The 144,179-nt window shown below is 44.2% G+C and overlaps 2 protein-coding genes across 9 annotated transcripts; one reads left to right on the plus strand and one right to left on the minus strand.

Moving 5' to 3' along the window:
* Window positions 1-634: 634 nt before the first annotated feature.
* On the plus strand, window positions 635-20,500 carry FAM151A (family with sequence similarity 151 member A). Its single transcript, XM_074220321.1, has 6 exons — window positions 635-988; window positions 2,065-2,202; window positions 8,127-8,279; window positions 9,750-9,909; window positions 15,428-15,652; window positions 19,972-20,500. Exons 1-6 carry the CDS (start codon window positions 883-885, stop codon window positions 20,138-20,140), a joined length of 951 nt encoding a protein of 316 aa, XP_074076422.1. The 5' UTR covers window positions 635-882; the 3' UTR covers window positions 20,141-20,500.
* A 14,219-nt stretch (window positions 20,501-34,719) lies between these two features.
* ACOT11 (acyl-CoA thioesterase 11) lies at window positions 34,720-118,448 on the minus strand. 8 transcript variants are annotated; one of them, XM_074221358.1, is made up of 18 exons: window positions 118,380-118,416; window positions 95,346-95,476; window positions 94,440-94,844; window positions 72,311-72,512; window positions 65,867-65,936; window positions 59,335-59,395; window positions 57,982-58,080; window positions 53,106-53,241; window positions 48,954-49,110; window positions 48,373-48,492; window positions 47,824-47,968; window positions 46,805-46,860; window positions 44,469-44,535; window positions 42,966-43,049; window positions 42,291-42,424; window positions 39,660-39,794; window positions 37,741-37,867; window positions 34,721-35,797 (listed from the first exon to the last, which is right to left on the minus strand). In XM_074221358.1, the coding sequence occupies exons 4-18, from the start codon at window positions 72,468-72,470 to the stop codon at window positions 35,642-35,644; spliced, it is 1,707 nt and encodes a 568-aa protein (XP_074077459.1). In that variant the 5' UTR covers window positions 72,471-72,512; window positions 94,440-94,844; window positions 95,346-95,476; window positions 118,380-118,416; the 3' UTR covers window positions 34,721-35,641. The 8 variants fall into 8 exon arrangements, with proteins under 8 accessions (XP_074077455.1, XP_074077459.1, XP_074077458.1 ...); XM_074221357.1 differs by lacking the exon at window positions 118,380-118,416 and adding an exon at window positions 117,816-117,958; XM_074221356.1 differs by lacking the exon at window positions 118,380-118,416 and having other exon boundaries at window positions 95,346-97,159.
* Between the last annotated feature and the right edge of the window lie 25,731 nt (window positions 118,449-144,179).

Here is a 144,179-nt window from a genome sequence, read left to right on the forward strand (position 1 = left end):
TTCCTTCCTTCTTTCCTTTTTTCCTTCCTACCTTTCTTCCTTCTTTTACTTTTTTCCTCCTTCCTTCCTCCACTTTTATTCCTTCCTTTTTTCCTTTTCCCCTCTATCCCTTCCTCTTTTCCTTTCTTCCTTTCTTCCCTCTTTCCCTCCTTCCTTCTTCCTTTCCTTCTTTTTTCTCTCTCTCCCTCCCTCCCTTCCTTCCTTCCTTCCTTCCTTCCTTCCTTCCTCACTTCCTTCCTTTCATTTATCATAGAGACCTACTCAGGCAGGGATCAGATTAGATTCAAAGAAATTACAGTCTTAAACAGCCAATGACATAATTCTATTCCCATTCAATAAACAGTGAGGTGACTTGTCCAGGGCCTCCTTGCCTGAAGGATGGCAGATAAAGGGCTTGTGCCTCTGAGGCCAGAGTTCTTTGGTTGCTGTCCAATGCTGCCACATTTAAAGCTTCAACCCAGGGCCAGGGGATGTTATTAGGCAGCTGCCTGGCACCCCTCCCCAAGAGCAGCTGTGGAGCCCTTTTCTCTGCCCACCAAGTTAACCAGATAAAGGCCATGTGACCCTTTGCAGCTGTTGATCTCCTCCCCGTGGCCTGGCACACTGTGGGTCAAAGAACACTCCTGGGGAGGAAAGGACAAGGGGTGGAGAGTCTGGATTTTCTGCTTCACCTCCAGGCTAAGGGCTGGGAAGAAGGAGGCCAGAAGGAGTGGCCTCCCTCCTGCAGTCATCTGGACTGTAGGGAGCTCTGGCTTCCTCACAGCAGACGGCAGACTGAGCCCCTGGATTCCTGTTCCTCCACTTCCCAGCCAGGAGGAACACTCTCTGGGAGAGAAACTAAGCCAAGGACTTTTGCCAAGCCGGCCGGTGGAAGGGGGTGCCATGGCTTCAGGGAAGACCTGGGCAGTGGCAGGAGGAGTGGGAGCAGTGTCAGTGGTCGCTGTGGTACTGGCCGTCAGTCTCACCCAGAGTCAGAGCTCCCAAACAGGTAGGAGGGGTAGACTCTGGGCTTCCCCCCACCCCAAATATTCTGATTGGCTCAAACCCCTTCCTTTCCTCTCCCTAAGGTCTCCCTCACCCTTCACCTCACCTAGCAAAGTCCTACTTGGCTCAAATTCCCTCCTTCCTTCTCATGGTGTGCCCAGTTAAGGGTGAGGACCAAGCTTTGCCTCAGGGGGACAAAGAAGAAACAAAGTACTGGCAGTCCTCAGAGTGAGCATGTCCCCCCTCCCCATCTCTCCCTCCTAGCCCCATCCCCACAGCAACCACCTCCAAAGGAGGAAACCTTCAATGTGGAAACTTCACGAGTGTCAACATTCCTCTTGGGGGTTCTGACTTCTCTCCCAACCAGAATTCTGATTGGCTCAAGCCCTCTTTTTATCTCTTTCTCCCTAGAAGAACACTTACTGGCTTGATGTCTCCTTCTTCCCCCTTCCCAGGATGCCTCCTCCCAATTCTTCCCCATCACCTGGGCTCCCTGCCTTTACTTTCCCCATGATCCTCCCCCTTGCAACCTTCCAGATTAAAATCAGTCAAGCTCTAGTGAGCTCGGCCCCCTTCCTTTTCCCTTTCCAGGATTCTGCCCAACAGAATTCTCCCCCTCCCCATTCTCAAGATTCTACAAGGTTCTCCCCCTCCTCCTTGGAGGGATCTGATGGACGCTGCCTCTTCTTTCCCTTTCCCAAGACTGTTCTTCCATGAGCCTCAGAATCTCAGAATTGGAAGGGACTTCAGGCACCCTCTATACATGACCAGAAGCGGGACTCTTAGCAGAGGTCATCCAGCCTCTGCTTGAAGGGAGCCCACCCCGCCTTAAGGCCTGCAGGAATGAGGAGCTCCTGCTTCCGTTTAGCTCTCCTCTTCCCCTTCCCATGAGCTTGCTTCACTTCATTTCCTTCTTCCCAGTAAAAGTTGCTATGGCCTTGGGTCCCTCTCCCCGAGATTCTTCAATGCCAGCGACTCAGAAGGGAGAGTAAGTGGAACCCAGGAGTCCTGGACTCCCAGGTCGGCGTCCCTTCCTCTTCCATTCCCTTGATTAAGAACAAGGAATTCATCCTTTCCCAGATTGTGAGAGCTGTACCCCGGATGGCGACATGCTGGACTACCTCATCAGCACCGGACAAATCAGCCACAAGGATGGCCTGCTGGTCACCTGGCACCATGCCGCCAACAACCGGAGCCAGATGGAGGCAGCCCTGAGCAGTGAGGCCCGGGCCCTTAGAGGGGCACGGTGGGAGTGGGCAGCATGGCTGGGGGGAGGGTGGAAGGAGGTCCTGGGGGAAGGTAGGAAGGCCTCCTTCAGTCAATCCCCAGAGGCCAAACTGTGGAGACAGGGCACAGGGGTCCAGATTCCTCTTCTCTCCCCTAGCCTGATTCAAAAAACCACTTTCAGACTGATTCTTCTCTCTCCTTATTAGCTCTCAGGAAAGACTCTGACCTCATTCATTTAGAATCCTGCGTACTAGAATGTCAGAGCTGAGAGGGGTCTTAGAACAGGGGATGTCAGAACTGGGAGGGAGCTTAGAACGGGGGATGTCATAGTTGGAAGAAGCTTTAGAACAGAGAATATCAGAACTGGGAAAGATCTTAGAACAGAAAATATTAGAATTGGGAAGGGCCTTAGACCAGAGGATGTCAGAGCTGGGAGGGGTCTTAGAACAGAGAATATTAGAATTGGCAGGGGCCTTAGAAAAGGAGATGTCAAAGAGGGGGAGAACCTTAGATACCAAATCCTTCACTTTGCACTGCAAAGTGAGTCCCTTGTAAATGATCTGGATGACCAAATGTGAAAATCTGCCCTTGAGCTCCCCGCCAAGGTGTTCTGTGAAGGATACAACAACAGGGCAAATTGTAGAGTCACTTCACTTCTATCAAGTCAACAAGTGCGCCCAAAACACAAGGCCCTAAATCAATCTGAGCAATCTAGTTCCTGCCCTCAGGAAGCTGACTAAGGGTGGAGGACTTGGCCAAATGTTCTATTGATATGGCATCAAACGTGAAAGAATAAGGACTCCAGGAAACCTTCCAGAGGGAGAACCAGTTTCCACCTGGCTGAGCCCAGAGGATGTGGACAGGCTTGGCAGGCTTGGCAGGTGGGGCCTGGGCTAGGCCTCCCCAGCAATTAGGAAGCTACTGATGGAAGTGGCTCCTGCCAGAGATGATGAGGGTCTGACCTGAGGAGGTGGTGGTGGGACAGACAGGTGGAGGAGCAGTGAATTGTCAGCCCTTGGTAAACTGGAATGGGGAGGGGGAGGGGAGGGAAAATGAATGATGAAAGAACGAATGAATAAATGAGTGAAAAGTCAGTAAGTGCTTAGTCTGTCTGCGTCAAGCATTGTGCTAAATACTAGGGTTTACAAATAGAAAAGTAAGGGACAGCTAGGTGGCACAGTGGATAGAACACTGACCCTAGAGTCAGGAGGACCTGAGTTCAAATCCAAACTTAGACACTTAATAATTGCCTAGCTGTGTGGCCTTGGGCAAGTCACTTATCCCATTACCTTAAATAAGAAAAGAAAAGGAAAGGAAAGGAAAGGAAAGGAAAGGAAAGGAAAGGAAAGGAAAGGAAAGGAAAGGAAAGGAAAGGAAAGGAAAGGAAAGGAAAGGAAAGGAAAGGAAAGGAAAGGAAAGGAAAAGGAAAAAAGGAATGGAAAGGAAAAGGAAAGGAAAGGAAAGGAAAGGAAAGGAAAGGAAAGGAAAGGAAAGGAAAGGAAAGGAAAGGAAAGGAAAGGAAAGGAAAGGAAAGGAAAGGGGAAGGAAAGGAAAGGGGAAGGAAAGGAAAGGGGAAGGGGAAGGGGAAGGGGAAGGGGAAGGGGAAGGGGAAGGGAAGGGAAGGGAAGGGAAGGAAAAGGAAAAGGAAAAGGAAAAGGAAAAGGAAAGGAAAGAAAAGAAAAGAAAAGAAAAGAAAAGAAAAGAAAAGAAAAGAAAAGAAAAGAAAAGAAACCCTTCCCTAAAGGGGCTTCCATACTAATGCAGACCTATGTAGAGGCATATATAGGCAAGGAAGATGATGTGTGGGACGTGTGGGTTGGAAATGCCAGCAACACAGATTGGAGAGAGATTGGAGGAGAGGGAGAGGCTGGAACAATTCCTCTTTGTAGTAAAGAGGTGGCTCTGAGATCTTGAGGGCTAGACCACCATATTAGTCAATCAGCAAGCACTGAGTCCACTTCTAGTCCTCAGGCCTTGTCCCAGGGTCAAGGATTCCAGAAGGGTTGGCTGCTGTGGGATTACACTTTTCCAACCTGGAAATATCCCAACCCCTAAGGCACACGTGATACCTTAAGAGTTACCACTGGTGGCCTCTTGGGCAGTTCCCATGACCCCTCTGAGCCCCTCACTTGTGGATAGTCACTTGGCACCCTGCTCCCCATTTGAAGAAAGCCCGTAGTGACCTCCATAGTGATGCCCCATTTGGTATTATTCCTAACCTATGATGGGATGTGATAGGATATTCTTATCCTATGAGCGTCTGCCCGCTTGCTCACGCTGTCCTGCCTCAGCTCATCTCCAGCCCCCGCGGTCCAAAACAATGGTCCGGAGGAGCAGCAGTGCTCCCTAGCTCTAGAACTGAAGAGAAACAGAACCAGAAAGCATCCCTCACCCCTAGAAGCAACAGAGGAAGTGAGGGGGAGGGTGACAGTGAAAACTACTGAGGCAGAAGACTTGCTATTCTGGGCCTGGGGGGGGGGGGGGTCCTTACATGAGATATGAAACCAGGCAGGCCTCAGTTTCCTCATCTATAAAATGAGGACATCCAAGGGTTCAGTGGTCCCTGAGGTCTCTGTTCAGATGATTCTAAGTGAAATACATGGGTCATTGATGGGGGGGGCAAAGCAGCAACCTGTCAAAGCTGCCTTGTAACACTCTTTGCCAAGGAGCATTATTTGAGGCACGGACCCTACCCAAAGGGTTTTTATTAAAAAAAAAAGATTTAAAAGCACTTTAGAGTTGATAGGTATCCTAAAATATAGAATGTCCCTTCTGGGAGGACCCTTAGAGAAGGAAATGTCGAAGCTGGGAAGGGTCTTAAAACAGGGTATGTCAGAGCTGGGAGGCAGCTTAGAACTGGGAATGTCAGAGCTGTAGGGCTGAACGGGTTGGCTTTCTCAGGACTGGGGAATCTCTTCTGATAAAGGGAAGGATGGCCCCACCCTGGGTGATAAGGGAAGATAAGAGTCTCTCTGAGATCACCAGGCCTCATCTGACTAAACCTGAACTCTGGCTTAACTGAGAGGATCTTATCTCCCGAAATCAAGGAGGCTCTAAGGAAGGTCAGCCCCACTCAAACTTCATGTCTTTCCTAAGAAGGATTTATCTACCAAGCGTGAATAGGCAAATTCAGGGCCATGGAGACATCCAGGGTGGTCTAGCTGACCTAGTCTGGGAGGCAGGAGGCTTGGACTCTCATGTCTGCCCTTCCACTGGTGTGCTCTTGGGCCAGTCATTTCTCTTTAGGCCTCAATTTCCTCCTAAGGGGGAAAAGAAGCTAAGGTTTGGACTCTGGGCCTTTGATAATAACATGGGAACATCTTATCATTGTCTCCAAGGCAGGCAATAGAGATAAGAGAACCTAATGGGTGGAGGAGAGACCTGGGGAGATTTTTATAGAAGGACTGAACCCCAAAATGAAGGGGACTCAGGGGCCAGCTGGTCTAAGCTGAACAGGACCAAGTATCCCGTGATGTTATGAGAAAAAGACTCATCCATCTTCTGCTTGAACCTTTCTAAGGAAGAGGAGCCTGGAGCCTCCTAAAGCCCATTTCATGTCCATAGGGCTCTAGCAATTGGAAATTTTTCCTTACATAAACCTAAATTTGCCTGTCTGCACTTCCCCCATTTGCTTCCTTGTTCTGTTTTCTGGGCCAAATTGACTAAATTGAAATTTCTCTTCCACTTGAAAATTTTTTTTATGTTCACCCAGAGTTTTCCCCAGGATAGGATTGTCGAGTTCAAAGACTTCTCCAGGGTCACTCAGTTAATAAATCAGAAGCAGAGCTCGAACCCAGGTCTTCTTGGCTTTTGAGGCTAATGCTTTCCCACCATGCCAGACCCTACTCCAGGTTATCTATTCTAGATGTGTAGTGTCCACTCAATACTAGTCTGTGGACCAACCTGGATACATATTTTCTGCTGTCTGCTTCCCATTTCTGGTCTCATCTAACGTTCTTGACAGGAGTACCATCCCTTCATTATGATTTTTCATTCATTCATTCATTCATTCATTCATTCATTCATCATTCATTTTCCCTCCCCTTCCCCTCCCCATTCCAGTTTACCAAGGGCTGACAATTCACTGCTCCTCCACCTGTCTGTCCCACCACCACCTCCTCAGGTCAGACCCTCATCATCTCTGGCAGGAGCCGCTTACATCAGTAGCTTCCTAATTGCTGGGGAGGCCTAGCCCAGGCCCCACCTGCCAAGTTTGCCAAAGCCTGCCCCCATCCTCTGGGCTCAGCCAGGTGGAAACCAGTTCTCCCTCTGGAACAGGACACAGTGGATAGAGTGCCCCATATGGTGTCAGGAAGACTTAAGTTCAAATCTGGCCTTGGATATTAGCTACCTGTGTCACCCTAGGCAAGTCACTTCACCCTGTTTGTCTTGGTCTCCCCATCTGTAAAATTCTCTGGAGAAAGAAATGGCAAATTACTGCAAAAAAAAAACCCCAAAAAACCCACACCTAAATGGAGTCATGAAGAGTCAGACACAACTGAACAAGATTGTATGATCCTTAAGCTCAAAGTCAGAGACTTTTATAAACTCTTTTTTATACCCTCATATATACTTAAATTCCCATAAGGCTATTATAACTCTTGAGAAAAGTGGTACGGATAATACAGCTATGGATAATAGTAGAAATTACCCTCCTGAGAAGAGGTGAGAATCAGATAAGCTAATATATGTGAAAGTGTTTTGCTGCCTCAACCCTAGGACCAGCACCTGCTTGCCCTAAGAGAGTCCTTTTCTCAGTGTTTTTCCAACCAGGAGGGAATCTTCTGTTCTTTTCCAACCAGATGTCCAACCAGAGATTTGTTTGCCCAGGTACCAACATCAGTGGACACAGAGTGGACCTAATCTTAAAAACATCCCAGGATTGAGACCTGAAAGGGAACCTTGAGAGGGCATCTAGTCTCTCATTTTACAGATGGGAAAACTGACTTGCAGAGTGGAGCTCAGAGGGCAAGAATTGGAAGTAACCTTGTTCTTATTCAATTGGTTTTTTTTTTCAGTCCAATCATATCTGACTTTCAGTGATTCCATTTGAGGTTTTCTTGGCAGAGATACTGGAATGGTTTGCCATTTCTTTCTCCAACTCATTTTAGAGATGAGGAAACTGAGGCAACCATTGTGAAGTGACTTGCCTCGGGTCATACCACTAGTGTCTGCAGTTGGATTTGACCCAGGTCTTCAAGACTCCAGGTGGGGCAACTAACCGTACCTCTGATCTTACAGAGGAGGAAACTGAACTATTGGACAGTGGTATGGATAATGTAGCTATGGATAATAGTAGAAATTACCCTTCTGAGAAGAGGTGAATCAGATAAGCAAATATATGTGAAAGTGTTTTATAAATTTTGGGGGGGGATAAGGAAATGGGGTTAAGTGACTTGCCCAAGGTCTCACAGCTAGGTCATTATTAAGTATCTGAGACTGGATTTGAACTCAAGTCCTCCAGAGTTGGTGCTCTATCCACTGTGCCACGGAGCTGCCCTTAGTGTTTTGTAAACCTTAAGGCCTTTCTATGTCACTGTTAAGTGACTTGCCTAGGGTCTCACAACCAGTTAGTGTCTAAGATTGGATTTGAACATTGTCTTTCTGACTACAAGTCTAGCACACTGTCTCATACATCACAAACACACATTCATCATACATGCACATTTAAGTATCTTTCAAGGGATCTTTGGTCCATGTTATATGAGAATTTCAGACCAGTTAGGAGGGGTGGATGGAACCAAGAAGATATTTTGGGAGCAACAGAAACCTTTAAGTCCCACATTTTGTACAATATGGGGCATCCCCCATTTCAGAGGGTCTCCCTGATCAGCAAAGGGATACAAGGGTTTAGGTGTGATGGGAACTCAGCTTTTCCTTGTTACTCTTTCTCTGTATTCTTCCTTGGGACCCAGGCGATGTCATGGTATTGGAAGCAGATGTCACCGTGGAAGGACTGAACACAGTCAATGAGACCGGTGTCCCCATCATGGCCCACCCCCCTGCCATCTACAGTGACAACACCTTGGAGCAGTGGTTGGAAGCCGTATTGACCAGATCCAGAAAAGGTAACAGTGATGGCCTCTTAACACAGTGGTTGGCTCATTGTAGGCACTTGATACCTGTTGACTGATGGATTGGTTGACCCTGGATCTCATCCCCATGAAGGCAGCTAGGTGGCCATGGAGTCAGGAGGACAAGAATTCAAATTCAGCCTCAGATGCTTGTCATGTGCTAGCTGTGTGACCATGGGCAAGTCGCTTAACTCTGATTGCCTTGAATCCAGAACCATCTCCAGTCATCTTGATTCATATCTGGCCACTGGACCCAGATGACTCTGGAAGATAAAGTGAGACTGGTCACTTAGCACAACTTCCCCCTTGCTGAAATCCAATTCATGTGCTTGTCATGGCATCACCTCCTTGATGTCCTTGTCTTCTTTGAGAGTAAAGGACAAGGGGCAACTAAATGGCGCAGTGGATAGAGTATCAGCCCTGGAGTCAGGAGGACCTGAGTTCAAATTTGACCTCAGACACTTAGTAATTGTCTAGCTGTGTGATGTTGGACAAGTTACTTAACCTCATTGTCTTAAGTAAATAGAATTAAAAAAAATAATAAAGGACAAAAAACATCATCATCATCCCCATGTGGTCCATTGGAAAGAGCTTGGCTGAGATGCCAGAATCTTGGATTCCCACAAAGTCACAGAAGACTTTTAGAATTGGAAAGACCTCAGAAATCATGGAGACCAGCTCTCTCATTCTGTAGATGAAGAAAATTGGGGTCAAGAGATATTATGGGACTTGTCCATGACTACACAGAGAAAAACAGTTTTTCCTACAATATACCACTTTATTCCTGCTTCTCCTTCTATGTGCCTCTATTCCTTCATTTTTAAAATGGGAATAACACCTGCCAGTGGGAGAATCTGGTGAAAGCTATTTATAAGCCATAAAGCATAGCACAAGTTCAAGGAGTTATTGGCATCCTATTGACCATATATCTTTCCTTTAATCAAGCCTTCCTCTCTGGTCTCCCCCAGGTCAGAGGTGGAAAGGACCTGAGAAGAGAGAATGTCAGATCTTGGAGAGAGTTTAGAGTAAAGGATGTCAGAGCTGGGAGGGCTCTTAGGAGAAGGGATGTCAGAGCTGGGAGGACCCTTAGGACAGGGAATGTCAGAGCTGGGAGGACCCTTAGGACAGGGGATGTCAGAGCTAGAAAGGGCCTGGGATCATAGAACCAAGATTGTCAGATCTATATTAATATAGTACATTTTATATATGTTTTCTCATTGCAATGTCACCATGATGTGATGAGATAATTGCAACAAGTACACCCATTTTACAAATGAGGAAACTGAGGCAAAGAGTAACTTGCCTGTGATCTTGCACGTAATGTCAGAGAAGGGATTTGAACTCGGGTCCTTCTAGATTTCCAGTCCAGTCTTCTCCGCACTGCTGGACCCTCTGGTCTAACGCTCTTCAAGCTCTCTCGGCCCCTCTGGAATCATTCTAGAACTTCTCTGCATTCTTTGCTAGGTATCAAACTAGATTTCAAGAGCATCAAAGCAGTCGGCCCTTCTCTGGAGCTCTTAAGAAATCAAACAGAGAATGGGAGACTCCAGAGGCCTGTGTGGATCAATGCCGACATCCTGGAAGGCCCCAATGTGCCCATCCCAGTTGCCATCAATGCCACACGGTGAGTCCATGGCTCCTCCTCTCTCTCTGAATGTGTTGGGAGTCTTGGCTGGATCTCCTTCTTTTCCTTCCCCTCCCCAACTCTAGACCCTCAAACGATGGCATGAGTCCATGGGGAAGGCTCAGGAGGCTGAAGGAGAACATGAGAAATCGGGTGCTTAGGGCATAACCTTTCCCAACTCCCTTGTAGGTGGTGGCTTCTCTCTTTAGAATGTAAATGTCCAGAGAGGAGGAACTGTTGTTAGCTTTTATTTCTTGTTTGTATTTATAGTGCTTAGCACAGTCCCTGGTTGTGCCAAGACCTCAATAGGTAGTCTGTCTTTCTAGCCATATCTGTCTATTCATCTATCTACCCATCCATGAATCTGTCTATCTGCCTGTCTAACCATCCATCCATCCATCCATCCATCTCTATCAGAGGCAGAAATAGAGTTTGATGGGGACTTTGGTTCAATTCAATTCAGTCCAATTCAATGAGCATTTATTAAGCACCTACTCTTTGCTGGGCACAGTGGATGCAAAGACAGAACTGAAGCAGTCCCTTCCCTTACAGAACTGATATGCTCTGTGGGAAGTGATGAAAAATAAAAGACATGAGATGGGTAAAGGTAAGTGAATACAAGGTAATCGGAAGAGGGAGAGAACTGGAAAAAAACAAACAGGGTCAGGGCAAGTGCGTGTCTCAATATCAGATACAAGATTGAGTGATCTTATAATCACAACTAGCTATCATAGTCCTTTCCTCCCCCAGTTTTGTAGAGTAGGAAACTGAGGCCCAGGAGGGTCAAACAAATAGCCCAAAGTCACATGTCACACAGAGAGGAGGTAGCAGTGACAAGATTTGAACCCTGAATCCAAATAAATGCTCTTTTCAAACCCATAAACTGCCATGATTCATATTCAATAGGCTTTTATCTATTTGGTCCTAACTGTGTGCCAAGCACAAATCCATACTAGTTAGAGAGAAGGGGAAACTAGCATTTGGAGGGATCAGGAAAGGTTGAAACTGGGTAGGTCAGTAGGTCAGAGGAACCAGAGCATCCCTAGCATGGAAGCAGAGGCTGGGAAGGACAAAATCATAGTGACTTTCCTTAAAGGAGCTTGCATTCTATCAGAGTAAAGTTCAGTGAAAAAAAGCACTGGTCCTAAGTCAAAAGAACCGGGTGCAAGTCTCCCTGTGTCTCAGTTTCCCAATCTGTACAATGAGAGTATTACAATGCATTCCTCTTTCCACCCTGACAAGCTTCTGGCATCCTCATCGGCCAACAGCTGGAGGTTGCCTGCCCAATCACTGCACCTACCATGTGTCCAAACCTCCTGTGGTCAAGTAACTGCTATCTTTTCTCAAAGGGTGAGCAACCCTAGCATGGAAGTAGAGAGTGGGAAGGACAGTTCAGCAAAGGAACTGAGGTGGGAAATGGAACACCAAGTGTGAGGAAGAGAGAGGCCAGTTTAGCTAGACTGTAGAGTAGAGGAAGGAGGGTAGTATATACAGAGGATGAAACCATACACTGGGGCCAAGTTGTAAGGGGCTTTTAGAGTTTAGCTCTGTTAAGATGGTGATACAAAAAGAAGCAAAAAAGAAAGACTATCCCAGCCTTCAAGAAGTTTACATTCTATTTTATGTTAATAGTAATTTACTTTTTTCAATTGCATGGAGATCATTTTCAACTTTTTTTTTTTAGTATTTTTGTTTTTTTGCAAGGCAATAGGATTAAGTGACTTGTCCAGGTCACTCAGCTAGTAAGTATGAAGTGTCTGAAGACTCAGGTCCTTCTGACTCCAGGGCCGGTGCTCTATCCATTGCACCATCTAGCTGTCCTTCAGCAGTGATTTTTGAACGTTTCTCCCTCCTTCTCCAAGACAGCAAGTCATCTGATACAAGTTACACATACATAATCATGTAAAACTTATTTCTACATTAGTCATGTTGTAAAAAGAAGAATCAGGGGTGGCTAGGTGAGCACCAGCCCTGGAGTCAGAAGTACCTGAATTCAAATCCGGCCTCAGACACTTTAATAATAATCTAGCTGTGTGGTCTTGGGCAAGCCACTTAACCCCATTGCCTTGCAAAAAAAAAAAAAAAAGAATCAGAACAAAGACAAAAAATCATGAGAAAGAAAAAACAAATTTTTAAAAAGTGAAAATAGCTTGGTTCAATCTGCCTTCAGACTCCATAGTTCCCTCTCTAGACATGGATGGCATTTTCCATCACAAGTCTTTTAGAATTGTCTTTGATCACTGTATTGCAGAGAAGAGCTGAATATCATCTCTCAGTGTTGCTGTAACTGTGTACAATGTTTTCTTGGTTCTGCTCACTTCACTCAGCATCAGTTCATGAAAATCTTTGCAGGTTTTTTTTGGAAATCCACCTGCCCTCCATTTCTTATAGAATAATAATATTCAATTACTTTCATATAACACAATTTATTCAGTCATTCCCATAAAGACATACCCTCAGTTTCCAGGTGTTTGGCACCACCAAACAATTCACATGAGTGGGTCCTTTTCCCTTTTTTATGATCCCTTGAGATACAGACCTAGTAGTGCTATTGTTGGAACCTTTGGGTCTAGTTCCAGATTTTCAAGGAATTTACATTCAAATAGGGGTAACAGAACATATAAAGAAGCTGAGGGGTGGCTAGGTGGTGCAGTGGGTAAATCACTGGCCCTGGAGTCAGGAGTATCTGGGTTCAAATCTGGTCCCAGACACTTAATAATTACCTAGCTGTGTGGCTTTGAGCAAGTCACTTAACCCCATTTGCCTTACAAAAAAACCTAAAATAAATAAATAAATAAACGAACAAACAAACAAACAAACAAACAAATAAATAAATAAATAAATAAATAAATAAAAGGAAGCTGAGAAACAGGAGTGGGTGACCAGGGGAAGGGAGTCACAGTGGAGGAAAAATATCCAGAAAGTCAGGAGCAAGGTCCATGGAGCAGGTGCATGTCATGGATGGCTTGAGGACCATTCCTTAAAAAGGATAGTCCAAAACTTGAATGAACTGATGTTGAGTGAACAGAACCAGAAGAACATTGTACATAATAACAGCAACAAAGGGTGTGATCAGCTTTGATGGACTTGATCATTTCAGCAGCATGAGAATCAAAGATAATTCTAAGGGACTTGTGATGGAAAATCCCATCAATAACCAGAGAAGGAACTGTGGAGTTTAAATGAAGACCAAAGCTATTATCTTCAATTTTTAAAAGTGTCTTATGAATTTGGGTTTTTTCCTACATTTGGATTTGATTCTTCTTTCACAACATGATTAATATGGATCTATGTTTAGCATGGCTATACATTTAGAGCCTATATTAGATTGCTTTCTGTCAGGAGAAAGGGGGACAGAGAGAAAAAAGCAAAAAATGATTCTTGAAAATTACTGTTGTATGTAGTTGGAAAAATAATTTTTAAAATATTTAATTTTTTTCTAAATGGAGATTCCAGGAAACAATGACTATTCTCAGAGGGGCCTAGGGATCTGCCTGAATGAGAAGGTACTAAAAGAAGCCCTTCCCCATCCTTTAGGGGCCCGTCTTGGTCAAGATTGAATCTGGGCTTGGCTCTAGAAGAGAGTCAGACGTTCTTGGGGAGATGGGCCCTCTTTGGGGATGTAAATTTTACAAAGGCAAACACAGAGCTAATAGAGGTGGGGAGAGAGTCACAGTTGGAGTGGGGGGAATCAGGGTAGTTCAGGATAGGAGGTAGACCTTGTCCTGAGGTCTGAAGGGCTCAAAGCTTTCCAGAAGCACAGGTAAGGAAGGAGAGCAGAACAGGAATGTTAGGTGTAGGAGGGACCTCCTCACCTGTTTACAAATGGAGCAGAAATGTTCTCTGTGGAGAAGGACATGCAAATCAGCTCGGTTGGATTACAGAGGAGAACACCAGCTTGGGAAGGGCTTGAAATATCAGACAAGTTTGTACTTGATCCCAGAGGCAGCAGGGAATCATAGGAGCTTCTGGAACAGTCAGCTCTGACTCCGGAGAATTTGAAAGTGCAGTGGAAGGGAAGCGGGGGGACAGTAGTGCAGGGCTTTCAAGTGAGAGGCTTGTGTAATAATGCAGGTGAAAAGGGGACAGGATCTCCACCAGAGAGGTGGCCCGAATGCTAGAAAGGCGTGCAGGATAACAACTCATTGATATGGAGCTGCTTTGTAGTGCAGGGTCTGGTGTATGATAGGGCCTTAATAAATGCTTTCTTCCTTAGCTTCCTTTCTTTTTTTCCTTCCTTCCTTCCCACCAACTATCCTTTCTTTTTTCTTTTTTAACGTTCTTCATTCTTTTCTTCCTTCCTTCCTTCCTTCCTTTAACTTCTTTCTTCCTAACTTCCTTCCTGTCTTTATTCCTTCCTTTCATTTTTCCTTCCTTCCTGAATCCTTTTTCCTTCTTTTTTGACTTCTTTTCTCTTCCTTCCTTCTTTCCTTCCTTCCAAAGATCCCTTCTTTTTTCCCTTCCTTTTTAATTTCTTTCTTTTCTTTCTAAGTTCTCTTTTTTTCTTCTTTCCTAACTTCCTTCTTCTTTTCTAATTTCCTTTCTACCTAACCACAGCAGGTGAGGGGCAGTGAAAAGCTGAAAATAACTTAGAAGTGATTAATCTGAATAACGTGTGGGACAGTGGTGGTGGTGGTGGTGGTGGTGCCCTCAAAAGAAACAAGGAGGTAGAGAGTAGTATCTGCTGGCCAAGTTGAGGCATCTCATAATGGATTAAGTGCTGTGCTTAGAATTAGAAAGACCTGAATTCAAATCCTATCTCAGAGGCTTGCTAGTTCTGAGATCCTGAGCAAGTCACTTTGCCTCTGCCTCAGTTTCCTCAACTCTAAAATAAGGTTAATGATAGCACCTATTACCTCCCAGGGTTGTTTTGGAGATTAAGTTATATAATATTTTTAAAGCATTCTGCAAACCTTGATTTCATCTAAATGCTAGCTATATTGTTGAGTTGGGATATGAAAGTGAAGATATATGTTATTCTATTACTCTCTGGTCTGTAGTTAGGTGGTGATGTCGGACTGTATCTCAAAAGAAAGATGAGGGCTGGATAGGTTGGTTTGAGAGTAGTTTAATAAAAGTAAGAATGATACCAACTAGAATTTACTTAACAATTTAGGGTTTGCAGAGAACTCTGTACATGATTGCACGTGTGATCCTTACTACCCTAGGAAGAAGGTTCTATTATTATCCTTATTTTATATGTGGAAAAACTGACTCTGAGAGTACCTAAGTGACTTGCTTAAGGTCTCACAGCTGGTGAAGCATCATTTGAACTCAGGACTTCCTGATGCCAAGTCCACTACAAAGCTCTGGGTCTTGATGGGGTGGGCCAGGAGGTTGTAGAGAGTACAATGTCTTGGAATATGTCCACTCATAAGGAAGATGATGATGCTGAAGACACTGTAAAAAGGTGAAGAAGGGTGAGACCTGAGAGAATTATTGTAACAGAGAAGACCTGAGGCTCAGAGAAAGTTAAAGTCTTGCTCAAGCTTCAAATGTTGTCTGCTTCTCTTTCTAGGTTTCTGTCCCTGGTCCAGGAAAAGTACCCCAATGCCACCCTGTCTCTGGGTTGGACCACTCTCTATGTCCCCTTCGCTCCCAACAAAACCTACACCTGGGACATGATTGAGAAGATGCACAGACTGGTGATGGCCCTGCCACAGAAAGTGACCTTCCCAGTGCGAGCTGCCATGGCAAGAGCTGCTTGGCCCCATTTCAACTGGCTCCTGAATCAGTCCGAGAGGTGAGAGGGAGATGCCCTCCAACAGCACTAAGATCGATTAGCTAATCACTTCACGTGTATTAAGTGCCTACTAAGCACTAGGAACATGGGCAAAGAGCAGGACTGAGGCTCTCTGGCAAAATCAAGTCTATCATCAAGTGAGGCAGCAGAGCTAGCCAGTCAGGTTGCATGGCACTACCACTAATGACCAGTGAGGGCAATGTGTAGCTAGGCAGTTAAGGAATTAAGGCTATCAGAGATGGATGGGGTGCCTCCTGGCACATTGGGTTGTTTGCAAAGGGAGAAGCAGATCCAGGTAAGCCTCAGGGTGCATGGCCACATCCTCTAAACAATCTAGAAAACTTCCCTGACAGGAAGTGTTTATATGTTTCTCTCCTCAGAGCCATAAAAAGGCAGCCAAGATGCCACTGTGTCCCTTTCTCCTTCGGGCAACTAGAAAGTAACTCTTAATAAAGCACCTGGCTGACAGTGCTACAGCTGGCATTTTGAGAGGCAGTGTGGGGTAGTGGATAGAGAGCCAGTGTGGACCCAAGTTCAGTTATTAACTTTGAATGATAATAATAATAATGATGGTAGTGGTGGTAGTGATGGTGGTGGTGATGATGGTGATGATGATGATGGTGATGGTAATGATGATGGTGATAATGATAGTGGGGATGATACAATACTATAGTGGATGTGAAGCATTGCAAAAGTTGTGAAAGGCTTTTTAAGTAGTCAATCAACTAGAATTTATAAAGTGCCATGTATCAGTCACTGTGCTAAAATGGAGATAGAAAAAGCCTCAAAGAACTCACTGCTAAAAGCAAAATAGAGAAGTTTACAATTGATCCTGGAGGCAAGAGTCATTGAGTAGGGGGTAGTATGGTCAGATCTATTGTTGCTATTGTGACTAACCTTTATAAAGTGCCTTAAGAAATATTCATCCTGAGGTGGCTAGGTGGTGCAGTGGATAGAGCACTGGCCCTGGAGCCAGGAGTACCTGAGTTCAGATGTGACCTCAGACACTTAATAATTCTAGCCGTGTGACCTTGGGCAAGCCACTTAACCCCACTGCCTTGCAAAAACCTAAAAAGAAAGAAAGAAAGAAATATTCATCCTCTACTTCCCAGGACATCCCCAGTGATCTTGACTTTTGTCCTGCCACTGGACTTTGATGACTGTGGAAGAGAGAGTGAGGCTGATGATTTCATGTAATTTTGCCTCACTTAAATCCAATTCATGGGAAAATCAAGACCTTAAAACAGTCCTTGGAGATATCACAGGCATTATTATCCCTATTTTACTTATGAGGAAATGGAAGCTCAGAGACATTCAACTGTCGTCATATAGCTAGTAAATACTAAAGTTAAGATTCAAACCCAGGTCTCTCCTGACTCCAAACCCAGCTTACTTCCCAGGATGTAGCCACTGGGGTAAGGAATAAAGCCCAGGGTACAACACATTGAATGGAGTGTCAAGAGAAGGAGGTCCAAGGCTCAGATCACTGGGTAAACGGTGTGACTGTGTAACATGGGCAAGCCAAAGTTCCTTGCACCTCTGTTTTACCATTAGCAAAATGGGTGGTCCTATCTACTTAACATTCCACTTTTTTTTGAGACTCTCCCAAGCTTCCCTTCCTCCCCTATCTTCACTGACAGAGTTGGGCCTTCATAGAAGGTAAGTGCTCTTTGGTTTTACAACCTGTGATGCTGCAACCTGCCTTTGGGGGTTTTGACATGGGGTTAAAAAAAGTAAAAGATCAGTGAGGCCACAGAGAGAGTGGATCTGTCAGGACTGCTGAGGAGAATCATAGAATCATAAATTTAGAGCTGGAAGGGGTCTAGTTCAACTTCCCCATTTTACAGAAGGGGAACTAGAAAGCAGAGAAGCTGGTCAGGGGCAGGTTGTAAATGCCAGGGGCAGGATTTGCACGTAGGTCTTTAGACCCCATTCCCGTTCTTTCCACTGTATAACACATTGGAGGTACGATCCATCACTGGTCAACCCTGTCTCCTGCCTGTCGGATCGTTTTTCCTCCTTCAGCTGCTACCCAATGTAATCCCAGATGGACCTCAAAGTCTGTTGTCTAGTCCATTATCTAGTCCTCCCATGCCTGGAAGAGAAGTCCCTCAATAATAACAGCAGCAATAAATAAACACAGAAAAACCATGTGAACTAGAATTTATGGAGCACTTTCATGTTTGTGAAACACTGTACAAACACATCTCATTTGATCTGCACAACTCTGTGAAACAGGTTCCGTTATTTTGCCCAGTTTATAGTGGGGGAACTGTGACCGAGGAAGTTTAAATAACTTGCCCTGGGCAAAATGCTAGCAAATTGCTAAGGTAAGATTGGAATCTGCAACTTGGGGTGACCTAGATGGCCCCTGAGGACCCTTCCAGATCTAGAGCTAACAAGTGATTATTCAGCCTCTGCTTGAAGACTCTCAGTGATGGGGAACTCAAGGACCTAAGGTCATCCATTCCACTTTTGGACAGCTCCATTCATTAAGAGGCTTTCTTTGCATTGAAATAGAATTCATTTCTTTTCAACTTTCACTCATTGCTCCCATATCTGCAGGCCCCAAATCTAAAAACTATTTGATGGCTGCTATCATGTCCCTAGAGTCGAATCTTCTCTAGCTTAAACATTCCCAGAACCCCGAGCTATAGTAGCTGCCCTTTTCTGGACCATTTCCAACTTTATTCTTCCCTGCCCTAAATCCCCTTGGCCAGAGTTAAAGTTTAGGGTGTTCCTACTCTATGTCAGTCCTAATTCCTTATAAGGACCAAGAGCCAACTCCAAAGTCCAGGCTGAAAAGGGGATTTTTGTTCTGCTTGGCTCTCCAAGACAGAGAGAGCAGGAAAGAAGCTTCTGCAGCTTGGGCATCTATAATTTCTTTTATTGGTTCAGAAATTTCCATAAACAAGCCATGCTTTGGACCATTTGTCTGAGAGATTGGCCGACTATGGGCTTTTTCCCCTAAATCACAGAGGTGGAAACAGATCAAGAAAAGCAGAGAGATCTGCCTGTGGTTCCTCAGCTATGGTGGAGATGAGACTCATGAATCCAATGTCCTTTCTGCACTAGGACTGGTCATTGAGAGTTGAACAAACTAGGAAATCTTAGCTATTACATCAAAAGTCTTTAGAAGGTGTCCTGGGATTGACCTCAAGAGGGTTGGCTTCTAATCTCAGCTCTGCCAACTTTGTAGCTGTGACTTTGGGCAAGTCATTCCTCTCCTTGGACCTATATCTGTGACTCTCAATCTCCTCATTCATTCATGTTGGTACTCCTTGCCACACAGAATGGTTGTGAGAAAATACACTAGGTGGTGCAGTGGATAGAGTACTGACCTTGGAGTCAAGAGAATAGGGTTGAAATCCATCCTCAGACACTTGGCACTTATTAGCTATGTGTGGGTAAGTCACTTAACCCTGATTACCTCACATCCCAGACCATCTCCTGTCATCCTGGTTCTTATCTGGCCACTGAGCCCTAATGGCCCTGGAGGAGAAAGTGAGATATGCCCTTCCACATTCTAATCCAATTCATGTGCTTGCCATGGCATTACCTCCCTGATGTCACGGTCTTCTTCAAAACTAAAGGACAAAAAACCCTCCAAAATAAATAAACTATACAATACTTTCTAAATGTGAGCTTTTTTTGGTTACTGTCCAAATTCCATCCATCTTACAAGCCTGGCTCAGAAATCATGTATTGTGAAATCTTTCCCAGTCCCTGCCCTACTCCCAACCCATGGAAATCTCTCCATCTGAGCCTCCATAGTTTTTAAGAATGTTTGATATCTTCTGCCTTGTGAATATGATTTCCCTTTTCCTCCCACCTAACAAACCCTCTCTTGCAACCAAAAATAAAAAAGAGAGAGAGAAAACACTTCAATAGAATTAGCACATTGAAGGAATCTGATAATATATGCAGTGTTCCACATCCATAGACCACCACCAAAAAAAGGAGAGAGATGTATTTTCTCATCTTTGCCTCTGTGGCTTGGGTAAGTAATCACTAGGCAGGTGGAAAGGATGAGTCCAACTGAGGAAGCACAGAAAGGCACCCTGAGGTACATATTGGAAAGGATCCTAGATTTAATTTCAGTTAGAAAACCAGGCTGCCATTTGCTAGCTATGTATCCCTTGGGCGAGCCTCTTCCTCTCAGCAAGCTTAAGTTTCCTCATCTGTAAAATGGGAATAAGTGTTCTAGGGGTGCCATCTGAGCCCAGAAATGTGAGCTATCCACTTCAGCACTCCATATTTGGTGTGGGCTTCTGGGGGAGAGTATTCTTGTGGTTGATGTAGATCTCTCCGGCTTTCAGATACAGCCTGACCTTGTGGCAGGGCGCCTCGGACCGCGTGACTGTGAAGGACCTTCTTTACATCCGGAACCACAGTGCCCCACACCAAATCTACTATGACCTTTTTGAGCCCATCCTATCTCAGTTCAAGCAACTTGTCCTAAAGAAGTCTGGCTCATCAAAGGGCTGACTTAACAAGGGCAAAGAACTGAGGGTTGGAGAAGAATGGGTGCTGGGGCCCTGAAATCACTCCTCAACCTGTCACAAAGCAGGAGGGATTCTCCATGAACTTCTGAGCTAGAAGAGATCTCAGTGGACATCGTGTGATCCAACCCAGAATAAGAATCACTTCTCCAGAGTTCCTCCTGAATAGTATTCATTCCATCTCCTTTCTATATATCTTGTATCTCCTTAATCATTGATTTCTTGTCTCTCTCATTAAAGTGTGAGTTTTTGAGGGCAGGAATTATTTTTGTCTTTTTTTTTTTGTATTCACAGAGCACTTAGCACAGTGCCTAGCAAACAGTATGCACTTAATAAATCCTTTTTGACTTGCTTTATTGACTTTTCTTGATATCATTAATTATTAGAAAGTTATTCCTTAAAGAAATCCTAACACTAACTCCCTATAAATTGCCCACCCCACACAAACCACCTCTTTACTCCCAGTAGAACTAGGATTCTACCCTCCAGTTCTAAGGAGAATAGTTTAATCCCTTTACACAACTCATCACATTTATAACCTGTAACATATGATGGGGATCCCCTCAGATGCCAAGTCTATGTTACCACAAAAAGAGTTGTTCTAAATAGTTTTGTACATATGGGTCTTTTCCTTTTTTTTGTTTTTCTTTTTGTAAGACAATGGGATTAAGAGGCTTGCACAAGGTCACACAACTAAGTATTAAGTATCTTGAAGCTGGATTTGAATTCAGGTCCTCCTGACTCCAGGGATGGTGCTCTAGCCACTGTACCACCTAGCTGCCCCACCTCCTTTTCTAAAACATCTATTTAGGGGAGCAGTTAGGTAGCACAGTGGATAGAGCACTGGCCCTGGAGTCAGGAGGACCTGAGTTCAAAACTATTTAGCTATGTGACTTTGGGCAAGTCACTTAACCCCATTGCCTGGCAAAAAACAAAATAAAAATCTATTTAGGGTATAGACCTAGTAGCAGTATCATTGTGAACTTTTATAACTTTGGGAGAATAGTTTCAAATTGCTTTCCAAAAATGACTGTACTCATTCACAGCCTTCATGAATAGTACATTTAATGGATTTTTTTCTCCATAACCACTCCAACATTTGTCATTTTTCCTTTTTGTCAACTTTGTCAATCTGATGGATGTGAGGCAGTACCTTAGAGTTATTTCAATATGATTTCTAAAATTATGAGTCATTTAGTACAATTTATATGACTTTAATATCTTGAATTTCTGAAAACTGCCTTTTTCTATCCTTTAACCATTTATCATTTAGGGAATGGCTCTTATATAAATGTTGAAAACTATCTTTACATATAATTGGAAAAATAAATTAATAAAAGAAAGAAAATTATAAAGAGAAAGGAGACCTTTATCGGAGAAACTTATTGTAAAGATTCACCATTTCCCTAATTTTGGCAAGAAGAATTTTAGTTGTATGGGGTTTGTTTGTAAAAACAAACAAAAACAAAAACATTAAATTCTTCTGGGTCAGAATCTTTTAAGTGAATTCATTTACATTTGCTCAAACCCTGAAACTTTTAACCAAATACATTTTCCTGCAATGTTAGGAGATCCTGGCATAATAAATTATTTGTCCATTCTTGAAGAGGACTATGACATCAGGAAGTAATGCCATGACATGCAATTGAATTGGATTTAAGTGAGGGAGACTGCGCAAAGTCACCAGCCTCATTTGGAATCATTTAGGTCCAGTGAACAGATATGGCTCAGGACAACTAAAGATGACTGGAGATGCAGTGGAAAACTTGGTCTTTTAAAGCTCAGGTCTTTCCCGGGTCACAGTTTGACTAAGGAAAAGCCCATTTAGTAATTAAAGCTAGTTAAGAAAGAGATGGGGCAAAGAGGCCAAGAATAGTCACTTTTGCTTAGTCCAAAAAAAAAAAAAATTCAACTGGGAGGGCAAGATATTTAAGACTTTTCAGTGATTAAAGCAGGTAAGCAAGAAATGAAGCAAAGTATAACATCTTTTATAATCCAAAACATCATTCTGGGAGGGGAGGCCATTAGGGTTTCTGGTCAAAATAGAAATAATTGTTATTTATATTCATTCTGAAACAATGAACAAGTGGATTTAACCTGGGATTCTACACTGTTTGTGAACTGATATTTTTGTCCTCTTTTCTTTTTTTTTTTTTTGCAAGGCAATGGGGTTAAGTGGCTTGCCCAAGGCCACACAGCTAGGTAATTATTAAGTGACTGAGGCTAGATTTGAACTCAGGTCCTCCTGACTCCAGGGCGGGTGCTCTATCCACTGAGCCACCTAGCCACCCCTTTGTCCTCCATCCTTGAAGAAGGTAATGCCATGGCAAGCACATGAATTGGGGTGCCTCAAACTCCTGGGGTACCCCACTTTTTCCTCCAGAGCTATCTGGGATCAGAGACCAGATCTGAATCAGGATGATTGGAGATGGTCCTGGATGTGAGGCAATCAGGGTTAAGTGGGGGGGCAGCTAGGTGGCGCAGTGGATAGAGCACTGGCCCTGGAGTCAGGAGGACCTGAGTTCAAATCCAACCTCAGACACTTAATAATTACCTAGCTGTGTGGCCTTGGTCAAGCCACTTAACCCCATTTGCCTAGCAAAAAACAAAACAAAAAAAATCAGGATTAAGTGACTTGTCCAAGTTCACAGTTATTCAGTGTCAATTATTCTGAGGCCAGATTTGAACTCCTGTCCTCCTGACTCCAAGGTCAGTATTCTATCCACTGCACCACCTAGTGAACTAAGTGAGACTGAAGGTAAAGGTGTAACAAGTGACAGCAAGTGACAAGTAATGAAGCATTTTTTTTCTCTTCAATATGCTACAAGAAATGGATTTGACTAGTTCTCAGGTAGATAAGTATTGAGGTGGCACTGTAACATTACTTTTGTTATTAAAATAGTCAAAATGGAAGGAGGGAAGGAGAGAATTTGAAATTCCAAAATTGAGGATAGCTGGGTGGTGCAATGACTAGAGCACCAGCCTTGAAGTCAGGAGTGCCTGGGTTCAAATACAACCTCAAACACTTAATAATTACCTAGCTGTGTGGCCTTGGGCAAGCAACTTAGCCCCATTGCCTTGAGAAATCTTAAAAAAAAAAAAAGAGTACTTATGGGGCAGCTAGGTGGCGTAGTGGATAAAGCACCAGCCTTGGAGTCAGGAGTACCTGGGCTCAAATCCAGTCTCAGACACTTAATAATTACCTAGCTGTGTGGCCTTGGGCAAGCCACTTAACCCATTTGCCTTGCAAAAACCTAAAAAAAAAAAATTCCAGAATTGTTTTTAAATGATGTTTAAAAATATTTAATGAAATAAATTAAAATATATTTAAATTTAAAAAAATATATGGTTTGAGTTCTGGTAACACTAGGTCTCTAGGTGGCTCAGAAGATGAGCTCTGGGCCTGGAGTTAGGGATCAAATCTGATCTCAGACACTTATTAACTGTATGCCACAGGATAAGTCTCTTCTTTGTTTGCCTAATTCACTGGAGAAGGAATAGCAAAGTATCTTTGCCAAGAAAACCCCATACAGAATCATGAAGTCAGACATAATTGAACAACTGAACGACGATACTAAGACTTCCTTCTTTGTGTTTTTTTTTTCCCATTAATTTTCTTTATACTCTTGCTTTTTGTTCCTCTGGATGAATTTCATTTTTTATAGTTCTATAAAGCAATCTTTTAGCAGTTGGATTGATATAGCACTCAATTAAATTAATTTAGGTAGTATTATCATTTTATTATGTTGATTCAGCTGCCCATAAGCAATTAATATTTCTCCAATTATTTAGATATGTCTTTATTTGTATGAGCAGTGTTTGGTAATTATGTTCATTTGGTTCTTGACAGTAGACTTCCAAATGTTTTGTTCTATCTGTACTTATTTAAATGATATTTCTCTTATTATCTTCTGGATTTTTTTTTGGTAATTTACAGAAATGTTAATGATTTTGTGGATTTATTTTTTATTCTGCAATTTTGTGGAAATTGTTCATTCTTTTTTTTTTATATTTTTCAAGGCAATGGGGTTAAGTGGCTTGCCCAAGGCCACACAGCTAGGTAATTATTAAGTGTCTGAGGTTGGATTTGAACCCAGGTACTCCTGACTCCAAGGTTGGTGCACTGCACCACCTAGCCTCCCCAGAAGTTGTTAATTCTATATAATTTTTAGTTGATGCTCTAGGATCTTCTAAGTGACTATCATATCATATGCAAAAAAGTAATCATATTATATAATGCTTGCCTATGCTTACTTAAATTTTTTGTTTTTGTTTCATTATTAACTACAGAAAGCAATGATGTTGATAATGGACATCTTTGCTTTGCCCCTGATCTTAGTGGAAAGGTGTCTAGTCTCATTACAGAAAATGTTGACTTTTGGTTTTAAATGCAGACTACTTATCATTTTAAGGAAAGCACTATTTATTCTTATACTTTCTGATTTCTTTTTTTTTTTTAACAGGAATTAGTATGATTGAAGCAGGGCCCACAGAAATTATTGTACTCTCTTGAAATTTCTCTGTACTGTAGAAGATGTTCTTCATTCTGTGTTGAGGATTTGGAATTTCCACTTCTTAAGCCTTGTTGGACTTTTAATCACACTCTTTGGGGCAGGAGAAGACATAGCATGCATTAAGTCATGGAAATGAGTACTACTGCCTTAGCCACTCCTTGGGACCCACCCCTGTGGCATAAGCATTGGAGAATACCTAAAGTCAGTTCCTAAATCATTCCTCAAGCATCTCCCTTGTCCCACCCACCATGGAAATGCATTTAAACAAAATCTTCCAAAGCAGAGAGCTCTTTGTCTTTCATCTTTCTTCTCTCTCTGTTGGGTTGCCACTCTTTTTCTCTCTCTAAACTAGATGCACATGATCCAACCCATGCAGTTGGAACAATAAGGCCCCAGCTTCATTTGGCTAGATCTATTTTGAACTAAGATACTCTCCTCCCCTCCCCTCCCATCCCATCCTATCCCCTTCTCTCCTCCCCTCTCTTCTCTTTAGTCTTTTTAACCTCAACTTCTGCTAATCAGTCTGTCCTTTAAGAAACTATCTTGCTGCTTCTCCAAAGAACTTAACTTGGGAAATTTATGTAGTATCCCATGAACTTTCTGCAATAAGACTGTGAACTTTTGCAGTAACCTGTGAATTAAAGTTTAAACCTTTCTTAAATCCCTGAGTCAGAAATTTGATGAGCTCTTCAACTCAAACAAGCTCGATCTTTAAGCCCCCTTTCCTGAAACACATTTCCTCTCTTTTTCATTATGTCAAAAGCTTTTTCTGCCTCTCTTGATAAAATTATATAATTTTTATTGTTCTTGTTATTAACAAAGTCAAATATGCTTACAGTTTTTCTAATATAGAACTATTCTGCATTCTTAGTGTAACTCAAGCCTAGTCAAAGTGTCTGGTCTTTGTAATATGTTGATATAGTCTCTTTGCTAATATATTATTTAAATTTTGACATCAATATTCATTAAGGAAATTGATCTATAGTTTGCTTCCTCTATTTTGATTCTGTTTGCTTTAGGATCTAGATTATATTTGTGTCACAGAAGAAATTTGGTAGGATCCATCCTTTACCTATTTTCCCATCAGTTTATGTATTATTTGAATGAATTATTCTATTTTTAAGAATAAATTTGTTTCTTTAACTACAAGTTTAAGATAGTTTTCAACATCCATTTTTTGTAAGGTTTTGAGTTCCACATTTTTCTCTTCCCCCTTCTCCTTTATAGCAAGCAATCTAATATAGGTTATACATGTATAATTATGTTAAACATACTTCCACATTAATCTGAATGAATTATTCTTTAAATACTTGCATTCACCTTCTCCCATGATAAAATGTAAATGGGGCTTTTATCAAAACATACTTTCCCTATTGGTTTGAGAGGCAGTAATGAGGACATGAGAGTAGACAGATCGCTATATTTGTTCCTTAGTAACTCAGTCCTTTGGTTGAGAACATGATGTGCACCATGGAAATAGACTGTTTTTGTCTAGTTTAGTTCTGCATTGTAGATATGTAACAACTATCATGTTAAATGTGTCTGCACTGTAGTCCCTGATCACTGTAAATGTGTATAATTGTTTTAACACTTTTGATTTGTGGAACAGCTTTCTAGTGAAAACACCAGTCAACAACTTTTCTATTATTAAAAGGTGGTTTTTCCCCTCCCTAAATGGTTCATTGTACTGTATGCAGTGTTTTGATCATTGGCCAAGCTTTTTATGTATGCATCAACTTTTGTTGCTAGTTTGAGGCTGAAGATTCAGTTGTCTTTGTTCACCATTTGTGGAAATAGTACAAGTAGGATTTAAATAGAATATTTCTTCAGTTTTTAATATTAGCCATAGCACTGGTTAGTATCTGAGTAGTGTCATGAAACGTTTCACTTATTCAAATGTTTTGAGAGATTTTGTGACATTACAAAAAAAAACCAATCTGAATATTATGTTCAAGTTTATAGACAATAAGCAGCAGATTGTTAAAAAAATGTAGTAATCTTCCCTCTATGATTTGTCATAATGCCTGTGACCAAAAAATGTGCATGGACCAAACAATTTCATCTTTGAAGTAACATAGATATGTATGATTGGTTAAAAAAATAATAATAAAAGAATAAATAAATAAATAAATGCATCTGGTCCTAGGTTTTTTTTTCTTTTAAGACTTTATTTATTCTTTGTTCAACTTCTAAGATAGGGTTATTTAAGTATTCTACTTCTTATTCTGTTAATCAATTATCTATTCTTTCTTCCTCTCTTTTCTTATTTCTTTCCTTCTTTCCTTTCTTTTTAATTTAATGAAGGTGTATATGAATACACACATATATATATAAATATTACAATTTATATTTATGTAAATATTCATCCATTTCATTCAGATTACAAGTTTTATTGACATAGAGTTAGTGAAATTACTCCTAATTATTTTATTTCTTCATTGCTTATGAATTCACATCTTTCTTTTTGGATACTGGCAACTTTGTTTTCTTCTTTCTTTGTAAGATCAAATTAATTCATGACTCATCAATTTTATTGTTTGTTTTCCTTTTTTTAAAAAATCTCTGAGTTTTGCTTATTAATTGGGGGAAGGGGTTGCCTTCAATTTTGTTAATCTTTCCTTTGATTTTCAGATATTCAAATTTGTTGTTTAATTGAATTTTTAAAAATTTGTTTGTTTTCAAGCTTTTTTAGTTGAATACCCAATTTATTTGTCTCTTCTTCCTTCCTTCCTTCTTTTCTTTTTAACTTACTGGAAGTATAAGTTTATACACACAAATAAATATATATATACACATATACATATATGTGTATATATACATTTATACATATATATTTATATTTTTCTTCTAAGTACTACTTAGATTGCATTGGAAAAATATTGGTATGTTTTCTCAATGTTGTCATCACTTTTAATGAAATGATTATTTTCATAATTTGTGCTTTGATCTATCATTCTTTAGGATTGATTAAACTTTAAATCAATTTTAAATCTCTTTCATAGGTCCTTTATTCAATCTAATTTCATGGCTTTATTTTTGATAAAAGATACATTTGGTATTTCTTCTCTGCATTTGTTGATGAGGTTTCTATGCCTTAGTATATGTTCAATTTTTGTGAAGATGTCATGCATAGCTGAGAATGGGTTTACTTTCTATTCAATTCAATATTCTCCATTCAATATTTCACATTCAGTATTCTCTAGAGGCCTATCATATCCATTTTTTTTATAAAATTCCATTCAAATCCTTCATTTGTCTTTTCGCTTATTTTTGGTTAAATTTATCCAGGTATGGGGCAGCTAGGTGGCACAGTGGATAGAGCACCAGCCCTAGAATCAGGAGTACCTGAGTTCAAATCCAATCTCAGACACTTAATAATTACATAACTGGGTGGCCTCGAGCAAGTCACTTAACCCCACTGCTTTGCAAAAAAAAATTTATCCAGGTATGATGAGATAAATTAAGATTCCCCTACTATTATGGTTTTATCTCTTTCTCCTTGAAACTAATTTAGTTTTTCCTTTAAGAATTTAAATGCTTGCCATTTTGTGCATATATGTTTAGAATTGCATTATTTCAATTAATTGTATTCATTATCCATGGTACCTCTCAGCGAAATGAAATTTCTCTGTTTATTTCTTATAATTAGACCTGTTTTTGCTATTCCTTTGTCTGAGATCATTACTACTACCCCAGCTCGTTTTTTTTAGCTGAAGTATAATAGATTCTGCTTCATCCCCTAATTTTAACTTTGTATTTATTTTTCTATTTCTAACATAAAAGATGCACTGCTGAATTCTAGTTTCTAAGCTATTCTGCTATTCTCTTCCATTTTATGGGTGAGTTCATTCTATTCACATTCACAATTATGTATATTATTTGTATTTCCCTCCATCTTATTCTCTTACACTTTTCCTTATTCTGTTTTTTTTTAAGGTTTTTGCAAGACAAGTGGGGTTAAGTGGCTTGCCCAAGGCCACACAGCTAGATAATTATTAAGTGTCTGAGACTGGATTTGAACCCAAGTACTCCTGACTCCAGGGCCAGTGCTTTATCCACTGCACCACCTAGCCGCCCTGCTACTTTTCCTTCTTTTTGCTTTTCCCTCCATAAGAATTTGTTTTGCTTCTGACTAATCTCTTGCTTAATATATATATTCTCTCTTCTCTTAACTTTTTCTTCCCATTTCCCTCTTTAGGACAGATTGCTGTTTCATCTTTCTACTTGGTTGATTCTTCCTTTATTATGAGGAGACCCAGGTCAAAGATGTCTTCATCCCTCTCCAGGTTGCACTACTGGCTCATCTCCACACTACTTTCTCTATCATGACCCCTCATCAGGTATTTTCTCCCCCTGTCCCTCCCTGAACCCTCATCTCCATTTTTCAGCCCCCTTTTATATGTTACTTTTACCCATTAAAAGGTAAGGGCCTTGAGGGAAGGGACTTTCTTTTTGATTATATGTGTGTGTGTGTGTGTGTGTGTGTGTGTGTGTGTGTGTGTGTGTGTGTATATACATATATATTTTTTCGTTTATTACCACAGTTGATAGTGTTGCCCAATCAACCATTCCTCCTTACTTGTATAGACATATTTGTGCTTCCATTTGAGTGAGATGATTTTCCCCATTCTTCTTCTCCCTTCCCCTTTAGTATATTTCTCTCCTTCTCCCTTTCTATTCTTTTAAGATCATCAAAACATTAACAGGATCAATTCTAGACCCTCTAACTAGATCACCTCTATGACCCCCAAAGATGATAGAGTTCCACTGGGCTACATGTATCATCTCCCCATATAAGAATGCAAGCAGTTTTACTTGTTTAGTCCCTAACAACATCATTCATGTTTATCTCTTTATGCTTCTCTAAATGCCTGTATTTGAATTTCCAATTTTCTACTCTTGTCTTCCTATTAGGAATGCTTAGAAGCCCTTTATTTCATTGAAGGGTCATTCCCCACCAGTAGGATTATACTCAGTTTTGCTGATAAATTAACCTTGGTTTTAAGCCTAAATCTTTTGCCTTGTAGAATATTTTCACTTTCTGCACTCCCTTATGGCATTAGAAGCTAAATCTTGTCTGAATCCCAACTGTAACTCTTCAGTACTTGAAATCTTTCTTTCTGGTTATTTGCACTAATCTTTTTTTTTTCTTTTACCTAAGGGCACAGGAATTTTGGCTATAATGTTTGAATTTTCATTTTAGGTTTTCTTTCAGCAGTCACTGGTGGAGTCTTTCAATATCAATTTCTTTTATAACTTCTTTTTTATATTTAATATTTATTTATTCTCATTTTGTACAGGATATTTAAGCTAGTTTATTCTGCCTTTCAGATAATCCAATGATTCCACATGACCTCCTGGTCAATTGTTTTTGCTATACAATACTTAAGATTTTCTCCCCCTTTTTTCAGAATTTTTCTTTGTATAACTACTTCTTGGTGACTCATGAAGTCATTAGCTTCTCTTTGGTTAATTCTAAATTTTAGGAAGTTATTTATTTGGATAAGGTATTGTATCTCTTTTTTCAACTGTTAATATTCTATTCACATCTTTCTACCATAGCTCTCATTTCTTTTCCCATTTTTTCTCCACTGCTATCATTTAGTTTTTAAAATACTTTTTAACTTTTTTTAAAACTCTTGCTTTACTTTTCAAAGGAATTATGGCTATCCTGGGACCAAAGGTTGGAGATGGTTTTTGTTCATTCTTTTATTCTAGGTTTGTGCCTTTTGTTTTCCTGTCCCCATAGTAGTTCTTTATGATGGAAATCTCTTTTTGTTTGCGGTGCATCTCTTCAGTACTTCTTGACTTGAAACCATAGGTTAAGGCTGGACTCTGAGCTCTTTGGGGGAACATCTGGGCTAAGTTTCTGTCCTCTCTACCCTACTGCTTTCACAGCTCAGGTTGGGGGCCTGCTAGCTTTTAGCATTCTCAGAGTGATGTAAGCCAGGGTGAAGTCTGCTCACTGCCTTCCCTTTCAGAACTCTGCAAGCTCCTGACCCAGGTTTAGGCCTGTTGACTTGTTCCTGGTTGGAAGTTTCAGTGGTGAAAAGAGTAGTTGCTAATTTCAGTCGTGGCCACTGGAATAAGTCACTCTGAGCCTGCTGGGATACTCTGTGGGTTCAGTGACTGAGCTGCAGGCTTTCCCTTTCATCTGAGATTCCTGCCCTGGTTATTCTAATGCAGGCTTCAGCCTGGGCTGGATGCTAGAGCAGAGGTCCTGCTCTCCCCTCGGAATCAGAACCTATCATTTCTTTCTTCCAAACTTCCTATCCACTCAATGCATAGCAAAACTTCACAATTGTTGGGGCGGCTAGGTGACGCAGTGGATAGAGCACCGGCCCTGGAGTCAGGAGTACCTGAGTTCAGATCCAGCCTCAGACAATAATTACCTAGCCATATGGTCTTGGGCCACTTAACCCCACTTGCCTTGCAAAAATCTAAAAAACAAAATACTTCACAATTGTAACTGTTCCTCTCTGCCTGGATCCAGGTATCTCTTCAGTCTGTCTTGGATCTGTGACCCAAAGCTAAGTACTAGACCTCAATTTTCAGGTGGACATCCATTTCTACACTCTGGACTAGTTCTTGGGATATCCCAGACAATGCTTCTTGCCCCAGGGTACAGTCTTCATTTTTTTTAGTTTCTGGACAATGGACTGTCCCCCACAGAGTGTGTTCCTGGACAGACTTTGTCCTTATTACCCAAAGACCTTTCTGTTTGTCTTCCTAAACCACCTTGGACTAGGAAAAAAGTGAAAAAGCTTCAAGAACTACTAGACCCGTTGTTATAGGTTAGGGAGTTGAGGTTTAGAAAGAGTAAGTGACATTACCAGAGCCTCACAGAAGTTAAGTGCCAAAGTCAAGACACAAACCCAAGTCTTCCTGCCTTCTGCCTACTTATTCATACTTGGCCATATTGCCAGTAACGTTGCCATCTAACTTAAGACTTTGTATTTTATCACCGAGGTCATAGGAAACCTTTGAGTCTTCTTGAGCAGAGGAGATCTGACCTTTAGCAAAGTCACTTTAGCAGTCCTGTGAAAAATATAATGGGATGGAGAGGGGCTGAAGCTAGAGGACTCAGAAGGCCAATGCGAGAATATAGGCAGTAAGTGGTAGCTACATGAGTAGAGAGGAGATGAAAGAGTGAGATGCTATGGAGGAAGATGTGACAGAATTTGGTCTCTGATTAGACATATGGGATGAGGGACATGAAGGAGATTATTATGTGTTGGATTGGATTGAATAGAATCAGATTCTATTTGGAGCAGACCAGAAGAGGTTGACTGGGATGGGGCTAGGACTGGAGACTATCACACAAGGATGGCTGAAGGTATTGGGGATGTTGAGTCTGGAGAAGCCTGGGATGGGGTAAGGGGTCATGGAAAGGAGGGATCCGAATGATTCCACTTGACCCTGCAGGGCAGAACCAGGTTAAATGGGGAATGTCACAGAAGGAACTTAGGATTGATGTCAGGAAAATTTTCCTCACAATGAAAGTGGCCCCAAATGGGAGTGGGGAGGGTCTCTCTCAAGAGATAGTAGGTCTTCCTCCTGAAGACCTTCCAGAAGAAGCTAGGTAGTCAGTCACTCCTCAGAGATGCCAGAGAGGGAGCTCTGCCTCAGATAAAGGTCAGCCAATAAGCATTTATTAAGCTCCTACTGTGTGCTAGATAAAGAAAAGTAAGAACAGTCTCTTCCCTCAAGGAGCTCACAATTTACTAGGGGAAGACAACATGGAAGCAGCCATATCACACAAGATGTAGACAGGCTAAGTTGGAGATAATCTCAAAGGGGAAACACTGGCATGAAGAGAGATTGGGAAAGCCTTCCTAATATAAGGTGGAACTTGAGCTGAAGCTTAAAGCAGGAGACAAAGATCTCCTGAAGGAGGGAATTCTAGGCATTGGACACTGCCAAGGAAGATGTCCAAAGTCTGGAGACAGGAGGTGTTATGCAAGCGGCAACTGCTTTGTCACTGGACTATCACTGGACTGTCACTGGGAAGCAGGAAGGTGGCCAGGTTGTAATGGGCTATAAAAAAAATTGAAAGATCTTATTTAATCCTGGAAGACCTAGGAAGGAGTTTATTGAATAGGAATGTGACACAGCTAAAGATACTTTAAAATCACTGGGAGAGCTGAGTAGGGTAGGGAAAAAGGGGAGCTGGGGAGTTATTGCACATCACTGCAATGTCGGTGTGAGGTGAGATTCTGTGATCCTATGGATTACTATTTTTATCTAAAGACTGCTGGAACCCACACATCCATTAGGAACTGAGGCTTGTGTCAGCCTGGCAGGACAGAGAAGTGCCACCAGTGGGTGGTGGGTCCCACTGGCAAAGCTGAACATGCCACCCATGGAGCCAACCCATCAAGCCCTGGAAGAGTGATCACTTGAGGATGAGAAGCTGGTGCAATATCTCAAACAATAGAAGTGTAGAAGTATTGGGAGCACCAGGGAAGGACAACTCTCAGTCCAAGGGGAAGCCCCCAATGACTATCCTGAGCCATTTACTTTGGACATATCCCTTATTCTTCAGGGGTTTCAGTCTTATCAGTCAAATGAAGAGATTTGAGCTGCTTTCCTCTGCCCTGATCAGACCACATTTGGTGTTCGATTCTGAGTTCCGCCATTTTGTAAGGATATTGATAAACTGACAGTGTCCACAGGATTGCACTCAAGGGCCTTGAGTCCCTTAATAATCCTAACAACAATGGCAACAACCACTAGAATTTACATATCACTTCCAAGTTTGCACATCACTTTACATTTCTCATCTGGCCATATTCTTCTGAATTTCTCCATCATACCCCCCCACCTTCATGTGTTGGGTACCTTCTCTCCTCCTCTTATCCCCCCCTTTCAATTTCCCTTAATGTGTTGACCTTTCCAATTAGGATGTAGTTTCCTTGTATATTCTATCTTTCTTTTTGCTTATATTTTATTCTTAGCTTAATAAATATTTGCTGATTGATTGGTTAGGTGTTATCTGATCCTCCTTGCAGTCTTAAAAATTAATGCTATTATTGGGGGTGGCTAGGCAGCACAGTGGATAGAGCACTGGCCCTGGAGTCAGGAGTACCTGAGTTCAAATCCAGCCTCAGACACTTCATAATGACCTAGCTGTGTGGCCTTGGGCAAGCCACTTAACCCCACTGCCTAGCAAAAACCAAAAAACCACAAAAACAAAAAATTAATGCTATTATTATTATTATTATTATTATTAAGTCCATTGTATAAATAAGGAAATTAAAACTGGGAAGGTTATTAAGCATTTGAGGAAGGGTTTGAACTCAGTTCTTCCTAAGTGTAAGATCACACGATATCCACTGTACCAACTACATTTGCCAACTGAAGGATCTGAGGGTACCTATCCTAGAGAAAGACATGAGGAGAATACGATTATTACTGTTCCTGTCATTTGAAAAAGGCAGTTAGAGGACCTTGAGTTCAAATCTGCCCTCAGATCCATGCTAGCTGCTTGACTGAGCAAGTCACTTCACCTGTTTGCCTCAGTTTCCTCATCTGGAATATGAGTTAGTGAAGGAAATGGACAAGCACTCTAGGATCATTGCCAAGAAAAGCCCAGATGTGGCCACTTGGCTGAAATGACTGTGCAAAAAGATTTGGAAGAGGGATTGGGCAGAATATAGTATCATGGATGGGAGCTTCAAAGAAGCAAATTAAAAGTGGTGTCAGCCTATAAGCACTTATTAAACTCCTACTGTGAACCAAGCAAAACTAGGAGCAATGGGAAGGTGCTAAAGAGAGGCAACATTTGGTCTGACATCAGGAATAATGATTTCCAGAGAATTAGAGCTGTCCCAGAGAGAAATGGACAGCCTTGGGAAGTGGGATCTTCCCATAGAGATTGATGATAACAACTTCTCAGGAGAATGATGGGAAATTCTCATCCAAGTCTGGATTGGACTAGACAAGCGCTGAAGTCTCCCAGCCAATTCCACCCCATCTCCTCTGGAAGACGCCTCTCAGCCTCTGTGGGGCAGCAGATGGGGCTTGGAAGAATGCGGTTTGAAGAGAAAACAGACAGGAATCTAGAGAGAAGTTGGCTATTTATTCTTTTACAAATTAACAACTGTATTTACAATCCTCTTATCTTTGTAAAAACAGATCTAAACACTTCATCTAAAGGGTTGAGCCACTGACAGTGGGTGGCACCAGGAACGCTTCTCTGCCCCTCCCTCCCTCCTCTCTGGGCCATCCCAAGGAATCTTGGGATACCCCTGCTCTCGGACCATATGGGGACTGCCCTTTTGTTGTTTCGCTCAGGGCCTATTCAGTAGCCCAAACATATGTTTGGTCATCCAGTCCAGGTCCCACCTGTGACGGTGCTGCCCAGATCTAGGGCACGCTGGTTGTATTCACTGGGATCCTCTGATCTCCTAGAACTATGTGAGATCTGACTCTGTGGCCAGGTCATTGTCCATGGATGGAGCTGTTGGTGTCCTTCCTGTCATCTGACTCAATCATGATTAATGGGGCTTCTACACACCCACCTGCTTAGATATCAGCTGAAGCTGGTGGGGAGGGAACGAGGGCGCTGACCACCTGTGTTCTTTACAGTGGAGGCCAGGTCTATGGGCTGGGGACTCCAGACTGCTTGGAGATCCCAAAAATATGCAGTTCCCATCGGGCACAGCCTTGCTAATGCCCTAGCCACGGACAAAATGAGAGAGGTCAGAAAAGGGTGTACAAGGAGAGGCAATCCTGGAGCAATGCGCTATCTTCATGGCCTCACTAATGGTACAGTGTGGAAGAAGGCATCATCAGAAGACCGATCTTCACTAGCCAGGAGATAGGTTTGGGTGTGGAGAGCACTATGGCCCCCTCCTTCCACGCCGTTAAGCCCCCTGCTCCAAGGGGTGGTATGGAGTAGGAAAGGGCAGAAAGAGCACGGGCAGAGGTGGAACAATGGTGAGGGTGCTGGAGTGGGCTAATGGAAGGTGCTAAAGGTTTTGGAGGCTGAGCGCCAGCTCACTCTTATTGTCCAGGAGAAACTGCTCACAGGCCTTGAAGGTGGTGATGAATCCGGATGACAACCCGGACACATTGGTCGTCACATAGTTCAGCAAACTGGTCGTAGCCTGATTGTAGTAAGAGACCTGAAAAGGGTAGCGAGAGAGGCAGGGCTGAAGCAAGTCAAGTCAACAAGCAACACTGAAGCACCTACGGTATGACAGATACTGTGCCAGGGACACAAAGGAAACAAACAAAACCAGTCCCTGCCCTCAGGGAACTGACAGTCTATAGAGAGATGACAAGTAAAGAATTACATCCCAATAAAATAGAGAGAGAATAAATGACAGATGATGAGCAGAGGGAAGGTGCAGGTAGTATGAGACCTCAAGAAAGGCCTTTGGTAAAAGAGAGTGGCATCAGATGCCACGATGGGGTCTGGCGCCTTCTCAGCTCCAGCTGAGGAAGGGAGGGATTGAACCCTGGCAAACTCCTCCATCCTTGGCAAACCACCTGCTGTTGGCAAGACCTGGCAAAGTGCTGCAGCAGAAGAAAAACTGGGCTCAAATATTCCCTCTGATGCTTCCTACCTGTCTGAAACACTGGGCTAATCCCTGAACTTCCTGAACCTCGGTTGCCTCATCTGTAAAATGGACATGCCAGATCAGATGAGTTTTCAAGCTCTGTCTGGATCTAAGAGCACAGTCTTGTGCTTTCTGCTCATCCCCATTACGCAAGAGGTCCAGCCAGTCTTGGCTGTGGACTTGTTGATATGTGACAAATGGAGAACCAAATCCCACTGATTTCCAGAGTCCAAGAACTGTCGATCTGAAAGCAAAATCCCTGTCTTTTCTCCCTAATCCCTCACCTTCTCAGGGAACCCCACAGTTTATAATCACTGCTCACAATCGTGACCTCATCTGATATTCACATCAACTTTGGGAGGTTGGCAGGCAGAGGAGAGACTGTCCTCTCAGAATGATAGCACCCGATGGCTCTTGGTCAACCCATGCCTGATGAGGAAGCCCCCTCCCCACATTCTCCAACAAGTGGAGAGTGATTTTACAGAAGGGGAAATTGAGTCTTAAAGAGATCAAATGATTCTCTTGAAATCATACAGTCAGCTTAGTAGCGAAGTTGGGTCCTAAGCCCAGGTGACAGAATCATAAAGCTGGAAAGTCACATAACCCAGGTCCTCTGTCCCTAGTGATCTCCAGTAACTGCCATAGAACTTTGAGTGAGGATGAGCCTCTGCAGATACTTTGCCCTGACCTGGTGACTGGTTTTGCCTCTTTTTTTTTAAATACTAGCTGGCAGGGGCGGCTAGGTGGCGCAGTGGATAAAGCACCGGCCCTGGAGACAGGAGTACCTGGGTTCAAATCCGGTCTCAGACACTTAATAATTACCTAGCTGTGTGGCCTTGGGCAAGCCACTTAACCCCGTTTGCCTTGCAAAAACCTGAAAAAAAAATACTAGCTGGCATTTAGTTAGTACTCTAAGGTTATTCTCATTTGATTCTGGTTGCCATCCTGTGAGGCAGGCACTATAATTATCCTCATTTTACAGAAGGGTAAACTGAAGTCCAGGGAAATGAAATGACACTTTAAGTTTTTTGTTCTAGGAAGTGGTTCTCTAGGTGAGAGACACTGGTAAAAAATTGGTGATACAAAAGATAACAATAAAAATATAATTAAAAACTTTCCGTATGGAAACCCTGACTTTGCCACTTCCTAGCTCCATGGCCAAGCCAATTCATTCCGTACTTCAGTTTCTCCATCTGTAAAATGGGGGTGCAGCCTCACCAAGCTATTACGAGGATCAGAGGAGACAACAGGGAGAAAGTGAGGACCATAGGTTTCTTCTCACTGACGGATTCTCCTCTCATGCTATTTACAATGTGGCAGAAATTTGTTTTATGTGCCCTCCTAGATGTAATGGGTTTGGCATGCCTTCTTCAAAGGTGGAAGGTTTGGGAAAGGGAGAGGGCATTGGAACTAGAAATAAAATTAATGGGGAAAAAAGCAATATTTGCGCTGTGGGATGGGGGGGGGGGAGACATGCACAGAAAGCAGAGGCTCCTGATCCTTACCTTAGTTTGTTGATCCCCTTCCCTCCAGAGACAGAAGCCAGAACAGAGGGTCTCCCCTCTGATACGTTCGGGGGTCTCAGGGTGTGTGGGCAAAGTGACTGACCTTAGGGCAATGACATAGGGCTCCCTAGAACAGAAAAAGAAAGAGGTGATAGGAAGACCAATCCATAGGAAGAGAGAGCCTCCCATTTTCTATGAGACTTTCCAGGCCATAAGAGAGACATCCCTTAATTGTCACTTCATTTTTTTCTCCCAGGTCACCTGATTCATGTGACCTGCTTCAGAACCTTTTTATTTCATTGCCTGCAAAACATTAAGAAATGCCCAAGTTTACCCAGTCTGTCCGTGAGACAATGGGGCACAAAAGAAGTGTCCCAGTGTCTGAGGATCTGGGTTCAAGGCCCATTTATGGCCTGTGTGACCCTAGCAGTCTTCCTCTCTAAAATGAGGGAAGCATCAGCAAAATCACTTCTCACAGCTCTAACCCTAGAGACTTCTCCATGCTCTTCACAGAGAGCTGGGCCCCTCCAGCTTCCAGCAGTGGGACCCTCTTCATCCAGGTCCCCAAACATCCCCAGGGACCATCTCTGAAGACCCCCAGGACTGAGTTCTTGGTGGCCACTCTCCTTAAACTATAAGCCATTTGATTTAGCAGTGCGTTTTCTTAGTCTATTTTTTAATTCACATCCAAATTAATTTTTTAAAATTTGTTTAAGGCAAAAATGAATTAAAATGAAAATAATAGAATCTACAAGAAATTTTAAGGGATCAGTTAATCCATCATTAACTCTCACCTGCAGCCCAATCCCAACAAATGACTTGCCCAAAGTCACAAAACAAAAGAAGTAGAAAACCCGGGGTTTAATGGAAAGGTGAAGACAAAAAGGAAGGGGATAGAACAGGAGAAAAGATAAATAAATACAAAGCATTTGTAAAATAATCCAAAGTAATTAGAGGGGCAAAGGAAGAATATGGAAGAATCAGGAAAGGCTTCACAGAAGAGATGGCATCAAAGCTCAATCTGAAAGAAGTTAGGCATTGGGGAATTGTCTGTGCAAAGGCATGAAGGTGGGAGATTGTCATGCGTAAGGAAGGCTATTCCATGCCAAATCATGCTCAGTTCTGGGGATGTAAATAGAAGGAAGCAAGTCCCTGCCCTCAGTGAGCTTCTAATAGAAAGGGCGGAGGATAGTTGCAAGGAGGGAGACAGACATCAAAAGCAGAGGGACCCATCAGGCCTTCAAGACCCAGAACTCAGGTGTTGGCTGTAGAAGCAAAGAGACAGGCAAGAATTTGGGGAGGAAGAAGAATCAAGGGCATTCTTACCCTAATAAGATTCTAGATGGGTCTCAATAGTTGCATGTATGTTCTAAGCTTCCCTAGGCCCCACCCAGGTCTGGAATTCCATGTTCTAAGTTATCTCCCAGCTCTGGTCTGAAGCATACTAAGGTCATTTTCACATTAAAAGTCTCTTTTCAAGTCTCCCAGCTCTGACATCCTCTGTTCCAAGACCCCTCCCCGCCCTGACCTTCCCTGGTCTCAGTCCCCTCACCTCTGACATCCCTGTTAGAGGACGCTGGACATCATGCTGGACTTCCAGGCAAGAAGACAGGGGTTCCACACCCCCCAGCGCGCACACACACACACACACACACACACAAACACACACACACATACACACACATACATACACACACATACACACACATACACACATACACATACACAAACATACACACATATACACATACACACACACACACACACACACACACCCTACCCCACTTATGTAGCTAGCTCCCAGTCCCTGAGTTAAGGGTGGAAAGCCTGGTGGTCAGAGGATGCCCTGCCAGGGCCGGGCCCCTCGGAGGCCCTTCCCCCTCCTCAGCGCCCCCAGCGCGGCCCGCCGGGCCACTCACCCGCTGTCACAGGGCTTCCTCCGGGAGGCCAGGATGACGAAGTCCCGGGGCTTGCCGTCGGGGTCCCCCAGGACGGGGCTGATGACGTGGTAGATGGCGTCGTCCTCGTCCACCTGCTGCACCAGCTCCACGCTCCTGCCAGGGGAGAGGGCGTTCTGGGGGGGGTCGGGGGGCTGGAACCCACCGGGGAGACATCGGAGCTGCCCGGGAAGGGAGGATCGATACCCAGCCTGGGCCGCTCCACCCCCCGGGCCTGAATATTTCATGTCTCCATCTATTATTCACCAGAAGCATCATCGCCGGCCCCGAGCACCCCCGCCTGCAGGGCCAGCTGGGGGGGAGCTAGCTCAGAGACCAGGGACTCACCAGGGGAGGGCAGAGCTGGGAGGGGACCTGGAACCCGGGAGGGCAGAGCTGGGAGGGGACCTGGAACCCGGGAGGGCAGAGCTGGGAGGGGACCTGGAACCCGGGAGGGCAGAGCTGGGAGGGGACCTGGAACCCAGGAGGGCAGAGCTGGGAGGGGACCAGAACAGGGGAGGGCAGAGCTGGGAGGGGACCAGAACAGGGGAGGGCAGAGCTGGGAGGGGACCAGAACAGGGGAGGGCAGAGCTGGGAGGGGACCAGAACAGGGGAGGGCAGAGCTGGGAGGGGACCTGGAACCCGGGAGGGCAGAGCTGGGAGGGGACCTGGAACCCAGGAGGGCAGAGCTGAGAGGGGACCTGGAACCCAGGAGGGCAGAGCTGGGAGGGGACCAGAACAGGGGAGGGCAGAGCTGGGAGGGGACCTGGAACCCGGGAGGGCAGAGCTGGGAGGGGACCTGGAACCCAGGAGGGCAGAGCTGGGAGGGGACCTGGAACCCAGGAGGGCAGAGTTGAGAAAGGCCTTAGAACAGATGTCGGGGCTGGGAGGGACCTTAGAATAGGGGGTATCAGATCTGGGAGGGCTTTAGAACAGGGAAGGTCAGACTTAGGAGGAGCCTTAGAGATCATCTAACCCAACCCCTTCATTGTAAAGAAGGGAAAGCAGAGGCCCTGGAAGAGAAGTGGTCAACTCAGGGGACCCAGTGACAAGGAGGCCTGGTGCCATCCCAAAGTCCGGCACCCTTTCCATTGGATCATGGTGAGTTGCCCTTCCAAGCCTCTTTTTGGGCACCCCCCTCCCTGCCCGGAGGGCAGACCTGCCTCACCTGCACTGACCTCCCCATCTGGGATTTCTTTACCTCCCTCCACCTTCTCCCTCCTCAGTTCAGCCCCCTCCGTTTTCTTTTCCCAATCCTACTTATCTTTCAGGCTTGAGAACTAAATCAAAGAGCCCGTTCGGAGCAGGCAGAAAAAGCTGGTTTGGAGAAAGGCGAGAAGAACTCCTATCTGACTTGGGGGCATTCTTGCTATATTGCCTGAGAAAAATAACTTCCCCTTTCAGGCTTCACTTTTCCCTTCTGCAAAAAGGAGGCGGTTAGACTTGACGGGGGTAGCCGGATGGCGCAGTGGATAGCACACCGGGCTGGGAATCAGGAAGATTCATCCTCCTGAATTCAAATCTGACACTGTGCGACGTGGTACAAGTGACTTCACCCCATCTCCCTCAGTTTCCCCATCTGTAAAATGCACTGAAGAAGGAAATGACAAACTATGCCAGTGTCCTTGTCAAGAAAATCCCCACTGGGGTCATAGTCGGACACAACTGAAGAACTCCTGTTCTGTGTCTGTGTTCTAAATTATAGTTGAAAACCCTTTTCCTTAATCTCCCTTCTACATTCCAGTCCCACCATCTCCTGGACAATATCGCCACCTGGACGTCTGACCGACACCCCAACCCCAGTGGCATCCCAAAATAGAACGCATCGCCTTCCCCCATTAAGCCTGCCCCTGTTTCTCTGGAGGGTTTCAGGTTGGTAACCTTGGCATCATCCCTGCCTCTTCTCTCTCTTCCTCTCCCCAGAGTTCATTAAAAGCCTAGGCCAGTGAAGTCTACCTTGGTCTCTCTCCTACTCTACCCAGGTTCAACCCCTTCATTTTGCCCATGAGACCCAAGGAGACGAAGGGGCTTTTCTAAAGTTACACAGGAGATGAGCCAACGTCAAGATTCCAACCCCAAACCTCTGATTCACTACAAAAATGGACAAGACACAATATTGTGCTCTGTTCACTCTACCCCAGGCCTCAAGAATAGAAAAATCTGGATCAGAATCAGAATCAGAAATAATGAAAGCACCTAAAGGCTTCCAACTGTCAAATAGTATATTCTTCTCATTGAATACTCATGACCGACGGTTAGCATTAGATAGTGCTTTAGAATTTACAAGGTGTTTTAGATATGGTCATGATAACCCTGGAACAGAGGTGCTAATATTACTGTCTTCATTTAACAGGTGGGGAAACTGAGTAAGTAATTTGGCACAAGTCACACAACTCGAAAATCGTCTGAGTCAGCATCTGAACTCGAGTCTTTTTGACTCCAAGTCTAGCAATCGACCCTCTGAGTCCCTTAGCTGCCTGCCCAGATCCTCTGAACTTACTAGGATTGCCCCAAAGAGACAGAGTTAATGGTATTTGTTGAGTTCAGTGGCGGAACCAATCAACAAATATGGATCTTCTCTACTCCCTTAGCCCACCACCAGCCAGGGCTCACTGATAGTGCTTGTCCCACTCAGGCCTGCGGCTCAGATCTGAGAGGAGGAGAAAGGCTTGAGTTGTGTCCGTGCAGACAGTCATCTCCATGTGGAAGGATAGGAATTTGTCCTCCTCCAGGGTGTAGAGTTTGATCTGAGGAAAGGAACAAAGACTCTAATCTCACTGTGATGGTGCTCAGCAAAATGGCATCCAAACCCTTTGGGATTCATCTCCATCCCCAACCCTGGAATCCTGCCTCCTTGGCTCAAAACTTTTCAATGTCCTTTCTACACTATGGACCCCAGAATTGAATACAAGACTCAGGGCAATAGATGGAGGAGCCAACACCTTCTCCTTGAAGCATCCTAAGATTGCACTAGTGCTCTTGGCCGCCATCTTAGACTGAAAACTCCCATTGAACTTGGTCCTCTAAAGCCCCCAGATTGCTTTCAGAAGAAACACTAGCCACTTGATCAGGACCACATTCTATGGGATGGGTCCACATGTTTTATTAGTGCATTACATAACACAGGCCAATATACAGGCCACAAATAAACTCTCCTTCAGCCTCATTGGGAATACTAAAGCCTAGGTGAAAGGTGACTAGTTGCCATATGCGTCTAAGACCCCCACAAAAGGAGCACACACAGCAACAAGCACATCATGATATAGTTCATGAAGAGAAGCACGTTACCTTACTGCTCTCTGATGTAAGGACCCAGGGATCCTTGGCCATGAGCATCTTCAGCGAGGAGACATTATTGTAGCTCAAATATACCTGAACAGAAAGAATACTCAGGAACATCACCATCCACCGAATCAGGTAGCGAGGCGGGAAGCGGTTACATGGGCCAAGCCAACCCTGAATGGCCAACTTATCCTGTGGACCAGGATTGAGGCTCCCTGGGTCCACCAAACTTGCTTCTGAACCCCTTCAGAGGGGTGAGAAGAGTCTCTATGAAGTTAAGGGATGGGAGAAAGGGAAGGATGAGAGTTCTCCACCCAACCCACCCCCACCCACCCACCCTGGTCTGGCTGTAAGGAGGATTATGGGAATGCTCCACAAATGTGGATCAATATGACAGCTTCCTAGGGGGGCAAAGGATAATGATCAGGAGAAAGATCATTAAATACCCATTTATTAAGCATTTACTAATCACCAGACTTTGGAGAATCACCAATAAGCAAAACAAAGCCTCCCCTCAGGAAGCTTCTGACCTATCAGTGGAGAGGACCCATACAAATCTAGACACATATAAAACAGGTGCAAAAGAAATCATACAAAGTAAGGGGGTGGGGGTGGGAATGGGATGGAAAGTGTAGAAATCAATATATGAGCCCAGTTTTGAAGGAAATTAGGGACTCTAAAAGGTAAAAGTGAGGTACGGCTAATGCAGAAGCACAGGGGTAGGAAATGTAAAAAGGGCCATCATTCCAAAGGCCTGAGTTTATGAACAGTAATGAATAATAAAGCTGGAATGGTAGTGGGGGCCAGGAGGCACCAATATAGGAAGAAGGAAGAAGAGCAGGAAGAGGGAGTATTCTGTGTTTAGGCGCTATTTCTCAGACTTGGAAGGGAAGGCAGAGGGCTAACCTTGCACCCAGGACAGCAGGTCACTTCTAGGATGGCACCACTGAGTGGTCATCTAACTTTTGCTGGAAACCTCCTGTGGCACAGACCTCCCCACCTCAGGAACCAGTCCCGTAGAACCATGGGCAGGTAGTTCTGTGTGTGTGTATGTGTGTCTGTCTGTCTGTCTCTGTCCTCTCTCTCTTTTTCTCTCTGTCTGTCTCTCTTTTTCCTCTGTATCTTTCTTTCTTTCTTTCTTTCTTTCTTTCTTTCTTTCTTTCTTTCTTTCTTCCTTCCTTTCTTCTTTTTAGGTTTTCGTAAGGCAAATGGGGTTCGTAAGGCAAATGGGGTTAAGTGGCTTGCCCAAGGCCACACAAATAGGTAATTATTAAGTGTCTGAGACCAGATTTGAACCCAGGTACTTCTGACCCCAGGGCTGGTGTTTTATTCACTATACCACCTAGCCGACCCTGTCTCTTTCTTCCTTTGTCTGTCTCTCTGTCTTTCTCTCTCAAATCTGTGTCTTTATTCTCTCCCCTCACAAATATGCTCCATACCCATGAGAGGTCTGCACTATAGTCTTTCCAAGGATCTCCTATAAGTTTCTTCAGGATGAACTGGACTTACCTGGTTACTTGGGTCCCAGGGGACAGAGAGAGGGACCTCAGCTTGCTTACAGGACACAATGTACTTCCTAGGAGAACAGATGGAGATGTATTATGGAGTGCCTGCTCCAAGTGCCTTCAGTCAGGTAGACCACTCAGTCGACATGAAGCTGGTTTCTTTTTCTTTATTTATTTTGGAGGTAATTGGGGTTAATTGACTTGTCCAGAATCATACAGTTGTGTCTGAAGTTGGATTTGAACTCAGGTCCTCCTGACTTCAGGACTGGTGTACACCTGGCTGCCCCTGAAGCTATTTTTTTTTAGGTTTTTACAAGGCAGATGGGGTTAAGTGGCTTGCCCAAGGTCACACAGCTAGGTAATTATTAAGTGTCTGAGACTGGATTTGAACCCAGGTACTCCTGACTCCAGAGCCAGTGCTTTATCCACTGTGCCACCTAGCTGCCCCCTGAAGCTATTTTTTTCAAGGAATCCTAGAACAGCCACTCTTGTGCTCAGGAAACAGAGCACATCACCTCCCCTAGGAATCCCTTTATCAGTCTACCTTCTCTCACTCTGAAGCTAGCTGTGGCTCCTTACTCCCTCCTCTCATTCATAGCTTCCACACTACCATCCCCCCACCAGAACCTCACCCTCTGCTCTTGGGACATCCTGGGCTCTAATAGACCAGCTTGGCTGTTATCGTGCCTGGGACCACATCTCCATAATACACCACTGAGAAGCAACTATCTCTCCCCTTACTTCCAGCTCCTCCTTATGACTTGTCTTCCCCATTAGAATGGAAACTCCTTGAGAGCAGGGCTTGTCTTACTTCTATTTTTATCCTCAGAGTTTAGAATAGTGTCTGACACTTTATAAAAGATTTATTTCTATAGGGTCCCAGACCCCTCTTATGCCCTTTAGCCTGTTCTGTTTTGACCACAGTTTGTCAACATCTTGTCCCTCTGTTTGCCTGTGAACTATGGGGCAAGAGGAAGAAAAGCTCATCTAGACCCACCTTCCAATGTCCTCATTTCTGTCAAAAGGGCCCATATCCTTCTAGTCATTCATATTTCAAATCGTCACTCAGATCAGTTCCCCATATCTAATCATTAGCCAACTTTTGTTGATTTTGCCCAGGCAACATTTTTCAAAGCTGGCTTTTCTTCCCCTATGAGATCATCCCCTTCAGTCAAACACTCATCAACTGCCTGGACTATCTCACTAACTCCCCTACAAGGTTTCCTTCTTTTCATTTCTCTTTTTCCATTCATCTTCACCCAACTGCCGCCATGATTTTCCTAAAACATGGGTCTCCCTCTATCACTCATCTCCTCAAGAGTCCTCAGTCAACTAGAAACCCCTCAGCTTAATCCACAGGCCCTTTCAAGGCCAAGCCTGCTCATCTTTCCAGGCTCACTTCCTCGTCTTCCCTTTCTGGCTCTCTAGAGTTCAAGTGAACCTTTCCCCAGGCCTGACACGGTAACAATTTCCTCCAACCACACCTTGTATGTACTCTTTCCAAACTTTTGCATCTTGGAACCTCCTGGCTTTCTTCTAGGCTCAGCTTCAGGGCACCTCCTACATCCTTCCCTCTCTGCCTTCACCTCCCCTGTGTGTCAGTATTTTCCTCTTTTCAACATTTATCCTTTCTCTAGTTGGTATTTCTTGATCTCTAACTCATAGAGTGCCCTGGCACACTGAGCAATGAATGGACAGTTCCACAAAGTAAGAGGGAACAGACAAATTTAAGAGAGGGAATTGTACACTGGGTTCAATATCATCAACACATAAAGAACCTACTGCTAGGCAATGGGGGTTCAAAAGCCAAAGAATGGACCCATCTCTACCCACTAACCTTCCCCGGGCAAATCCCTACCCAGAAACTACATTCTAATAAGATTAAGGATCTTGAGATGGGAAGGGCCAGTTTATATGTGTGAACAGAAGAGTAATGTTCAACTTTAGCCATTGGCATTCACATAGTATGGCAAGGTTTGCAAAGCTCTTTGCAGTCATTATCTCTTCTGATATTCATGACAGTCTGTGTGGCTAATACCACTGGTGTTATTAGCCCCATTTCATAGATGAGGAAACCCGTGACTGAAATGGGAGAAGGCATTTTTCCAGGGTATGTGTGTAAGAGCTCTGTGGAGAATTTGAAGGGAATCAGTGGGATGATGTTGACAGTCTCAAAGGCCCATCTGGGTCCAAGATTCATACCCTCAAGACCTAATGAGCCAGGGTTCAAAGTCAACATGATGCTGGCTGAGTCTGGATGCAGCTCCAGGAGCTGGTATGGAAGCGAGAGCTTAGGGCTGGCAAGAGGCCCACTGGATACCCACCTCATGCCTCACTTACCTGTCCAATCTCATTTTCTTTCTGGCGCTGGCCTCCCTGTACCGACGTTTACCTTCCTGAAGAAGGAAAAAAGACAGAGTTAAGTCCTTGATGGGCAATCAACTTGGCCCCCTTGTGCTAGGGAGAAGGACAGTGGCCCCTTTAGGATGAGAGGGACCAAGATCAGGCATAGCTGATTGGGTAGGAAGGGGCACCTCTTCACCTGACATTGATCATGGCTTCCCCATCCCTGGCTTCCTACATAGACCTCCTGGCACCTCATTGATGAAAGTAGGTCTCCCTCCTGAAATATCTTGGGATGAGAGATAAAGAGTAAATCTCTCTTTCAGAGTTACTCCTCCTACCTCGACTCAGTGTTTCCCTCTCCCAAATCAGACCACAAATAGAAAAGAACTTTGGAGATGATAAATGGCCCAGCCCACCCCAACCAAGAGTACACAGCAAGGTACTGCTCCTAGCAGAGGAGATGGTATCTCATCAAGTCAACTGTCCCCTCAGCAAGTCATCCTCTACCCTACCAAATAATCTGTTCCTTCACCCTGCCATCCCCTACCCTTTCAAACCATCCGCTCTCTCACCAAGCTATTAGTTCCCTCACCAAGATATCTCCTACCTACTAAGCCATCCACTCCCTCATCAAGCCATCTGCTACCCTATTGAGTCATCCACTGCACAAACTATCTACTCCCTCATCAAATCATCTTCCATCCAACCAAGCCATCCACTCCCTCATCTTGCCCCTTGGAGGAACCCTATGTGGGAAAGATGACCAGAAGTTCCTTAGGTAGCCACAAGCACCTTAACTGTCCTAGGGAGATTGAGCCTGCATCCTTGGTCTCATTAGCAGCCTACAGTAACCCATAGCAGAATTTAATACAAGTAACATGATCTGGCACCCTGCTACTCAAAGAATGTAAACTCCCCAAAGGGGAAGGCTTTGTTCCCCCAATGTCTAGCCCAGTAGGAGGTACATAAGGAGAGCTTAATAAATGCTTCTCAGATTGAAGGGAATGGCTCACTTGGCCTTGTGGCTGAATCCAGGGCAGGGTTATAGGCTGGTCATCTCCATCCAACACCACAAAGGTCATAAAGGCACTGTTGAGATGCCGCCGGCAAGACTCCATCTCCTGGCGGTAAGCTTCCACACACACCCCGACCTCCATGCTGCAGAGACACATCAGCTGGAAAGGCAGATTCTACCCCACCACCCCCAAGCCTTTCCAAGAAATCCCTCATTTTCCTGGTTCTTGTCACTAGAGTTCCATTGGAAAACCTTAACATGCTATTGATGCTGGCTTTATTATTGTTGTCATCGTCTCTAAAATTATGGAGTTGGGGTAGATAATCTCTAAAGTTCATCTGTTCTAGGTCCCTCCCAGTTCTGATATTCCTTGTTTTCATTCCTTCCCTCAGTCTTAAAGCCCGAATTATCACGGTATGAATTTCTGTGTAGCCAGTTTTAATGGTTTTTCATTTTTACTTCATGGTTAATGTCTGCTCCCCTTCCTAACACATGTGCAATGCACCCATTCCCATACACTCCTATCCCTTGAGGGGTCCAGTCTCACCTGTTCTTGAAGGCATTGTTGACAATGGCCTTGAGTACCAGCCGGTCCCCAACCTGAGATGGGCCTCGAAAGTGGAACATTTCAATTGTCTTCAGTGTGGGATGGGCTTGGCACAGACGACTGAGGTTGTTGGAGGGAAGACATAGCTAGACCTGACTCAATTTCCCAATCCTAAGTCATCACCCACTAGACCCTCCAGGCCGATCCCAGTTAGGTGATTGACTGTGTCCTCCCAGAGCAGGATGAGAGTTGGAGGTGTTGGGGACCTTGATTTCCAGACCCCAGCTGTCTTATTCCCACTTTTATCCTTGAAGTCAGATTTTTCCCTCTCCTTAGAATATCAAGCCCTGGCCCAATCCTAACTATCCTTCAAAATCCAGATCATGGGGATACAAGATGACACATGGATATTATATGGCACCAGAATGTCTCCTCTGTCATCTTCATCTCTCAGATGAAGAGGTGGCTTTTTTCATTGCCAAAGCAAGGCTATGATGCAAGGGAACCCGCTAGATGGTCATAGTGCCCAGGAAAATTTGGGGAAAGGAGAGGTAAGGGAGGGTTATTCCATTAGATCTCACCTGGCTGCAATGGTGGCCACATTCTCCATCCAGGCCATAATTTGTCCACCAAAGGTGTTGCCCTGGTGGTTAGCATGGGGGGGCAGGACCAACTCCACACTCTCCACTCGGGTCTTCTCAGCGGGCACCTTCTTGGTGCAGTCTCTGCTCTCCAGATCTGATAAGGAACAAAGGGTAAGATGGAAGGCTTGCTGGTAACCAAGAGGCTGCCCTTCAGAATTCCTAGCTAGCTTAATGGATGGGTGAATTTGAATGCAAAGTTATTGGTTTTATGTCTTTTTATTCCCAATATCATATTGACTCAGTTAGATCATACTTGGAACGATCAGACCTGGGTACCACATTCTAGGAAGTTCATTATAATCTGGAGAGTGCTGAGAGGATGGCACCCTGGATAGTGAAGGGCCTTGAGCCTCTGGAGTCATTTGAGGATTGGTTACAGGAACTTGGTATGTTTAGAGTAGAAAAGAGAATACTAAGGGAATAAAACTGATGTATTTGATATTGGGAGGACTGCCGTGTGGAAAAGGAATCCTACCCGTTCTGTTGATTCCAACAGGGCAGAACCAGGCGCAAAGGGTAGAAATTACAAAGAGGTAAACTGAGGTTGGTGTTAGGAACTTAGCCATGATAGTTTTCCTAAAATGGAACGTACTGCCTGGAGAGGAAGTGGATCTTAAAACAAAGGCTGGGGAGTTCCCTTTCAGAGATGTGTCGGAACAAGAAAGCCATTTTGGCTCCTTGGTCTATGATTTTATGACCTTCCACCCATCAATCAATAAGTATTATATTAAGTTCCCACTGTCTACCTGTCATTATATTACACCCTTGGCATACAAAGAAAACCCCATCCTCCATGGCCCAACACAAATGCATTTTCTCTGGTCACAAATGACCTTTCTCCCTCGGACCCCAGAGGGCACTCTATCCACATCTGTCTAATGTACACATCTCAGGTTAGTATCTGTATTATCCTCTTCCTATAACCTCCAAGAGAATAAAAACTGAGCTTTATCTGCACTCAAAACCTCTCCTGAGACCCCAAATGTTTGCTGAATTGAACTTGTTGACATCATGGTCAGTCCCAGGGGCCAGCCCATCTCCCATTCTATTTGACAACCGAATGATGCTTTCCTTCCTCCAAGCCAACTTCAGATCATTAGGGAGTCAGACCTGCATAAAGTGTTCCGGAAACTTTAGAGCACCATATAAATGTTGGCTATTGTTATAATGATTCTATCTGGAAAGAGGTTAGGCTAAATGTTGATAATTAACAGTATTATTAATTAATAATTAATAAATAGGATCATAAAAATAGATCACATTTCTATAGCATCTGAAGGTTGACAAATCATTTCCTTCTCAACAACCCCATACAGTAGGTAATGCCCCATTGTACAGATGAAGAAACTGAGGCACAGAGTGTGAAAAAGAGTTGACATGAGTTACATAGCTAGCAATATATAATTCTCCAGTCTCCATACCTCAAAGGTGGCTATACATTAAGGCCCTTTGCTCTACAATCCCCTCAGGCTTTGAGATTCTATGAGCCTCAGAGCTAGCTCCAGTTTTCCTTAAAAGTCCATAGTGAGGACAGCTTTGGTGGTACAGTGGATACATAGACCACTGTCCCTGGAGCCAGGAGGATCTGAGTTCAAATCCACCTTCAGATATTTACTAACCGTGTGTCCCTGCACAAGTCACTTAACCTTGTCTTGCCTCAGTTTCTCATCTGTAGAATGAGCACGAAATGAAAATGTCAAATCACTCTACCAGCTCTGCCGAGAAAACACCAAATGGGATCAAGAAGAGATGGACCTGAGTGAAAAGAAATTTCCTGACTCTGGGACTGTGCTTCATCACCTAAGCGGTACCTTAAGATTTGGAGAACAAGGCATATAACACTTTCTCTGAATCCCTCATGATTTTTATAGACTAATCCCATGCTCTCTTAGCTTCTGAACTGCCTTGGTGTTTTTAAACCTATCTACAGTTAGCGACTAGCACATACCCAAGTGAAGAGACAATCAAAGACACTGTATATGAAAAAACTCTTTTTTTAATTCTCTCCTGTAAGTATAGGGGATTACATTCTTTCCCCAAGGTATGGCATTATAACGATGCCCATCTGATGCCTTCACAATCCACAAATAGAGAGGTACAGTGGAATGAGCTCTGGGTCAGAGATCCTGGGTTCAAATTCAGCCTCTGATAATTACTGCTTATGTGACTTGGATCAAGTCAATGAGACAAGTGCCTGGACCTCATCTGGAAAATAAGAGGGCTAGATTAGAAGTCCCCTCGAGTTTCAGATCTATGATCCTAGGATCTTATGACCTAGATTCAGATCTCATCTTTGATGCTCACCACTTGTGTGACTGTGGATAAGTCATTTCTCTGATCCTTAGAGCAGAGGATCTTAACTAGAAAATGAACAGGTTGGATGATCTTAAGGTTTCCTCCATTTGAGGAAGGTCCCTCCGAAGGACCTCCAACATTTGGAGGCTAGAATGCTTAGATAATGTATTGACTAGATAGATTGATGTGGATACACAGATGACTTATCGAACAACTTAAATTTTTTAAATGAATGTGAAAAAGATGGAAGTGAGGTTAGGTAACAGATAATAGATATAACAGCATAGCACAGTCCAGGAAAAAATCACATAAGGAATACTAAAGTTTAGTAGGGGCTGCGGCTGTTGAAAGAATCTTAGGTCAACAAAGCCGGGTTTTAAAACTACAACAGGAGGAAAGAAGAAGGTCCTAGAAAGTATTGGACCTTTGCTCGGGGTGGACAAGATAATAAAAAGTGACAACAAAATGATCAATGCTTAATCCCTATTTTGTATCTCTATCCTTTGCAGAATGATCTTTGGATTGAAGAGGGTATAAGAACAAACAATAAAGAAAAAAGAAAAGGGCACAAGAGTGGGCTGACAAGAAGGTAATGCTCAAGATAAACAAAGAGAAAGTCTTTAAATGAAATCAAGTCACAAGACCCAGATAAACTACATAAACTCCTAGGCTCTGACTGAATGGACCTACCCTGGTCCATTGATCTTGGAAGATCAGAAAGAACAGAAATGATGCTATTGGACTGGAGAAGGGCAGATATCATTCTGGGTTTCTAAAAAATGTCAACCATAGGTCATTGTATTTGGTTTCTACTCTAGAAATAATTCTAAAACATATCATTTAAAAGATGGTGAGAGAAAAGCTGGTAGAGAAGGAAGTAATGATCACCAAGAGTCAAGCCAACTTCATCAAGAAAAGATATGCCAGGGGGCAGGTAGGTGGTGCAATGGATAGAGCACCAGCCTTGGAGTCAGGAGGACCTGAGTTCAAATCTGCACTCAAACACTTACTAATTATCTAGCTGTATGACCCTGGACAAATCACTTAACCCCATTACCTTACCAAAAAGAAAAAGAAAAGGTATGCCAGACTAGCCCAATTTCCTTTTTTGCCAGGGTTAATGACCCACAGACCAGAGTAATGATATAGATACCATACATTGAGATTTTAGCAAAGCATCTGACCAAGTCTCTCATGGATGATTTAAAGAGGACCAATAACAAAGCATAACAAACAGACAATGGATTCAAGATGCAAAATAAGACATGATTTTGGACACCACAAGTATAATAATTTGTTTAGCTTAGTTGTGCATATCTGTTATGAAGATTTGTTTTTTAATTTTTTTTCTTAATTTTTAAAAAAATCGAAATACCCACGTATCAGATAATTATTGATTTCCTAAAGCATCAAAACTGAAAGAGAACTCCGAGATCATAGTATTATTCTTTCATTTTATAGAAGAAAAGGTTTTTTTTGCATAGAGCAAACCAAAAGTAATGATCACAGAGATCAGAGGGGGGAAATGAGGGGAAGGATGCAAAGGGTCACTCTTTGTACCTTGCACCCATTGTTTCACCTATCGGGGTGAGCCTGAGTAAGTCTAATCCCTTTTGGACATAGATCTTTCGATCCTGGACGATGGTTCTTGTAAGGTTATCTGCCATTTGACTGGTCATAATTTTTAGTCTTATCACCAGCCCAATCGCCTTTCTCTGGATTTCAGCCCCAGCCCATTTCTCTCTGCCCATCCCATGGTCTGTTTTCATGCTGGATCCTGCAGGGGCACCTCACCATTCTGAATGACACTGTTGGCCAGGAGGTCCTGGATGGTCTCCGTGTACAACAGCCTCATCCTTCGACGTTCTGCAGCCACGCTGTATTCCATCTTTTCCTCCTCTGTCACTGGCAATATTTGTTTTAGCTTTACCTGTCACCCAAAATGGGAGAGAAGGAGCAAGGGCAAGGAGAGATTAAAGTCAACAAAAATACAGACATTGGAAGGAGATAGGGAGCAATGGGGAAGAAGATTCATCCTTGGGACACAACCTCTATGGGGATCTTCCTTTTTTTTTTTTTTTTTTAGGTTTTTGCAAGGCAAACGGGGTTCAGTGGCTTGCCCAAGGCCACACAGTTAGGTCATTATTAAGTGTCTGAGACTGGATTTGAACCCAGGTACTCCTGACTCCAGGGCGGGTGCTTTATCCACTACACCACCTAGCCACCCCTTATGGGGTCTTTCTTCCCAAAGATCTCTCTGCCACTGGCCTTTAGGGTCCTGAATCCTTCCCCCAATTTCCTCCTGATCTCTCTGACCAATCACCCCTATACTAGATTTAAAAGAGATCAAGTTCCACTCATTCCTTTCTTCCTCTCCCTGGAATGAGTAGTATGGAATTCTGTCTACATTATGAACAGCAAGTTTATACATAGAAGCTAAAGCGTGTGCTGCCTTGGCGGACCCCTGTGCGTCTCCTCATTTTTCTATTTCATTCCCTAATCATAGATGATCAAATAGTGATCCTGAGATAGATGCTGCTAGACTTCAAGGTGATTTCATGAGTCAGGAGCCCCTGAAGTCCTCAGTAAGGTGTTATTCTAAGATCTTTCTGGAGAAGTTGGACAAGGACAGGAGGAGAACCCCAAGTCTGTCCTGGTTTCCCAGAAATCATTGCCCTTAAGGGAGCAAAGCCAGAGAGTTTGAAGTAAAGGTGAAATGCTGCCATTAAATGTCTCATATTTTAATGTTTTGCATGCCAGCCTTCAGGGAAAGTCCAGCAGGAGTTATTGGTTACTGAATCAAGTCTTTGTCCATACATACTTCTTAGTCTTTAGTGTCCTAAGTATTTCTTTCTTAGGGGAGAAAATAAATAACTGTCTTATACCTTCTTGACATTGGGTACTCTCCAAAGCCTTTTGGGAAAACTCAGAAATGAATCAGATCTAAGTTCCTATTGATTTTCCACAAGGTTCTGAAGAGGGGGTTGTCTAAAGAACCAAAGAGTGTGTGAGAGAGAAACGGACCCATCTCTTTTAGGTGTCAAGACTCCCTCAGGACAGAATCCAGACTTTCCATAAACCCAGAGCTAGGGGTCCCTTTTGTGGGAGAAAAGTAAGTGATCCAGGCCTCTGAACCCATCAGTGACATCTGACAAATGGATATAGGTGGTTCTCCCTCAGTCTCATAGAAAGCCAACTCCTTGAGGGTATTTTTGTATTTGTAATCCCAATCTTTGGCCCTTAATAGATACTTGATGAATATTTGTTGATTGCTTGATTTTTATCTTTAATCCTATGGTCCCAACACATCCCTGCATGTTCTGAGTAGACAATAATGTTGGTAGGACTTTGCTGCTTGGGTCATGGATGTTGGTGCATCTTCTTGCTCTCATGTCACTACCATTGCTACATTTGTGTATAATATAATATGATAAGCTGTATCATATGAAGTGATTCAATGCAATAAAATATATAATATAGCATAACAATACAATGTAATATGTTATGCTATATTATATATTTTATGTTGTCATATTATATTATATTGCATTATATAGACTAACATTATGATACGTGATATATTAATATCAAGTGTTTATTAAGGACCCACTATATTACCAGTTTGCTATTAACTGTTTGGAAGCATTCAAAGACCATAAAGAAATAATTCCTGCCCTCAAGGAGTTAATATTGTATCAGAGGAAACAATGTGGACTTCAATAAAAAATATACTGAATGCATATGAAATAAATGCAAGGACTGCACATGCATAATTGATAGCACATTGCTTGCCTTCTTGAGAAGAGAGGACTGAGAGTCAAGAGGACCTGAGTTCAAATCCAGCCTCAGACACTTAATAATTACCTAGCTGTGTGGCCTTGGGCAAGTCACTTAACCCCATTGCCTTGCAAAAACTAAAAAAAAAAAAAGGAGGAGGAGGAGAGAGGGAGAGACTATAGACCTCAATTTTTTTAAAAATATGATTGTTTGAAATTTTTGTTTACTTGTAATTGAGGGGAAAATTGAAATTAAATGCAAGTTCATTTGGGGGAAGGAGCCCAGAATTTGAACCCATAATCTCTTCCATTACATACCAGAATTACAGAATAAAAAAGACTTTAGAAATTATCTAGTCTAATCCCCTCCCTTTTTTAATTTTTTTTTTTAGGTTTTTGCAAGGCAATGGGATTAAGTGACTTGCCCAAGGCTACACAGCCAGGTAATTATTAAGTGTCTGAGGTCAGATTTGAACTTAGGTCCTCCTGACTCCAAGGTCAGTGCTCTATCCATTGTGCCACCTAGCCACCCCCAATCCCCTTTTACAGAGGAGAAATAACTTAAATTTTCACATCTGGAAACTGGAGTAATATGAGAAATGAACAAGGCAATGCATTAGGAAGGGAAGTGTTTCAGCTTGAGAGGAGACTACCAAGCTTTCATTTTATATCACTATATACTAATACTCTAGTAATAGCTCATATTTGTATTAGGGGCTTGATAAATATTCTCTCGTTTGATCCTCACAAGGAATCTGTGAGGTGGGTACTATCATTATCCTCATTTTACAGAAGGAAACTGAGGCAAACAAAGGTTAAATGACTTGCCCAGGGTCACATAGCTAGGAAGTGACTGAGGAAAGATTTGAACTCAGGTCTTCCTGACTCCACATACACCTAGCTCCCTACTCCTTGGCTGATTAATTGATTTTACTTTTCTGCCAGGAGCCTGCAACAGTTCTCATTCTTTTATTAGATTAAATCTAATATCTTTCATATGTTATTGAAGACCAGGAAATATTTAACGAGCCTTTCAGAGAACTCATCATACAAAACAATCTGGGCCCAGGCATTGAACCTTGCATTTGGAGGGTGGTGGATGAATTTGAATCCTGGCCAAACTGCTTCGCTTGCCTGTGCCTCAGTTTCCCCATTTGTAAACTGGAAACAGTACCACCTGCCTCACAGAATTGTGCCAGGATCTAATGAGATAATATATGTAAAATATTTTGCAAACCTTAAAGCTCCAGGAATGCCAGCTATTACTATTATCAGCAAGCTGACGGCAGTGATTATAATAATAATATAGGTTATGGCATTGTGGCTCAAACTGGATGCTTCCCCCAGGAATGATTAACTGAACCAGAGATTAGAGTTTAATTATCCAGGCAATTATGTTCCTTACCCAGGTTGGGTTATTTCCTACCACTCATCTGCTTCGTCCTAGCCAGCCCAGTCTGCTGGTCATCCCTGAACACAAACACTTGAGCCCTGGCTCCATCCCCTGAGTCTAAAATGCCTTTTCTAGACTACCCCCCGCCACTGAAACCATGCAAGTTGCAACTCAGATGTCTTCCAGGCTGCCTTCTATGAATGCTGACCATACCCCCTCCCATGCCTGGTCCCCCTGTGCTCTGGAGAACAATGAGCCGCCCAACTGGACTGGGCTTTGCAGGATCTGGGTTCAAATAATCATGACTCTGAGGCTTGCAAATTGTATCTCATTTTATCCTCCCAACATCCCTGGGATGTCGCTCTACAGAAGAGGAAATAGAGGCAGACAGAAGTAAAGTGACTTGCCCTAGACCACAGGACTAGTAAGAGTCTGAAGCAGGATTTGAACTCTGGTTTTGTGACTGCAGATCCAGTGCTCTAGCCAATGCATAACTATGAAAGAATGTAATCACTGTGACACTTTGGGAAAATCAATTCCCTATCTCTATTTTCTCTGTAAAATGAAATGTGAAGAAATTGATCCCTTTGGGAGGAGGGCAAGTTTCATCCATTGCATCTGTATTCTCAGCACCTAGGACAGTGTTCTGTTATGGAAGGGGCTAAATAAATGGTTGGTTGATTGAGTGAGGGCTTTCAGGGGTCACCTGATTCAATCAATAATTGAAAAAAATTCTACTACAACATACTAAACAAAGATCACCTTGCCTCTGGAGGGACCTCCAAGGACCCTTGGAGAACATCAATTGAAAATGTAGCCCGTCCTATCCTGGGACAACTGTAACAGTTAAGAATTTCTTCCTGATATCAAGCTTCCAAATGCTTCTTTGTTCTATTTTCTGCTCTCTGGGACCCCAGAGAATAAATCTAATACACTTTCACTTACTAGTACTTCAAATAATGGAAGACAGCTATTGGTCCTCATGTCCTCCTCCCCACCTTCCTCACCCCAGTCTTCTCTTTCCTAACTTTTTCTTCCATCCTCATACAGTAGGAATTTAAGTAAAGTGGAAAACATTCCACTATCTGGAAAGGTTCGAGTTCCACCTCTCTCATTTTTAGCTGTTGGTCCTTTTGGAAGGTTGCTTCATCTTCCTTGGACAGCAGTTTCTTCATCTAGAAAATGAGAGATGGTCTCTGAAACTCCTCTCCAATGCTCACACCTGTCTTACATCTAGGATTATAGGATCCTTGAATGCACCTTATACATTCCAGGGACCTTTGAATCCTTCAACTATGCCAGCCTGTCTGGTTTGGTCCTATCTTATTTCCTGGACTCTGCTGGGACCATAGACTCTTGGCTGCCCTCCTGCCCCAGGGGAAGAAAACCTCCTGCTGGCCCTGCTCCCTCAGCCAACAAACATGACCCCTACAGGGAAACTCTGAACCAGGAGGGTTGGTCGCTTGCTGGATTGGAGAAGTGATGGCAACCCTCTCCCTACCTTGGAAGACTCTCGCTGAGCCACAAATGTGGCCAGAGCTTTACACACATTCCACTGCTTCTCAGTACATGGGTCCTCCGAGGTGACCTGGATGCCCACCTAGAAGGGTAAAGATATCTGGGTTTAAGGAAGCTTAGCAGGAGGTGCTTGGTGACCCATCAGCCTGCCTGGGAGCTCCCAAAGCTCTGGTTCTCCATGTGTTAGCTACACATGAATCTATTTGGCCAGACCTGGCTGGCAAGAAGTCATCCCTTGAACCCTGGAGGCCAGGGCTGGAAAGAAGGTCAGACTAGATTTTAAATGTGTCAAGGGATACCAGAGTCTGGAGGTTCAGAGGGAGCCATGGGGGACTAGTCCAGGGGGTTTGGAACTTGACATGCTAGGATTTCTGAACGTCTGTTGCCCAGAGACCTAGACTCATGGGAAATGAACCATCCCAGCGGAGAGGGAGATACCATGAGGTCGTGGGCAGGGGTCAGAACATTGATGATGAATTTTGGGAAGATTTGTGATTTATAAGAAATTCTCAGTAAAGAAACTCTCTTTACCAATGCAGACCACCACCTTCCTCTACCTAGAGTCCTAGAGCTGCCTGGGGACCAGGGGAAACATTTGTCTTCTTTACTGTTGCAAGAAGCCTCCATTTCTGATTTCCTTGGAGTAACAAGGATCACAAATCTTCCTGGACTTAGAAAATGAACTCTACTGGTTGCTATGGTCAAGCTCCCAGAGAGGTACATTAGAGGGGGAGGCTGGTGCCCAAAGCCACCAGAGCCATGCCCAGGGTGCTGGAAGTGGGCAAGGAGGGTTTGTCCAAAGACACTTGGGCTGATTAAGAGTCATAGAGAGAACTGGAACCCAGGACTTTGCCTACTGTACCACATTGCCTAATCCTCAGGCATCCAGAGGGCAAAAACTGGGACTTCTGGTTCCTGGCTCAGGGTCCTTGGATAATTCATTCCCCTTCTCTGGGTTACAGTGTTTTCATCAGCAAAGCAGGATAAAGAGTATCCTTATGTTACTTTTTGAATGTATATGTATATATATATTCATAGTTATGATGAAGAGACTTAGAAAACCCCCCAAACACTACAGAAATAAGAATCATCATTGGGTCTTTGGGCAAGAATAACCAGAGAATGGAAGTCAAGAACCCAAGAGTGATCAATGGAAAAAAGACATCCTAGCGGGGAGAATGACCTTGAATTTGGGATGCTAGACCTGAGCCAAAATGTCACCCGACTCCCAAATAGTGTCTCGGGGGCCTGAGCCCTCTCATCCCTCCAAGTCCATTCCCCCATATATACCTGCCCCCCAGGTTCTACCCACACACACACACACACACACACACACCTCCATGCTGGAGTTGAAAGCCCGATTCACTTTGGCCTTTATATTGACCACTTGTCCGGTTCTGGGGAAAGAACAAGAAGCATGACAGTGACAGTTAACCTGGTGACAATAGGGCCCAAGAGAATCCAAGTTCAAATTCTGACTGGGCTGCTTCCTTCCCATTTGACCCTGGATATCTCTGATCTACAGAGGGAGTGGTAATGGGATGCTCCATGGCCTTTCAGCTTTCAAATCTATGGACTAAATTACCCAGGAGGAAGAAAAGAGAGAGTTGAAAGGAGGGAATGAGGCCCTCAAGGCAGAGGGGCCCTGTGGGACAGCTCTCCCCATTCAGGTTGGTTTTAGACCACACCTGGCTCTGCCCTGTCAGAATTCCTGGGTCTACCCCGAGGCCTAATCTCTCCTCCTCCTTCAGGCACTCAGAATGTAAGTACTTCAGAACCAGAACCCTGTGGCTAGGCCTAAGGTCACCAGGCCTTCATCTAGTCATTGGTGCTAACCATCCCCTGGAGGTTAGCAGCCTCCCCCGAGAGAGCATACTGGCATGACCATCACTGAGCTGATGTCAGAGCCACATGGCCAATGGAAAGATGGGGGCTAAAGGAAGCCCAAAGAAAGGAGGGTGATGTGGGGACAGACACGTGGGGAAGTCAGGCTCCTTGGCTTTGAAGTTTAAGGATCCAAAGGGACAGCATGGTAAAGTGAGGAAGTGGAAATAAGAGGTCTGAATCTGAAGTTAGACTTTGTCTGACTTCTCCATGCCTCAGTTTCCTCATCTGTAAAATGAAGGGATTAGATTCGATGGCCTTCTAACTCTAGACCATCATTGAACATCTCCTTCTGTTCCTATCTCTCCCATATTATTTCCTCCGTTGTAATGCTCCCCATGTCTAGGACACCAGGCTCTCCCTTACACATGCTTCTTCCATAGGTTATTCCCTATCCCTCCCCACCTCCTTGAACCATATTCTACCTCTTGGTTTTGCTTTGGGAATAAGTCATGGAATCTCCCCAGCCATTGCTACTGAATAGGCATGATGATGAACCATCCAGTGGCTCTCCTCAACATCTCAAGGATCCCTTTCCCTGGCTCCCAAACTCTCCTTTCTGGGTCATCTCCCCGGGCTAGGGAGCTTGGAAGCTTCTCAAGGGCAGGGATGATTTCCTTTTTTCATCTCCATATCTCAGGTCCTAGGATGATACTCATATAGAAGATGCTTAATAAATGCAGACTGATTACTCTCTTGTATTACAATCTGATTTCAAAATCTTGTGAAATCCTAGAGAATGGGCTATTTGATTTGTTTGTTTATTTATTTGTCTGTTTATTTGTTTGTTTATTATCCAGATGGGATAAAGAGGAAATAGTGGCCAGAGGGAAACCTTTAAAAACTTCCTATGATAGTGGCCTGTTTGGCACTGGGAAATACCAGAATGAAAACCACCACAGGCCCTGCCCTGAAGGAGCTTATGGTCAATGGACTTGGGAGAACACAATTAAATATGATATTTGGTTGAAAGATGGAGACATCCTGGTGCAGGGGAGTCAGATGACCCAAGATCAAAACCCAACATGGCCATTTCCTATCTATGTGATTCTAAGCGAGCCATTTAACATTCTCAGGTCTCAGCTTACTCATCTGAGAGGGCTGGACAAAATTTTTATTATGATGAGGGAGGGAGGAAATAAAAGAAGAAAGGAAGGAAGGAAGGGAGGGAGTGAGGGAGGGAGGGAAGAAAGGAAGAAGGGAGAAGGGAGGAAGGAAGGGAGAAAGGGAAAGAAGGTAAAGAGGGAAGGAAATAGGGAGAGAATGAGAAAGGAAGGAAGAAAGGAAAGAGGCAGGGAGGGAGGGAGAAAGGAAGGGAGGAAGGAAGGAAAGAAAGGAGGGAAGGAAGGAAGGAAGGGAAGAAAGGAAGAAGGGAGGGAGGGAGGAAGGAAGGAGCAAATGAAGGAAGGAAGCAAGGAAAGGAGGGAGGGAGGGAGAAAGGAAGGGAAGAAAGGAAGAAAGGAAGAAGGGAGAGAGGAGAGGGGAGGGAAGGAAGGGAGAAGGGAAGGAAAATAGTGAGAGAATGAGGAAGTAAGAAGGGAGGAAGGAAAGAAGGAAGGAAGGAGGGAAGGAAGGGAGGGAGGGAGAAAGGGAAGGAAGAAAGGAAGAAGCAGGAGAGGGAAAGAAGGGAAAGAAGGAAGGAAAATAGCAAGAGAATGACAAAGGAAGGAAGGAAGGAAGGAAGGAAGGAAGGAAGGAAGGAAGGAAGGAAGGAAAGGAAGGAGGGAGGGAGCAAGGAAGGAAGGAAGGAAGGAAGGAAGGAAGGAAGAAGAGAAGGAGAGAGGGAGGTAGTGAAGGAGGAAGAAAGAACTCAAAGACTGTGTTCTAAGAAGGCCTTCAGAAGCTCTAATATTCACAGACCCTTCCCAGGTATAAACTCCCATGGGCCATTGTATTATATTTGAAAGATATCTTGAAAGACTCCTTGATTTAGAGTCACAGGATCTGGGTTCCAATCCAAGCAAGTCCCCTACGGGTGTGCCCTTGGAAGGTCACTCCCTCCATGGGCCTGGATTTCCTCCTTCATCATTCAGGGAACTGAGCCACTTTGGGGTGGGCCACACTCAGCTGATGAGGCTGGTGGGCAGGAGGGTTGGCCCTTGGGCCTGGAGATCTGGGACGCCCTCTCCTCTGCCATCACTGTACTTACAAAGCCTGGGGAATGGTGGGGCTTTTCTCAGCTCTCCTGTTAACTTGCTAGGGGGAGCAAATGACTTAACCTTTCTACGCCTCAGTCTTTGAGAAGGAAAAAGCGATCTGGGAGACACAAGGCTAATTCTTTCCTTGGAGAATTTAAATGATGGTGAAATCCTCTTGGAAAAAAAAAGTTGGTACCTCATAAAAAACTGCCCTAGATCCGTGACTCATGAGGGCAGAGAAAGCAGTGAGCCTGGTCCTTGGGCACCTCAATCTGAGGCCCAGGTGAGCAGAAATATAAAGTCCCTTCTATGTTTAGGAAATGAAAAAAATAAAATAACCCCCCGCCCCCAAAAAAAGGGCAGTTAGGTGGTGCAGTGGATAGAGCGCCATCCTGGAGTCAGGAGGACCTGAATTCAAATCTAGCCTCAGACATAATAATGACCTAGCTGTGTGGCCTTGGGCAAGCCACTTAACCTCATAGCCATGCAAATAAAATAAACAAACAAATAAATAATAAAATAAAGCTGCATTCAGGTGATGGGCTCAGCCTACAATACAAAGAGAGGCAAAGGCAAGGCCCTGCCTTCACAACATGGGAACACTTAGAGGGAAGGTTCTAGAATGAAGAGGGCTGGGGAAGGCTTCCTGGGGTTTTAGCCAGGGTTTCAAGGAAGCCAGGGAAGGCAGTGGGCAAAATGAGGAGGGAGAGCCTTCCCAGAATGGGGCACAGTCAGAGGAAAATGTCTGTAGTCTGGAGCTGGCATTTGGGGATTGGTGGAACAGCCCAGGGCCAGGGTCACTGCACTGAAGATGTGTGTTGAGGAGAGTAGGGGGTGGGGGCAGTTGTGGAGGGCTTTGAAGGCCAAACTGAGCATTTTGTATTTGATCCTCAAGGCCAATAGGGAGCCCCTTGAGGTTTACCAGAATGGCCCGACTGGTTGTGAAAATGAAGCCAGGCCCTGACTCAGACCCCCCAGAAGCCTGCTCTGCTCTCCCTGAGGCCGGGGTTTTCCTCCTGGTCCTGGCTCCTCCAGCAAGTTTCCCACAATCCTCTACCCTTGGTCCTTGGGGAACTCAGGGATCGCAGGATTTCTCCAGTCTTCTCCCAACCCAAGTTCAGAACTAGCCAGGACTCTGTGTGTGTGGGAAAACAGGGGTGTCCCTGGCTGAGGCTATGCAGAGAGGCCCTATCCAGTTCTGAGGTCCTATTCAAGTCTAAGATGTTAGGGTTATGGGTCCTCCTAGAAAAGGGACCTCTGACCCTACAAGTGCAAGGGAAAATTCCAATCTGTTCTATGGCCTGAGTCTCCTCACCCCAAAGACAGGGGCTTGACCTGGATCTCCCTGAGATCACCCCGTCAGCTCTGACATTGCAGTTTCTAATTCCCTGAGCACCCCTGTTTCCCCAGCTGCAGCCCCTTGCCTTGGCTCCTTACCCCCAGGTTACTTTTTCCCTAAGACACAGACCTAGTCAAGACTCTTCTGGGCCTGAGCCCCAGGAAGGGCCCAGAGCTGTGGCCTAGGTCCATCTCAACAGCACCTCTGCCTAGGCCGGAGCCAGTGGGGATGCCCGGGAATGCTCTGCCCCTCGTCTGACCTCAGCGACTCATCCAGTGCCATACACTCCTTTGAGGGTCTCCCCCAGGGCAGGAGGGCTGGAAGGAGTAGCCACTCTGGTGCCCGATACCCCTGTGTCCCAACCACCAGTCAGCCACACACATTCACCCTCATGTACACACTCATACCAACATACTCATAAATATACACACAGGCTCACATACATGTTCACACACATTCACACACTGAAACACACATTCACATTTACACACATACACACTCAAATATACATTCACGCTCGCACACATGTTCACACACATTTACACACACATTCACATTTACACATACACTCAAATATACATTCACACTCATACACACACTCAGACTCACACTCATATACATATTCACACATGTTCACACACACACACATTCACACACATATGCTCATACACATTCACATTTACACACGCATACAGAGCCCGGGCACGGGGCCAGCCAACTCCTTGCCCGGATGCGTCAGAAGCCCTCGGCACAGCAAGGCGTGGGAGCCCGCCAGCATCCTGCAGAGGTGCCATCCAATAGAGACAAGAGAGAACAAGTCCCCCTTGGCAGGGAGACTCTTCAGGAGAGCCAGGCCCTCCCTCCCTCCCTCCACGCACTAGCAGAACAGCCTCCTTGGTTGTGGCCGCTGCGACATCCAACCCACCCCCCCAGTGAACCAGAGCAGCTGCATCTCATTTCAGGAGGGTAGTGAGGGGATAGAGCTGACCTGTCTCCCAGCCCCCGCCTGGACATACCCAGACTCCTCCATGGTATGCCAGGCTACTGACCACTCGAACCTCTCTGGAGACTCCTAGATCCTTGAGGGTGGAGACGATCTTACTTGCTTACATTTTTTAACCCAGAGGAAAGCTTAGTAAACATGCCATCCATCTCTTTGTCTATCCCTAGTCAGAGGGGCCACCCCTCCGGTGTTGTCCAATGACCATTAGGCAGTTTATTCTGAGCTGAAACCAACACCCCCCCACTGCCATCCATGCTGCCTGGCTCTGCCTTCCAAGGCCAAGCAGAACGACTGGGGTCCCTCTTCCTCAACGAAGTCCCTCAAGTCTCTGAAGGCGATTATTCTATCCTTCCTAAAGGCTTCTCTGGGGTGGGGGGGAAGTTAAGTGGTGCAATGGATAGAGCAGTAAGATTCATCCTTCTGAATTTAGATCCAGTTTCAGACACTTATTGTGGAATCTTGGACAAGTCATTTCACCCTGTTTGCCTCAGTTCCCTCATCTATAAAATGAACTGGAAAAGGAATTGGTAAGCCACTCCAGTCTCTTTGCCAAGAAAACTCCAAGTGGGATCACAATGAGTTGGACACAACCGAAAAAATGACTGAACAACAACAAAGAGTTCTCTGCTCCAAGCTAAACACTCCCAGTTACTTCAACCCATCCTTGTAGGGCATTATATCCAGTCCTCTCGGGTCCTGCTTGCCCTCCCCAGGGCCTGATCGGATTCATCTCTATAACCTGGAACCTTGAGCCAAGGCTAAGGCTAACTTGCTTCCCCTCTTGGAGTCTTCTCCCTTCTCTGTAAAACTGAGACTCTCTGACCACTTTGGAGAGAAGTGATTTGCCAGGGTCACACATCCGCTGAGGACTGGAGCCAAGGCTCTCCTGGTCTAATCCTGTGTGACCATGCATAGGTCACTTCCATTCTCTGCCTCAGTTTCCTCATCTGGCCCATGGGAATCAAAATATTTGTCCCTTCCCTTACTCCCCTTCTTAGTCAACCAGGACAGCTCAGGTCTCGGTGCCGGGAGGGTCCTGGGGAATGTATACCAGATACATGATCATCCAGTCTCCCCTTAGTGGTGACAGGAAGTCCACTGTGCAATAGGCTACCCCCTTGCTACACAGTCCTCATTATCTGTAAAATCTGTCCATAGCTGGAAAGAAACCCAGAGATCATCTTGTTCCACCTCCTCACTTTACATCTGAGGGCACTGAGGCCCAGAGGCACAAGAAAGATGTTGAAGGCATTAGGGTAGAATTTGAACCCAGGTCTCCCGCCTTCAAAATCAAGGTTCTCTCCAACATCCTCAGCTGCCTCCTTGCTTGTCCTAGCTCTGCCCTCTGAGGCAAAGAACAAAGCTCCTTGCCCAGGAGCTTAGATGTTCCTCTTGTTTTCACCCCAACCTTCTCTTCTCTAGAGCTAAATGTCCCCCAACTCCAACCAAGTTTCATATAGAAGATGGGCAGGAAGAACCAAGAACAGACATGGCGGTCACTCACCTGATAGTGTGCTCAAAATAGATGTCATCCACCGAGGCCGTTACACACGGGCAGCCTGCGTGTCTCTCGGCTAATACAAGGAAAGAGAAAGGGTCATGGGTCCCCCAAAATCACCCAAGGCCCCCCCAGAATCCAAGGGGCCTAGAGCTGGCCAAGACCTCGGAAATCACTGAGTCCCTCCTGTAGTTAATGACCTCCTGGCATGAAGGTGGTCCCCTAGCCATCGGGTAAAGACCTCCTGGCTCCCGCGGCTAGGACAGCCTGCCTCTCAGAGACTTCTACCCAGTGGTCCCAGTTCCAACCTAGGCTGTCCAGGCAACTATCGAGTTCTTCTCTCCCCGGCCTTCTCCATCCCTTCATCATCCTGGTCCCCTCCTCTGGACTCTTACTAACTTGTCAATGTGTCCTTGGTCTCTACTGTCCTTCAGCCTCTCTGATTGAAGACTTCCATCCCTCCTGAGGCATCACCTTCCACTCTTGGATAACCCTCTTGAGGAGGAAAGCTGTCCTGATATCCAGCCTAAATCTGCCCCCCGCCATGGCTCCTTGGTCTGCCCTCTGGGGTCAAACCAATCCCTCTTCCCCAGAATAGTCTCTGGAGTCAGACTGAGGCTTTTGTCTTCAAAAAACAAAACAATTACAACAACAAAACCTAGTGCCATATCTTGTTTGAGCCAACCAGGACTTAAAAAACAAACCAGGGTAGCAACATCTAATTGCAAAATTTAATTAGCTCCTAATGCTATTGTGTATGCACCCTAAGCTGCATTGATTAGCTTTCTCCTAAAAGAAACCGCTGGGGAGACTTTATAAATTAAAAAAAATGAATTTAATACATTGGCTCCCTGTGGTGTGTTGGGGAAGGCAAAGCTCAGTGACTCCACTGTGGAGGTCTACAGTCCTTCCCTCCCCCATCTCTCCCTCCCACCCTGTACCTAGGCGGCAGCTCCCCTGGCTCAAGGCCCTGGGCTCGTGGGCGGGAAGGAAGAGAAGAGACAGCTGCTGGCAGAGCTTGTCCCAACCATCCCCACTCTGGGCTCCTGCCAGGAACATGTACCCGGGCACATCGAGGGCTGAGGAGTCTGAGGCTCAGAGAGAACAAGCACCTTGCCCAAGGTCACACAGCCACTGAAGCCACCAGAGTCCATATTTAGAGCTGTAAGGGCCCCCTAGAGTTCATCTGGTCCACCCTTCCCATTTTACAGATTTGGAAACTGAGCCCCAGGGAAGAAATGACTTGTTATGCAGGTAGCGAGAGGACCCAGATTGTCTGAATGCCACACACAATGTTCTTTTCACTTTATCAATCAATCCACAAGCATTTCTTAGGCATCTGCTCTCTGCCAGGCATTGTGCCAGTCTCTGGGGGTCCATGACCCAGAATGAAACAATGCCTCCTTGCAAAGAGCTTTCACTCGGGATCATGCAGGGCAGGACTCCAGCCCCGGGTGCTGTCCAATGTACCACACTGACTCTGGGTTGGCCACCAGGACCTGTCTTCACTGACCAAATCTGCACCAATCAGTGACCACACGGTCAGGATCACAGGCTTCTCCCAGACTCCTCTAGTTCAGGGGCTCTTAACCTGAGGTCTATAACTTGTTTTTTTTTTTTTAAAAATACAGGTTGAGTTTCCTTAGCAATCCTCTGCATTCAAAAATTTAGAAACATGACTGTGGTGACCAGAGTATTTCAGGGTGTCCAGACAGCCAAATCTGGAGTCAGGAAGATAGAAATGCAAATTTAGCCCCAGCCACTAGGCTAACTGTGTAAGCCTGGCTAAGTCATTTAACTTCGATTTGCCTCAGTTGCTCCTCTGTAAAACAGGACACGCTGGAGAAGGAAACCGCAAAGGGACTTCACCATCTTTACCAAGAAAACCCCGTGGACATAGTCCATTAGGTCATGAAGAGACAGACACGACTGAACAACCACTCTTGAATGGAGTGTTTATTGATGAGCTTTGGTTCTTTCCTGCACTAATCATCTAGGTTCAAACATGCTATGTTCTTAGCTTTTGGATCAAATGGTTTGGGTTCTAGTTAGATCTCTTCCTCTTCTAATGTTCTAGAGTCTAACAGCACACGTACTGAGGTCCTTTCTAGTTCTGATCATTTGTGTTCTAGATTCTAACATTCTACCTTTTGAGAGCTCTTCTGATGTTCTAGGTTCTGTGTTCAATGTTCTAGTGTACAATATCTTATTCTATGCTCTATGTTCTGAGAACAATGATTTCTTTTTTCCTAAGATCCCTTCCTACTCTAATATTCTCTAACAACACATTTTCAAGGGTCTCTCTCAGGTCTAACCCTTTATGTTCTAGATTCTAACATTCTGTATTCTGAGATCTTTTCCAGCTGGAATATTGTATGCCTCTCTTTTTTCTCTTCTTTTTCTCTCTTTTTTTTTTTGCAAGGCAATGGGGTTTAGTGACTGACCCAAGACCACCCAGCTAGGTAATGATTGTCTGAGGTCAGATTTGAACTCAGGTCCTCCTGACTCCAGGGCCGGTGCTCTATCCACTGTACCACCTAGCTGTCCCTCTTTTTCTCTTTTAAAAATTTCTTTATGATGAGAGATAACTCTCTGGGAGAGGAGAAGGAGAAGGATGTAAGGGAAAATTCAGGCAATGGCAAAAACAAAAGACACCAATAAAAATCTATTTTAAAGCATTATATCTTTTGTGTTCTAATACTCTGTTTTCTCTGTTTAGTGTTCTAATAATTCTATGCTCTGAGATCCTTCCTGCTCAAATACTAGAAGGCCTACACTTTCATATTCTAGGTTCCGAGTTCTAACATTCTAGTCCTATGATCAGGGCTCTAAGCTCAGTCCACAGTGTTCTACATTCAAGGTGCTGAGGTCCCTCTGACTCACATTCTATGACCCTTCCCTTTCCGACTCTGAGGGCTGCTACCTCCCCCCCAAGAAAAATCCACCTGCCCAATCACTTGATTGAGTGTCCCCAGCAGGTTGTCTGACTCTGTCTGGAGACTCAGCCAGGCAGGAAAAGGAAAGGGCCCCAGCTCTCGTTTCCCAGGGCTTGTCGGAACTTTCCTCCAGCCCCATCTGCCAGACCAAGCCCAAAGGACAATGAATGACTTGTTAACCAAGTAGGCCTCACTGGGCCTGAAGCCACCCTCTCCTCCCCAGGTTGGCTGCTATTGCTGATTAGGGGGCCAATGTCTCCTTCTTCACCATATTCCTGGTCCTCAATCCCAGAACATGGAACACAGTAGGAGCCTACATAATGCTTATGACAGAGAATTGGCTCCAGCCCAGGTGGACACTGCTAGAAGTTGGCTTTGTTCTCAAATCCCTTGCACTGATGAGGCAGGGAAAGGAATGGAAGGATTTGTGTCTTTTCTTAAACAAGGCCAAGGGCAGACACACCTTCTTGGAACAGGAAGGACCTTCAGGAGGCACAGCCCTCCCACCGAATTCTTGCTCCATAAACCACCATTTGGTTGGCTGCTCTTACAAGGGCCCCTAGGGAAATCTTGTTCTCTTTAAAAAGTCCCGAGTCATTGGATTTAGGAGCCAAGTTTTCAAACACCAACAACCACATCCAAAGGACCACAGATTTAGGACTGAAAGGGATGTTGAGGTTCATCTAGTCCAATTCCTTCATTTTACACATGAGGAAACTGAGGCCCAGGGGGACAAAGGGAATTGCCCAATTAGTAAGTAGGAAAACCAGGATTCTCCCCAGCTCTTCTGACTTCCAATTCTCCACTGCCAGGGTAGCCAGAACAAGGGAATGAATGCTGACTTGACTCACGAAACAAAACCAGAAAAATAAAATGTGCTCATCTTTGTAGCAATTTAAGTGGGGACAAAAACATTGTCTTCATGCCTCTAATGAGAGCTGGGCTAGCTCAAGTATGATAATGCCCATTTTACAGATGGAAAAACTGAGACTCAGATCTAAGGAAGGTTACACAGGTCATAAGTGGCAAGGTTGGGATTCAAATAGAGTTAGTTTCTATGATCCTAAACCTGACTCTGTTTCTACTGTTACAAATGAAGCACTGAGAAAGAGTCGTGGCGGAAGAAATAAAACAAGTTAGAGCCAGGATTTAGTGGCATTTAATCCAAGTTTCATCATTTTATAGAGAAAGCAATGAAACTTAGGCAAGAGATATGACATATAAGATCATCCCCACTCCCTCCTGACATGTGGTAGTGCCTCCCAGGTGTCACACAATGAGGGCTCTTGGGGAATTCCCCTCATCATTTCTCACCTGGCAACTCTCCTGGACCTCATGATCCCCTCATTCTGCAAAGGGAAATCACCTCTGCAACTCACACCTCCTCAGGTCATTTCCCACTTGGGTGGCAAGATTTCCTCATGCCCATGTTGGATACCCTCCACCATCACCAACCCTCTGTTTTTTCTTATCTCCTTTTCAATACTGTCTCCCCCATTAGACCATGAGCTCTGTGAGGGAAGGGGCCATCTTATGGTTTTCTTTGTATCCTGGCAAACAGTTAGTGTTTAATAAATATTTAATGATTCTGACTCATGCAAATAGTATATATGAGTGCAAGGAGGTTGTAAGCACCTTGAAGGCAAGGACCATGTCATACTTACATTTATAAATCCCTCTGGATCTCAGTTGCTACTTCTAAAATTCGGGGACTGCAAAATAGGGCCTCTGAGGTCCCATCATCCCATGATTACTGACCAGCCCAATGCCTATACAATAAAGGGATGAATTCAACATGGTGGAGATGACATGTACACCATCCTTGAAAGGATGTACAAGTTGAATTCAAATCTCAGCTCTTCTCCTTAGTGTTTGCATGATCAAGTCACAACCCTGATTGCCTGGCATCCAGGGCCATCTGCATTCATCCTGATCCATATCTGGCCTCTGAACCCAGTTGGCTCCAGAGGAGAAAGTGAGGCTGGGGACTTAGTACAACACTCCCTCACTCAAATCCAATTCATAGGCATGTCATGTTATCTCTTTCCTGAAGTTATGGTCTTCTTGAAGAGGGAAGGATAAATCATCATCATCATCATCATCATCATCATCATCATCACTCCCTGGAAGTCATCTAATCCCTCTGGGGCTCAGTTTCCCCATCTGTACAATGAGGGTGAGTGGACTAAATTATTTTAAGAATTTCTTCTATTTCTGAATCCTAGAAGCCCTGGAGACTAGAATGTCACAGAGAAGGCACTTCCCTTGGTGTCCTTGTCTTGAGTCTCAACTCTAGCATATTCTATCCAAATGACCTTGTTGAAGACTTAGGCCATGAGTCTTAGAGTTGAAGACTCTAGAGATCATCTGATCCCATCTTTTCATTAGTTAGAAGAGATCAACAAGGTCCAGAGAATGGGAGGAACACAAAGAGAAAATGTCAGAGCTAAGATTCAAACTCCAGGACTCCTTTGATCATACCATGCCTCAGTCTCCACAATTTCCTCACCTGGAAAATGAGAATAAGGATGTTTGAACACCTTTCTACTGTTAGGCAGTGAGATATCGTATGGAGTCAGACTTGAGTTCCAATCCAGCCTTTGATATATACTAGCTGTGGACTCTGGACAAGTTGCAAGTTTCCTCATCTGTAAAATGGGAATGATAAAAAGACTGTCTCCTTCCTAGGACTGTTACAGGGATGAGGTAAGGTAATATTGATAAAGAACTTAAGATGCCATAGAAATGTTAAGTATTAACAGTTAACCTAGTGGCATAGTGCCCAGGACCATGGGCCGGGGGTACCAGGTGCCAAGAGGACTGTGTTAGGTTCTGGGCACCAAGTTTTAGGAAGGACATAGACAAACTGGAGAGAACCGAGGAAGATAAGGCGCTCCTGTGCGGATCAAAAGAGGATGAGGTGAAGGAAATGAGGATGTTTCCACTAGAGAGAGGGAGGTGAGGGTGGGGCGAGCTGTCTTCAGCTATTTGAAGAGCTGTCCAGGGAACAGTGATTCAACTTTTTTGCTTGGCCCCAGAGGGCAGAACAAGGAGTCACAGGGATGTCATAGGAACTCTAACAATGAACCACCCAGAGCTGAAGTGAGCCACTTCTGGATGGAGGGAGAGAGCTCTTCCTTCTGGGAGGTCTTCAACTACAGAACAGATGACTCCTTCTCAGGGCAGCTGTAGATGTAACCTGGCTGAGATGATATCCAAGATCCCTTTCAGCTCTGAGATTCTACAGAACTTTCCTCACAGTACTGTTAGGAGAAAAATGCAGCCTAAACTTGGAAGTGGTCTAGAATCATGAGGCATTATCATCACTGTTACTATTAGACAGCATGCCAGTTATCTGGAACAGCAGAAGCAAAGGTGTAGTGGTGGGAAATTGAGTGTACAGGAGATGGTGCAGAGCATATAGAGGAAAGTCAGATGTGATAAGGGTACAGAGATAGCCAAAATCACTGAAGTCTGAGGCTTTGGACATCAAGTCGAGAAGTTGAGGCTTTACCTGAGAGACAGGCAGTTATGTCGATCCACTTCAGCAGCTGACCCACACTCAGCTCCCCTCGGTGGTTTGTGTGGCATAGCAGCACAAGCTGGCTCATCTGTACTTCTGTCGGGTTCCTATAAGTCTCCATGGTGCCAGCTGGGTCTTGGGCTTGGCCCATCTGCTTCCGCGATGCCCGGCCTGAGAATATGGAGGTGATACCCTAGAGCAGATGGAAAGATAGTCCCAGAGAGCAAAGCAGGGAGGGAGAAGAGGAAGAAGAAGGAGAGAAAGAGAGAAAAAGGAGACCAGAAAGAAGAGAGAGAAGACCAGAGGGAAGAGAAGGAAGGAAAGAATGGAGGAACAGAATTAAGATCATAAAAGACAAAGGGAGGAAGGAGTGGAGGAGAAACAGAGAAGCAGAGAGAAAAAACATCCTGATTAGTCATCAACCAATTTGCTTCAGCTCCCTGCTGACCTGAGCATCTCTAGCAAAAAAAAAAAAAAAAAGTCCTCACCAACCCCGGGTTGGATAACACCCCCATGGCCCAGGAGGGAAGGGAATAGTGTGACCTGACACATGCCCCAACTGCTCCCCTGATCTCAGACACCAACAGCCACATCCAAAGGACCACAGATTTAGGGCTGAAAGGGACATTGCAGTTCATCTGCAGTTCATCATAGTCCAGACCACCTCCTGCCTCAAGCCATCCTGGCCTATGAAACTAGAGCTCACACCCAGGACCCACATACCCTGAGGCCCAGATTCTAGAACTCAGATTCAGAGTCTCCTCACATAGGAGGTCCCTTCTCTGTTCAATTCTGCTTTAGGAGTCACCCATCTCAGAGCAGATGATAGATGATAGTCTACTCTGATGTTCCTGGATCTCTGCTGAACAAGTATCAACTCTCCATTATCTATACCAATCCAATCTGATAATCAACAATTCAATTGATTCATAATTTTGAGAAAGATTTATAAACAGAAAAGTCAACTGCTCCCTGCCCTCTAAGACATTCTGCAAGATTTCTACTGTAAATCCCATGAAAAGGCAAAAATGTGAACAATCCTGCCCTCAAGGAGCTTACACTCTAAAGGGCAGGAAGTATGAACTTGAGGACAGCAAACTTGGATGGGAAAAACATTGTCCTTAATTTTCACTAAATGAAATCTAGCATTGTCTTCAATTAATGATTAAAAACCCAACAACAGTACTAGGATTCTGAGAAGGGCTCCACAGGTTTCCCAAGGAGGCCCAGGACACATAAAGGATCTAGTCCTATCCAACAAGTGTTTGTAACGTGTCCTGTATGTGCCAGGCAAGCTTGGTGGGACAAGGGTTAGACCACTGGTCTGCAATCAGCAAGATTGCGTCCTTGGGTAAGTCACTTAACTGTTTTCTCCCTCGGTTTCCTCCTCACGGGAGTGTTCTGAAGTTTGAATGAGACAGTGTTTGTGAAACTTGCTTGGTACAGTGCCTCCAGGAAGTTTAATTTACTTAGTGTTGGTATGTTCTGTGGGGCCGTTTGGGGAGCAGATGTGGAGACTATTCTAAACCTCCTTACACATGTCACATGTTCTTGACGTAGGGCCCTGGTCAGGGCTGTTCAATGGAGACAACCGAAGAGAGAACAGGAGGCAGGTTTCTAGTCTGGACTCGAGCACTGCATGACACTGGCAAATTCACTGTCCTCCAGAACTCATTTTCCTCCCCAGTTAAGAGAGGAGGATGGACTAAGTGTGCTAAACGGGCCCCTCCCAACCCTTCCATCCCCTGTTCTAACCCTGCCGACCCCCAGTTTAAGGTTCTGACCTCTGATATCAATGACTGGTGAGGAGAGAATAGAGAGGTCACCTTGGCTCTGATCATTGACCTGGGATCTTTTTCACACAAAATGGTTCTTTAACCACACGTTCCCATTCAATACTCATGGAATTCATTGTTTTTGATATACATTAGTTTTATTATTAAATCCTGTTTCCTGGGAGTCTCTGGATCTGAGGCCTGTCCTCCATGGGTTGGTGCTGTCTTGACCCCTCCCCTGCTCAGCATTGAGCCCCCCACATGTGTGACAACCCCTCTCCACTCCACCCCCCCACCCTATCCCTTTTTCTCCTTGTGACTGACAGATACCTGGAAGCAGAGCCAGGCCCAGCTGGGGGAAAGACCCTCCCATACTCAGAGCTGGGAAGACTTGAAGAGGCCGTCCAGCTCAATCCGAAGGAAACTGGGACTGAGAAGGTAAAGGTCTTCCCCAAAGTCACCCGGTGAGTAGAGAGGAGCCAGACAAGGAGTTCTTATTTCAAGTGTCTCATCTCCCCAATTCCCAGTCTCCAGACCTTGACTCACTGTTCTGTCTCTCAATCCATCCCTCATTCTCTCCCACCTTTGCAAGGGACTACTTGGTGAAGAAGCCCCCCCTCCCCTTCTCCCTCCCCCAGAGCCAGCCTTCCTGGGGCCCACATTCCAAGTGAGTGAGCTAGCCCACCACCATCCTGTTACCATGGTGACAAGTGCCAGGCGTTCCCGCTGTCACGCGCCTTGGGTTAGCAAACGAGAGAGAGAGAGAGAGAGAGAGAGAGAGAGAGAGAGAGAGGCATAGCATCATGCATGGAGCCAGTGTTAAAATTGGAAACACACACACACACACACACACACACACACACACCCCTTAGCAAAAGAAAAAACCTTCTCCCAGATAAAAACAAAACTGATGCAAAGAATGAGAGATAATGATGGGGGTGGGGAGGTTTGAGGAGGGGGAAAGGAGTGTACAAGGGTGGCCATCAACAAGGTTATGTCTGTCTGAGGGGATGGTGCTAACATACAAGGGTGGCTGTAGGTCTAGCCCAGCATCTCTAAGTTGAAGAGTCTTGGAGATCATAAAGACCAGTCCACAGCCAGAATCCCCTCCATACCATGACCAGTTATGGGAAGATCACTACCTCCCACTCCTGTGTGGCATTGTTAGAAAACTTCCTTATAATGAGAAACAATTCTCTCTCTCTCTCTCTCTCTCTCTCTCTCTCTCTCTCTCTCTCTCTCTCTCTCTCTCTCTCTCTCTCTCTCCCCTTCCTCTCCCTCTCTCCCTGCATCTTTTTCTTTCTCTATTCTTTTCTCTCCTCTATCTCTACCTGTTTCTTTCTGTCTTTCTTGTCTCTCTTTTATTTTTCCTTTCTTGCCCTCTCCCACATCTCTCTGTCTCTGTCTTTCTCTTCTTGCTCTTCTGTCTCTATCTTTCTCTCCTTTCTCTCCCCAACTTTTTATTTTTCTTTCTATCTCTTTTTATCTCTCTCTGATTCTGTCCTTCTTGTTTCTAATTCTCTTCAGTCTTTTTCCTCCCTCTCTTTTCCCCATCTCTCACTGTCTCCATCTCTCTCCCTGTCTGTCTTTTCTGTCACTCTCAGTCTCTCTGTCTCAGTCTCTTTATGTCTCCTCTCTTACATCTCTGTATTTCTGTCTCTCCATCTCTGTCTCTTCTATTCTTTCTCTTCTCTTTTTCTTTCTCTGTCTTTGTGTCTGTCTCTGACTCTCTTGGTCTCTGTCTTTGTCTATATCTCCCCATTCCTTTCTTCTTTCTGTTTTTCTTTACCTTCTCTTCTCTCTGTCTCTGCCTTTCCTTTCTATCTCTGTCTCTACCCAATCTCTCTCTCTATCTGTCTCTCTGTCTGTCTGTCTCTGTCTCTCTCTGTCTCTCTCTCTCTCTCTGTCTCTCCCTCTGTCTGTCTCTCTCTCTGTCTCTCTCTCTGTCTCTCTGTCTGTCTGTCTGTCTGTCTGTCTCTCTCTCTCCTCTAATTTCCCACTTTCCCTGTGGCTTCTGGTTCTGATCTCTGACACCCAGCCTGACAGACCCAGTCCCTCCTCAGGTCATAGCGCCGGTCACCCAGTCTCATCCCTCTGCTACTCACTACCTGTATGACTTTAAACAAGTCCCTTTGCCAGTCTAGGCCCTGTAAAATGAGAGGACCAACCTCAAAGTCCTCTGAGGTCCCATAACTGGGGTTCCAGCCATACTTACATATGACCTTGAACAAGATACCCTCTCTCTGGGCCTCATTGGCCTCATCTGTAAAATGAGGGCTTGGACTCTGAGGGCTAAAGTCCCATACAGTTCTGGATTCGGGGAATAAAGTTTACAAAATGCTTCTCCTGTGTTAATCCCTGGCAAATCAGACTAATCGCCATTTGACAAATGAGGAAACTGAGGCCAGCAAGGGGCAGTGCTTTGCCCAAGCTGCCTAGCCTAGCCCTTTTCCTGCCTCTGAGAAGGTCCGAGGCTCCCCTGCCAGAGCTGGGTCCTATTTTTAGCTCCCCCGACTTCACTCAGAGCGAGCGGTCACACCACAGCAGTAAGGGAAGGGGGGTACAGACGAAGTGGATGCGCGAGCACGGCCTGGCTCTCCACTCCTTATATGGGAAACTCCTGGCCTGGCCGAGGAGAGGCAGCTGGTTCCCAGTTGGGATGCCTGAAGGTTGCCCTCCCTTCTTCTGGGAGAACCAGCTGGGGGACAGTGGGAAGCCAGAGTGGGCATTGGCTGAGCCCAGAGGCAGGCCCCCAGCTAAGGGCCAATGGCACGGGGAGAGTCAGGCCACTCCTCACTCTTACTCCCCCACTGAGACTAGTCACGAGGACTGGTTTGGGTGAGAAGATGCCCTGGGATCATGGCAGGGCAGTGCCAATGGACGTGATGGTCCCAGGCTTTGAGACTTCTGATGCTGGGAATCACAGCCTCGATGGATGTGGGAAAGGGAGATTATATTAAAGAAACAAGACGTGCCCCTCTTCAGGGACCACGGGCCTTGGCAGTGACACTGTCACTCTGTGGCTGCTTATTAGGGATGATGCCCTGGATATTTCACTTTCTCCCTGGGTCTCAGTATCCTTATCTGTAAAAATGAAGTAAAAATTATATTATAGGATTATAGATTTGGAGCTAGAACTAGCTGTGAATCTATAAGCCTATAATATCAAAGACAATCAAGCCCGATCCTTTCATTTCCCAGGTAGACTGGCCCCGGATCTTTGAAAGCCTGGGAGACATGATTCAAGCTCAAGTCTTCCTGAATCTAAGAGAGCATCCTATTGGCTTTGCTACCTTGTGATCATCCGCCTCCTCCACTCTTCGGATCAGCTGAGATGCCACCTCCTACATAATAAATGCTTGTTGGCCTAGTCTAAACTTCCCCTATCCTCAAGCATCTTCTCTTTTCCCCACCACCAGCTTCTTTTTATTTCTTTTTAGGCTCAGGCCCCCTTAACCCTGAGAAAGTCTTCTCTTAGGAAACCAACTACTGAGACTCTTTGGGGCAGAGCCAACATGGTGGGGTAAAGGCAGAGGATCCAACTACTGTCCCATCTCTTCTCCCCTTTCATAGAATATTAAGAGTTGGAACGTCCTTTGGGGGGCATCAGGCTAGCCCAGGTCTTGGATACAATGTCTGGACAAGAGATTCAGGTCTGTACTTGAGGGACCTCCAAAGAGGAAGAGCCTACTCCCCCAAGGCAGCCTCCATTCCATCTTGGGACCCCTTCATCCTGCCAGATATCAAACAAAAAACAGCCTAAAGGAGAGTGTCCCTAGAGGGACAAACAAAACAAGCCCTCTCTTCCTGATGCTTGTTATTAGGCGAAACATCCCCAGATCCTCAACTGACCCTCAAGAGAGTCATCATCATCACTGCCCTTCCCTGGACACTCTCCATTAAATCAATAGCCCGCCTTGAATTGCAGCATCAGAACTGCTCCGGCTACATTTCAGGTGTCTGCCCAGGTCAGTTAAAAAACAGACCAACCACGCTTCGCCTCTGGGAGCTCGGCCTCTTCTAATGCTTCCCAAGACTCCCAGCTCTCATGGTTACTCCATCACACAGATGACTCACACAGAGTGCTCCAGGCTCCCTGACCTTCTAAGAGCCATCTAACCATGCTTCCATCACCTGAGATTTGGGAAGTTGATTTCTTGAATCTATGTAAGACTTGACATTTATCTCCTTGGTATTTCATCTAGTAAATTCAACCCAATCCTCCCACCTATCCAGACCTTCTCGAATATGTATTGGCTTTCTCTGCCAAGGTGTTGGCCATCATCTTCCTCCTAGCTCTAGGCCAGCCTCAACAATTTCCAAAAAGGTCACCTATGTCTGAAACTTCCCTTTCCCTCTTTCCTGCTCTGACTCTGTCCTCACCACCATTAGCTACCAGGGACCAGAGGTTAATCATCAAACATTACAGTTGGTGCTCTTTCCTCAAGGACTTCCTTCTAGGCCAGTGGTTTTTGATAATATTGATCATCTCTTTTCCCTGGACATTAGAACCCCTGTACCCTCCTGGTTCACCTCCAACCAGTTAATTGCTCCTTTGCTGGTTCCTAATCCTCTTTCTTGGCCCCTCAAGATGGGCTATTCTGTCTCTACAACTCTTGAATCTATCCCTTCCTCTCTTCATAGTATAGGTCCTCATTACTATCAAAGGGAACAAATGGAAGACCTTCTTGGCTTGGGTTCCTCTCTATTCTCTTCATTCTAAAATCCAGGGCTACCTCCAATCACCCTGATTTATAACTGGCCACTGAACCCAGATGGCTCTAGAGGACAAAGTGAGGGTGGTGATTTAGCACAACCCCTCCATCCCCACCCAAATCCAATTCAGGTACAAGTCATGGCATCACTTTCCTAATCTCTTGGTCTTCAAAAAGGAAGGACAAACATCTTTATCTCTTCATTGTTGAATGTTATTGTTTTAAGACTCCCAGTTCTAAGACCTCTCCCAGCTCTGACATTCCCTTCCAAGGCCCCTCCCAGCTGTGATATTCTGAGTTTCTACCTCCTCTACTGTTGTAGCAGGCCATCTGCTGCTCTCTATTACCCCTTGGGAGGGGGCTCCAAAGTTTTAGCATTACCCCTCTTACATAGTTGGTCATACATGCACCCATTTTCCCACCTCCCACTTTCTGCCATCCTCCCAGAAGGAATTGGTCCCTCTCTGGGCCAGAGAAATTCACAGCTGTTCCCCTTCAATGGTCTCATTGTCCAGAGGGGCCCAGGCTCCCAGGACACAAAGGACTGAGCAGAAGGGACTGCCCTGAACAGAAACCAGCCAACCCTTCCCCCACCCACACTCAGGAGCCAAACAGCCCCATTACTTGAGCTGCAGCCTGTCCCTCCCTCTGCCAGCCTCCTAAGCTCCTGGTCTTAGCTGAGTGTTGCCAAGTCTTCCAACCTGCAAGGGAACAGGGGTCCCCTTGCTCATAATCCCAGCACCCATGTCCTCAGCACTTTATGTGCTCCCTTCTTCTTCCATTTTATAGATAGAGAAACTGAGGCTCAGGAGTCCGGGAGGAACTTGCCCAAGGTCTCCCATAGCTAGAATCTGAGCCCAGGCTATTTCCCCCTGCCACATTCTGGCCTTCTCCATGCTGAACACAAAATGCTTCTCAAGACCCCTCACAAGAGACTTCATTTCACCAAAGCATTCAGAACCAACCATAGGCAGCAGCCCCTCTTCCAATGTCATTAATGCTATTTTATTCCAATCTCCCCCTCTTCCATTTCCATTTCTAAAACTCTGATAGTTACAAGCAGCCCAGTGTGTCCGGGGTCTTCTTCCCCGGACTCCCGAGTGAGCTCCTCAGTGGGCACTGCTTCAGGCGTCCCTGGTTTTTCCCTCCCCCGGGGATCAGCGAGGAGGGACTCAGGCAGACACGTCTTCAGGAGGCATATGTTTTATTAGGTGCAGAGGGATCCCCCGAATAGCTCAGGGCGCTGGATAATATAGGGAGTTATTTCCGGGCTGCCACCCCAATCCGCCCCGAGGGCAGAACCTACCACCCGATTGGAGCAATGGACACAGGCCAACCAGGCGAAGCCACTGCTCCCCTTAAGGAGCCGTGTCTTCTCTGGGTTGGTCTGACCTCACTCCCGGGGAGGTCCTATCCACCCAGGCGGTCAGGGCCGACCCCCGACACCAGTGTATTATTATTATTATTCCAATTTTACAGATGAGGAAACTGAGACTCGGGAAGGTTCTATGACTTGCCCAACATCATACAACTAGTGAACCTTCTGACTACAAGTCCATGAATCCACAAGTGGAAGCAATCTTAGAAGGCATCAAGCTCAATTCCCTCATTTTCCAGTTGAGAAAATTCAGCTTTAATGATTTGTCTATGGTCACATAGGCAGTAAAATAGGAGAGGCAGCATTCCAACCCAGGGTGTCTGACAAAATGTCCTTTCCACTTGGACCATTTATGGCTCATTCTTCTCCTAGATTGGAACTAGATCTTCTCAGTGTCTTCCCCAGTCCCTAACAGGGTTCTGCACCTAGGAAATGTCCATTGAATATTTAATGACTGGATGAGCTCAGCATGATACATTGCGTAAGATGGAAAAAGTGGTACCTGTTCCCAGAAGTCCCCAGCTTGTTCAGAAGACAATTTTCGCATCCAGAAAACAACAGAAACTGACCTCTCTGCTGTTCCTCAGACACAACCCTCCATCCCCCCCCACTCCAGTGATTTGCTTTGCCTCTTCCCCCTGCCTGGAATGCTCTCCTTCCTTATTTCTGTCTTCCCCAGTTCCTTGCAAGTCTCAATTAGAGCCCCACCATCTATAGACAGCCTTTCTCCATCTTCCTTCATTCTAGGACCTTCCCACTGTTCATTATTTCTAACTTAGCCAGTCTACAGCATGCTTTTATAAAGCTGTTAAATACTAGACTGTGACCTCCTTGAAGGCAGGGGCTGGTTGGGGTTACCGGGGTTGTTGTTGCTTGCTTTTTAACCTCCTTTTTAATGCCAAGGGTTTAGCACAATGCCTGACAAATAGTAGGTGCTTAATAAAGATATGCTTTTTGACTCATTGGGACAATTCCAAGACTCTATGAGATAAAGTTGTAAGAAACTTAGAGACTCAGGGCAGCTAGGTGGCGCAGTAGATACAGCACCAGCCCTGAAATCAGGAGGACCTGAGTTCAAATATGACCTCAGACACTTCATAATGACCTAGCTGTGTGGCCTTGGGCAAGCCACTTAACCCCATTGCCTTGCAAAAAAACTAAAAAAAAAAAAAAAGAAAGAAAGAAACTTAGAGACTCAAAAATCAGGACTTAACTAGCTGTGTGATTCAAACACACCATGTTCAGCCTCAGTTTCTTAGGGGCTCAGATTTGGGCTCTGAGGTCCCTCCTAGTTGTGACCTTCTTTAAGTTCTTTCCCAACCTGGCCAATGTCTACTCTGGCCATAGGTGGCCCAGTGAAGATAGCACTGGCCTTGGAGTCAGGCGAATGGGAGTTAGAATCCCACCTCAGACACTTGACTCTTACTAGGTGGGTGACCTTGGGCAAGTCACTTAACTGATTGCCTCACATCCAGGGCCATCTCCAGCTGTCCTGATTCCTATCTGCCCACTGGACTCAGATGACTCTGGAGGGGAAAGTGAGGCAGGTGACGTAGCACAGCCCCACCTCACTCAAATCCAATTCACATGCTTGTCATGGCATCACCTCCCTGATGTTGCAATCTTCTTTGAAAATGAAGGACAGGGCAGCTAGGTGGTGCAGTGAATAGAGCACTAGCCCTGGAGTCAGGAGGACCTGAGTTCAAATATGACATCAGACACTTAATTATCTAGCTGTGTGACCTTTGGCAAGTCACTAAACCCCATTGCCTTGCAAAAAAAGAACAAAAAAGAAAAAGAAAAAGGACAAAACAAAAGCACATTCTCTACTCTACCTATAACTCTATACAGTCGTGGAGGTGGTTCAGAAGGGGTTTCTCTTCTGGTCTGGACTCTCTCAGATTTGCAAGACAAGGTCAACAAATGATCCCCCTCAGAAAAAAAAAAAGGATGAGAAGGAATAAGTCCCATCACCACCTCCAAGGAATGAATCAGAGAACTGAAGGGACCAGTGTTAGACATTGATGCTCCAGTGGGTTCTGATAGGAGTAGCTACCCAAATTCATCAATAAGACCCAGATGTCAATAACCTCAACTAAAATGTACTCCCTTAAATGCAAGATAATATTGTCATGGAGAGGAAGGGACAAGGAGGGATTGGACAGTGAATCTAGAAAGCAGGGGAGTCCCACCATGAAGCCAAGGGTACCCTATAATTCATGACCACTGCCACCCCAGAGCAGGTAGCAATGGATTCAAGTCAGAGGTACAGAGCTCACCTTCCTATCTGGCCATTTGCTACCTGTGACCTTGACTCAATCCTCATTCTCCTTGACCTCTCTGCAGCCTTTGACACTATTGATCTCTCTCTCTCTCTCTCTCTGTCTCTCTGTCTCTCTCTCTCTCCCCCTCCCTCTCCCCATCTCTCTGTCTCCCTCTGTCTCTGTCTCTGTCTCTTTCTCTCTCTCTCTCACTCTCTCTGTCTCTGTCTCTGTCTCTCTCTCTCTCTCTCTCTCTCTCTCTCTCTCTCTCTCTCTCTCTTCTCCTGTTCTCCTCCTATCTCTCTGAGTGCTCCTTCTCAGTCTCCTTATCTAGATGATGGCCTCTAGTGTCCCACAGGACTCTATCACAGGCCTCATCTCCTCCCTCTGTCACATTTCACTTGGCGATCACATCAGTTTCCACAGATATAATTATTGTCTCTGTGCTGACAATCTTCAAATCTCTCTGTCCTTCCCTAATCTCTCTGCTGCCATTCAGTCTCCCCTGACAGGTCTGCCTGCCTCAAGCCTCTCTCCACTTACTCAAACCCACCCTCCATTCAGTCACCAAAGTGATTTTCCTAAACCTCAGATCAAACCATGCCAAGGTAGTTAAGTGGCCCAATGGGTAGAGCACTGGGTTTGGAATCAGAAAGACTCCTCTTCATGAGTTCAAATTCAGTCACAGATATTTGCTAGCTATGTGACACTGGGCAAGTCACTTTTGCCAAAAAAAAAAAAAACCCCAAAACTCCAAATTATTGTCACAAAAGATCAAATGTGAGTGAAACAAGGAACAATCACCACCACCATGTTTATCTCCCTACTCAATAAATTTCAAGGCCTCCCTATTGCTCCAGGACTAAATGCAAACTCCTCCTTGCAACCGTCAAAATCCTTCTTCACCTCCCACCTTCCCAGTCTTCTGACACTGGTCTACACATCAGATATTCCTTCTCTCAACTCCAGGCAACTATCCCTGATGCCTAGAACATTTTCTCTCTTCCTTTCCATCTCCTCACTTCCTTGGCATCTTCTAAGTACCTGCTAAAATTCCATATTCTCCTGGAAGCCTTTTCTACCCCCTCTTAATTCCAATATCTTCCCTCTCTTACTTATTTCCTATTTATCCTTTATATAATTGCTTTGCATATATTGTCTTCTCCTTTAGATTGTAAGCTCCTTGAGGGCAAGGACTGTCTTTTGTGCCTTTTTTTTTTATTCCCAGTGCTTAATAAATGTTTGCTGACTGGCTGTGTGACCTTGAACAAAGAGTTGACCCTCTCTGGACCTTAGTTTCTTCATCTATAAAATGACCCATAAAAATCCCCTAAGATCACTTCCACTTTAATCCTATGACCTGTTTACAGCAAGGAACTGTCTCTAGAAGGGAGAAGAGAAACCCCACAATGAAGACTTGGCTCTGACTTCAATCTGTCATCGGTTTCCTGAACTAACATAATCCTAGCAGCACAAGCTCCACCTGGTTATCAGGCCAAACATGGCACCCATCAGAAGTGAGCTTCTTAATGCTCTTTTCTTAGCCAAGGTCAAAGTGGCAGTTAGTGGCAGTGATGGGCCCAGAACCCAGGATACTTGACTTTTAGTCCAGCCATCTACATCTAGCACCAAGTTCATCCTCCTAAAGCATAGGTTTGACTATGAATGTCTACACTGCTCAAATAGAGCCCTGGAGGCTTTTTCTCATCAATGACCTGATTCACATCAAACCCTGATCTAAGTATTTGGGGAAATGAGAAGGATTCCCCCAATACTCTTCCTGGGAGAAGTAGAGGCAACATTTATTCTTCTCTCCAACTTGGAGCTCTCCAAACAGTCATCCCAAGGAGAGATGGTTATCACTGGCTATGTCCCTCCTTTACTGAAGACCCTTTCTCATCATTTTCTGATCCATAAAATAAAGTCCTAACTCATAGACATGGCAGTCAATGCCCCTGTGACCTAACACCACTCTTTTTAACTAGCCTTATCTCATACTTCCCTTCTAGCATCCTATGAATGAATGAATGAAATATGGAAGGAAGGAAGGAAGGAAGGAAGGAAGGAAGGAAGGAAGGAAGGAAGGAAGGAAGGAAGGAAGGAAGGGTGAAGGAGTGAAGGAAGGAGTGAAAAGAAAAACAAAAAAGAAAACTGTGGAAGGCAAGTGCAAGAGATACAAAAATGAAGTTTCTGTCCTCAGGAAGCTATCATCTAATCAAATAGAAGGATCAACTATGTCCAACACAGGTAAACCTAATTCATGATAGAATAAGATAGGTCAAAATTTCCAAAGTACTTTGGAAATTTTGAAGACCAAGAAAACACTTTCAATCAGCTGAGGGGAACGAAAATCAAGGCAGGCTTCAGTGAGGAGGGGATTTATGTATTGCAGGCTCATGGGGGTAGGAGAAGGGAGCAGGGTTAAGACATCTAGTCCAACCTTCTCATTGAACAGATGAAACTAAGTTAAGTAGCAAGAGACAGAGACAGAAAGGCAGAGAGAGAGAAAGAGATGGATGGGTGGATGGATGGATGGAATGATAACTGGTGGATGGGTGGTTGGATAGACAGATGGATAAAATAGCGAGAGAGAGAGAGAGAGAGAGAGAGAGAGAGAGAGCTGTCCTCTCATATATCATAGAACCACAGCATTTCAGAACTGGACCAGTCCTCAAAGGGCAGGCAGCCATCTACCCTCTCCCTGATAATAAGATTATCCTTCTTCTGAAAAACCCATGATTTAAAAAAAAAAACCCTGATGTTGATAAGCTCATCGCTCAGGATGAACTAGCCCACAGTAGGTGCTGAATAATAATAGCAATAACAATACCGTTTATATGGAGTTTTAAGATTTGGAAAGTATTTTACAGGTTAAAATACATATATGTTAATCTTCATAGTCACCCTGTGAAGTTCTTTTTGGTTTTGTTGTATTGGGGGGGTTTTTGGTCAATTGGCTATTCAATTCTCTGTGACCCCCATTGGCAGAGATACTAAAGTGGTTGGCCATTTCCCCAGCTCATTTGACAGGTGTAATAAGTGAAGCAAATAAGGCAAAGTGACTTGCCCAGGGTCATAGAATTAGTATCTAAGGTCAGATTTGAACTCAGGACAATGAGTCTTACTGACTCCAGAGCAGGGGGAGGGGGCCCTCTATCTACTGCCCTACTCTCTGAGGTAGGTGATATTATTAACCCCATTTTAGAGAAGAGGAAACAGGCAGAGAAATGTTCAGTGACATGCTTATTGGACAACAATGCACATTGTACCCTTTAAGATTGGCAAAGTACTTTAGCTATCGCCATTGCTCCTCCTAACCGCTTTGTGAGGAAGGTGCTTTCACCATCCCCATTTGGTAGATGAGGGAACTGAGAATTAGAACCAGTAAATGACTCGCCCAGGGTCACATGGAGCTAGTAAGAGGCTGATGTCTGATTCTAACTCCCAGATCGGTACTCTCTCCTCTGTATCCTCTGCATGCCACACCATGAAGTTGGCCATTTTATAGATGAGGAAACTTCGATTCTTAAGAGATTATGTTTTGCCCTTGACTTCCCAGCAAGTAAATAAGTCAGGGGAACAAATGCTGAAATGGGTTCAGAGGTCAGAAGGTTTAAGCTCCCCACCACTGGCAATCACTAATGGTTTTTGAAACTCTGCCCCTGCTTCACCTCATCAACCAAAGGAGGAGTTGGACTCGAGCATCTCTCACCTTTGGTGATCGGCCCCCAGGACCCTGAGCCCCCTAAAGCTGAGAGCAAAGTCTTCCACTGAGACACACTTAAATGGAAAGGAATAGCTTCCCCAGGAGCCAAGGAGAATGAACAGCTGCAAAAGTATCCAAATCTCTCTGTCTCAATGTCTCTCTGTCTCTGTCTCTCTCTCTGCTTCTCTTTTTCTATCTTTGTCTCTATCTCTGTCTGTCCGTCTGTCTGTCTCTGAACCTCTGTGTGTGTGTGTCTCTCTCTATCTCTGTCTCTCTCTTTCTATCTCTCTCTCTTTCTGTCTCTATCTATCTCTGTCTCTCTCTGTCTCTGTCTCTGCATCTCTGTCTCTCTGTCTCTCCCTGTCTATCTCTGTTCTCTGTGTGTGTGTCTCTGTCTCTGTCTCTCTCTCTCTCTGTCTCTCTGTCTCTCTGTCTCTCTGTCTCTCTGTCTCTCTCTCTCTCTCTCTCTCCCTCCTGCTGATTTCCAACTGTGCCCCACCCTGGGACTTTGGCCTTCCTTTGCCTTGGACCAGTTGTGCTCGTTGCATAAGGCACCAGTGAATGGGACAGAAAGGACTGGGTCTCCACTGTTGACTGGCTGGCTCAGGACCATTAAGCCCCAGAAGAAAAAGAGCATGAGGCCAAGCCCCCAAACGGAAGGCAGAGAGAACAGTTAGTAAGGACGAGGGATTGTGAGAAAAGAACCTCTTAGCAAAGAGGTCAGAAGCTCCAGTCGAGGCTGGAAATTCTTCAATCCCTTCCTACACCCACACCAGAGAGCAAAGTCCTGTTTGCCCTGCACTGGATATCAATCTCAATATCAACCCCAAGTCATACAGGGGAGTCTAGAAAGATCAAGGGATTGGAGGGGGAGGCAGTGGAGGGTAATAGCCAGCTAGCTGAAGCTGATCACAGAGCTCCACAGAGCTTCTGATATGCCTGGGAGGCAGGTCCTCTTGTTCAGCTCCACTTTACAGCTGAGGAACCCGAAGCATTCACTGATTCAAGGACTTGTCCAGGGTCACACGGCCAGTCAGAGTCAGAGACTAGACTTGAACTCAGGCCTCCCTGACTCTGGGCCAGGGTTTTATCCACCCAGCTCCATAGGGATGGGATCCTGGCTCTGACACTCACTAGTGGGGTGATCCTGGGCAAGTCATGGGCCTTTTTTCATAGGCTTTGAAATGGAAACAATGCTGAAAAGCAATTTGGAACTGCCCAGAAAGCTCCCCAACTGCAAGTCCCTTTTAACCCAGAGATCATACAATAACTGCTGTTGCTACCGCTATTCCTATTACTACTACCGTTACAACTACTACTACTACATCTACTCCTGCTGCAATTGCTGTTCCTATTCCTATTCCTATTCCTACTACTCTGCTGCTACCGCTACGGTGCAGCTGCCATTACTATTGCTACTGCTGCTCCTACAGGACTACTGTGGTTGCTACTCCTATCACTATTATGCCTAGTGTTGCTGCTGCTGCTGCTGCTGCTGCTGCTGCTGTTCCTAGTACTACTACTCTATAACCACTGCTATTTCATCAGTATTGTTATATAATATTTGTATATATGATTATAGGGCAATATATACTATTGCTGCTGCTGCTACCGCTGCTGCTATTCCTATTGCTGCTGCTGCCGCTATTACCACTACCACTGCTACTGCTGCTGCTACTACTTCTAGGCCTACTACTATTACATTACTGTCACTGCTGTTGCTGCCGATACAGAGCTATCACTGCGGAGGCCAAAGAGATCAAAGAAAAAGAAAAGGACCCACAGGTACAGAAACGTTTCTTTTTCAAAGTAGCCAAAAATTGGAAGTTGACAGGCTATCCTTCTGTTGGGAAGTAGCTGAGCAAATTAAGATAAATGAATGTGATGGAGCACCACTGTTTCATAAGAAGTGCTGTAATGGGCAATTTAAAAGGGAACCAGCAAGACCTCCATGAACCGTTGCAGAACGAAGACAGCAGAACCTGGAGGACAACGTGCACCATGATAACATTTGGGGCGGCTCCAGACTTGGAGTCAGGAATATGCATTTTCCTGAGTTCAAATCTGGTCTTGAACACTCATTAGCTGTGTGCCTCAGTTTCCTCATCTGTAAAATGAACTGGAGAAGAAAATGGCAAATCACTCCAGTATTTTGGCCAAGAAAACCCCAAATGAGGTCACAGAGAGTCAGACATGATTGAAATGACTGAACAACAACATTTTAGAGAAGAATAACTTTGAAAGACTTTAGATCTGTGATCAATGAAACGAGAAACCACAAGCATGCACAAAAGAATGAAGATGGAACATGCCTCTCATCTCCTGACAGAGAAGTAATGAATTTGAGATGCAGAAAGAGACATAGATTTTTGGCAGAGCTGATGTGGGAATCTGTATACAGCTCCATGTGAAGGGATTTGATTTGTTTTGTTTTTTAATTAAATATAATTTGCTTAAGGAAGGAGATGGAAAGTATAGATTAATTTTTAAAATACTCGATATTTGAAAAATGAAAAACATTTAAAAAAAACACAGACACAATCCTCCCTGCCCTGCCTAATTTAATTCAATTCAGTGTATTAATAACAATGATATCAATAACGATGATTTATAAAGCCTCTTTGTAAATCTTAAAAGTGTTTTTACATAGAGATTTCATTGGATCCAATGAGATAATGGATATTAAGTGCTTTGTAAACTTTAGGGTGCTATGTCAATGTCAGCTATTATTATTGGCATTCTAGAAAGTCAACCAGGTAGGGGTGGGGCAGGGCCAAGGTGGTGGGGGTGGGGAGCGATGGAGCCCTCAGTCCTCTCTCCTTCCTACTCTCTATCCACTGGGCTCTCTAGGAGGGCAGAAACTGTGTTATCTCAGCTTTGTTTATTTTGGCAGAGTAGATGAAGAGCTGGTCCCAGAGTCAGTTAGTCACTCAATAAACATCTAATTGGCATTCGGTGCCAGGGCCTGGACTGAGAGGTGTGGATCCAGGCAAAGCAACATGGCTCTCAAGGATGTCACAGTCTAATGGGGGAGACCACATGCAAATAACCCAGGACAAAGGAGTGATAGACAACATAAATTGGGAATAATCCATAGAAGGAAAGGCACCAGAATTAAGAGAAGTTAGGGAAGGCTTCCTGTAGAAGTGATTTGAATTAGGGTTTGAAGGAAGCCAGGGAACTCAAGGAAGCAGAGTTGAAGAGGGATAATCAGAGGAAATGCCCAGAGCTGAAAGGTGAAGGAATATATCAGAAGCAACAGGTAGATGGGTGTAGAATGGAAAAGTAAGTGGAGGGGACAAGGAATAGTCACACTCCAAGCAGAGGGTTCTAGATTTAATCCTGGTGATGATAGGGAGCCACTGGGGGTTACTGAGCACGGAAGTAACTGAGATCTGACCTTAGGAAAATTTAGGAAAATCACTCTGACAGTTGAGTCAAGGATGATGGACTGGAGTGGAGGTAGGGGAAGCTTGTGACTGGAAGACCCAGATTCAAATCCCAACTCTGGCTGACACCAGTGAGGAGATTCTGGACAAGTCACAATAGTTCTAGGGAACTACTTTAAAACAAATCTGCAGAAAAAATATTATTTTTCATTGGATAGAGGAAGGTCCTCATCAGGACACCTCCTATGCCAGTGAAATCACAGGCATAGCCCATAGTTACTGCCTTCTCTCTGAAATAATCTTCTAACTGTGGTGGCTAGGTGGCGCAGTGGATAGAGCAGGACTCAGGAGAACCTGAGTTCAAATTCAACCTCAGACACTTAATAATTACCTAGCTGTATGGCCTTGAGCAAGTCACTTAACCCTATTGCCTTGCAAAAATAAAAAAAAACCCTTCTAACTACTCTGTGGTTATATCTTGTTATATCTTATTAGAATTATTTATATACTGTATGTCATTTTATGTCAGATATTATTATGCAAAATGGTATATTGTGATTAAATACTTTGTATTCTAATATATTCCATTCCTTAATATTGTGTTACATTTAGCATATATAAAATAAATAATAAAATAATAGCACAATCACTTGTTATTTATTACAATTTATTATAATCTATATTATATAGATTATAAATATATAATACAATATTAAGGAATATAATGTATTAGAATGAATATATTATATTATATTATTAGTAGATTATCTCATAACTGTAGTTACATCTCATTATCAAGTTCTAATCTTGTGTGCACTTGGTATCTTGAATTCTGTCTCCTCCATCAGAATGGGAGCCCCTTGAGGGCAGGGACTCTGGGCTTTGTTGTTGCCTTTTTTCTTCCTGTGTTTCCTTAACCCTTAGTGATTAAGATGCTGCCTGGTGCTCAGCAAGGTTTATAACTTTATTTTTCCCTCTCTAGACTTTGATGTGAATTTGCTGCCTCTCCCAACAGAATGAGAGCTCCTTGAGGGCAGGGGTTAATTCCTTTTTTTTATTTTTGAATCTTCCAAGACTAGCACAGTGGGGAAAACTTTCTGATCCAGTGACTCAACCAAACAGTGCAATGAAGGCTTCATAAATAACCAGTGTTGTTCTGTTTCCCTCTTTTAATTTTTCACTCTTTCCTTTCTACCCCCTTCTCATTTAGATTCTTCTCCTCTCTCCCTTCTCTCTTCTCCTCTCCTTTTCACCTTCTTCTCAATGACTATCCCTCACACAAAAAGAACCATCTCCAATAACAAGACCACTGGGGACCAGGAGCATACTCAGCCAAGTGAGACATCTCCTACCCTTCCTGAGTTTACACTCTGGGTGGGGGGCAGAAGTAGAGTTCCTCTCTAAGGATAGACCAAGTACCTAAAAACAAGCCATTAAGCAAAACAAATCAACTCATTGATCATGCCTAACATTTCTCTGCCAGGGAAGTTAAAGAGAAGAAGAAGGAATGGGGGGGGGGGGGAACCAGCCTTGGCTGGAAGGGAATCTTACTTAGGTGGGAAGGAGAATCCAGGTTCCCACTTGGAATTATTTTTTCCCATTTGCTTTTCCTATCCATTACTGACTGTGGGCAAGTCCCTTTCCTTCTCTGTGTCTGTTTCCTCATCAATAAACAAGGGACTTGGATTAGATTATCTTTCTTTCCTTCCCTTCTATAGCCTTAAATATAATGATGTCTTTTATCCTTGTTCTCTCTTTCTTCCTTTTCTCTCTCTCCCTCTTCATTCCCTTCTCCCCTTTCCTTTTCTATCTCTCCTATTCTCTCCCTCTTCCTCTCCTTTCTTCCCTTTCTTTTCTTTCTCCTCTATTCTCCCCCCCCCTTTCTCTCCACCTCTGCTCTGATTCCTTTCTTCCTCTCTTCCCTGGTCCCCTCCAAGAAGGCAGGCTGGCTTCATGGGGGGGGGGGGGCAGGAGAGCTGGCTGATGAGAGAGATGTGCCACAGGGCTAAGGCTGGTGCCCCTGTGGTGTGCCAGCCCACCCACTGGCAGCACCACCCTCTCAGACAAAGCTCTCAGGTGTCAAACCCCCCAAGGGCCGTGCCTCAGTTATCCACATTAATTTACACCCTGGAGACCCTGGAAATATTAACAAGATGGATGGAGTATTTTTAGAATATTAGGGGACTGAAAGGAACTAAGTGTCTGGCCTCATTAAAAATCTTCAGTCTCACTCAGCTGTCAAATTTTTAAGGCTGTTGACGGATGCTGCCTCTGGGTCCCCATGGCAACCAGATGCATTACCTCTCCATGGCAGCCTGCTCACCATCACCCCGCAAGTGACCCACTTCTGGGCCAGGGGAGCAGAGGTTGGGGGAGGGGTTTTTTAAAAGCACCTTAAAAGTCAAATATATCATTTGTCATCATCACAGACTCTGTTCTGGGGCTAATAACCCACAAGGTGGGAAGGGGAACCTGCCAAGAAGATGAGAAGGTTTACAGGAGAGGAAAAAGGGGGGAAAGAACAGAGACAGAGAGAAAGAACAAGGGGGATGAGAAAGAAAGGAAAGAAGAGACATACATGGAGAGAAAGGGGAGAAAGGAAAGTACCACAAGAGAAAGAAGAAAAAGGAGAAAGAGTGAATGGGAATAAGAAGAGAAAAAGAGAAGAGAAGGAAAGAAAGAAGAGAAAGAGAAGGCAAAGAGAGTAGAGACAGAAAAGGGAAGAGAGAGGAAAGGATGTGAGAGGGAAAGAAAAAGGGGGATGATAGATGAGAGAGAGAGAGAGAGAGAGAGAGAAGGAAAGAAGGAAGGAAGGAAGGGAGGGAGGGAGGAAGGAAGGAAGGAAGGAAGGAAGGAAGGAAGGAAGGAAGGAAGGAAGGAAAGAAAAGAGAGGGAAAAAGAAAGTAAAATGAGGAAAGACCAAGGTCATTGCACCTTTCTGAGTGTCCAGCCACTGAGTACATTTCCATAGCCCCAGAACTAAGCAGCCCATCAGCCTCCTAAGATCACAAGCACTTAGGAGCGGAAAGAAGTTGGGTAATTCTTTGATTTCCTGCCCAGGTAGAAACTACAGTAGGCAGCAGCCAAGGGGCAGGTAGGGGCAAGGGAGAGCTTCAGGGGTAGGGCACAAGGAACTCTTTAATGCAGGGCTCCTCCTTGCCTCTCATGCCAGATCCTCCTCTTCCCAGCACCTGCCACAGATCCCTACTACCCCAAGAAATCTCCCATCAGAATATTATCCATGCCATCTAGCCTGGAGACCTACCTCCCTGGGCTGCAATCCAGGCCCCACCTGTTTCCTCTCCATAAAAAAACCATTGCAACTGGTCAGGGCAGGCTGATCTCTGGATCATCCATCACTAAAATAGGATCCTAGTTCCTAGCCTCAGTTCTTCGACCCCTTGGGTAAGACCCTTCCCCTCTCTGGGCCCACATGTCCTCCTCTCTAAGAAGAGAGGATTGGATCATAGATTTGGAGCAAGGCAGGGACCTGAAGACTGTCTAGTCCAACCTTCTCTTCTTACAAAGGAGGAAACTGAGGGCCAGAGAGGTTAAGGTCAGAGAGAGAGGTTGCTAAGTATCTGCACCTTACAAACATTGAAGTCTCATAACAATCCTGTGAGGTAGCTGTCATTATGGTACACACACACACACTCTTTACAGTTGAATCTGAGGCAGAAAGCCATTAAGTGACTCACCCAAGGCCACACAATTAGCAAGTATCTGAGGCTGGATTTGAACTCAGACCTTCCAGATTCCACACCCAGCACTCTGTTCACTGTAGCACCTGCTACTTTATCCAGGAAGGATTTGAATCCACATCTCGCTCCAAATACAGCCCTTTTCCCTGTCAGGTTCCTTCCATCTCATGGGTTCGATGTTCTATCATTCTTTCCAGTTCCAGAGCACATCTTAAGTTCCCTTACCACATGACTGACATTGAGGAAGAGACATCTAAGGACCTTAGAACACAAGAGGCTCTGGTTGGGACCCCTCCCCCCTTTCTAATCTAATAGGAAGGTGGGTGTTTCACCTAAAGTCTAAGACAGGACCCTCCCCTCTAGGAATTTACAACAGCTCAAGACCCAAATTAGCACATACAGAAAGAACCCCAAAGGTATCACCAGGGAATACAACATTAATTAGCAGATTGGGTGGTCCTGAAGCTGAGTCCTCCATCTATAAAGAAGATGGTTGAGATAGAGAGGGAGGGGGACCTTAAAGACTATCCTGACCAATCCCCCTCATTTTACAGATGAGGATACTGAGGCACAGAAAGGTAAATCAAGTCACCCAGGGTCACACCAGTAGCAAGTCACCCAGCTTATGTTGACTCCAAGGCCCTGGGCACCAGGTTATAAGAGGTGACACAAGCAGGGAGGACTTCCTGAAGGAAGTGGATTCTAAGACAAAGGCTTCCTCCTTCCCCTAGAAGACTCCAAATTCTTTCTGACCCTTCAGGGTATCTCTGTGAAAAAAAAGTAGTAGCCTCTGACCAAGAGTCTGGCATCATCGTGGGTCTGGCAGTGCCCAGGGACTGAACCCAAGGACTGGAATCTGGGGTGCCCTTCCAGGTCACAAATGTGGAAAGATCCTCTGAACCAACTCCTCCCACTAAGAGCATACACACACACACACACACACACACACACACACACCCCATGGCCTTAATGTTAGAAAGATTCTTAGAGATCATCAAATCCAGGCCATTTTCCAGATGAGGAAATTGAGGCTCTGAGAGTTAAGGTCATTTGTGCAAGGTCACCCCGGTCCTAAGTGGCCCCACTTCCCCTGGCTCCCAGCCAAAGACTCTTTCCAGAAATGTCCTTGACAGCCTTCTAGAACAGGAGGAAGGCCTGAGCACAGGTGGGAAGAAAAAGTCATCTTCTAACCCACCTGGTATCACTGCTTCTCAACTCACCAACCCGGGGAAGGCAGGGACCCAGGCCTGGGGCCCCTACTCCAAGCCAGGCCACAGCAAAGTCATAGTCCAAGAACTGCGGCCATGTTGTTCTGGCTTTGGGCCTGATCAAAGGTTCACCCAGGTGTCCAGGTCACCCTAGGCAAAAGGATTGGAAGCCTGGTCCCTCCCCCTGCGGAAGCTCTGCTCCACCTTCCTGGCAGGGGCCTCTCCCAGGAAGAAGATGGGAGGGGAGATTTCAAGCTTTCCTACAGTCAGGGTTTGAAATAAAGAGGCTAGAATCTGAGTCAGAATTGTTGCTTGGAGATCTGATTCCAAACCTTCTGAGCTGGATGGCATTGGGCAAAGCATTTCCCTGCTTTGGGCTTCAGTTTCCCAGTCTGTAAAATGAGCACAGTAACACATGCACACTCACTTGGAAAGTTGTTGTGAGGAAGAAAAGGGGGTTGGGTGAGAATGAGGATGAGGATAGGGATGTTTCCAGGGATTGTTTTAATTTTAACCATTTTCCCAAGCTTGGTCACAGAAAAGTACTATAAGAAGATACCTCCTCCTGCTTCTTTGTACAGGTGGGGGACTATGGGTCTGGAATGTGGCATATGAACCCAGATTTTTTTTAGTATGTTGATTTGTTTTATTGAACTGTTTTCTTCCTTTTTTTTATTCTTTCTTCTAAGATTTTATAAACCTGTAAGTCTTTTGTTATTAAGGGATGACTCTCTGGGAGAGAAAAGAGGAAGGGATATAGAGAGAGTAGAAAATGTCAGTAATGAAAAAACAATGTCTCCAAAATTTATTTGACAATAAATAAATGCTCACTGAATGAAATTTTAATACAATTGCTATTAGAACTTGGATGGCCCTCCTGCTCTCCTACTCACCCTGATTCAGGAATTGGTTGGATTGCTGGCCCGGGAGTCAGAAGCCCTGGTTCAAATCCCAGCTGTGCCCCAAGGACTCTTTGTGTGACTTTGGACAAGTCACTTCTTCCCTCCCCTCTCAGTTTCATCTTCTGTAAAATGGGGATAACAAGATCTGATGAGCTTCTGATGAATTAATGAATGCAAAGCTCTTTGCAAAAAAATTAAAAACCCTCTAGAAATGTCAGCTATTATTATTCACTGACTCACAAAATACCTAGTTAAAGGGACCAATTATTAATTCGAACTAAAACCCAGATCTCCTGGCTCAGCCCCTTCCCTTCTCCCAGGGAGGGGTCTTTTCTGCCTTAGATGAACTCATCTGTCCCAGCACCACAGGCAGAAATGAGGCCTTTGGAGTTGGGGGCGGGGGAGAAGGGGAGGCAGGAGGTTTCTGGCCCAAGACCCTGGCCAGTGACCAGCCTGGCAGGACGTTCTGTCCCCTAGGGTTCTATGAGCCATAAGACCCAGAGAAGAGGGGAGGTAACTGTTCCCCAGCAACTACCCTGGGGTCATCCCAGGCCAAGGAGAGCAGCAGACAGTTGTGGGAGACTGAGGGAGAAGGCCAAAATCACCTGGGAGAAAGAACTCTTCTCTCCTCCAGTCCAGTCACACTGTGTGTGTGTCCGGACGGGGGCCAGGGCCACATGGAATGGGCCAATGGAAACACGTTCAAGCTGGAAGGGGCATTCTAGGTCATCCAACCCACTGAGTCATGTCAGGTGAGGCAAGGGGTAATCACAGACTGAGAAAGAACAAGACCAAGGCTCTAAGACCACAGGCCCGCCTGCTGCCCACCCTCCCAAGCCAAGGTTCCACAGAAATGCAACAATGCCTCTTCTGAGTCATTGAGCTAAGAGACAAGCCAGGCTTCGGTCCCTGCCCGCAAGGATTTATCCTCTGTTTGGACAGATTAGCACACTCTCATGTACATCTGGACGAAACAAATAGAAAACACTGGATGTGTCTCCTCCATTAAGCTGTGACTTTGGAGAGGGTGAAGATGGAGGACTGCCCCTTCTTTGTCTCTCCAGTGTAGAGTGCGGCCCACAGCCAACATTTGTTGACTGACTTATTCTGAAGGGACCCCCGAGATCTCTAATCTAATCCCCTGATCTAATCTAACTTCCCTTCAGAGGGGAACATTCCCAAGATGGGAATTGCCATGGTTTTCCAAGAGTTTGGGATCTGGGGAAGAGGGAAAGAATAGATCCTAGGCTCCTTGAAAAAGGAGAGACAAATGGAGCAGCTAGGTGGCAAAGTGGATAGAGCATCGGCCCTGGAGTCAGGAGGACCTGAGTTCAATCCGACCTCAGACACTTAATAATGACCTAGCTGTGTGGCCTTGGGCAAGTCATTTAACCCCATTGCCTTGAAAAATCTTTAAAAAAAAAAAAAAGAGACAAGGACCTGGGGGCCAGGATACCCCAACCACCAAGAGCTGGATCAAGGATAAAGTAAGCCTAGGTCTGATGACATTATCAGTGGTTCCAGACCACCTCCAGGACCCAACAGAAAATCCTGTTTGGCATTTAAAGCTCCCCTTTACAACTTGGCCTCTCCCTACCTTTCCAGTGTTCCTACACCTTTATACACACACACACACACATACACACACACACACACACTCACATGCACACGCACACGCACACGCACATTCATCCATGCATCTCTCTATGTATCCATCTCTAACTTTCCATATATTTATATATAGATATATACTCATATAGATAAAAACATTCATATATGTGGATATATGCAGTCACCCATCCACTCATTGCTCCATTCTCTATGTATCTATTCTCTCTCTCTCTCTCTCTCTCTCTCTCTCTCTCTCTCTCTCTCTCTCTCTCTCTCTCCCCCCCCCTTCTCTCCCTTTCTCTTCCACTCTCTCTTTGTCCACTTCTTCCCCCCTCCCTACTGTCTCTCTCTTATTCCCCCTCCCCAAATCAGTGGTCCTGGCTTCTTTGGTTTTCCTTCCACAGGACATTCCATCTCCAAACTCCATGAATTTTCCCCAGCTGCCCTCCAGGCCTAGAATGCCCCCCCATCACCCCCTCCTGGCTTCCCTCAGGTCCCAGGTAAAATCCCACTCTCCATATGAAGCCTCTCCCGATTGCTCTCAATTCTAGTGCCTTCCTTCAATTGATTATTTCCAAATCCTTCATAAGATGCTTTGTTTATACATATTATTTGCATGTTGTCTTCCCCTTTAGATTGTGAGCTCCTCCAGGGATTGCCTTTGCCTTTCTTTATATCTCCTGCACTTGGAATGGTTTCTGGCACATGGTAGGGGTTTAATTGATGTTTTGTGACTGCTTGACTTTCAGAGAAGAGTGAAAGGAGGAGGGGGAAAGTAGGAAAGAGGGAGGCCTTGGGAGCCCACCCTCCCTCCAATGCCAAAAAGGGGTAGGGGAGAAGGGTGAAGGGGCAGCCTTCCATGGGGAGGAGGTCACAGACCTCCATAGAGTTTTGGTGGTTGGGGGGAGCCAAGTCTCAGTGGAGATCAGTGAAGGAGAAACAGGATAAAGATGAGTTTGGTCACCATAGACCCCAGCTTTAGAAAATGTGGGAGAATCCGTGGGCAAATTAGTGGGGGGTAAATGTAAAGCAGGACTGAGGAGGAGGAGGATGAGAAGACAGGAGAAGGGTTTGGGATATCATTGTCTCCTATATGACAGATTAGTACAGAGATGAGAAAAGTTGGAGGTTTCTGAAGATTCTAGAATAATTCCATCGGAAAGTAGTGACTGCCTTGGCCCATCAAAGAAGCCAGGAAAGCCACTAACATTAGAGACACAACCAAGCCTTGCCCCATGCCTGCCTCAGGCTTCTGGTTTCAGTTCTGAAGGCCTTCAAAGGGTCAGTGTCTCAAAAGGGCTCACTGCCTTCAACCCAGAGTTTTATTCTTGGGAAATCTCAAAACAATAAAATAAAGTTAAGCTAAGGTTTCCGTCTCAGTTTCTCCAGGCAAATTTTATTATTCTCAATTTACAGAGACCAAACTGGGGTCCCAGAGAGATCCCCAAGGAATTTGATCAAATCAAAGGATATAACTAATACTGAACATTTCAAAGGCAGATGTTAAGTATTCCCATTTCCCATCTCCCACTTATTCCTCAATACCTCCTCATCTGGCTTCTCTTCCCATCCCTGTTCTCCAGGGTCCCCAGTGACCTATTTGTGGCTACAATGGTCTTTTCTCAGACTTCTCTCTGGACCTCTTCACAGACTTTGGCTGTTGGCCACCTTTCCCTAGGTTTTCAGGACAATGTTCTCACTCCATTTTGGTCTCCTTTCCAGGTTCATGATCGATAACATTTTTGTGATGGTCAGCTAGGCCACGTTTTGTCTCAATTCTTACCTAGCCCTTAGCCATTGAATGGGTGTTGCCTTAGATAAACTGAGACCTGGGAAAGACCTTAATTTAGAAAAGTCAAGGTTACCCACTGTATTCCAAGTCATTTCCAGCCATCTTGACTCATCTCTGGACCTTGATGTCTCTGGAAGAGAGAGTGAGGCTTACAAACTGCTCTACCTCATTGAAGTCTAATTCATGGGCAAGTCAACATATCATGCTCAGGCCACAGCAATAGTATGGACTACCCCAACCCTCCATGTGTAGGGTGTACCCCAGGGTTAAGTCTTGAACTCTTCCTTCTTTTCTTGGTGAACTTATCAGCCTTCAGCTATCTTCTTTATGAAAATGATTCCAAATCATCCATCCAGCCTTCTGCATTCCACATCTCCAGCTGTCTAGTTGATGCTTCCATCTGCATGTCCCATCTCAAATTCAAAGTGTCTACAATGGAATTAATCATCTTTTCCACTAAACCCACCCTTCCTCCAAACGTCTTTGTTTTTACTGAGAGCACCACCTTCTTGTAAATAATGAAGGCTTGCCATCTGGGAGTTCTTCCTGATTCTTTTCTCCCTTTCATCCCCATATCCAATAAACAATTAAGTCTTAGCATTCATTTTTCTTATTACCTCTCTCATTCCTCCCCTTCTTCCTATTGTCACCATAACAATCTACTTCAGCCCCCTATCATTTCTCCTCTAGTGTGTACTGCAGCCACCTCCTAATGGGGCTCCTTGATTGTAATCCACCCTCCACACCAGTGGCAAAAGAATATTCTTAAAACACAAGCCAGATCTTATCACTCTTTAAGAAGTGGCACCCTAGGAGATGGCTAGGTGGCACAGTGAATAGAGCACCGACCTTGGAGTCAGGAGTACCTGGGTTCAAATCCAACCTCAGACACTTAATAATTACCTAGCCGTGTGGCCTTGGGCAAGCCACTTAACCCCATTGCCTTGGAAAAAAATCTAAAGAAAGAAGAAGAAGAAGAAGAAGAAGAAGAAGAAGAAGAAGAAGAAGAAGAAGAAGAAGAAGAAGAAGAAGTGGCACCCTTGGGGCAGCTAGGTGGTGCAGTGGATAGAGCACTGGCCTTGGAGTCAGGAGTACCTGAGTTCAAATCCAGCCTCAGACACTTAATAATGACCTAGCTGTGTGGCCTGGGGCAAGCCACTTAACCCCATTGCCTTGCAAAAAAAGTAAAAAAAAAAAAGTGGCACCCTTGGGCAGCTAGGTGGCTCAGTGATTAGAGCACCAGCACTGGAGTCAGGAGGTCCTGAGTTCAAATCCAACCTCTGACTTGTGGCAATTACCTCACTATGTGACCTTGGGCAAGTCACTTAACCCCATTTGCCTTGCAAAAAAAAATTTTTTTTAGGTTTTTGCAAGGCAAACAGGGCTTAGTGGCTTGCCCAAGGCCACACAGCTAGGCAATTACTAAGTGTCTGAGACAGGACCTGAACCCAGGCACTCCTGACTCCAAGGCCGGCGCTTTATCCACTACACCACCTAGCCACCCCGCATGCCTTGCAAAAATTTAAAAAAAAACAAGTCAAAAAAAAAAGTGGCACCCTGGAGCAACAAGCTGGCAGAGCAGAGTCAGAAGGACTTGAGTTCAAATACTAGTGGTTTGACTTTTAACCTCTGTCTTAGTTTCCTCAACTGTAAAATGGAGAAAATAATAGTATTCACTTCTCAGAGTTGTTATGCGTATCAGACATTTTCTTTTCTTCCAATTACAAGATAGCTTACAACATTCATTTTTTGTAAGATTTGGGGTTCCACATTTCTCTTCCTCTTTCTCTTCCCTCTTCCCTCCCTTTGACTGCAAGTAATCTGATATATTATACAGGTACTATCATGTGAAATATATTTCCATACTAGTCAGGTTGTGAAAGAATAATCAGAACAAAAGCAAAAACAATGAGAAATAAACTCAAGAAACCAAATTTTAGAAAGGACACATAGTAAGCTTTGGCCTGCATTCAGACACCATAGTTTTCTCTGGATATGGAAAATATTTTCTATCACAAGTCTTTTAGAATTGTTTTTGAAAAAAAAAAAGAATTGATTTTGACTGCTGTATTATTGAAAAGACAAAGTCTAAGAAATGATATTTGTAAAACACTTTACAAACCTTAAAGGTTGCCATCCTTACTATTCATAAATTTCCAACTCTTTGGAGCCCTTGCCACATTCTAAGGTTTGCTGAGACCAAATGGTTGATACTGAGATTATTGGTGCCCCCGTCTCATCTCCTTTACTAAATTGTGGGTCTACTAAGAAGGAAACGTGGGTTCTCACCTTACTGGTTATATGACCATGAGGGTCACTGTTCCTTTCTCTGAGCTTTTTCTCTGAATATCTAAATGGAAGGTTAAAATATTTACAGTGAGAATGCTAACTAATGTGGGCTTTACCCCCAAGATGACAACATTGGAGTTCTACAGCCGATACATACTCCTCTTGGGGACCCCTGCCCTGGAATTTTGCTGTAGGGCCCCCCATTGACCCACCACTGGGCTTCTGCCACCATTATCTTTCTGTGTCCTCCTAGAGGGATGGGTCTTACTCAGAGAAGGCAATTACCCAAGACTGATGGAAGAAGACAATTTATCCAGGAGTAGTTTGGCTCTAAACCATTCAATCTTAAAGGATAGTAAAATTTAAAGTTTGAAGGCCCTTAGAAATCATCATACTCAAAGTCTGGATTCCCACTTCTGTAGGAAGTCCTTCCTAGATCCCCAGAGGCTGGGTCCTTTCCTTGGAGATTAACCTCCCACTAATCCTGAATCTCTCCGGAACTATCTCCTGCCTTAGACTGGAAGCTCTCTGAGGGCAGGGACCATCATTGTTTTGACCTTTCTTGGCATCGCCAGCATGCTTGACACATAGTGTTTGTTAACTGACTGATCTTTCCCATGAGGAAACAAGTCCAGAGAGTGGACTTGCCCAAGGTCACAGAGCAAGTAATATGGGGTTTTGAATTTGTATCATTTTACAGATGAGGAATCCAAGACCCAGACACAGTAAGAGACTTGGTCCAGGGCCCCAGGTTGTAAGGACCTGCGGTGGGTAGGATTCAAAGGCAGGTCCACTTGTCTCCAACTCCAAGATCTTATTCACTATTCCTCTCATCTAGGGATCCTCACTGTGCTAGCAGCACAAAGTCTCCTCCATAACCATATAACTTCGAACGTCAGTCCCTACCCTGAATCTCGGTTTCCCTTCTGTAAAATGGGAGCGACCCAACCTCACGGGTTTATTTCTAGGAAAGAATTTATTAAACTTTGAAGTGAATTAACCTCCACCAGAAGTTCTGAGCATGAAGGGTGCTGAGCTCTGGGTGCTGGGATGGGGAGGGGAGTAGGGCAGGGTTCTCCCATGGGGCCCATGATCCCCGATGATTCATTCATTCCCATACAGCCGGTTCTAACCACAACTGACGATCTGCCCACAGCCCTACAAAGCTCCTCAGAGAAAGCAGAATAAACAGCCCAGTTTCCGGCTAGAACAAAGGGGCCCCAAGCTCTCAGCTGGAGGTCCCCCACCCAGGTCAGAATTGAAGTCCATTTCTGAGGTACATACAGTTCCCATTCTCTCATCCACAACTGCCTCTTGCTGCAGATGACCAAGCCATCCCAGAGGCCCCAGGGGCCAAGTCAGTGTTTGCTTTGGTTGAGAAGGGGAGGAAAGGGAGGAAAATCCCCCCTGTGACCACCCTCAGCCCCCAGTAAAAGTTCAGCCCTGAATCTAGGCCACAGACATTTGAAGTCTTTATGATTCATCAGATTATATGTAACTGTGGCATTTGGAGACAGTGGGAAGACCTACCTCTGAAATCAGAGGCCCTATGTGACCTTAAACTAGTCATCTACCTTACTGGCCTCAGTGTTCTCATCTGTAAAATGAGAAGGGGCAGGAGTTAGATGGTCTCTGAGGTTCCTTCTACCTCCAGATCTATGATCCCTGGATCTTAATTCAATTTATTGGAATCTCTGAGTTGGATGGACCCTTACCTCAACCCCCCAACTGCCTGAGGATCCCCTCTATCCTTTCCAGAAGACCCCCCCCAGGGAGGGGGGGCCCACCAAGTCTTAAGGTGGCCCATTCTACTCATTATTATGGTGTTTCCTGCCTCAGCGCCTGGCACAGAACAAGAATTTAATAAATGTCTCCTCTGTCTGTCTTTATCTATTCACTTCCAGCTTAAGGTGACTTCTTCCAACTCCCATTCATTTCTCCAGGCTCTGCCCTTTGAGGTCCAGCAGAACAGGGAGGGTCTACAATCTCAGTCTAGGGGACTCCATGTCCCAGTCAATGAGCACTACATGATCATCTACATGACTTAGTGAAGATATGACTCAGAGGACAGTGGTTCCCATTCACTGGTTCAGTTTATGAAGGAACAAGATGGTTACACTAAAAAAAATTTTCACGGCCCCTTAAGCAGTGAATAATTGCAGAATATTATGAGTAGAATATTAAATTACCCTGAGAGTTCACAACACATTTTTTGTGTTGGTTGAAAGGAAATTGAAGAATGAAAAACATTAGGAGCCATTGTCCTTGAGAGTTATTTGAAGCTACCAAAGTTTAAATGACTTCTTCCAGAATCATAGAGTTCCTAAGTGTCCTAAGGGAGCTTCAAACTCAATTCCAAACTCGGGACTATTCAATATTCCAAGCTGCCTCTCCATATATAGTCTTATTCCACTCAATTTAAACACTAGTTTGTTTTTTTGTCTGCCACGAGCATGGTGAATATTTAGACAAAGCATTCTGCAACCATCTCAATGGGTCTAGACAGCAGTGGGCAGTCAGGAGAGTGTAGAGGCCCAGGGAGGTTCATAAATTCAGGTCCTTAAAGGCCATCAACTCCTTTTTACAGGTGATGAAACTAAGACCCCGAAAGGGAAAGTCTTGTCCAGTCTATTGATTCTGCTACGTTTGAGAGAGGTGATGAGGCTCCTGATCAGCCAAAAAAACGCCCTTATTTGTGTTATCTTTGACTTCCTTATATCTTCTATTTCATGACAAAGCAGGAAGAAACAATTCTGAGGTAGTGTATTCATTCTCTATTACAAACACTCATTTGTGGCAAACCCTTTTCAGAATATTTATCACCTACTCATCAGTTTCCCCACCAGTTAAGTCTTCATTTGTTCCAGCTACCCCTCTATTTGATTAGAAATTCTGGTTTCTACCTCTTTCCTGAGTTTACCTGGTTGTGGGAAAAAATAAAATTTGCATTCAATTGTTTCCAGAGTATTCACTTAGCTCTACCTACCAAGGATAGACTGTCACCTTTAGTCCCTTAGCTAGCCATAACAATTTAAAGATGCTGTACTACAAATTTAAGGACCAACTCTCCTTTGAATTCAGAGTTGGATCTCTTCTCTTTTGCCAGGGGTGACTCTACTCAGGGCTGCCACTGTTGACTTGGTATTCTTCGCTATATGTGTAATGTCTCTTAGCTAAATTAATTAATGGAGGTAGGGGGTAAAAGAGGAGAGAGAGAGAGAGAGAGAGAGAGTTCCCCTCTCAAAGAGAAAGGAGAAGAATGATTCCTCTCTGAAGAACTGGGTTCTTAGATTGCTAAGAGTCACGTCATTCAGAGTCTTCATATTTCCTGGAATGTCCAAAGCTGAGGAATTTTTAAAGGTTATCCCCTGTGTTCATCATCTTTGGTTAATCAAAGGCAAGATCCTCGTCCAATTCCATCAAAGAGACAATCATACCTCTTAAAGAGGCCACAAAGTGGAAATCCTTGCATTTCCTTTGAGACTAGAACAAGGAGCAGCTAGGTGATGAAGTGGATAGAGCACCGACCTTGGAGTCAGGAGGATCTGAGTTCAAATCCAGCCTCAGACACTTAAAGATTACTTAGTTGTGTGACCATGGACAAGTCACTTAACCCCATTACTTTGCAAAAACCAAAAATAAAAAAAAATTGACAAGAAAACAAAGATGTGTCTGTTCTCTCTATGTTTTCTGTGATTTCATCAGTGAAGTGTAGGGAAGTGGGGGCAGGAGGAAGGGGACAGGAGAAATCAAATGAATAGGGGTGTCCTGATCCACTCCTCCAAATCCCTCATATGCACACACATTTACACTGTCTCTGTCTCTGATTCTTTCTCTCTTTCATGCCATCTCTTGACTTCCAATCTTGTGGAATCTCATAGAGAGAGCCCTGACCTGGAATCAGAAGGTTGAATCCATTACTCTTCCCCAGCTTCCTCATCTGTCTTTCAAGGTTAATAATGCACAATCCATCTCACAATGATGTTGCCTGCTACAGTGGATGAAGCCCTGGATGATGTCCTGGCTCTGACTCTTCCTGTCCATGTGACCTTGGGGAAGTCATTGGGCAGACAATAGTGTTTTCTATTTTACCCAAGTTTTTGCCCACCTCCAGCACCAAGCACAGGGAGCAGCCCCAGAAGCACTTCCCACATTGCCCAATGAACAAACACTTGGTCCCTGGAACACCCAGCACCCTTATTTTTCTGCAAAGAACAACTCGAGGCCCCCCAAATGTGCATTTTTCCCCCAAGGGAAAATAGTACTCTTGAACTCTATGGGAACAAGATGACTTGCTATTCATGCCTGACTCCCCAAAGAACAGTCAGTTCTGGAAAAGGTCCCTCCCCAAGGGCCCCCAGAGCCCTGTCTTCCTAGCCCTGCCAGGCCCTGTGGGCTTATGTTGGGTGAGTCCCTTCCCCCACTCTGGGCTTTCATTTCCTCCTTGGTAAATAAGGGAGTTGGACTAAACTCTCTCCATAGACCATCCTTCCTGACCACAGCCCAGGAGCCAGGTAGATCCACCAGCACAGTCAGCAGCAGCAGAGTTGGGTTTTGAATTGAGTTTTCTGACATCAGGTGGGAGTAGGCTATCCTACCACAGGAAATTGGCCTGGCTTAGCCTGGTCTGGGGTGAGGTCTCAGGAAAAACCCAAATGTGAACCTTCACATAAAAAGCATCCATTCATTGCCTGTCCCCGGGGAGATCACACACTTTACCTCTCTGGTTCTCAACTGGAAACAGAGAAGGTTGAATGATTTGAGCAAGAAAGTCTTTCCCCACTATGACATTCTTAGTTCAAAGGCTCACTATCTCATGGGGCTAGAAAACCCTAGTGAATTCCCCCAGCCGATACAGCCTCCTCCCACAGCTCTTTTGTATATAACCAAGTAGAGCCTTGCTAACTCCTTTCCCAACCCTTAGACTCTAAGTTCCCTGAAGGTTGAGACTTTTGTCTTTGAATCCCCAGCACTTAGCAAAGGGCCTAGTACTTGGAGGGTGCTTAATATATGCTCACTGATTGATTATAGATTATCTGGTCTGATCTACTCATTTTATAAAGAAGGAAACTCAGAGCAAGGCTACAAATGACCTCCAAATTATTGTATCTTTCTTGTTTGTCCCCATTTTGCATGTTGTCTCCTCTGTTTGACTATAAGCCCCTTAAAGGCAAACACCATTGATTTTGCCTTTCTTGATGACTCAGTAGATGAATAATGAAGTCCTACTGACTTGACCAGAGAAGGGAAGCAACAGAACTTTGGTCTTCAGCCAAAATTCAATGGGAGAAGCTTTGGATAAAAGAAACCTTATGCCAGGCAACCTTCATTCAGTAAACAGTGATAGAGATCCTACCCAGGGCTGACCCATATAAGAAGTCTTTATTGCTAATTACAAGAGAAGGCAGGGCATAATGAGGGCAAAGGAGAGGACCAAAGTCCCTTTTAGATTGACCAAGATGCTTTCTGTCCCTTGCCTCCAAAAGACTTTGTCTCCACCCCTTTGCCCTCAACAAACCTCGCCTTCTGTAATAACAGCAACAACTGACATTCTTATTGTACCTTAAGGTCTTATCGTCCCACCTGAGTCTTTCCTTAACCCTTAAGAGGGAATTCATCACTTTTCAGAAAAATTAAGTCAGATCTAAACAACTGCAAAAATATCCAATGCTCATGGGGTGGGTCAGGCTCATAAAATTAAAATGGCAATTTTATCTAAGTTAATTTGCTTTCTCAATTCCAAACAAACAAACAACCAAAGAGTTAGATTATGGAGCTAGAAAAATAATAACAAAATTGATCTGGAAGAACAAAATTTGGGTCAGGAATATCAAAGTAATTAATATAAAAAAAGAGTGGAGGAAGTTGACCTAATAGTACCAGATCTCAAAATGTATTACAGAGCAATAATCAACAAAACATCATTAGTGGCTAAAAAAATAGACTAGTGGACTAATGGAGTAAATTAGATAAGCAATTAACAGTAAGTAGTAAATGATCATACAAAGCCAGTGTTTGATAAACCTAAAAACTCCTGCTTTGGGGAAAAGAACTCGCCATTTGCAAAAACTGCTGAGAAAACTAAAAAGCAGTTCGACAGAAACTATCTAGAGACCAACATCTTTTTTTTTTTTCTTTTTAGATGTTTGCAAGGCAAATGGAGTTAAGTGGTTTGCCCAAGGCCACACAGCTAGGTCATTATTAAGTGTCTGAGACTGGATTTGAACCCAGATGCTCCTGACTCCAAGGCTGGTGCTTTATCCACTGCACCCCCTAGCCGCCCCAGAAACCAACATCTTATACCATATACTAAAATAAGATTAAAATGGGTCCATCATTTAGACATAACAGATAATACTATAGGCAAGTTAGGGAAGCATGACAATAGTTTACTTGTCAGATCTATGGCCAAGAGAAGAAACAAGATATAGACAGAATTACAGGATATGAAATGGATAATTTTGATTATATTAAATTTAAAAATTGTTTTCACAAACAAAATCAATGCAACCAAAATTAGAAAGAAAGCAAAAAGCTGGGGAGATTTTTTTTTATAGCAAGTTCCTCTAATAAAGGCCTCATTTCTCAATTTGAGTCAAATTTCTAAGAATACAAGTCATTCCCTAATTGATAAATGATCAAAGAATATGAACAGGCAATTTTCAAAGAAATCAAAGCTATTTAGTCATATAGAAAAAAAGGTTCCTTTTAAAAATATTAATATTATTTTATGGAAATCACTATTGATTAAAAAAAGCAAATGGAAAAATGATAAATGTTGGCAGGGATATGAGAAAATTAGGACACTAATGCACTTTTGGTGGAGTTGTAAACTGATTCAACCATTCTATAGAATATTTTGGAACTATGCCAAAAAGGCTATAAAACCATGAATGTTGTTTAACCCAACAATACCACTTCTAGGTCTTTGTCCCAAAGAGATCAAAGAAAAAAGAAAAGGGCCTATCTATACAAAAATGTTCATAACAGCTCTTTTTTGTGATGGCAAAGAACTGGAAATTGAGGGGATACCTGTCAATTGGGGAATGGCAGAACAAATTGTGGTATATGATTGCATCGGAATACTGTTGTACTATAAGAAATAATGAACAAGCAGATTTCAAAAAAGTCTGGAAAGATACACATGAATTGATGCAATGAGAAATGAGCAGAACCAGGAGAACATCGTATCCAGTACCCAGAAATATTATATGATGATTTACTGTGAATGACTTAGCTATTCTCAGCAATACAATGATCCAAGATAATTCTGAAAGACTCATTTTGAAAAATGCTATCCACCTATAGAAAAAGTAAATGAATACATATTATTTTCCACCTTATTTTTTCATGATTTTTGTTCTATGTTTTTATAACATGTCTAATATGCAAATATGTTTTGCATGATTGCACATGTATAACATATCAAAATGCTTACAGTCTCAGGGAAGGGGAAGGAAGAGAATTTGAAACTTGAAATTTTAAAAAATGAATGTTAAAAATTATTTTTGCATGTAAGTGGGAAAAAATGAGATAGTGTTCATTTTTTTAAAAAAATAGAAATTTTATCCCGACTTTCAGATAAAAAAAGTGAGACATTGAATTGAAGAAGAGATAAAGTGGAATGTTACACGCAACATCGGAGCTGAAAAGAATCTTTGAAATCCTCCAATCCAATCTCTCTCTTTTGACAGATTGAGAAATGAAGATTCAGTGCTATGAATTAAAATTGCCAAACTTCACCTAGCAAATAGAAGAGCCAGGATTGAACTTCAACTCCTATTCTCTGCCTACACTTTGTGAAGGTATCTTATTTGACTTCCTTCATCCTCCTTCACCATCAGACTATAAGCCCCTTGAGGACAGGACTTTCATTTGATTTCATCCTAATATCTCTGGGAGGTAATGGATCATCCTCCTCAATCAGTCTACAAGCTTCTGGAGAGCAGAACCTACATTCTGTTTCATCAGATTATCTCAAGGAAGTAATGGATCCCCTCTTATTAGATTGTAAATTCCTTGAGGGCAGGACTAGCATTAAGTTTCATCCTAGTACTCCAGGGAGATAATGGGATCTTCAAGCAAAGACTGAAGGGAGACTTGCTGTAGAGGGGTCTCTGTAGCACTGAGCCCAAGACCCAGACAGAATAAGCAAATTTAATAAATCCTGAAGGAATATATCATCTAAGCAGTGAAATAATAGGCTAGAGGCCATTAAAAATGATGAGGTACTGGGAAATTCAGAGAGAGCCGCCTGATAAGAGAGAATTAAAGAAGGCTTTGTGGAAGAAGTAAGCCCCTTCATTGGGCCACAGAATATGTACAATCGCCACAGGACACCCAAGGGACTCTCTAGGAAAAAGGAAAGGAGCCCAAATCTCTTTCCTGGGAACCACCATCCATATTGATTCTTTCCAGCTCAAACATCCTGGTTCTGTGACTTGTAGTTATACCCCACTTCCTCTCCTTACCAGCTGTCTTTAAATCTCAATTTTCTCATCTGTAAAATGGAAAAAAATAATCTTTTATTTGGCGCAGATCTGTGAAATCACCTGCATGGGGATATCGAGATATGGGTATTCCCTCTACCACTGCAGAGCAAGCCCTGTTCTGCAATATGTATATGCCTGAGGGAACTGAAAGGTGAAGTTATTTACCCATAGTCAACATTTATTAGGCACTTACTGTATGCCAGTCTTTGTGCTATGTGCTGAAAAGATGAAAGTTGTGTATCAAAAGAAGTCTTGAATATAGGGCTAAGGCTCTATATCACCTTCCCTCACTGGCTCTCTTTGCTTTAGGAAGATTACTTAGCAAACTATAAGCATTTGAGTCCACATAGAGGATTATTGGAATAACCCATCAAAGCCAGGTATGATTTCTCTCCCTGGGAGAGCACAGTAGCAAATGCAGGTCCCCAGTTCCTACTAGAAGATCCCCACACTCCCACCAGGTCTCTGTAGACTAGCTGCTTAGTCACCCACTCTCCAGTTCTGGGTCACAGATCCAGGGAAGTCAAAGAAGACTTTCTTGTGAGGAGGGGTGTTCCCAGGTAAGGAGCCTCTGCACAGGTATCCTAAGAAAGTTTCAGAAGCCAGAAGCAGTTTCAGTTCCAGAATCGAAACAGAATCTACACTTCCAGCATCCAGACCATCCTGCAAAGGAATAACCAAGACAGGAATCCAGACCAAATGGGATTCTGAAGTTGTCATTCTGAACCCAAAGAGCTTTCTAGTTGATTGAGAGGGGTTGAACCCAGAAGCATCTTCATGCTTAGATCTAAGTCGGCATCAAGAACTAACCCAGCTCAGCCCAGGTCAGTAATCAAACTTTACCCTGGAGCACACCACTTAGGAGCACTGAAAGCTTACAGGACTCTAGCTTATCCCTGAGATCCTGACACACTGAAACACTCAATACTCTGAGAATGCAGCACTAGGATCAACCCAGAACTTCCTTCCAGAAGTGCCACAGAGCCCAGTCCTAACAACAAGTCTAGAATTAAGAAGCAGGCTATAAGAATGAGCATACTAAAAAAAGAACCCCAAGTTATCACAGTGGCAGGGATGTTCAAGTCATAAAAACAGAAGAAAGACTCCAAAATAAGACAACTAGGTGGTGCAGTGGATAGAGCACCAGCCTTGGAGTCAGGAGTACCTGAGTTCAAATCCAGCCTCAGATACTTTATACTTTTTTGGGCAAGCCACTTAACCCCACTGCCTCGCAAAAAGCTAAAAAAAAAAAAAAAAAAGACTCCAAAATAATTACAGGCAATGCCTCAGAGAAAAACACAGCTTGGGAACAAACTCAACTAGAATTCCTGGAAATAATTAAGCAAGAATTTTTAAAAAGTTTAATTTTTTTAATGAATGGAATGAGAACCCTCAAGGAAAAAAATTAAGGAAGAAATGAAAGCTTTGGAAGAAAGAACTGAAAAAGGAATTAATAGGTTGGCACAAGAAGTACAAAATCTTGACCAAGGCAATAAACTTTTTGAAAATTAGAATGAGCCAAATAGAAGTCAAATCATGATGCAACTAGAAATATTAAAACAAAGTCAAAATGCTAAAAATAAAGAAGAAAATGTAAGATATCTCATAGTAGGAGCAGCTAGGTGGGGCAGTGGATAGAGAGCTCCAGCTCTGGAATCAGGAGGATCTGAGTTCAAATCCATCCTCAGACACTTAACAATTACCTAGCTGTGTGACCTTAGTCAAGTCACTTAATCCCATAGCCTTGCAAAACAACAACAACAAAAATTTCATAATCAAAATAACTGACCTAGAAAACAGATCAAGGAGCAAAAAACTTGAAGACTCACAGGACTATCTGAATACTACATCACAGCTCATGAAGTAGTAAAAGAAACTAGAACCTTCTGAAAGAAGCTCCAAAATGAAAACTTCCAGGATTATAAGCCGAAACCAAGAGCTTCCAGGTCAAAGAAAAAAATACTGCCAACAATCAGCAAGAAAGGATTCAAATACGAAAGAGTCACAATCAGGATCACACAACGTTATCAAGGAACAGAGAACTTGGAATATGATATTCCATAAGGCAGAGGATATAAACTTAGTGCATATTATCCAGCATTATCCAGCAAAAGTGAAAATGAGAGGTGGGGGTAGGGGGGGAGTATAAAATGGAACCTTTAATGGAATAGAGGAATTCCAATCATTCCAGACAAACAGATCAGAGCTTTAGAGAAACTTGGAAGTACAAATTCAGGAGTGAAGAGAGTACCAAGACAAAAGGGAAGAGAAGAACGAACAAAAAATGAAAAAGGATGAAACAAAGATAAACTGCTTACATTTGAAAATGAGATGACACATGTAGCTATCCTATCATGGTCCTTGAGGGTGTCCAATCAAACAAGGTTTAAAGGTGGCTCTTCAATGTCTTGATAATCTTAATTTGCAAATGAAAAGAGAGGGGAAGAGAAATACACTTGGGGAAGGGGGGAAGGGAGGAAGGAAAGAAAGTTTATGGAAAATTACTTACATAAATAGGGTATACAAATAGACATCTATACAAACAAGGAGGAAAAGATGGTAGAGAATGAATGAGACTTAAAGTTCTTGCAGAGTTTAGTACAGATATATATATATATGTATATTATTATATATATATTTCACTCTGTAAGAAATAGGAGAGAAAGAAGAGGAAGGAGAAGGAATTGGAGGGAGGGATTCATCCTCGGCAAAACAACCTCTTAAGGATGTACAAATATTATTTATAACTCTTTTTAAGGTGGCAAAGAATGGAAATATGTAGGGATGCCTATAAATTGGGGAAATGGATGGATGAGTTGTGATATATAAATGTAACAAAATAAAATTGTGAGGAACTCTAATCAGCACAATGACCAATTAGGATTCTGGAAGACTAATAAGGAAAAACTTTACCCACCTTCTGATAGAAAGGTGAAGGAGTTAGAATCCAGGCTAAGACAAATGGTTTTGTTGTTGTTCAGTTATTTTCAATTAAGTCTGACTCTCCGTGGCTCCTTTTGAAGGAATTTTCTTGGCAAAGGTACTGGAATGGCTATTTCCTTCTTCTGCTCATTTTATAGATGAGAAGGGTTTAAATGCCTTGCCCAAGGTCACACAGTGAGTAAATGTCTGAGGCCAGGTTTGAACTCAAGAAACTGGAACGTAGAGCCTAGTGCTCTATCCACTGTGCTACCAAGCTGTCCCCAATGACTTTCTGGAAATGAGCAATGTGGAAATTTGTTTTGATTGATGATATAAATATATTATGGGTTTTATTTTTCTTATGTTCTCAATTCAGAAGGAAGAGATGAGAAAGTAGATCTTAGTTAATTAAAATAAAATACTTTTTTCAAGAATTTCCAGTGATTTAATGAAAAAAAAGTGCAAAAGAAGGGGGCTTAGCCCTATTCAATCTAAAATTATATTATAAAGCATCAGTCATCAAAACTGTCTGGTATTGGCTAAGAAATAGAGTAATGAACCAGTGGAATAGACTAGGTGCAATAGCAGGAAACAATTATAAACTGTTTGATAAACCCAAAGAGTCCAGCTATTGGGATGAAAACTCTCTGTTTGATAAAAACTGCTGGGAAAATTGGAAGCTAGTATGGAAGACACTTAGATTACACCAACACCTTACACCCTATACCAAGATAAGATCCAAATGGTTACAGGATTTAGACATAAAAAAATATTATAAGCAAATTAGAAGATCAAGGAGTAATATACCTGTCAGATCTATGGAAAGGGAAGCAGTGTATGACTAAGGAAGAGATGGAGAACATCACTAAAAACAAACTGAATGATTTTGATTACATTAAATTAAAAAGCTTTTGCACAGACAAAACCACTGTAACCAAGATCAAAAGAAATGTAGTAAACTGTGAAACAATCTTTACAACTAATGTTTCTGACAAAGGACTAATTTCTAAAATATACAGAGAACTGAGTCATATTTTAAAAAAAAGCCATTCTCCAATTGACAAATGGTCAAAGGATAGGCAAAGGCAATTTACAGATGAGGAGATCAAAGCAATCCATAGTCATATGAAAAATTGCTCTAAATCATTACTTATTAGAGAAATGCAAATTAAAGTTTCTCTGAGGTACCACCTCACACCTCTCAGACTGGCCAATATGACCGGAAAGGATAACAATCATTGTTGGAAAGGTTGTGGGAAATCTGGGACACTAATGCATTGTTGGTGGGGCTGTGAATTCATCCAACCTTCCTGGAGAGAAATTTGGAACCATGCTCAAAGGCCAACAAAAATGTCCATACCCTTTGATCCAGCAATACCACCACTACTGGATCTATACCCTGAAGAGATGATGAAAAAGGGTAAAAACATCACTTGTACAAAAATATTCATAGTACCCTGTTTGTGGTGGCAAAGAATTGGAAATCAAGTAAATGTCCTTCAATTGGGGAATGGCTTAGCAAATTGTGGTCTATGTATGTCATGAAACACTTGTTCTATTAGAAACCAGGAGGGATGGGAATTCAGGGAAGCCTGGAGAGATTTGCATGAACTGATGCTGAGTGAGATAAGCAGAATCAGAAAAACACTGTACACCCTAACAGCAACATGGGGGTGATGTTCAACCTTGGACATACTTATTTCATCAGTGCAACAATCAGGAACAATTTTGGGCTGTCTGCAATGGAGAATACCATCTGTATAAAGATAAAGAGCCATGGAGTTTGAACAAAGTTCAAGGACTATTCCCTTTAATTTAGAAAAAAAAAACCTGATATCTTATTGTCTGATCTTGTTATCACTTATACTTTATGTTTCTTCCTTAAGGATAGGATTTCTCTCTTGTCACACTCAATTTGGATCAATGTACATCATGGAAACAACGTAAAGACTGACAGATTGCTTTCTGTGGGGGGTGGGGGAGGGAAGTAAGATTGGGGGAAAAATTGTAAAACTCAAAATAAATAAAATCTTTAATTTAAAAAATACTTTTTAAAAAGAGAGAGAAAGAGGGTAGATGGATGGGAATCTATTATCTGACTAGTGTAGTTGAAGAGTACAAATGATCTTTGAGGTCTTAAGGTCTTTTGGAAAGGAGGAGGGAGAAGAGAAGAGAAGACATCAAGGAAGAGTTTCTTCATGTGACATTTGGACTTTTGTTCTCTCTCTCTCTCTCTCTCTCTCTCTCTCTCTCTCTCTCTCTCTCTCTCTCTCCCTCCCTCCCTCCCTCCTTATTTTTTGTTTGTTTTGAGGCAAGTTAAGTGACTTGCCTAGGGTCACACAGTTATTATATGTTAAGTGTCTGAGTTTGGATTTGAACTCAGGTCCTCCTGACTCTAAGGCCATTTTGCCATCTAGATGCCCCTGCTACCAGAACAGGTAGGGTTTCTGCAAGCAGAGGTGAGAAGGAAGGCTTTCGAAGCTCAGGGCAAACACAGTAGATTGGAAGACCAAGTCACATGAACAAGCATTGATTAAACTCAGGGTGAGCATCAAAGAGAAGCAGAAGAGACAAGATTAGCATAGTATGCGAAGCAGCCTGGCCTGGTGGTTGGTCCTTCTTGCAGCTTTCTCCCTTAGTTGTCAGAATGAGGGCCTTCTCTGCCCAATGAGACACTTCTATTGTAGCCTATACCTGTACTCAGGTCACTCTCCAATACCTCACTCTCAATGGCCAGCAAAACAGCATCAACTGGCCTGAAGCCTCAAGTTTTCCCCCCTCTTAAAGGTTTTAAACATGGTCCTGTCAATGAGATTATCTCCAAGGATCTGCTGAGTTGAGTTTGGAGATCCATAACCCAGAAGTTGGATGCTAGATGAGATATCATTTTCATTCAATCAACTCCTGAAACTATCTACTGTGATGGGAAGAAATCATAGTCACCCTCACTAAAAAGACCCCAGATGGTAATTAGGTAGTAGATGTTCTTAAACATAGAAAGAATCTAACATTGTGACAAGAAGGGGACAGAAGAAGCTTTTTGGGGGGAAGAAATGACAAAACCCTTCCAAATGTAGGTGAAGTTTGGGTAATCTCAAAAGAAAATTGGCATAGGAAAAATATCAGAATCTAAGTTCACTGACCTTTCCCCTGTACCCCTCTCAAATGTTTTAGGCACTATGACCAAAGGGCAACAAAAATGTGCAGACCCTTTGATCCAGCAATACCACTACTGGGTCTATACCCTGAAGAGATGATGAAAAAGGGTAAAAACATCACTTGTATAAAAATATTCATAGCAGGCCTGTTTGTGGTGGCAAAGAATTGGAAATCAAGTAAATGTCCTTCATTTGGGGAATGGCTTAGCAAACTGTGGTATATGTATGCCTTGGAAAACTATTGTCCTATTAGAAACCAGGAGGGATGGGAATTCAGGGAATCCTGGAGAGATTTGCATGAACTGATGCTGAGTGAGATGAGCAGAATCAGGAAAACACTGTACACCCTAACAGAAACATGGGGTGATGTTTAACCTTGATGGACATACTTATTTCATGAGTACAACAATCAGGGACAATTTGGGGCTGTCTGCAGTGGAGAATACCATCTGTATCCAGAGAAAGAACCGTGGAGTTTGAACAAAGTTCAAGGACTATTCCCTTTAATTTAGGGGGGAAAAAACTGCTAATTTATTGTCTGATCTTGTTATCTCTTATACTTTTTGTCTCTTCCTTAAGGGTATAATTTCTCTCTCATCACACTCAATTTGGCTCAATGTATACCATGGAAGCAATGTAAAGACTGACAAATTGCTTTATGTGGGGGGGGGGGGGAAGTAAGATTGGGGGAAAATTGTAAAACTCAAAATAAATAAATCTTTAATCCAATGTTTTAGACAACACTAGAAGATCAGAAATTATGAAGGAGTCATCCTGTATTAGCAGAAGATGTCTCAACTACAGGAATCAGTACATGATGCCATACCGGTCTGGACCAAAGGCGAGTAGACATGCCAAGTTTGGGAAAGTGTTTGAATGACAGAGAGAATGCTTTGTAAACCTTAATTTATTATATAATATAGTTAAATTATCATTGAAGGGGAACAGAACCTAGCAACCATAAAGCCCACTTGCCACCAGGAAAACCAATCCCCTCTTTGGTCAAACAAGAAGTAGGGATCTGCTAGAGACTCCAAGGAAAAGGAACTCACCACCTCCTGGAGGCATTGAGTTCCACTTTAGGTAGACTCCAATGAGTGTTCTTTTCTTAAAACCAAGCCCACATTTAATCCTAACCCTTGAGGTTCCCTTATGGGAGATTGTGTAGGAGGCTGACCTTAGATGCAGTCACTGGACTCTTTACAGGTTGCCCAGGGTCAAGCTCATTCCTTCTTGTATCTAATCTCAGTTCCAAATTTCCCATTCCAGGATTTATCTTGGTGACAGTTGGAAGAGGTCACCTTGGTACATTTTGTTCCATAGTCCTTAGTCCCAGGTTTATGGAGCAGAGATCAGAAGCTGGAAGAGACTTCCATGACCATCTGGTCCAACCTTCTATTTTAAAGATGAGGAAACTGAGGTCTAGGGAGACCAAGTCTCCCAAGGGGGAGTATCTTAAATTAATAGATTTGGAGATGGAAGGAATCAGAGACTTAAGACAGCTAATGTCAAGATGTAAGCTGAGATTCAAGCAGTCTCGTGTTACAGACAAGGAAGCCAGAGTGCAGAGATCAGACAGGTAGGAAGCAGTAGGTGTTGGTAGAATTCTAACCCAGGACCTCTGAGGAGATACCTCAGACAGCCTGCATTTATTAAGCCCCAATGGAAGGATCTGCTTACCTCAGTCTCCCAAGCCCCTAGGCCCCCAGACCCCAAACACAGAAAAGTTGTCTTGCGGCTGGGAGAGAACATCTCACTGGCAGGCTCATAAGCATCCTGGGAACTAACTCCACCGAGCTCCATAGTGAACTTGAGGATGGAGGGCTGCAGACCCCTGGGAGGGAGCAGAACCCAGACAGGGGCAGAGAACGAAGTGACTGGGACGGCCGCCACCCCACTCCCCTGGCAGAGCAGCCACCAGCGGTGGAGGGGGTCGGGCGGAAGGCAGAGTTGGGGTGGGGGGGAGGAGGTTAAGCCAAACGCTTAGTCTCTGGGCTCCCCCTCCCCCACACCCGCCAGGGGCAGGGGAGGGGGGCGTCGCTCAGCTGAGACGCAACTGACTAAACTTCCGAGGCCCGGCTTTACAGCCGGCTTTGACCTTGGAGGTGGTCGGACCCAGCCCCCTCGTTGGCTAGAGGAGGCAGGGCTGGGTTCCTCCGGGTGTCCCCTCCTCCCCCGACCCCCGAAGGGTGCCTACCCGCCGGAGCTGGCTGCCAATGGACTGCATTCTGTCGGCGGCGCTCTCCTGTGCTTGCAGCCCCTCGGTCGGACCGTTACTCAGGGAGCTGGCCTCAGGGCGCCTCCTGGACGGCGTTCCAGTCACCTGAGTGGCGGCCCGGCCCAGGGCTTTAAATGAAGCCGGCCTCTGCGCTCCCCCTCCCCCCGACCCTTCCTCCTTGGCCTCCCAACGCCCTCCCTCCCTGTGCCATCCTTCCCAACCCCGCCCCCCCAAGCCGGATTGTCTATATGCCCTCCAGGACGGGGGAGTCTCTTCTCCACGCTCCCCACCCCCCGCATCTCCCTCCTCTGGCCTCGTTCCAACAAGGTCGCCCAGTACCAGGAGGGAGTCCAGCCTCTGCCCGGTCCGGGGCGGAGCCACGTGGCAGCGTCGCCAGTTGGGCACAGAGGCTGGACAGCGGGCGCGGCTGGCAGAGAACAGCCCTCATGGGAACATTCCCCCCACCAGGAGTCGGGTGGATGCCCGTTGAAGGAGCCAGTCGCGGGGGGGAGGGAGGGACAGAGGGACGGCCGCCGGACCCACCTGCCAGTCCCCTTCACCCGTGAGGGCTCTTGCTCTCCCTCGGGGCCCCCGGGGAGCCTCCAGCCAACTGGCTCCCGGACAGGGGCACACCCCCTCACTTCCTGAGAACAGAAACTCAACTTTCTTAAGGTGGCACCTTGGAAATCCATTCACCAGCACGCAGTGGACAGTCATGGCCCCCTGGCACTCTCCCCGGCCTTTCTGCTACCCTTCCCACCCACTCCCCAGCCTTCCTACAGGGAGGGCAGGAGAATTCAAGGGCTGTTTGAAGGAACAGAAGATTGGAGAGGGAAAGGGAGGTCTGGTTAGCTGTCTTAAGGATATGAAAGGATGTCACATAAAAAGAGGTTTCAACTTCTTCCCCTTGTTCCAGGGAGCACACCGGGAGGGCTGGTGGGCAGTGAGGGCACCACTGGTGTAGGAAAAGGTTTTCCTAATTGTGAGAGCAGTTTCCAGAATGGGGTGGGCTGTCTTCGGAGAGGGTGGGTTCCTCCCCATTCAGCAGACCTCCAAGCAAAGGGGGGCGGGGCTGGAGGTGGAGGTGGGAGGAGGTGGTGGAGGTGAGAGGGAAGGGGGTGGAGAAGGAGGCATTGAAGTTAGGATCCTTTTGTTTGTGTTGGCCAAGCTGGTCTCTGAGATCCAATCGTCCATCTTTGCTATTCTCTGAGTAGCTCTTCCTTCCCTGGGCTGACACCTGGGTGGTCCAACGAGGCCTGGCAGTCAGACCAGAGACTACCCAAACTTTAAGTGAAGGAAAAGGAAAGGAGGAGGGTTCTTTGCCTTGTAGAATACAGTGGATTCATGTTGGAGATCAAACAAGGGAAGTCTAGTTCACTCAACAGGACTTAATTTAGCCCTCTTTGAAGAGCCCAACCCCTTGGCTCAGAGCCAGCCCGGAGCAGGAGAGAGAACACTGGACTTCGGATTGATTAATTGGCTGTGTTCCTCACCTAGCTCTGTCCTTCCTTGGATGACCTAAGTGGAGAGAAGGGGACAGGGATTTATGAAAATAGTCCGGCAAGACCTGTTCCATCTTGGTCTTTGGATAGCTAATCCTGAACACAATGGCTAGCAAAAGGTTGATGGGGAATGAGAAGACTGAAACAAAAGATTCCAGGTGGCTAGGTGGCGTAGTGGATAAAGCACCAGCCTTGGAGTCAGGAGGACCTGGGTTCAACTCCGGTCTCAGACACTTAATAATTACCTAGCTGTGTAGCCTTGGGCAAGCCCCCTAACCCTATTTGCCTTGCAAAAACCCGGGAAAAAAAAGATTCCCTGCCCTCAAGGAGTTTACATTCTGGGGAATGGGGTTAAAGCCCTCAAGGAGTTTACATTCTGGGGAATGGGGTTAAAGCCCTCAAGGAGTTTACATTCTGGGGAATGGGGTTAAAAGCATGCACCATGTCCACACACACACACTACAAAGTAATTTTCCTAGGTCAAGAAGCATCTGTGCTTGCTCAAGACAGGCTTCCTGTAAGAGATGGCATTTGAGCAGAACGTGGAATGAAGTCAGGTATTCTGGGTAACAGAGAGGATATTAGGCACAGAAGACAACTTGTACAAATGGATAGAGTTCGGAAATACGGATAAGAAAAGCCATTTGGGTGGTTTGGCTGGAATGTAGAGTTCATGAAGGGTTGTACTGTGTAAGCCTGGAAAGGCATGTTTGGACAAAGTCAAATTGTCATCAAAGGACAAACAGAGAGTTGCATTTTATTCTGAAGGCAATAGGGACCATGGGCACTCCCTAATGATTAGGGAGCTAGAGTCCACCCAACTGCCTAGGGCCTCATCTGATATATCCTGACTGATCTCTCTTTTTTATGTTGGTTTAGAAGGGAAGCCATTTCAAATTATGGGAAGAAAATGCTAGGCTTATACCTCAAGAGGTAAATGATAAAAAGAAAGGTCCCAGACACAGAAAAATATTTACAGTAGCTTTTTTTATAGTAGGAAGAACATGGAGGCAAAGAAGATGTCCATCATCCAGAAGATGAATGGAAAAGTTGTTGTAGATGAATGTAACAAGATATATTGTTCTGTAAGAAACAGACAATGAGAATACAGAGAAACATGGGAAGACTTCTCTGAACTGATGCAGAACAAGAAAGGAATATATACAATGAAAATGAAAAGAAAAACCAAACTCACCAAATTGACCCCAATGAAGAAAAAAAAAAAATGAGGTTTCTCCCCTTCTTCTTTGGGGTGGGGGAAGAGGGAAAGAGACTACTATAACTATGTATATCGTGTGAGACTTTTCCAGTCTCCTGACCAGTTTTCCAATCTCCTTTTAAAAAAATTCTTCAGTTTTGGTAATGGTTGTTTCTAGAAAGCTGAGAAATATAAATGTTGCAAAACAAAGGAAATCCACTAAATTTTATTTAAAACATATACCAGGTTTCCAAGGATTCCAGTTTTCTTCAGATCATTAAATGTCCATTTCATGGCATCAATGGATCTAGAAGCAGCCTTAGAGGTGAGGGAGGGAATAGATTTGTTGAATAGATGGTAAGGCTAGAGCCCTTGGGGGACAGATGGGAGGGAACAGGAGGAAAAATCTACTAAGAAGCAAATTTGGACTCATCATTATAATAATAACTGGCATTTCCCTGGTGTTTAAATGTTTAGAAAACACTTTTAAGTTATCTCACATGAACCCCAAAGCAACTCAAACAGAGGAGGTACAAAGGAGTTGTTATGATATTCATTTTATAGGGGAGAAAACTTGAGACTTAACAAGATGCCGTGACTTACCTGGAACCAGACCTGAAACTAGTAACAGAGGCAGAATGTGAAGCAATCAAAACTGGTAAAGAATGAAGACTAGTTCAGGAAGACTCACCTTTCTGAGTTCAAATCTGTCCTCAGCCACTAGCTGTATGACCCTGGACAAGTTATTTACAAATAACATTTCATTTAATCCATCCCCCACCCCATAAATTTATTATTATCCTTGCTTTACACCTAGAAACTGAAACTGAGGTTAAGTGACTTGCCCAGGGTGATCCATACAACTAGTAAATATTTGAAGCTGAATCTAAATTCAAGTCTTCTTGACTGTAGTCTCTGAGCTGGAGTGACTGTGCCTGCTGCTGCCAGTGAGGTTGGCAGGGACAGGGTCAGAGATCCTCCCTAGCAGGCTGATGGAGTCTCTACAGTCTCTTGACTCATTCTCCCAGAATCCCAGAAGCAAAGAAGAGAAATATTGCCCAGAAGACTCTCCTCCCTCATCATCTGGCTTCCCAGGTGCCCTTCAAGTCTCTGCTAAAATCCTGCCCTCTGCAAGAAGTCTTTCTTGGCCCCAGGAGATCTAGTGCCTTTTCTATGTTGGTCACCCCCAGTGCATCCTGTATTTATTTTGTTTCTACATAGATGATTGCATGTTGTCTCACCCCTTAGACTCTGAGGGCAGAAGATGCTTCTGCCTTTCTCTGGACTGCTGGTGCTTCAGCCAATATCTCACCCATGTCGTAAGCGCTTCATACCCACTTGTTGACTTGACCAATGGCACAAGGTTTGCCTCTACTCACACACCCCACTCCCATCCTGCTTCATCCCTGTCTCTTTTTCTTCACTGGCCCAGAAGGTTTAAAGGCACAGGCCAATCTCTAGGACTTCCCCCTTGTACCCCACTACCCCATTACTAGTGATTCACATGACAACTCTCCACGGAGAAATGAATGGAATGGAAATTCCACAATCACTGGGTGGCATCCCAAAGAATTTCCACACCAGGAAGACAGCTCCTTGGATCCAAGGTTCAGATGTGACCTGGCTCCATCCAGCCCCCTCTCCCAGGAATGGACAAGAATTGCTTTGCCTTTAATAATACACTCAGATGTGGTCATGGGCTTGGAGCCAGAGCTAAGGAAGCTCAAGAATCAAATCCAACCCCCCTTACAAGCAAGGAAACTGAAATTCCACTGTGGGGGAGGGAGAAGTGATTTGCCCAGGATGACACAGGCAGCACGGGAAAAAGGCAAGTCTGACCCTAGGTCCTTAGATAGTCAGAGGCCGTGTTCTCTTCTCTGGACTACACTACCTCCCACCAGGGCAGATAGACTATGTTGTCTCTCCCTATGGAAAAGGTTAATTCTGTTTTTGTAATCCCCACTTGTGGTACACAGTAGGTGCCTAATAAATGCTTAATGGTTGACTGGGTGATGACCTTTAGCTTCCTAACAACAATTTCTCTCTCCCCCTTTCCTCATTTCCCTCCTGCCTCCCTCTCTTGGGGAGTCAGACAAAAAAAGGGCAGATCTGAGAAATGTACAAGTGAAAGGCCTTGGCAAAGCTTAGATATTGGGGGGGGGGGGTCCAGAATGACCCTTATGTGGTGAGTCTAAGGGCCTGGGGGTGGGAAGAGGTCTGATGGAGGCTCTCCAAAGGTAGCCCAGGCTATGGTTTCATTGCATTTGGAGGACATCCCAAATATCACAATCCATCCCAATTCTTCTGCCTCCAGCCATCCCTCATGTTTGGAATATCTTTCCTCCTAACAACTAGAGTACCTGACATAATACATAATAGGTATTTAAGAAATACTTGTGAATGGGGCGGCTAGGTGGAGCAGTGGATAGAGCACTGGCCCTGGAGTCAGGAGGACCTGGGTTCAAATCTGGCCTCAGACACTTAATAATTACCTAGCTGTATGGCCTTGGGCAAGCCCATTTGCCTTGCTAAAACCTTTAAAAAAAATACTTGTGGAATTGGTGATTATTTGATTAATAAAAAGGAGGTACAAAGTATGAATGACCATGTTAAAAATCCTCCATTAGATAAATGAAATATAACACCTCTGAGGTTCTACCTCACACTCATCATGCTGGCAAAAATAACAGAAGGAAGGAAGGCTGGAAGGAAGGAAGGAAGGAAGGAAGGAAGGAAGGAAGGAAGAAAGGAAGGAAGGAAGGAAGGATGGAAGGAAGGAAGGAAGGAAGGGAGGAAGGGAGGGAGGGGAGGATGAAGGGAGAGAGAAAAATAGAAATAAAAAAAGAGAAATAAAAGAAATGGGGGCGGGGAGAGAACAGAGAAAAGGAATGGGAAACTAAAAGAAGAGTGGAAGATAGGAAAGGGAATTGGGGAAAGGAAGAAGGAACTGGATGAACTGACCTCCAAGATCAGATTCTGCTCTCCCTCTTCCCTATTAGAGCCACTGAAGTAACATCTGTAAAGGCCTTTTTCAACATTGAAAAGCACCGTATAAAAGCTAGCTATTCCTTATTGATTCCTAATGATCTTCCATTATTTTAACATTCCTCCCCTAGAAATTTTAGGCGTCCCAAGGAGAATAGCTGCTTGTAACCATTTACTAATTACAAGTATGAATGTCAATTAATTCATTTAGCTAATTATCCACACTCTGAGCATCATGCACCAAAGAACTGTAAAAGACACAGGCATATGGTGATGGATGAGCACCAGGAAGGGAGCTGTGTGTTGGTGCAGGAGGCACCCTGCCCACTTGTGCTCATCGAGCCAGCCCTGGCTGCCATACCCCCAGATGAACCAATGGAGTCAGGCAGACTGAGAACCGGGAAATCCACCCTCTGGGAGCCCCCCATTGGAGCTGTGTGCTAATGGGGCTTGAAGTCACAAGCATTAGTCGCCAAGGGGGAGAGTCAACACCCAGACACTCACCCCACCAAAGGAGCCCTGCCTTCTCTCCATCTCCCTATAGGCTGTCCCCTGGATGGGTCAAGTCCCCAAAGTGCATCCTGTAGAGAGATTGGGGATGGGCCAGGAGGGGGCCTTAAGAAGCAATCTGCTCCCCAAGCATTTCTAGGGAGCCTCTTTCAAGTAATCACAGCTGGTGTTTCTATAGTTTTACAGCTCACAGAGAGTCCTTCACACACATTATCTCATTTGGTCCTCACAACAGCCTTATGAAGCAGACAGTGCAAGCATTATCATCCCTATTTTATGAATAAGAAAATGGAGATTCAGAAAAGGAGAGTGACTTACCCCAAATCCCACAACAGCTTGCAGCAGATAGGGGATTCCCACAGATCCAAAGAAGGCTCTTTTGAAGTCCTCGTGGTTGCTTCTATCCATCATTTCTCAATGTCAAATGTCCTCAAAGGTCCTAATTCATGAAACTGAAGTTAGGAGAGTCCTTTGGGGCAAATCCCCATTTTGGAGATGAAAAACTGGTTCCTGGAGCTTTTGCCCAAGGTCACAGAGGACAAAAAGATAGCAAAACTGGGATCAGGACCAAGGGTTTCTTAATTGTGTATCCAAAAGTTCAGTATCCTTTGTATTCTATCATGAATGACTGAAGACTAATTCTTTGAAGATATGAAGGGGAAAAAAAACCACTTCAGATTGGGATTGCACTCAAATCCTATCCGACTCTCAGATTACCATGAAATGAAAAAACAAAGATGGCAGTAGAGGTAGATTAGGTCCACACTGCAAGTTACAATTCGTTAATAACTTGATTGTTTTTTTGTCAATACTTTAGACAGATGGATAGATCTCTATGAATAGTCCGAATCACCAACAAGAGTCTATAACTTTACCATCCTTCTCCAATGTCAGAGCTCCAAAAAACAACTCAGGCTAATTTGCCTAACCAGGGAAGAAGTGGGATGGCCAGAGGATGAAAAGGCCCTCAAAGGATACCTAGGGACCTCTCTCACAAAGGCTGCAGACCACATGCTAGATGACTAAGGTAGGATTTTAAAATATAGTTGAGAAGTTAGAGTAGCTCATGAAATGAACAGGACATATCATGGAGATCAAGGTCAAGTCTTTTGTTTGGTTTCAGAAAATCAATGGGACACATACAAGATGGGGAAGCAAAACTGGGAAAGAACTCTTAGAGGTCACCTCATTCAACTTCAGGTCGTCTTTTCAATTTATTTCTGAGATCTGTTAGGGGTTTACTACATCCAAAGCCGTGTGCTAGGCTCTGGAGAGACATGCACTGATGAAACAGTCAATCAACAAACATTTGTTCTGAGTCCAGGTTCTGTTTTAGGTGCTGCCAACACAAAGGCAAAACCAAAAGTGTTCCTGTTTTCCAAGAGCTAACGTTCTAGTCACCTTGCAGAGCTTAGACTCTAACAGGATTGGCATCAGGATTGGCAAAGTGACAGATAACTTGCTAAACACCAAAGCAACCTGGAAATCAGTTTCCAATAGATGATCTCCAGACAGGAGGTAGAATTCAACAATGGAAAGGCAACTTCCTCTGGAGTCAAAAGACTTGGGTTCAAATCCTTCATCTAATAATGCTGCGGTGACTCTGGGCAAGTCTATTTTCTCTCTAAATGAAGAGGATTTTACTAAGATGACTTTTTGTGATGGGAATAGTCTTCTTTTTCCAGAGGCTAGGGAGGTTTCTCTTTAAGGAGCTAAGGAGGAAGTTCTAGAGGCTTGGTTGGGCAGTAAGAGGAAAGATATAGAAAGACCAGTGTAAGGGAAGTTTAGGTAGGGTTTCTATTGCATGGGGATCAGGTTGCTGACTTGGAAAACGTGGATGTCGGCATTCATTTTTAGCCAAGTGTATCTTTTTTATGATATTTTAAGTAATTTTATTGCATTTTGTGGTTCACCAGTGTTTCATGGCATTCCCATCTTAAGCTGAACCACTCCTGGCCCAGAATACAGCTGAGGTCCCACCCAACTCTTGAGCTCCCATCCTGTAATAGAATACCTCCAAGACCTTGGAAGTCCACAGCTTATGGAAACCTGGCTCCAAATGATCTGTCTCCCTCAGCCACTCTCTCCTAGGCAGGATGGAGCCCCTAGGCCAGGAAGAAGGGCTGGGTCCTCTTTGCTCCTTAAGGTCATTCCCAGACTCTACCCCAGCACTCTCATTGTCACCACTGAGGAACATGTCCTCCTGTAGTTTTCCTCCATCCACGTACTTTACCTAACTCTGATCATGGGTTCAAAGAGGTGTCAGCTCTTGGGTCATTTTCCTTCCTACCTCAAGCAGTTTAGAACCAGGCTCCTCCCCATTTCAGCTCCTATCTTCCTACTTAGAGACTTCAAAACACTCATTGACATGCATTCAAATGCCTTGGCCTCCCTTAATAAGTGATCAATCCCTTTGAAAATCAAAATGATCATCTTCACTCTACCCACAGTATGACAGGGAACCCCTAAACCTCACCATCACCCAAGGCTTTTAAAAGATAAGCAATCTTAAGAACAGACCAGTGGGCTTGGCTTCAGCAGAGATCTGAGTTCGAGATCCATTTCTGTATTTCTAGAGTTGTGACTATGGGCTCACAATTAAATTGGCTCAGCCTTAGTTTCCTCATCTTATAGCTCCTATCCCACAAGTATATTGTGCAGACCAAACAAGACATATGCAAAGTGCTTTAAAAACCCTAAAGTATCATATAAATAACACTTCATTTGTATTTCTTTCATTTTCTGTTTGTACAATCATGAGTTCTGAAAGGATTACAGATCCAGAAGGGTCTTAGGGGACAGAAAGGACCTGGAATGGTCTCACCTTTCCTTCCAGCTCTCCTTCTGCTTCATTTCTCCTAAATCCATTCTTCACCTTCATCACAACTTCCTATCCTCACAGTCCATGACCCCTGCTCTTGCCTTACTTTCTCTCGTCATTGCTTTGACTTGGCTGTTGACCAGTTCAACCTTACTCTGCCCTCTCCCCTTGAGACATCTGTTCCCTTATCCAAATGTCACTCTTGTCCAGTCATTGCTCAGTCCTGGGTCAATCCTACCACCTACCTTCTCCTCTCCTATTTATTTGCTACTGAACACTGTTGCAGGAAGGCAGACAACTGTGCAGACTGGGTCTGGTAGAAATACATACTCTCTCTAATCTCATCTGGATCATCGGTATTGCATGGCAATCTCTTTTCTATTCTTCACTGATTTCCTTTTTAAAAATAATTTTTGAGGGCGGCTAGGTGGCGCAGTGGATAGAGTTCCGGCCCTGGAGTCAGGAGGACCTGAGTTCAAATCTGACCTCAGACACTTAATAATGACCTAGCTGTGTGGCCTTGGGCAAGCCATGTAACCCCATTGCCTTGCAAAAACCTAAATAATAATAATAATAATAATATTACTACTAATAATAATATTTTATTGATATCTTCTGTTTTTTAATAACTTACATTTCCTAAGGTTTCCTTTCCTCTGCCATATTGAGAGCACCATCCCTTATAAGAAAGACAAAATAATTCTACAAAACTAATCAACACATTCAGAAAATCTGACATTTGAAGCAACACCCATGGTCCCCCACTTTTGCAGCTAAGATGGAGAGGCTCCACCTCAACTCTTTTCTTTGGGACCAAGCTGGATCAGGGTAATTCTGCATATTCTGGTAGGACTTGCCATTTACATTGTTGTAGTCATTGAGTATACTTGGTTCTGCTTACTTTATTTTGCTCCAGTTCATGTAAGTCTTCCCAAACTTCCCTGTGTTCACTTGATTGACTTTACATTCTTTACAACTTCTCCAAATCTCCTCCCTTAGTTTCTACCACCATACTCTCCTCGGATGACCCTCACCTCCTATTTTAATGACAAAACCAAGACGATCCACAGTGAGAACCCCTGTTTCTCCTTTTATGCCTCTTTCTCTAAAGACACCCTAGCAAATTTACCAATGATTTTTTGGGGCTTTTTATTTTTATTTTAAACATTCTTTTCTCTTTAGATTTTGATTCTGTCCCAAATCCTAACCCTTCCTCCCTCCTACTCCTCCACCACCCACTGAAATGCAAGCAATATGAAATCAATTTTACATGTGAAACCATGCAAAACATATTTCTATATTAGACATATTGCCAAAAAAAGCAAGAAAAATAAAGTGAGAAAATTGTTCTCCAATTTTCACTCAGAGTTCCTCATTTCTCTCTCTGGAGGTAGAGAGCATTTTTTCATCATATCAATGATCACTGCTAAATACAAAATCCTTTTCCCAGTCCTCTTCTGTCTTGACTTCTTAGCTGCTTTTGATGCTGCTGACAACCCTTTTGTCCTGGACACTCTTCTCTTGACTTCCACCATGTTGCTCTCTCCTGGTTTTCCAAATAGCTGTCTGATGGTTCCTTCTCAGTCTCCTTTGCTGGATCATTATCCATTTCTTATCACCCAAGAGTGGGTGTACCCCAAGGCTCTCTCCTGGGCCCACTACCTTTTCTCTTAATATCACACTCTTCTTTAGTAATTTCATCAGCTTCCCATGGGTTCAATTATCTTCTCTATGCAGTTATGTCCCAGATTCATATATCCAGCTCCAATCTTTCTCCTGAACTCTGATCTTAAAACACAAATTACCTTTGGAAATCACTATGTGGATGTCCCATAGGTATCCCAAAATCACCATATTCTAAAGTGAATTCATTATCTTCCTAGAAACCCTTCCCTCCTTCAAATTTCCCTATTCTGTTGAGAATGTCACCATTTCACGAGTCAGTATCCCAAGTCCACAACCTGAGTAATTTTTAACTCTTCTTTCCCTTATATTCAAATTATGACCAAACCTTGTAGATGTGAGACCATCTCTCACATCTGTCACCTTCTTTGCATAAGGTCTGGTTCTCATCCCTTTAACTTTAACTACTGCAATAATCATTTCATTCACCTTCTTGCCTTGTCTCTCCCTTCATCTGACACATAGCTGCCAAAATAATCTTCCTATAGCACAGGACTGATTATGCTACTCCATTGCTCAAAAGCCTTCATTAGCTCTCTATTACCTCCAGGATAAAATACAAACTCTTCAGACTGACAAGGAACCCTCTCCCTTTCTAGCTTTATTTCACATTATCCCTTTTGCTCATTTGATGTTCCAGCATAGCTTCATGACTGCTCTTCCCTAAACTCCACATACCATTTTCTCCTGATGGGCATTCACATGAGCCCTCCTCCTTGCCATGTGAGTACTTCCTCTTCATTTCCATTTTCCTTTCTGAGAAGCTTTACCTCAGCATGATAAAGTAAAAACAGAAACAGCATGGAGGAATGCTGAGGACACTGGACATGCAATAAGAAGACCTGAATTCAGATCCTGACTGAGATATTCAACCACTCGGTGCTAATGGAGCCTCGTTGATTAGTGATAGGGACATGATCTGATAGAGATGGACTGAATACTTCTATAGTGTTCTTAATGACTGTCATCAATCAATTGGAAGCCATTGACCATTTACCTCAAGTTGAAGGCAATCTAAACCTACCTGAAGTTCCAACTAAAGAATAGGTTGTAGGGGTGGCTAGGTGGCGTAGTGGATAAAGCACCAGCCCTGGAGTCAGGAGGACCTGGGTTCAAATCCAGACTCAGACACTTAATGATTGCCTAGCTGTGTGGCCTTGGGCAAGCCACTTAACCCCATTTGCCTTGCAAAAATCTAAAAAAAAAAAAAAAGAATAGGTTGTGAGTGTCATTAGACTCTTCATGTGACAGAGGACCTGGTACTGATTCTATTCCAGCAGAGACTTACAAGGTAGTGGGTCTATTGCTCCTACAAAAACTGACTGAAATTTTTTAGGTTTTATAGCCCCAAGAAATCCAAGGATGTGTCCATCTCTATAAAGGTAAAGGAAATAGATCATCCTGTGACAATCACAGAGGTATTTCTCTTTTAGTCATTGCTGGCAAAATTATTGCGCCTCAATAGATTGATCCTTTACCTGGAAAGTGGTACCTCCCTGAGAGCCAGTGTGGCTTCAGAAAGGGTTGAAGATTATTAAAATGGTGTTTACTGCCCAACAACTCCAGTAGAAATGCCAGAACGGAACAGGGGTCTTTATACAATTGTAGATCTGATACCATCAGTCATGAGGGTTTATGGCAAATTCTGTCAAAATTTGGTTGCCAAGAAGAGTTCATCAGTATTGTACATCAATTTCATGATAGCGTGCTTGCCCGGGTTTTGGATAGCAGATGACAGTCACCAGTGGAGTGGAACAAGGCTGTGTCCTTGCTCACTTGCTTTTTAGCATGATGTTTTCAGTCATGTTATCAAATCCCTTCACTGAGGATAATCACAGCATCAAGGTCAGCTATCACACCAATGGTAAATTCTTGAAAAGGCTACAAGCCAAGACCAAAGTGGAAGGAGTGTTAGTGCATGATCTTCTATTTGCAGATGATTATGCATCCAGTGCAGCCTCTGAAGCTGAGATGCAATGAAGGATGGATCAGTTCTCTGCTGTTTGTGCTCATTTTGGTCTAACAATTAATATCAAGAAAACATCAGCCAGGGCCACATCATCCATATGTTGAACCATTGATTATAGCAAATGGAGAAGTTTTGAGGATTGTGGACAAGTTCACTTCCCTTGGCAGTGTCCTTTCCAGAGAGGTACACACTGACAATGAGGTTGACACACATGGACGGAGCTAGTCCAGTGTTTGGGAGACTGCGAATGAAAATGTGGGAGAGAAGAGGTATTAAACTGACTACTAAATTGCAGGTCTACCTAGTCACTGTGTGAACCTCATGGCTGTATGCCTGTGAAATCTGTGAAATCTACTAACACCAAATGCATTCCATTTAAATTTTCTTGGGAAGATTCTGAAGATCACCTGGTAGGAGGAGATACCAGGCATTTGAAGTCCTTAGCAGCTAAACTGTTACTACAGAAGGCAATTATGATGGGCTGCCCATGTTGTTCAAATGCCAGATGTAGGCTTGCCAAAAATACTATTTTTATGGACAACTCACACAAGGCAAGTGCTCACAAGGGGGTCAGAAGAAGTGATACCAAGACACCCTGAAGGTCTCTCTGAAGAATTTTGGAATTCATTGTGCAGCCTAAGAGAACCTGGCACAGGACCACCCGGCTTGGCATGTCTTCATCAGAGAGGATGCTGTGCTCTATGAGCAAGACAGCTCAAAAGAAAGGTGAGATATGTAAGTTTAGAGTGTTCACATGGATTATTTCTGTCCAATCTATGGTAGAACATTCCAAGCTTGTGTTGGTCTGATCAGTCATAGTTGGGCATTGTAATCTGTCTCTAACATAATGATGCCATTTTGGTCTTCTTCAATAAGGAGGGACAAAATCTAACCAGCTGTGTGACCTTAACCTCTCCATGCCTCATTTTTCTAATCTGTAAGATGAAGAAGGAGGACTTAAGGGTATCTTAAACCCCTTCCAGCTCTTGATCTATAAACCTTTTAAAGACGTGGAAGCTCCAGAGACAAAAAATCTGGCTCCAATTCCACGTCTGGTAATTGCTACCCTGTGATCTTGGACAAGTCACAACTTCCCCAAGCTTCAGCTTTCTTTTCTGTAGAATGAGGGGGTTGGACTCAGATCCTCTGAAGGCTCTTATTTATTGCTTAGTCATTTTCAACATATCTGACTCTTTTTGACCACTTTGGAGTTTTCCTGGAAAAGATACTAGAGGAGTTTGTCTTTTTCTTTTCCAGTTCATTTTACAAATAAGGAAATTGAGGAAACAGGTCACTCAATAAACCAGAGTCTGAGACTGGATTTAACTTGGATCTTCCTGGCTCAGGCCCATACTCTACCCACTGCCCCACCTAGCTGCCCTCGATGGCCTTTATGGCTCTTGACTTGGGTTCCTACCATAGGATTTTCCTTCAAAGCTCAGTTAAAGTATTGCTTGTGCCATCAGTTCCTATTCCTAATGATAAATTCATGTTAATGATAGTAGCTGATGTTTATATAAAACTTTAAGGTTTGCAAGGCTCTTCCCATACATCATCTCATTGAGCTGCATGACAATTCTAGGAGGGAGGCAGTCAGCTGATCCATCAGTAAGCATCTACCAGGGATTCCAGGACCTTAGATTCTTTCAGGGATATCCCAGTTCCAGCCTATAGTAGTTGCTGAAGAAATATTAGCTTGCTGAGAAATACTTTTGCCATTTTAGAAATAAGGAAACTGAGGCACAGAGAGCTTGTTACTTACCCTTTTGGGGTTTGGGGAATGGCCAATGTCACTGCTGTAAAGAGGTCTTGATGGACAGACACCCTCAGTAGTGTAGCTCAGCATCTACCCTGCTATGTACAACCTGAGGGAGTTGTGCAGAGGACTAGGAGATGAAGGGACTGCCCAAGAATACACCAGCAGCCTGTGCCAAAGGTAGGACTAAAACCCAGGTCTTTGAGACCCCAACACTCTCTAATCACTGGGCAACACTGTTTTCCCTGAACCTAAGTGAGAGCATTTGGATCTCTTGGGAGAAGGTGAGTCCAGGAAAGACCAAGGCCCCATTCATCATCTATCCCCTTATGACCTTGGCCTTGGGTCAGTGGAATTTTTTCTCCTCCAGTCCCAGTTTTTCCTGGCTCCTGGTAGTTTCTGAGAAGCCTTGTTGGCTCTTCACAAAACAGACCCTGTATATCAGTGAATCACTTTAAAGGCCCATCTCACATGGCAATGGGTCTTCTTCATATCTCCTCTTCAGTAAGGCACAACATACCATTGTGGGCCAAAGATCCTGCTTTGAGAGACGTCCCTTGGCCACCTTTAAAAAAGATAATAAACTTAAGACCTAGGATTGTATTTTATTTGTTTTTAAAATACATTTATTGATGCCTTTAGGTTTTATATTAGAGTAGTTTCTGGGAAAAAGATCAATTCTTTCCCCTAATCTCCATATTGAAGCCTGCCTTGTAACAAGGAAAATTAGCTGTGTTGGGGCTGGGGGGGGGGGGGGGGAGCTGGTCAGTGAGGGCCCAGTCCTTGGCTCATGTTTAGCTTTGCTCTCCCTGATGATTATAGGGACTATGGGGAGCTGGTTTCCTGCTTTGAGGATTGAGGGGATGGTACTGTGCCAACAAAGTCTTCTAATTGGATATGGAGAAGGAAGATCCAATGACTCAGAAAGATGCTAAACTGGAACTGAGTACACAATAAAAGGGTTTGCCCTCCTCACTTTCCTTCCTTCCAGAAAATGGGAGAGCCAAGAAGACAAGGACTGAGAAAAGGTCCCTGGATTTGGCAGCTAAAAGGTCTTTAATAACTTTGGAGAGAGCAGTTTTGGTAGAATGCTAAGATCAGAAGCAGGATTGTAAGGGGTTAAGAAGAGCGTAAAGGAGAAAAAGTAAAGGATGTTGGGATGGTGAGGACCTTAGAACACAGATCTGAAAGCTAAACAAGTGCCTTAGGCATCATTTAGCACAGTTCCACCTTTTACATATTTAAGGAGAATAAGGACCAGAGAGCTCAAGCGCCTTTCTCAAGATTACATGATAATAACCAAAGACAGAATTTGAATCTACAACTTTTCCCTTCGACTTCAGAACATTTTCTGGTGCATTACCCTGTCTTGGTCAAAAGGCCAGCAAACATTTATTAAGCAGTCTCCTCACCACCATCTGTCCTCCCAACCCTCTCCACTCTACTCCATCTCTGGCTGTCCAGCTCTGGGAGGTGAGTTTTCCCCTTACCTTCATTTGGCCCAATCCTCCATACCACCAGTGATTTGGCAAAGTCACCACCAAATAATGGCAGCAATAGAAATAAATTTCAAGGCCCTAGGTATTTGACTTGGGCTATTTTGATGATATCCGCCTGGTAATCCTGGTCTTCTGGAAAATCTTGTTGGACAAACCCCTTTTCCAGCATTTCAGAGGTATAGGCTTAAAGGTCCATTAGTTGAACATCAGCTTCTCAAATAAGATGATCAGGGACTTGTTTTCCCTACCCAGCCAAGGCAATATGTAAAAGGGGTCTCTGGAGGACAGTGCTTAGTCATCCCCTCCATCCAAACCTGAGCCTTCAGATTACAGCCAGCACTTCTTAATTTATCATCCCCTCAAACCAGGGAAGCCAAGACTCACACCTGGGGCCTGTAGTCATGGGATGCTATCCTTTGAAGACTGACAAATGGCTGTGATTTTCCAAACATGCCATCTCCAACAATCTACTTCCCCTGATCTATCAGCAGGCATGGGGGCCCAGGGACCATTGCAGCCTAATGATGTCATGGCAGAAGTGATTAAGGCTGATAATTATGTTTTTGTACAGACTCTTGGCCATCAGCAGTTTCCAAGGCCTCTTGGCAACACGACTGCCACCTACACATTGAAGATCTCATCTCACTACCCATTGGGGGACTCAAGGTAGTCTGGACTAGAGACAACCAAGCAGCCTGCATAGGGGTGTATTGTACACTCTGCAAGATGAGCAGAACCAGAACCAGATCTTGTCTTCCTTAACTTTGCATCTCCCTCCAAGGTCCAGCAAAGGACCTTAAACAAGGGTCTGCTGCCTTAATAAGTATTTGTTGAAATTTAAATTATAGCTCCCATTTCTTATGCTCTAAGGTTTACAATGCATTTTCCTGGCCCAGCTCCAGTTTCTCTGCAGAGGTGGAGCACTATGGGTGAGGAACACTAGATAGAATCCTAGACTTTTTCAGTATGTTACTAAGTTTTGCTGAACAGGGTTTTTTCCCCACCCTTCTTTTTTTATTCTTTGTTATAGGAGACTCTCAACCAAGACAACCACCCTACCTACAAATTCAATCAAACTCACCCAAACTAACCTTACCTGAGCACCCAAGGGAATCACCCCTCTGAGGATCCAACCTGGCAATTCAAGTGAGAATTTGAGGAGGCTAGAGGGGATGTTACACTTTCTGAGATAATTTGGAGAGGGGCTTCAATTTCAAGAGGATCCATTGGAAAGGATCTCTGTCTAGGATGTTTGTTCTTGAATATCCTTTTTTTTTAAGGATGGATTCATTTTTTTATAAAAGAAAGATTTTATTTATTTTGAATTTTACAATTTTTCCCCCAATCTTGCTTCCCTCCCCCCTCACCCCCCACAGAAGGCATTCTGTTAGTCTTTATTTGGTTCCATGTTATACACTGATGTAAGCTGAATGTGATGAGAGAGAAATCATATCCTTAAGGAAGAAAAATAAAGAATAAGAGATAGTAAAATTGCATAATAAGATTTTTTTTAAATTAAAGGTAATAGTCTTGGGTCTTTGTTCAAACTCCACAATTCTTTCTTTGAATACAGATGGTATTCTCCATTGCCAATACTCCAAAATTGTGCCTGATTGTTGCACTGATGGAATGAGCAAGTCCATCAAGGTTGATCATCTCCCCCCCTCCCATGTTGCTGTTAGGGTGTACATTGTTCTTCTGGTTCTGATCATCTCACTCAAAATCAGTTCATGCAAACCCTTCCAGGTTTCCCTGAATTCCCATCAAGGAAGGATTAATTAAATGAAAATTAACTTTCTTTTCTCTTTTATTTTAGACTATAATTAGCCTGTTTTCTTGTATGTTTTCTTACAAGTAAGACCAATTTCTTTAAGATAACTTTTGTTTGTTTGAAGCCTTAAATGTTAATATTTATTGTATTGTGGTACCCATTTGTTCAAGATCACCCAACCATTTAATTTAGTTGAACACAGCACATAAATATTCTTTTTTCCCCTCCTTTTATTGCTTTGAAGCAGACCTAGACTTCAACCCTTATTGTGATATGTGTGCATAAGGTCCTTAAAGACAGCATGCCTACTGACTTACAAACCCAGACTAATCAACCCCAAGTGCTGCATTGTTTTAGGTCTGCCAGTAAATGTTTAACAACTGACTCTAACAAATGTACTCAAGGAGCAGCTAGGTGGCATAGTGGATAAAGTACTGGCCCTGGAGTCAGGAGTACCTGGGTTCAAATCCTGTCTCAGACACTTAATAATTACCTAGCTGTATGGCCTTGGGCAAGCCACTTAACCCCGTTTGCCTTGCAAAAAAAAAAAAATCTAAAAAAAAAAAAAAACCAAATGCACTCAGGACACACTCTGAAATTTAATCCACCAACCAGAGATTGTCGATTATGTCACACAGGCCAAATTCAGCCCTTCTACAATTCTTGTACAACAAATTTGAACATAAGCAATATCACTACTGGGTTGTTATTCCAAAGTGATAAAAAGCAAAAAGGAAATTCAAAAATAGTTATAGCAGTATGGAGTATGGAGTATGGAGGTAGGAGATGAAGGGTCATGTATGAGGAATAACAAAAAGGCATCTTGTCTGAACTAGAATAATATTGTGCTTTCAGAAATAATGAATAGGATGCTCTCAAAAAACCTGGAAAGACTTAAATGAACTGATACAAAGTAAAATGAGCAGAAACAGAAGAACATTGTACACCACAAAAGCCACATTGTGTGATAATCTACTCTGAATAATTTAGCTATTCTTAGCAATACAAGACAATTCTGAAGGATTTATGATGAAAGGTGCTGTCCCGGAGAAAGAAGTGGTGGAACCTGAGCAGATCAGAGATATTTTTCCTTTATTGGGGTTTTTTTTTAATTGGTCTGTATTTTTTACAGCATGACTTACACAGAAATTGTTTTATATGACCACACATATAACATATGTCAAATTGCTTGCTTTCTCAATCAGAGAGCGAGAAATTGGAGCTCAAAATTTGAAAAAAGAATGTTAAAAAGTGTTCTTGCATATAATTGAGAAAAATATTAAAGAACAAAAAATAAAGTGAGCCCTGGAGTTTCAGGAGTATCAAAACTAAAATGTAAAAACTGTTTTTAGCTTAAGGGTTGTACCAAAAAAAAAAAAAAAAGGCAGCAAATGAATTTAGTCTTCAGTCATAGATTTCCTATTCTGCTCTGGACAATTCACAAAATGATAAATCAGGCCCCCCTATGAAGTTTTCCAATTTCTCCAATGTAAATGTTCTCATGGAAATTTTAACTATAAGCTCTTAAACTGGTTCTAGCACATTCTGAGACTTTTCTCTAAATGTTTTCTTTTTATTCTTTGTCTAAGCAGGATGAGTTTGAACATCTAGTTGAATTCTTGGAGCAATTTTGGGTGGCCTAGGACACAAAGGGATTTTTCATGATTGAACTCAGTCTGTGAATGTAGGTCTAGAGAAGGATAGAGCATCTTAGTATAAGAAAGAGACCCCCTTCCTCCTAGATCTAATGCTGGTTTATTGTAGCCTTTGATATTCAATGGAGCCCAGACAAAGGAGATTCCCCATCAGTGGATTAGAGTTGCTTCATAAACATCAATCCACATTGATTTATTTTTCTCACCTAAAAAGTTACAGAGTGACTTCCAGTTGACCCTAGCTCTAAGGAAAAAGGCCCTAACTGAAAATTTAAGAGAAAAAATTTAAGAGTAAATAGTGGGGGGGGGGGGGGGATGAAAAGAAACCATGGATTCCAGGGGGTGGAGGTGAGGAGTGAGTATATTCCAAACCTGGGGTAGCAACCTGAGCAAAAGTAGTAGATAAAGGGATAATGTGTGAAGAACAAACAAAAAAACCAACAAAACCTCTGAACCAGGGTGCATATGAAACAAGGATTTTTAGCCTGGAGAAGAGAAGGCTCAGGGAAAGTGAACCATCATGGTGGAGAGAGGACTCTGGATTTGGAATCAGGAAGACCTGGGTTCAAATTCCATTTCAAACACTTACTAGCTGTATGACCCCAAGCAAGTCACTTAATCTCTCTGCTCTTTGGGCTCCTCATTGACAAAATGAGGGGATAGAACTCTATGGTTTCAAGGATTTCTAGGGCCTGGAGAGAATTATCCTGGACATGGCAGAGAGAAAATGAAAGCTATTCTGAGACAAACATAAATACGTATAATACACCATATTGCATAACACAATCAGGAAGCATTTATTAAACATCTACTATATACCAGCCTTCATGCTAAGTTCTGGGGATTCAGAGACAGAAGAGACATAAAGACAATGATTTTTCCTCGCTGGGTCTCAGTTTCCTCCTCTGGAAAATGAGGGTGTTAGACTAAATAATATCTAAGAACCCTTCTAAGTACAAGTCTATGAACTGAGGACATTTAGCCTGAAAAGGAGAAGGCTTCAGAGTGGGAGTGAGGGGGGCGGGCAGTGGTATTTTTGTTTTTGATTTGGGGAGGGGGTTAGGTTTTTGCAAGGCAAATGGGGTTAAGTGGCTTGTCCAAGGCCACACAGCTAGGTAATTATTAAGTGTCTGAGACCAGATTTGAACCCAGGTACTCCTGACTCCAGTGCCGGTGCTTTATCCACTATGCCACCTAGCTGCCCCAGATTTTGGATTTTTTTTTTTTGGTTTTGTGGGGCAATGAGATTAAGTGACTTGCCCAAGGTCACACAGTTAGTAGCAAATGTCTGGCACCAAATTTGAACTGAGGTCCTCCTGACTCCAAGGCTGGTGCTCTATCCCCTGCACCACCTAGCTGCCCCCCCCCCTTTTTATTTTGATTTTTTTATTTTGGGGGTGATATTTTCCCTTGAATTTCCAAAGAACTGTCTTGTAGAAGAAGGGTATTCCTGGTTCTGTTGATCTTGAATGGCAGAACTGGGAGCAAGAGGGGAGAGAAGAGCTGTGCAAAGCATGTTTTGACAGACTTCCAAACAGAGGTCTTCAAAAGTGGAAAGAAGCAGCTTGGGAGGTGAGAGTTTAGATCCATGGAGGAGGGGGGAGAGAGAGACAGGGGGGCACTTGACAGAAGAGGGGGAGGGGAAATGCAGCAGTCCCAACCCCACCCCAAGGACCAGAGGTTTGCAAATACCAGAGTCACAGGAGATGGTCTGGGAAGTTCTCCAGGCACCAGGTTTCCTAGAGGATGTTATAGAAAGGATTTGCTTTGTATTCTTGGGCTATGTCAATTGTTTGAGATTCTCTCCTGTGTGGTTCTGAGAGAGAAAGGATAATACTCCCAAGGGCCCAAATGCACCCTGTCTGATTTGCCAAGGATGGGAAATGGTTTAATTGGGAAGGAGAACAATAATAATGTATGTCCTTCATTTTCTTTTCTTTTTCTTTTTTGTTTTTTTGCAAGGCAATGGAGTTAAGTGACTTGCTCAAGGTCACACAGGTGGACATTTATTTAGTGACTGAGGCAGGATCTGAATTCAGGTTCTCCTGACTCCACCGGCATTCTATCCACTGTGCCACCTTGACCTTCATTTTTGAAGAAGACCACAACATTAGGAGCAGATGCCATGACAAGCATATGTATTAGATTTGAGTGGGGGGAGGCGGGCTGTGCTAAGTCACCAGCCTCAGTTTCCCCTCCAGAGTCATATGGGTCCAGTGGTCAAATATGAATCAGGATGACTGGAGATGGCCCCGAATGTGAGATAATCAGGGCTAAGTGACTTGTCCAGGGTCACACAGCTAGAAAGAGTCACGTGTCTGAGGCTGGATTTGAACTCCCATTCTCCTGACTCCTAGGTCAGTGCTCTATCCACTGGGCCATCTAACTACGCCTGGGAAGGGGAACAAGAGGACTGGCCAATGAAAACCTAGTCCTTATGAGCACATGGCTCGTGAAATTCCCACATAGCCGAATGAGCCTGATTCTTACCACATAGCTAAGCGGTAAAGTGGATAGATGGTCGGGCACTCATCTTTGTAAATTCAAATCAGGTCTCAGACACTTATTTAGCTGTGTGACTTTGGACAAGTCACTTCACCCAGCTTGCCTTAGTTTCCTCATCTGTAAAATGGGCAGATGGCAAACCACTCCAGGGTCTTTGCCAAGAGAACTCCAAATGGAATCACAGAGCAGACACAACTGAAATGACTTTAAAAAAAATAAGAAAAATAGCATAATGGTGGGGGTCAAGTAAGGTTTTAAAATATGTGTGTGTATATATTTATATAATGTATATATATGAAATTTTCTCCTAAGTGAGGATAGGGGTAGCAACAACTCCAAGAGTCAGCTCTCCCCATCCTCCTGATCCACCTAGAACCATAAATATCAGGCCTGTTAGTTTTGCCTCTGGTCTTCCTCTTCATGGGCCAAAGAGTGTCGGAGCTCACTACAGTCCTGTGAGATTTGAGACACTAAAATAGGGAGCAGTGGGAGGTTCTGGAATTGGAGTCCATCTTGTAGTTTGTCTGTAGCTGACCTGGGCACCAGAGACAACCCAACAGTGATCCAACTGAGGTAGCAAATGAATGGCTTATCCATCAGCTGGCCCAAATTGTGAAGTCAGTTTTGTAAGGCAAACGGTTTGCAGCTACCAGTTTGAGTTTGAGCCCATTCTCCCCAGGGACTGAAGTGGTAAAGTGGGGACTGCTCACCCAGTATGGTAACTTCTGCTCTTGAGAGACAGATAGAAAAAGAAAGCAACAGAGGGATGTATACTTACAGAGAGAGAGAAAGAGAGAAAGAGAGAGAGAGAGAGAGAGAGAGAGAGAGAGAGAGAGAGAGAGAGAATCTGTGTCCTGGGACAGCTAGGTGGCCCAATGGATAGAGCACTGACCTGGAGTCAGGAAGACTTGAGTTCAAATCCTGCCTCAGACACTTAATAATTACCTAGTTGCGTGACCTTGGGCAAGTCACTTAACCCCACTGCCTTGCAAAAAAAAAACAGCAACAACCACAAAAAATAAAAACTATGTCCTATCCATTTCTATATCTAAGTGTACAGGTGTGTGAGTGTGTGTTTGTGTACGTTTGTGGTAAAAGCATCCCTTTGTAAAAGTGAATTGGTGGTGGGGTCCTAATCAGTGATAGAGGGCACATACTAACTGTAACTGATGGTTGGTAGTGAAGCAAACAACTGAAGCGCAGGCTTCAGTCAACAGCATTAGAACATACCCCATTGGCAGTGGACAGAGCACCAGCTCTAGAGGCTGGAGGATCTGACGTCAACTCCATTCTCAGGCATCTGCTATGTGACCCTGAGCAAGTCACTTAAACCTGATTTTTTCCAGAAAAAAAAAAGAAAGACCCCCCGCACCCCTTAGGGGTACTCCTGGACCCTGGAAGAGGAGATACAACTAGCTACCCTCTGAGAACACAACTTGCCATTGAAAAATAGAAGCTGGGATAAGGACTGGAATAAGACTACAATTGTATTTTGGTTTTTGTCTCTCTTGATTTCAAACCCATTAAATCAATAGAACCCAAGTATCCTTTCTCCTAGGCTGGTGTTCTTTCTATCATAAATAATGCCTCCAAGAATCTCATATTCTAAAGAGAAGGGCGATCTCTTATTTGTACAGGAAAAAAACTCACCTTTCTCGGTAGGACCTCCTGGAGGCTGGGAGAGAGAGGCGACAAATTAGGCTGGGACGTAGCAGGCCAGGCTTGGAATCAGAAATCCTGGGCCCGAATCCTACCTACTAGCTCATGTCACTTGGGCCTCAATTTCCTTTACTATCAAATGAAGAAGGAGGGGGGAGATGAGAGAGCCTTTAAGGCCCATTCCAGCTGTGGACATAGGATTCTTGGCTTCTTGGTGTCCCTTCCCAGTCTCTAGCCCTGTGACTGGTGATTCCAGGGAAAGGTGCTAGGACCCCAACCTCTGTCTGATGAATACTGGTGCCATGGGACTCCTTGATGATCAGACCAGTCAAGAGAGGAAGGAACTCCTTGGCGGGTGAAAAGCCTTGCCAAGATTTTCTTCTGGGGTGAAAAACAGAAAAATCGGAGGGTTTCTATCGTCTCTCCTTCCCGTGAAGCTCCCCAGAGACAGAGCCCTCCATCGCCCAAGCCCTCAGCACCTGGCCTGCAGGTCCCTCTTTGCTCTTCTCCTTCCACTGTCCTACTAATTCCTGACTCCCCCTCAGCCCCCCCACCCCCATGCAACACAGACCAGGGCTCAGTCCCAGGGCTATCCCTCCCCACCCCACACTACATAACTGAAGAAATCATTGTTTAGACTTCTAAGTTGGCTGATTGGCTATTGTCCTTCATTCTCTGAAAAAAGACCAAACTGGCATCACTAGGCCAAGGTTAAGGGACAGTGTGTCCAACTGTGACTGATCCAATCAAAATGATCTTAAAGTGCTCTGCCTCAGGTCGGGCACTAATAGTCCATATGAGCATTGGGAGGGAGATGGCTCTAAATTTGGGCAATTCCTATTTCTTTTGAGCTACTACAATTCTGCTTTGTTCCAAGACCCCAGCACCTTCTTTGATGATGGCATGCCACCCTGGGCGGCCTATGCCAGTGCTTCCCATATTGCACAAGCAATTCTAAAGTTCTTCAGAGGCCTGCAGAGTGTCCTTGCATGCTTCTTTACTCCTTAAGCACTTGCCTCAGTTGAGCTCTCTGCAAAACAGAACTTTAGGCAAACATGTTTAGCCTTCAAACAACGTGGTTGGCCCATTGAGCCTGTGCTTTCTGCAGTAGCGTTTGAATCTTGACAGGTCAGCCTAGGTCCAGGGCATGGCATGCCAGGTGATCTTCAGAATCTTTGTAAGGCAACTCCAATGGAAGCATTCAGCAAGAAAAGAGAAGGGAGGAGAGAGAGAGAGAGAGAGAGAGAGAGAGAGAGAGAGAGTGAGGCAGGGAGAGGGAGAGAGGAAGAGGAGAGACAGAGAGAAAGGAAGGAAAGAAGGAAGGAAGGAAGGGAGGGAGGGAGGGAAGGAGGAGGGAAGGAGGGAGGGAGGAAGAAAGGAAGGGAGGGAGAGAGGAAGGAAGGAAGGAAGGAAGGAAGGAAGGAAGGAAGGAAGGGAGGGAGGGAGGGAGGGAGGGAGGGAGGGAAAAAAGATATGTAGCTACCACATTGCCCCCTAAACCTTCTCTTTTCCAGGCCAAGCACCCAGAGAAAGATACTTAGGTGTCATCAGTTCCAACCACCTCTTTTTATAGAAGAGCAGAAAGAGGCCACTTCTATGTTGGGTCCCGGCCCATAGTAGCTGCTTAATCAAAGCAGACTGAGCAATGGTCAAAGGTCATCATCGGTCTGATCTGAACCTAGGTCTCTAGGTCCCAGGTCAATGTTCTCTCCCCCGCACCAGAGTCCTGAGATGCCTCCTATGGACTGAAAGGATGCTGGGGAGATATCTTGGAACTCGGGATTGTGCCAACTTGTCATGATCTTAAGGCCACAGGTATTTGGGAAGATGGCATACATGGTCTCACACCCTCTACCAGCATTCCAATTCTTTACCAGCTAGGACTTTCCAAATAGACAAAACCCTCCTTCAGTGTGGTGAGGCTACCATTGGGTGAAGGGCTCCCGAGAGCACCAGGTCTTATCAGGATGTGCCAGGCCTTCCAGAGACTGAAACAACCCAACCCTCAAAGGCCAGGAACTAGAGGCCCTTCATCATCCTGGCTTCCTTCCTTCCCAAGTTTACTAAGGGCCAGGCACAAAATAAAAACAGGACCTGTCCTCAGGGATCTTAAAATCTAATGATGGGTTCAGGCTGAGAAAATGGAAGGTGACCCTGGAGGGGAGCAGGAGGTGGGGAGCTATTGGTGTTAGACAAGGAGAGAAATAAGAGCTTCTCAGGTCTCAGAAGAAATGGCTCCTGGAAGGGGTCCAGCTTCAGGCCGGTAAATACAAGTATCTGTCTACACTAGGCTCCTCCAACTCAAATCCATCAGCCCCTGCCCACCCTGTCCCCCCTGAGTATCCTCATTAGATAAAACCCTGTTTCAGTGGCTTCAAGGCTAGGAAAGGAGACAAGGACTGGTACAAAGGCCAACAGTTAACATTGGAGGAAACTGAGGACTAGAAATGGCAAGTGATTTGCCTAAGGTCACACAGTCAAGTCCTTCAATGCCGGTCAGAACTCAAGCCCCAGGCCAGGCTGGGGTCCCTTCTGCCTACCAGACAGCTATCTCTTCAGCCCTAGAATGATGCCCTGACATTCCGAGAATGTGGGCTCCAAAGGAGTCCTTAGAATTCTCTTGATCTGCCTCCTTCATTTTACTGCTGAGGAAACTGAGCCTCAGTGCCTTCCCCGGAGTCCCAGAGCTAGCCCATCTCAGACCAGGCCCAAGTTCACTGTTCTTTCCCCTCCCATTGACTTCCTCTCCCCCTTGCAGCCATGAAGATGGCAGCCTGTTCTCCCTGATGAGAGTTGGGAGTGGGGGGAGGATGGGTCCCCCAACCTGTCT

The sequence above is a fragment of the Macrotis lagotis genome, chromosome 2 (assembly GCF_037893015.1).
Source record: "Macrotis lagotis isolate mMagLag1 chromosome 2, bilby.v1.9.chrom.fasta, whole genome shotgun sequence".
Lineage (NCBI taxonomy): Eukaryota > Metazoa > Chordata > Mammalia > Peramelemorphia > Peramelidae > Macrotis > Macrotis lagotis.

Bases quoted from the DNA above. Each gene is read 5' to 3' on its own strand.
- FAM151A (XM_074220321.1), top strand. From the start codon at position 883: ATGGCTTCAGGGAAGACCTGGGCAGTGGCAGGAGGAGTGGGAGCAGTG. The intron at 989-2,064 runs GTAGGAGGGGTA...ATCCTTTCCCAG, and splicing joins GAGTCAGAGCTCCCAAACAG to ATTGTGAGAGCTGTACCCCG. The intron at 9,910-15,427 runs GTGAGTCCATGG...TTCTCTTTCTAG, and splicing joins GTTGCCATCAATGCCACACG to GTTTCTGTCCCTGGTCCAGG.
- ACOT11 (XM_074221354.1), bottom strand. From the start codon at position 117,421: ATGGAGCTCGGTGGAGTTAGTTCCCAGGATGCTTATGAGCCTGCCAGT. The intron at 43,050-44,468 runs GTAAGTCCAGTT...CTTTCTGTTCAG, and splicing joins CCTGGGACCCAAGTAACCAG to GTATATTTGAGCTACAATAA. The intron at 42,425-42,965 runs GTAACGTGCTTC...TCCTTTCCTCAG, and splicing joins TTACATCAGAGAGCAGTAAG to ATCAAACTCTACACCCTGGA.